This window comes from Candoia aspera, chromosome 4, assembly GCF_035149785.1.
Source record: "Candoia aspera isolate rCanAsp1 chromosome 4, rCanAsp1.hap2, whole genome shotgun sequence".
Classification (NCBI taxonomy): domain Eukaryota; kingdom Metazoa; phylum Chordata; class Lepidosauria; order Squamata; family Boidae; genus Candoia; species Candoia aspera.
This window is the reverse complement of record NC_086156.1, coordinates 69,683,206-69,812,746: the sequence shown is the minus strand read 5'-3', so window position 1 is coordinate 69,812,746 and position 129,541 is coordinate 69,683,206. Positions and strand designations below refer to the sequence as shown.

The 129,541-nt window shown below is 39.9% G+C and overlaps 3 protein-coding genes and 1 pseudogene across 6 annotated transcripts; 1 reads left to right on the top strand and 3 right to left on the bottom strand.

Moving 5' to 3' along the window:
• Nucleotides 1-15,553: 15,553 nt before the first annotated feature.
• Nucleotides 15,554-23,578, bottom strand: LOC134496314 (vimentin-like; annotated as a pseudogene).
• A 5,787-nt stretch (nt 23,579-29,365) lies between these two features.
• On the bottom strand, nt 29,366-63,758 carry LOC134495175 (charged multivesicular body protein 3). Of its 4 annotated transcripts, XM_063300403.1 has the most exons (8): nt 63,153-63,313; nt 62,326-62,596; nt 55,681-55,820; nt 36,656-36,716; nt 35,600-35,779; nt 33,058-33,179; nt 32,622-32,736; nt 29,366-29,851 (listed from the first exon to the last, which is right to left on the bottom strand). In XM_063300403.1, exons 2-8 carry the CDS (start codon nt 62,549-62,551, stop codon nt 29,712-29,714), a joined length of 984 nt encoding a protein of 327 aa, XP_063156473.1. In that variant the 5' UTR covers nt 62,552-62,596; nt 63,153-63,313; the 3' UTR covers nt 29,366-29,711. The 4 variants fall into 4 exon arrangements, with proteins under 4 accessions (XP_063156473.1, XP_063156472.1, XP_063156471.1 ...); XM_063300402.1 differs by lacking the exons at nt 55,681-55,820; nt 62,326-62,596; nt 63,153-63,313 and adding an exon at nt 37,757-37,857; XM_063300401.1 differs by lacking the exons at nt 29,366-29,851; nt 32,622-32,736; nt 33,058-33,179; ... (1 more) ...; nt 36,656-36,716; nt 63,153-63,313 and adding exons at nt 42,509-44,517; nt 46,747-46,862; nt 63,465-63,758.
• A 3,353-nt stretch (nt 63,759-67,111) lies between these two features.
• On the top strand, nt 67,112-91,338 carry RMND5A (required for meiotic nuclear division 5 homolog A). The gene is made up of 9 exons (XM_063300419.1): nt 67,112-67,838; nt 70,357-70,499; nt 78,189-78,323; nt 78,443-78,543; nt 81,357-81,523; nt 82,750-82,915; nt 84,926-85,028; nt 86,253-86,407; nt 88,203-91,338. The coding sequence occupies exons 1-9, from the start codon at nt 67,697-67,699 to the stop codon at nt 88,264-88,266; spliced, it is 1,176 nt and encodes a 391-aa protein (XP_063156489.1). The 5' UTR covers nt 67,112-67,696; the 3' UTR covers nt 88,267-91,338.
• Nucleotides 91,339-110,232: 18,894 nt separating this feature from the next.
• On the bottom strand, nt 110,233-120,462 carry CD8A (CD8 subunit alpha). The gene is made up of 6 exons (XM_063301974.1): nt 120,292-120,462; nt 114,612-114,956; nt 113,137-113,241; nt 111,828-111,944; nt 111,101-111,137; nt 110,233-110,583 (listed from the first exon to the last, which is right to left on the bottom strand). Exons 1-6 carry the CDS (start codon nt 120,335-120,337, stop codon nt 110,529-110,531), a joined length of 705 nt encoding a protein of 234 aa, XP_063158044.1. The 5' UTR covers nt 120,338-120,462; the 3' UTR covers nt 110,233-110,528.
• Between the last annotated feature and the right edge of the window lie 9,079 nt (nt 120,463-129,541).

Sequence of the window (129,541 nt, the reverse complement as noted above, 5' to 3'; positions counted from 1 at the left end):
ACTACAGTCAGCTCCAGGTCTTGTTTTTAGCGACTATATAGATGTCCGCCACCTTTGGCTGCAAAGGATGTAGTCAATCTGGTTTCAGTGTTGTCCATCTGGGGAAGTCCATGTATAAAGCCGTCTCTTAGGTTCTTGGAAGAGAGTGTTTGTTATGCAGAGTGAATTGTCTTGGCAAAATTCTATCAGCCTATGTCCTGCTTCATTTTGTTCTCCCAGGCCATGCTTACCTGTAATTCCAGGTGTCATTTGACTGCCCACCTTAGCATTCCAGTCTCCTGTCATGAAAATAACATCTCTTTTAGGCGTGTTGTCCAGTAGGTGCTGCAGATCCTCATAGAACTGATCTACTTCAGCTTCTTCAGCATCTGTGGTTGGGGCGTATATTTGGATCACTGTGATGTTAGATGGCTTGCCCTGAATTCGAATTGAGATCATTCTATCGTTTTTTGGATTGTATCCGAGCACTGCTTTAGCCACTTTACTATGAATTATGAAGGCTACTCCATTTCTTCTGTGGTCCTCTTGTCCACAGTAGTAGATTTGGTGGTCATTTGATGTGAAGTGGCCCATTCCAGTCCATTTCAGTTCACTGACTCCCAGAATGTCTATCTTTAATCTTGACATCTCACCAATAACCACATCCAATTTGCCCTGGCTCATAGATCTTACGTTCCAGGTTCCAATGGTGTGTTGATCCTTAGAACATTGGATTCGCCGTTCACCACCAGCACCGTCGGCCGCTAGCCGTCCTTTCGGCTTTGAGCTAGCTGCATCATCACGTCTGGGGCTAGTTGAACTCATCCTCTGTTCCTCCCCAGTAGCATTTTGACTATCTTCCGACCTGGGGGTCTCATCTTCCGATGCTATACTGACATATCTCTGGTTGTACTGATCCATTGAGTTTTCACGGCAAGAATACTGGGGTGGGTTGCCATTACCTTCCCCAGGGATCGCATTTAGTCTGACCTCTCTGTCATGACCTTCCCATCTTGGGTGGCCCTTCACGGTTTAGCTCATGGCATCATTGAGGTGCTCAAGCTCCAGCACCACGACAAGGTAACGATCCTTTGCTGAAGAATTTATCCCTTTACTTTTATTAATGTCTTCTTTAGCACTCACACTTTTATTAATGGCGACATCAGTTATGTAATTATAGCATTTTCACATTAGCATTGTTTGTGTTCAGTGATTTAATTAATCGCTTATTAGTTGTCTTTATTCTTTATTTATTTATTCATACTTCAAATTTAGTCACCGCACATCTCACTCAGACAGTGACTCTGGGCAGTCTTTATTCGTTAATAAACCTTTAATAGTCTGGGCAGAGAATGTTTTTTTTCTGGTTTGCAAATTTCATGGGCAGCCTGAAAGGTGGGTTCTCACCTGGCAGTACTGAGTCCCTCCCATCTGCTTGGACCACCCCTCCCAGAATGCACAAACAACGGTGGCCTCCAAATCCAGAACTGCCTCCAGTTATTCTATTTTTGCCAGCCAGCTAAAGCCCTCAAACTGCCAAATCAAGATTTCCTATGCTGACTTGGTGAGGGGTGCATGGAAATAATAATTCCCAAATATTTGTTCTTTGCCCAGCGGCTGTCTCAGTTTACCAGCCAATGGTAGGAAAACCTATTTATTTGGCAATTGCAAATCATAAACATTTAATCAAATGTGGGGTCTCACTAGTAAACAAGTCGAGTGAAGGACCTCTAAATGGAAAGCAACCTAAACTCTTACACCAAAGAATGTGCAAATACAATTGCTCAGGGTTTCCATGGTGAAGTCAGGCTATCAGAAGAAGTAGCAGTTTTCGCTACGACCTTTCGGTTTCAAGGCTCCCCTGTCATGATCTTCCTTCTACATTTTGCAGAATTTGCCCCATGGTATTTAGCAGTTTGAGGCCATTTTGTGTGCTCAGTTCTCATTGGACTGTTTGAGGGACTTCCCTGTGTTTTTTGCCTCCCATTTTGTCCTCTTTTTATTAAACAGACTTTGCCCGAGACATTTGATACCTCTCTTAGGATCTCCTAGTTGTATAACGCAGCTTGTAACCCTTCAGAGTCAAAGGTATAGAATTGCTTGGAGTACATGAGGGTGCACTCCTAGCATCTATCCACAGCTCCTTAAACCACATATACATCCTTTCCCGCAATCGTGCTGTGACACAGAAAGACAGCTGCATGATCTTGGGGAAAGAAGCAGTTGCTTTAAAGAGTTACAGACAGGTGTCACCACATTCCTAAGCAATCTTTTGCCATCATCCCATGCACAGGCCTGCTCCATAGGACCTTTCCCCATTGCTATCCGCCCATTACTGCTGGCAGAAAACTATACCAGCATGAAATGTGCTGCCACTCTTGCTGATGAGTATCCTGCCTCTGTTGTTCCTGGTCTGACTCATAGCTGAATGGTGGTGCTTAGATTTTGCATGATGAACAAAAAGTTCCTCCATCTTTTCTGCCTCCCTCTTATGTATGTAAAAGTTGAAGGGAAGCTCATGCCAGTGCAGAAGGAATAAGGTGGGTCTGGTTCAGAGGCATCCTTGAAGGGCGGAGGGCAGGAGTGTTAAAAAAAGTCAGGGTAACAGTTTTGATTGCACAATTGCAATTACCATATTGTCTTTGTCTTACCCTGCCCCCAATAAACAGCCCTGCTTAGGTTGTGAGACGGTCCCTTCATTTCTAGGGTCCTTTATCTGCATAGCATCTCCCTTACAGCCCACTGTGTTGTACTCTAAGATAAATAAGATTTAAAAAAACACAGATCAGGATCATGAAGGAAGCTGAACATGAAACAGCACTTTCACTAAGAATTTATCTCCCCTTCCTTTCTATAGGCAGCCAATGCCAATTTCCAGATTCTGTTTCAAATTTTATAAAATGTTTTGTGACATAAAATTATCATAAAACAGTTTATGATGTAATACAAAAATGTCATAAAACATTTCCTGTGGTCAGCTCCTGATGTTTGACTGTGCTATGCAGTTTGACACTGGCTACTGTTGAAGCAGATACATCTCTGAGTATCTCCCTGAATTTTTAAGAACTTTTCTAGTGAAGGCAGTAGATTAGAAGCTCTGCCACTGTTGAAGGCATTGAGGAATCTGGTAAGGAAAGGAGAGGAGAGGAGACAGGGAAGGGAAGAGAGAGGGAGGGAAAAAGGAAGGAAGGAAAGGAAGGAAGGAAGGAAGGAAGGAAGGAAGGAAGGAAGGAAGGAAGGAAGGAAGGAAGTTTGGCATCTGGGAATGAAGTGAGAACTTTTCTTTACTTCTGGAAATTGTTTTGAATTGGTTGTGCCTGTTGTGGTACGTCAGAGAAAAAAAATGTTTAGATCTAAAGACTCCTTGGTACTGTTAATACATTATGTAATGCTAAATACTGAAGTAAAAATCATTAACTTGTACTTAAAGAATCAAACTCTTACCGATATAATGATGCTAACCTTAATACTGAAGCAGCCAATCAAATCCCTTAAGAATACAATGGAGCTATAGCTAAAGTCTGGGAAGACTGACCGATTCATCCCGTTTTACTGAGCATCTCTAAAGTGCCCAGTAAAATCATTAATGGATCAGTTCCTGAAATAGAAGGTTCTAGCTCTTGCAATAGAAATGGCAACATGGAATTAATTAAAATGTACGGATGTAGTCTAAGTGACTCTATAGAGTTTAATGTGCTTTGTATTTTGATTGTCATGTAGAACGATCAAAATACAAAGGTATTTTATTTTTTTTTAATTTCAAAAGAGCTTTGATGATTCAAGTAAAAAAACTCCCAAGAGGGCTAATTTCAGCCTGTTCTTCATATTTTACAGAGAGAGGATGGAGAATTCTACCCTATCCTCTGAAACAGAAGGGCTCAAAGGGGCGGAGAAGGCCCTGAGGGAAAGAACTCTCCAGGCAGAAAAAAAGAGTGGGCTATTGAGAGAAGAGCTGAGGAGGTGAGAAGTTTTTAGATAGCAATCCTGACTTTCTCTTTCGGGATTTCACATTAAATCCTCTTCAGCTCCCTGCCCTGGACATGCTGTACATGATACAATGTTCCAGGTTTAATTCCATTGCCTGGAAGAAAGTTGGGGGGAAAATAAAAGAGGACTCCTTTCAACTTGTTCAAAAAATTCTGGCTCTCCAAGGCTCTCTGGCCCCCTTGATCTCCTGGGAACACCTCAGTTAGGCTTTGCTCCTAAAAAGACTCCCTCCCAGAGACACTGTGTGTGACTAAAGCAGCAGCAGAAGAACCGATGTCAGCACTGGGTCCCAGGCAGGGATCAGCCATGACGAATCTCTTCACAGGGAACATTCAAGGCCAAATCATCTCTCATTCAGAGCCCCATGGCTGGAACTCCTACTTAGTGAAGAGATTCAGATACTGTAGGAGTATGCACGGAGAAGCAGCTGTTACCTCTCTTCCTCAGCTCCAGGGCGAATCTCTATGCCCTGCTTGTGGTTGGATCCAGCTGAATTCAGAAGGGGTTAGACATTCATCATCTTAACAACTTTCCACAACAACCAGAACACAAACAGGCCAACCTTAAAAACTTGTAAAATGCAAAACAGCATTAAGTTCCTCCTCCCTATTCCTGAACTATTTGTGAGGGCTCTCACAAGATCTTATAAAAAAAAGAAAATTAGGAGAAAAGGAAAACTTCAGATGGTGATGAAGATCTCTATAACCCCCCTTCTGTTTAAACCTAAATCTACCTCTCCTCTTCTTTCCCCTTCCGTTCTTTTGTTTTGTAAGAGGAGAGCAAAATAGAGATCCAGAGGACCTCTTGCAGCCTTGGACAATCTGGCAGAATGGCCAAACTAGCTAGAGATTCTAGACTAGTCCCCAAACCACTAGAGATCATCAAATGCATTGATTTATCTGTTCAATTTATACAGCTACCATCTCACACACATGACTCTGGGCAGCTCACACAGTTAATGTACTGTAAGCTTTGCAGGCGCTACACCTCCACAAGATCCCCAGGCACAAGGGCAAAGCTGTGTCTCAGGGCCTTCCAAAGGGCCAGGAGGGCTGGAGCCAAACTGAGGAAAGCCACTCAACTGCCTTGGTAGGGACACAATCCAGAGTTCCCACTCTGTTTGGGACTGGCCCTGCCCCTCGAAAGGTCTGCCTTGGGAATGAAAGGGTTCCCCCGCAACACTTTCCTTGGTGCCCAGTTGGTGCTGACTGCCCTTTTGCCAGGCGGTCTGGTTATTGCTTTGGAGCCCACTTCAGTCCTCGTGGCAGCCTGGTGCTTGACTTCCCACCAGGGGGCCTGGAAAGGTACCAGGAATGAGCCCTTCCCCTTTGGCACCCTGTATGATGGGAGGGATTTGGGAGGCCCTGCGTCAGGCTGTGTCTGAGGCCCTCCAGATGGGCTGGGCTGCAGCTCCAAGGATTCCTAATCAACATGGCTTTGTGGAGTATGGATGATGTTGCCCAGACAGCCTTCAGCTGAAAAGGCTGGCCTAATGGAAGTGGCTAGTGGACATTGTGAATGGGCAAACTCTTTCCTAATGAGCTGCTCTCTCTTCTCCTTTTCGGAAAACACCCAGGGCAGTTCCTGAAGCTCCTCCTGGCCATCCTCCTTGCAGCACTAGTTTTGTTTATCTATGCAGGACACTACATAAAGTAATGCGTAGTCAGGTGGTGCCTTAGACTTCACTGACTCTGCAGCACCAAGATAAAAAAGCTCCAGTTGGCACTATCAGTGAAATAAATTATAAATAAATAATGGTTAAAATTATGTGGTCATAGACCAGGAAATAAAACAGAAGATTCACATCTGATTAGAATGAAAGAAAAAAAACACTTAAAATTCTAAAAAATTCTAAGAAAAATTAGAAGAGATATTGCGGCATGCTGTACAAACTATACAGCAATCTTTAGCTGTGGTCAGTGAAGAAAAATCAAAGCCCAACTGAGCTTCTATCACACCAGATAGAAACAGCTTGAGATAAAAAGAATCCGAACGACCTGGATGTTTAGTAAAAAATTGAGATAATTCCTGGCGAGCATCTGCATAGAGAGGACAATATAAAATGACGCGTTCCATGATTTCAATTACTCCTCTGCCACATGGGCACAGTCTTTTATCGAAAGGGATATTTCGATATCTCCCTTCAATAACAGCTGTTGGAAGGGCATTGAATCTAGCCAAAGATAAGGCCCTTCTAAATTTTGGAATCGTTATGCAAAGATATCTGGCTGGTTGGAGAAGATGTGCAGAATGGCCCAAAAAATGTTTTTCAGGAAACCTGATACATCTGATTGTAGCTCTAAACCAATGGCCCCTTGTTTGAGATCAGCTAGTGCATGTTCATAGCCCAACAAGATGATGGCTGCCCCTGAAAAGCCATATAATTGCAGTTTGGCGTATATTGCCTGGCACCAAGAAGATTGGAAGCTATCGGTCATAATCAAAGGGGCCAAGCCAACTGGGAAAAAAGAAAGCTTCAGCCGGTAAGAAAAAGTGTAAATCCAAGCAGAAGTTTCTATTTTTAGTAGGCCAGCTTCACTGCGAAGCGCCACATTGGGGATGCAGCGAGGTAGTTGAAAGATAGATCTTAGAAACTTGGGTTGGACTCTTTCAAGAGACAGGAATGACCTGTAGGGGCCCAACTGAACTCCAAAAAGGAGCTGAGCTTGGATCTTAGCTGAGAAAACTTTAATCGCTGCTGGTATATGTTGAGCTCCTTTGGAGAAATAGAAAGATTGTAGTGCTGATGCTGTTTTTTTGTGCATTCAGGCTGACATAGTCAGTGTGGAATTTGCAGTTACCCGTGGAGTGAAAAACAATCCCCAAATATTTAAAGGTCTTGACTTGCTCTATTAAATGATTCTTTAGCCGCCAGACATGTGCCTTAGGGCACTTGGCCAAAACCCTAACCTTGGTTTTCAAGTAGTTTACTTCCAGCCATTCTTCTTGGCAGTGCTCAGCAAGCATACAGAGTGCCCGCTTCAGGCCAATCTGTGTCCGAGAAAGCAGCATGGCATCAGCTGCATATAAAAGAACAGAGAAGTGTCTATTTCCCAGTTTTGGGGGATGAAGAGATGGGCTATTCAGTTTGTCTACAGAGAGTTAATATATAAATTAAAAGAAGGAGAGCTAAAATACACCTTTGTCTCACTCCTCTCTTGACTGGGATTTCCTTGGTGCAATGTCCATACATAGTACATCGCACCTTCATCAGGGAATTTTCATAAAGCTTATATATAAGAACAAGTAATCTACTATTAATCGAGGAAGAGTTCAATTTCTCCCATAGTTTGGCTCTAGCAATGAAATCAAAAGCACATCTAAGATCAATAAATGCTGCATAGAGTGTTGAGCGAGCTCCGGAGGAATATTTCTTGACTAGAAGTTGAAGAGTTAAAGTTTGGTCAAAGATTGAGCAGCCTTCTCTAAAGCCTGCCTGCTCATCAGCCCAAATATTCTCAGTTATAACCCAATCCAAGAGCTTATTGTATAGGTGTCTAGCATTTAATTTGCTAACCACACTGAGAAGGCTGATGGGCCAATAACTGGCAGGTAAATCTCTGCCTCCTTTTTTATAGATTGGAATCACCAAAGCTAGACCCCAATCATCAGGGACCTTAGCATAGTTGTCAATGTAGGTGAATAGAGAAGCCAAAATGGGTGCACACCAATCTAAATTGCTGCGAATGACCTCCGCTGAAATGAAGTCATATTCTGGAGCTTTGCTCGATTTCAGCTGTTTAATCAGGTTTATAATCTCAGGGCCTGAGAGAGGGGGCCAGGAGGGGAGCAAGTGAGCTTCACAGTCTAATCCCCTCTTTGGGTGAAATGATTCCTCCTGTGTATATAGTGATCTGAAGTGGTCTTCCCAGGCTGAAGCAGGAATAAGAGACAAGATTCATAAATTAGAGGAAGCATATTGGAGAGTTACACATTTCCAGAATAAAGCTGAACTCTTAGAATGAGTAGCAGAAATTAGTTGATTCCAAGACTCTTTCAGAGCCTGCCTCTTCTTTGTCTGTAGCAGCTGTTTATATTTCCTCTTGAGGAGCAACAGATCCTGGGTTGAATAGAGAGGATCATTTTTATATTCCTTAAAGCAGGAAATCAGTTGTTTCTTAGCTGCATGACATTCGCTATCAAACCAGGGTTGGTTGAAAGAGCGCTGATTTTATTCATTTATTTATTTATCAGATTTGTCACTGCCCATCTCCTCCACCACAAGGACTCTGGGTGGTTTACAACAAAGTAATCAATAAAACAATAAACATACAATATAATTACAATATATAAAATATGATATATAAAAATGATTCCTATTTACACCAGCTGGGCAAGTGGAGAGGATTGGTGGAGGAAGCAGAACTAGTTCAGTATAAGATGGCAAAATTTGGTTGGAGGACCTGTCATCTACAATAGCTGTACCAAGTTGGAGTGCCTGTCTGTCCTACATAGTGGCTGTTACAGTCCTTACACTGTATGTGGTAGATGACTCCTGTTTTTCTTCTTGGGCTACTGGGTCTTTTGGTTTACGTAAGATGTTTTGGAGGGCTTGAGTTGGTTTGGGTGCTGTGGTGCTGCCGTGTGGTTGTAGTAGTCTGTGGCTGTTTTTCGAGATGTTTCTGATGTATGTCAGTGTTATCCTTTCCATAGCTTGCCTTGGTTGTGCTGCAGTGGATTAGTGCAGTCAGGCACTTTTTGATAAAATTACATGAGCATCCATTTTGTTGGAGGATGTCGTATAGGCGGACTGTTTCCTTTTCCAGGTGTTCTGGGTTGCTGCAGTGCGTTTCTGCTCATTTGAATAATGTTTATTACACAGCTCCTCTTAAGGGCGGTTGAGTTGCTACTTTGGTAATGGAGACTTGGTTAGTTTTTCGATAGACTTGTGTTTTTAATTTGCCGTGAGGATATCCAGGAAGGGTGGTGTGTTGTTGTTTTCTTCTTCCTGTGTGAATTTTATTCCTTTGAAGCTGTTGTTTCATGTGCCTTCTCTAGTTGCTCCTTTTTTATTATGACGAAGGTGTCGTCCACACACCAGATCCACACTTTTGGTTGTCTGTGTGGAAGTGCTACAGTTTCTAGACGCTGCATTATGGTCTCGGCTATGAGTCCTGAAAGTGATGATCCCTTGGGTCTTCCTCTGATTTGCTGGTATATTTCTCCATCAAACTGAAAGTAGGTAGTGAGGCAGAGGCTGAGGAGGCCCATGATTCTGAGTATTTCAATCCTAGTGTATTTGGCCAGGTCGGGTGTGTGGTGTGGTACTGCTGCCGTGGGTCCTTTCGCTAGTTCCGGATCTATGGACGTAAAGAGTGCTGTGACATCGAAGGAAACCATAATCTCATCTTCTTCTGCTTTTAGGTCTTTGATTTTTCTGGAGGCACTGTAGCGGGGAGTTGATGGAATATTCACTCCCCTCTGCGAGATGTCCAAGCTTCTTTGTCAGTTCCTTCACTATGTTGTATGCTGGGGTATCTGGTAAGGATGCAATTGGACAAAGAGGTATGTCGGGCTTGGGTATTTTTGGGCGTCCAGAGAAGTGTGGGCAGAGGGGTCCACTGCTTTTCATTCGCCTCTGTTGTTCTTTTGTGATTTGACCTTTCTTAGTTAGATCATTGAGGGTTCTCTTGATCAGGCTGTCTAGTTTCTGTATTGGGTTGGTGTTTAGTAGGATGTGGGTTTCTTTGTCCTGCAGCAATTCTTTGGTTTTTTGTATGTATTGTGTTCTCTCCATGAGAATTGTGGTTTGGCCTTTGTCTGATGCCCAGGAGGATGATGATGGTTTGGTCCTTCTTTAGGTTTTTGAGGGCTGCTCTGTCTTCTGCTTTGAGTGGGTTCTGAGTTATGTTCTTCTGGTCTGAGGTATGTGTGGCTGCCTTGTGTTTTCTTGGGTCTCTGTGGCAAGTCTGGTGGTTTTAAATGCTGCTTCTCAGGCTGCAAAGAGTTCTAACTGATTAGGGTCATCCATGTTATAGTGGAGGCCTTTCTGGAGGATCTTGTGGTCTGCAGTGGAGGGTAGATGGCTGGACATGTTGACTACCCATTTGGGTTCAGGTACCTCTTTGCTTCTGGGGTTTAGCATGAGCCTTTTGGTTTTGAGGTTTGTTTTCCTTTTTTCAGCTTGTCTTAGAGATGTGGTCCTGATGGTGTGTGCCAGCATTTTTGTGTGTCCTGGGGTCATGGTTTGTCTATGGTGTACCACACGGCAGCGCTGTAGCGCCCAAACCAACTCAAGCCCTCCAAAATATCTTACGTAAACCAAAAGACCCAGTAGCCCAAGAAGGAAAAACAGGAGTCATCTACCACATACAGTGTAAGGACTGTAGCAGCCACTATCTACAGTAGGACAGACAGGCAGAAGACTAGCAGAGGCATCCACGAACACCAACTGGCAGTCAGAAGACACAATGAAAACTCCTTAATCTCACAACACATGGACAGTTTCAACTGGGAAACTGTTAGAATCTTAGACCAAGCCAAATACAAAAACCCTAGGGAATTCCTGGAAGCTTGGCATTCTGACAAATCAGCCACCAACAGACACATAGAGACAAACCACATTTACACACGATTCAAAAGAGACAATAACAAAGCTAAGAAGGAAACAAAAAGACTAGAACCCATCCTCTCCAGCGGCTAACACCCAGCTAAGCAGGGATTAACACCAGACAAACAAGAAGACAACAATACCCCAACCAAGGAACTACCAAGGAGAAAAACCACACCCCCAACACTGGCAGGGCAAGCTACTGCATATATTCCTAGATCAGGGGCTCTGCTCACTGTCACTCATGCCCTAGTGCCCTCCTTTTTGGAATTCTGTAATGCGCTCCACATGGGGCTGTCCTTCAAGAGTATCTGGAAGCTTCAGGTGGTGCAACATGTAGTGGCACAGGCAGTTTTGTGTGCCCCTAAAGCGGTACACGTTATGTCTCTGCTCCGCAAGCTGCATTGGCTGCTGATTTGCTTTCAGGTCCAGTTCAAGGTGCTGGTTTTGACCTTTACAGCTGCTTCTAGTGTTACTAGCATCAGCTCAGCAAATAAACAATCTGGACACATATCAGCAAGTGTTTTCTGCTGTGGTTTTCCAGAACTTCTTGCACGATTTCAGAATGAGTGAAATACTGCACATCTCTGTTTCTGTGTCTTATCCAGAGGGAACACTTTTTTCATAAAGAATACATACCAGTATGGCACAGTTCAGTGTGAACTTATCCTATACAGGCACAATCAAAATGAGATATAATTCTGTAACTAAGATTGGGCTATGGATCAGAAAATCTATAAATGGTCTCACCATGAACTCAACAGATACTTTCTTAGACATGCCATGATCTCTTAGCTCAGCACATTTACAAAAGGAACAACACAGATTTATTCAACATGGTTATGGTAAGGATTTCGGAATAATGTTTATGAGAAGCACTGTGAATACTGTATAATCTTGGGTGGAGAATCTATAGGCCTCCAATATTGCTGGAGTACAGATTACCAGCTATTTGGCATGCTCTCAGAGGCTGGAATCCAGGAACATCTGCTTGCCTACCCAATAATATTCATATTATTGTTGCAGGAGAAGCCTTGTTCAATATCAGCTAAGTTTGGGCAGGATTGTGCTATAGTATTTTAACCATTTTAAACAGACCTTCACTGCTGATTCTTTTGTTTATTTTGAATAAATTGAATTGCATGTATAACATACATACACACATGCAACTGGCATTGAAAAGCCAAAGTTAAAATCTGGGAGCTTTAAAGGTTAAGGGAAATGAACTAAGTCAACAATGTTGGAATGATCAGGGGTCAACTCAGTGTTGTCTCACAAGCATAAGGGGGTCTTTCTAGTAAACGCATCTTGTGACCTTCCCTGCTGGCTTCTTCATTGACTTCACTTGTGGAAAGCTGGCAGGGAAGGTCATAAATGGTGATCACTCGACTGTGTGACGCTGTGACCATCCTAAGTGTGAGCCAGATGCCAAGTGCCTGGATCATGATCACATGACCATGGGGTTGCTGGGACAGCCAGAACTTCAAGGACTGGTTATAAATACCATTCAGCGCCATCATAACTTTGAATGGTTGCTGAACAAGTGGTCATTAACTGAGGACTACCTGCATTGTTAAGCATAGAAAGCTATTTGTTAAGCATAGAAAGTTATTTGAAGTGATAACTAGATAAGTAGATACAATATTATTAATATGAAAATAGGAGGAAGGAGTAGTAGGTATGTTCACTGCCCTGAGTTATTTATAAAAATAATAAAGGTGGGATAGAAAACAAACAAACAAATAAATAAATAAATTTAAAATATTGATGTTATTTATAAAAATAATATTACCCCGCACCATAGCAATGGATGAGCTCATCCAGCGCCCTCATGCAGATGTTGAATAGGAGTGGAGAGAGCACCGACCCCGGTGGCACAGTAGGGGCTGAGGACGGGATCTCTCCTCCCCAATCACCACCAGCTAGAATTGACCCTGGAGAAAGGAGGTGAACCAGCACAACACCATGCTGCCCACCCCCAATCCTGAGCCAATCCAGATCTCTCCTCCCCAATTATCACTGACTGGAATTGATGCTGGACATTTGCTTCAGATCCTCTCTTTACCTCTCTTTGCTAAAACATTTCCAAGACATCAATAGGAGTGCATAGGGCATTTGCTACAATAGAGTAAGTACAGACAGCAGGATATTAAAAGTAGAGCATGAGCAATGAACATAAAATGACTAAATTAATTAATAAAATACTGTAAAAGATTTAAATTCTACCTATTGAATATTAGACTATTGAATGACTACAAGAGACACAAGTTTGTGTCTAAATGTGTAGTATAAGTAAAATTGTATGTTATAGTAGTCAGTGATGAGTAAGTTACAATAGGAGATAAAAACTAGATGCAATGTAAGAACCTTAGGTAAAGGTAAAGGTTTCCCTCGACGCAAAGTCCAGTCGTGTCCAACTCTAGGGGGCGGTGCTCATCTCCGTTTCTAAGCCTTGGAGCCGGCGTTGTCATAGACACTTCCGGGTCATGTGGCCAGCATGACGACTCGGAACACCGTTACCTTCCCGCCGAAGCGGTACCTATTGATCTACTCACATTTGCATGTTTTCGAACTGCTAGGTGAGCAGGAGCTGGGACGAGCAACGGGAGCTCACCCTGCCGCGCGGTTTCGAACCGCCGACCTTCCGATCGGCAGCTCAGCGGTTTAACCCACAGCACCCACCGCGTCCCTGTAAGAACCTTAGAAGCACAAAATAAAATTGTACATTAATAAAGTAGAAACTGAAGAAAGTACAGTAGTTTCCTGCATTGGGCAACAGCAGCTGGGAGGAATTGAGTAACCCTCCTGGTGGCGCTGGGGTTTTGCTCTGCCGGCAATACTGTAAAATGCAGAACTCATCCAACATCCAGAAAAAATCCAAGCAGTCTTTAAAAGCAAACCCCATCTGTGGGACCGCCCTCTGCGCTAACTCAAGGCCAGGGGTTAGAGCCAGGACTTCAGAACTGTCCAAATGGGACCAGGCAGCAGGCCGCGCGAGTCTCAGGGAGGTGGGCACTCCAGACAGTGGGCCCATGGGAGGAAGCCTCTTCCTATGCCCCCGGATGGCACCCTTTAACATAGCAACTCGGCCAGGCCATGCGTGGTGGGGTGAACAGCAGGGCAGGCAGCCCCATGAAGAACCAGACCCTAGAGATCTAGCTGGTTGCTGTTGCAGTCTGCTGCCCACCAACGGTCCTTGAGAAGCCTTATCAGCAGGATTTAGAAATCGATCGATCAATCGATCAATCCTGCAGGTGGACACGAGCCACACCCAAAGTCTTGGGGGAGGGACAAGGGGTCAGGACACGGCCTCTGTACAGCAGCCACAGAAGGTGGCTTTCACGCGCCTTGCCAGCCCTGACACACAAACAGCCATTTCCGATGGCTGCCCTACCCACCAGCGTGGCTCGTGCACCTCACTTCCTGCCCAGTGACAGAAGGGGCAGGTGGAGCCCACCCAGGATTCCCATGGCTGCTGAAGGAGCCCATGTGCATGGCGACCCAGAGGTGAGGCTGGCCGTCCCCAATGCAGTGCACCTGGGCCGTGCCTCCCCCTGCCTCCTCCCTTGTGAAGGTGTGTCCCACGTGCGGTTTGGGCCCAGCCCTGCGAAAAGCTCCGGCTCGGGCCGTGCCCCGATTGGAGGTGGTGTGGCTCCTTCCCATTGAGCAGCCGCATCCGAAAGGTGCAGCAGGGTGGGCAGGCGGAGGGCTTCGGGAGGCTGCCTGGACCAAGAACGCACGCCGTCCTCTCTCTCCTAGGTTGACTGAATGGCCAATTCCAATACTTACAACAAGTATGGGGCGAGCAGCTACCCGATGCTGAAGATCTTCCAGAACAGGGAGGAGTCTGGAACCTATGATGGCCCCAAAACAGCCAGTGTGCAATCCCAGATCAGGCAGCCATTGCCTTTGTGGTGTTTCTGAGCCGCCAGGCTCCCGGTGGCTGTCATAGTGCGATAGGTAATAGGTAACGTCCGGTTCAGCCTTATGCCAGGTTTAAGGAGCTGGCCTGCAGCTTCCTGTTACTGCTGGACCAGAACCTCAAGAAGTTTCTCCAGCAGAACATGTGGGCACAGTCATTTCTCTCCTGTAGCACATACCTATGTCGGAATGGGACTCACATACTAACGAATGGGAGTTTCTGTGCTGTAGCTTTGGTTTATGCCCACGCATGACTGAAGACAACAAAGAATTGATCCAAGAGAAAGATCTTCTAGTGGCTTATGACGTAGACTATGAGAAGAATCCCAAAGGCTCCAATTATTGGTGCAACAGGTGAGTTTCCATTTCTCTGTTGAGGATTCAGTGGGCAGATGAACCATTTCTCTACTGCAGGTGAAATCTGACCATTGGACAAATTAGTAGAGAAAACAAAAGCCCTGTTGGCATCTGTGCCAATTATGGTTCCTCTGCAGCCAAGCTGCCAAGGCCATTGGGAGAAGTCTTGCGGAAACATGTGTCTTCCAGAATTGAACTTTCTGTTCTTGGGAGCAAAGTAAAGAAGCCAGTAATAGATTAGGAGAGAGCAATTGCTGCTGTTGTAAAAGACCTCTTCAAACTATGAGTGGCTGAAGAAGAGCTGGGCAGTTACCCTTGAAGACACATCACCTGGAGGCAGTTGGTCCCTAGATTTTCTTGCACTAGTAAAAAAAACTACTGCAGCATGAGATAACTATCTCAACTAAACCCTTTTCTGTAGTCCTCCTAATCCATCAAGAATCAATTCTCAAGATCAAAGACCTATTATTTCTATCATAACCACCTTGCCCTCTTGGAAAAAACATGGAAAAAGGGATTTGAAACTGTAAGTGTGCAAACTGTTTCAACTTGAAAAGCCCTGCCTCAAGTTTGAAACATCTGTCTCAACCTCAAAGCAGATCCTTCCAACCTTACCGGAAGTGTCCTGTTGCTGTTTTTTGCACCCTGGAAGTGTCCCCAAATCAAAGTGGTCCTATTCTAAGGGGGCGGGGGGGTGTTTCAAACTTGAACCATTTTGCACACCATTACTTGAAAGCTGTTTTTGTTTAGTGTTGCTGGTAGAGGATCCTTTTGTTTCTGCACCAGATGTGTTACTCTCACTCTTCATTCCAGGTCATTGTGTTGAGAAGTTTCATTGATTACTTGGCCATCTCTAGTTTCAACAGTCTTAACTAGGCGTGTTCTCTTTGAGTGGGTGTCCACCGGGATAGGCTCAAGATTTGTTTCTCTCAGATTCAGGGAAGCAAAAGTTGGAATTGGCACCCTAATTCTGCTCTCCTCTCCCTAAAGCAGTTTCCTTTAAGTGGCAAATTCAATATCAAGAGCCATCTTTACATTTAGTAGATCTTGGTACTCACAGAGATGGCGAGCCATTTCTTTCATGTTCTGAACTACCAAGACAAGCAATGCTGTCTTGGTAGTTGGTAGCTTCAACCCCAAAGTTATCCTTCATCTCACACATCTGGCATTCCAAAGACTCATTAGTTCTTTTAAGGGCATCCACTTCACAGGTGAGAGTCTGAATCTGCGGTACTCACAGGTCTTGTTTAGCCTGGCACAGGGCATCATTGTTCCCTTTGGCTGCTTCAGACAGAACCACAAACTTGGACTTGTACCATTCCTCAGCTTCCTGAAGGTTCTTTCTAGCAACACTTTCTGAGATAAGGGAACAAGTCATTTGAACAGGGAACAAAAGGAGGGATTGTTAAATACCCCCTTTGTGGTATCTGAATTGGAGCAAGCCATAAGGAATATGAAACTAAATAAAGCAGCAGGTATAGATGAAATAAGAACTGATCAGTTAAAACAGTTTGGCCCTCGTACACTGGAGTGGCTTTTACAATTGATGAATAATGGTATTGACGAGTTTAAGATCCCCAGTGGAGGTGGGCTAGAGTTGCCACTTTACTGAAACCTGGTAAAGACCCAGATGACCTGAAAAATTATCGACCATTGTCACTCCTTTGCCATCTCTACAAGGTGTTGGAATGGATGATCCTTAACCGAATTGTGGATATTATTGATAGAAAAATCATGAAGGAGCAAGCAGGTTTCAGACTGGGGAGGTGTCATGCGCTGCCTACCTCTGAATAATGCTCAGACACTGGTTCTGTGGAACAGGCTCTGATTTATTCATGGTGTAGGTACAGTATAGGCAAAAAAGCTGAGAGTGACAGGAGCGCGCCGGTGCGGGGTTTAAATACCCCGCGCCGGTCAGCGCCCCCTCACTCGCGGTTACGTCACCCCCCTTTGTCCAACACGTTGTCCTGCCGGTAGGTGAGGGGTTGCGAGGCCCCGCTGGCGTTCCGGGATCGCCCATCATCGGTTTCTCTATTCCTCCGGTGATTGCTGTCAGCTGGGCGATCTCCGTTGCGTTAGCGCTAACAGCTTGGGTGTGCCTCGCGATCCGTTTAGCCATTGTTTCTTGTCCTTCAGTCTTTGTGAGTTGATGGCTACTTATCTTGAGCCCCTTCCCCTGTTTCCTTGCTATTGTCATGTGTGCCATTGCGCTGATGTCTTCAGCTCAACGGCACTCATGACAGGAGGTCATGCTGTGGCCAAATACTTAATCTTACTCAATATATTGAAGACAGCTATGAACGAAAGACGATTACTGGAGTGGCTTTTATTGACTTAACTGCAGCGTATGATACTGTTAATCAGAGGATATTGCTATGCAAGGTAAATAGTCTCACTGGAGACAGTGGGCTCACTAGGGTTATTGGCAGTCTATTACAGAATTGGAGATTTTATGTGACTTTGAATGGAAAGAACAGTAGATGGAGGTTACAGAAGAATGGACTGCCACAAGTGAGTGTACTGTGCCTGATATTATATAATATATATACAAATGATCAACCAGTTCCCAACAACACACTACTGTTTATCTACGTAGATGATACAGCAGTGGCTACACAAGGATCAAGTTTTGATGAGATAGCTGGAAGACTCACTGTAGCACTTGAAAAATTAGGACAATATTACACTACTAATCATTTGAAGCCTAATCCAAGTAAGACCCAACTGTGCGCTTTCCATCTTCGAAATTGAGATGCCGGGGCTAAACTGAATGTTATATGGCAAGGGAACCATTTACAGCATTTTCCTACATCAAAGTATCTCAGTGTGATACTTGATCGAATGCTTTCCTTTAAACAGCACTGCCTGAATATCAAGGCCAAGGTTAGTGTGAGGAATAACATTATTAGGAAATTGACAAATTATACATGGGGAGCCTGGCCACCCATGTTACGAATATCAGCTTTGGCCTGGAGTGTCGCTGCAGCAGAGTGCGCTGCTCCAGTATGGAGTGTGTCTACACACACAAAACGAGTTGACATCACTGTAAATGAAGCAGTATGAATAGTGACAGGTTGTCTTAAACCTACACCAATTGAGAAAATGTACCCCCTTGTTGGTATTGCACCACCCAAGATCAGGAGAGAAGTAGCAGTAGATGTTGAGAGAACAAAACAAGAGAGTGATCCCCAGCACCCTCTGTATGGGTATGAGCCTCAAACTCGTCAGCTAGAATCTAGGAAGAGTTTCATGGCAAGAACAAACACTCTTGAGGGCATGCAAGAGCAAAACCGAATTGGAAGATGGAGGAGAGAAATCACTGACTAAGAAATAGTCCCAGAGGAGAATATGACTGAGGAATTTGACCCCCCTTATGTTATTTGGAGGACTCTGAATAGGTTGAAGGTTGGAGTGCCTAAGTGTAAGACTAATATGCTCAAGAGGGGATTGCTGACTGATAATAACACGCTGTGTGAATGTGGAGAGATACAAAATTCAGCCCACTTGCTGACCTGCTGATTATTACCAATAGTGTGCACTGAAAATGACTTGTTTTTGGCCAATGACAAAGCCAAGAAGGTGGCGTCATATTGGCAGCTTAAGGTTTGATCTGGATGCAAAAGAAGAAGAAGCAACCGTTTTGTACTGTTGGTGTACATCATGCAGGGCAGTGGTGAGATCAAGCTTGGCAACATCCATGTCAATCTGGATATGCTGATCCTGGATCTGGGCTTGCAGGTCACGGATTTCCTCATCGTGAAGTCAGGATTCAACTTTGTGTTCCAGATCCATCCGGGCTAAGGAGGCATTGTCAACATCCTGCCTGAAAGACTGTAGGGCATTCTCAGCTTCTTCTGTCTGAAGTATCTCATCCTGAAGTTTGTTTATTTATCACATTTCTTCACCACCCATCTCGTATAGCGATGACTCTGGGCGGTTTACAAATAATAAATGAATAAAAAAATTGTTACAAAATACACTGTAAATATACATAAATATAAAATAAAATCCAAGACTGTCTTAGTAAAATTTCTGGGGTCACCTCAAGGTACGAACCACCTCCATGATTGACTATCCCCCCCTCTCCCCAAGTGAAGTGGCTTAGCCAGGTCTTAACCCCTTTTCTGAAGGCTGGGAGAGTGGGGGCCTGCCTCACCTCTGGGGGTAAATTATTGCAAAGGACAGGGGCCATGTGTTGGCACCTGATCATTCGAGCATTCACACAATCACAATCAGGAGGCTGGGATTCCTTTAACTGTTTTAATGAAGCATAATGAACGGTACAGAAGGCAAGCTGCAAATAAAGATTTCCTGCTCAAACCTAACTTAAAACTACATTCCCTTAGTTAGTCCCCTTTCCCATGAAACCATGTCACCCCCCCCCTCCCATCCAGATGGTATTCCTGGCATATCTCAACCCCGTGTCCTTGATGTGCTCCATAGCCATAATAAACCACTTCACACTCCAACTTCACACCCCCTCCCATCTGGCAACATGGGAGAAGGAAATCATGGGAGATGCTCTGATAAGGGTTTCTGTGAAACCTTTGATTGGGAGGATCTGACATACCGCCCCCCTAAGAAAGACTAAAAAAATAATCAGAGATCAAATAAATGAAGCAATGAGCCTAGGAAGGAGAAGGCTTAGAAGGATACTTAGCATGAAATATTTTGGTTAAAAGAGGAGCATTAACATGACATGCATTAACCCACTCAGGATCTGGAAAACGCTTCTATTGAATTAAGTACTGTAAAGATGTGCGAAAAAAATGAGAGTCCAGAATGTCTTTAACTTCAAAATGCTGATGGCCATCAACCATGATGTGTGGAGGGGTTGCTGCAGGCTGGTGCCACTTGGAATGGTCTGGTGCAGGTTTAAGCAAGCTGCAATGAAAAACAGGGTGAAGCCTTTTTAGGGTGGGGGGGGGGGGTAATTGCAATTGAACAGTCATGGGATTAATAACTTTTGTGATGGGGAAAGGTCCAACAAACTTGGGGGCAAGTTTCTTTGAGGGTTGTTGGGAGTGTAAAAATTTGGTAGAGAGATAAACAAGATCCCCCACTTTAAATTTCCACTCTGGCTGCCTGTGACAGTCAGCAATTTTTTTTTGAGTTTCATGGGTGTGATCTAACACCTGGCGGATGACCAGCCAAATAGTGGCAATCTGTGCAGCCCAGTCAGCCACAGAGGACTCAGGCAGGGTTTGCAATTGAAGTTCAGGTATCAGAATGAAGTCTTGGCCATAAACAATATGAAAAGGGGGAAACCCAGTGCTTTGGTGAACTGCATTATTATAAGCAACCTCAGCAAAAGGCAGGAGGTCCATCCAGTTGTCCTGTTGGAAGCTAATATAGCAGCATAAGAATTGCTCTAGAGTAGACTGAGCTCGTTCAGTTGCTCCGTCCGTTGCCGGATGGCTCAACAAGCTGAGGGATTGCTGGACACCAATTAATATCAAAAATGGGCGCCAAAATTTGGAAGTAAATTGGATGCCTCTATCAGAAATTACACATGTGGGACACCCGTGAATTTTATAGATATGCATGAGAAACAGCTTGGCTAATTGCTGAGCAGTTGGGATTTTAGCACAAGGTATAAAATGAGCCTGCTTGGAAAACAAATCAATGACAGTCCAAATCACAGTCTTGTTTTTACTCTCAGCTAAATCCACAATGAAATCTATGGCTATTTCCTTCCATGGAGCCTTGGGGGAGGCTACAGATTGTAAAAGTCTTTGCGGTTTCCCCCACCTTTCTCTTTGCTTGCGCACAGACGTGGCATGACGTGATGTAGGACTGTACATCAGCATGAAGGGAGGGCCACCAAAATTGGCGCCTCACCAAGTGGAGAGTTTTTGTGAAGGCAAAATGACCTGCAGATTTAATATCATGGGAACTGTGCAAAATTGTCTGGCGAAGATACTCAGGCATATAGATTTTGCCATTACAATACCAGACGTTGTCAATTTCAGTAAATTGGGCTTTGTTACATTGTAGCCAGGGATCGTTAGGGAGCACCTGAAGCAGTTCCTCTTTTAGATCAGCCTGCACTTTCACTTTCCCGGCTACTGCTTGTTTGCGTGTTATGCAAGCCATTCCAAGCTCCTTCTGAGAGAAAACTGTGTCTACAACTTGAGTTTGGGCAGTGTGATACTGCAGGAGGCAAGAAAGTGCATCAGCAAGAAAGTTCCTCTTTTCCAGAAGGAAATTGAGGGTAAAATTAAAATGGCTAAAAAATTGAGCCCAACAAATTTGTCTGTCATTCAATTTCCTGGGGGTTTGTAAAGCTTGGAGGTTTTTGTGATCAGTCCAAACCTCAAAGGGATAAAGAGCACCCTCTAGCAAATGCCTCTGGTGTGTGAGAGCAGTCTTTACAGCAAAAGCTTCTTTTTCCCAAATGGGCCAGTTGCGCTCAAGAGTCAGAAAATTTGTGTGAGAGGTAAGCACAAGAGCAGGGGAAACCTGTATCATCGTTTTGAACCAAAACTACCCCAATAGCTGAGTCAGAAGCATCTCCTTGCACAATAAAGGGGCGAGTTGGGTCTGGGTGGGCTAGAATGGGTTCCTTAGTAAAAAGAAGTTTTAAATGGTCAAAAGCTGCTTGACATTCAGAAGTCCAGGCAAGTCTAGCCACTGGGGAGGTAACTTTCTGGGTTTCCCCCCTCCCTCTAGTTTTCAACAAGTCAGTTAGAGGCAAAGCAATTTGAGCAAATGGGGGTATAAAATTTCTGTAAAAATTCACGAAGCTGAGAAAACTTTGAAGTTGGCACCTGGTGTGAGGGGGTTCCCACCCCAGGATGTCTTGCACTTTGGCAGGATCCATTTCGACCCCCTTAGAAGAAATATGATAGCCTAAATAGTCCAGATGAGACTTGTGGAATTCCCATTTAGAGAGCTTGGCATACAGCTTAGCATCTCTCAGTTTGCGCAAGACTTTCTTGACAAGCTGAATGTGGTGTTTGAAGTTGTCAGAATAAATTAAAATGTCATCTAAGTAAACCAGGATCCCTTTGTACAAATGCTCATGGAGGACCTCATTGATATATTGCATAAACACTCCAGGGCCCCCCGGTAACCCAAATGGGAGGACTTTGTACTGATAGGAACCAAGAGGGCAGTTAAATGCTGTTTTCCATTCATCCCCCTCCCGAATTCGAATTCTAAAGTAGGCTTCTCTGAGGTCAAGTTTGGTAAATACTTTTCCCTTTGATAGGTGTGATAGCATGTCTTTCATTAAGGGGAGAGGGTACTGATTGTTTATTGAGATGGCATTTAATCCGTGCAGAGTCTCAGAGAGCCATCTATCTTTGCCCGGAAGAGCACCAGGGCTGCCAAAAGTGAATTGGCAGGCTCAATGACCCCCTCTCTAAGTTGTTGTCAATAAATTCCCTGAGAACTTGTTTCTCAGTTTCTGACATAGCATACATTTTCAACTTAGGTAGTTTAGCCTTTGGGTCAATTTCAATGGCACAGTCAGTTTTTCTGTGAGGAGGCAATTGGTCACACTCCTTCTCATCGAACACATCAAGAAAGTCTGTATACTCGGGTGGAATGTCGGGCTGTGCCACAGGTCCTGCCACAGGGTTGTGGTTGAGGAGGGTGCTGGCTACATTCCACCCCAGTTGTGGTACAGTAAAGAGGCTGTCAGCCCCATTTTTAAACAATAAAGCACCTGAGTCCCAGTCGATTTGTGGCTTTCTACTCTTTAGCCATGGGAGTCCCAGGATAATAGAACAGTTGGCAATAGGGGCTACAATAAATTGCAAGGTTTCTTTATGCCCCACCAACCTCATGGCCAAAGTCTCAGTCCAGAATTCCACAGGACCCCCATGGGCAACTGAACCGTCCGAGTGAAAATAATGGGATTTTTAAGTCTCTTGGTTTTAAGGCTCAGTGTATCAGTTAGGGCGGGGTGTATCAAGCATTTTGTGTACCCCGAGTCTAACATAGCTGTCAAATTGGCTTTGTGCTGGGTTCTTAAGTTTTTTAGTTCTACTTTCACCAGCAAGGTGGGGCAATCATCATTCACCAGAGGGTCTTCTTTGTCGTCTATCTCTGAACTAGGCACGTTGCACCCTGGAATTTCCACCTGCTTGTGGGTGTGATTTAGAATAGGTGAAATTCGTTTCCCGCCAGCTCCAGTTCCTCTTGTTCAGAGTCTTTGCCTGAATCAATCAGAGACTTCAAGTCTGGATCCTTTCAGGCCAGCGCCAATGTAGCTGCTGCCTTGCATCAGGTCGGTGGGGTTTTAGTTGATTTGGTTGCTCCTTTCGGTACATCTGGGCATTCTGCTGCTCTGTAGGTGTCCTTCCTGCATTTAAAACAGCTACCTCTCTTCCCTGGCCATTCTTTCCAATCATCCTTGTCATGGAAGAGTTTTTGCTGGGTGAAGGGAAATTGACCTGGGGCAACAGTATTTCTTCCCATCATTCATGCTTGGAGTTGCTGACGGAATTGGTATTGGGTATTCTCTACCTCTCCTGCTAGGCAAATCCAGTCCTTCAAAGTGTGTGTGTGTGGGGGGGGGGGGTCTCCGCAGCAGAGCTCCCATCTCAGGATTTCTGGCTGCAAGCCCCCTTTGAAGTAATCAATCTTAGTGATTTCTGACCAGTCCATAACTTTTCCGGCAAGAGCCTTGAACTCCATGGCATACTCCGCCATGGTTCTTCCCCCTTGCCTAAGTTGCTGGATACCTGTCTTCACTCTCATCTTGTCAAGTGAGTCCTCGAACTGGTCTCTCAGTGCCCTCATGAATTCACCCAGGCTGCTCAGCTCCAGGGCCATGGCATCGTGCAACTGCACAAACCACTCAGCCACAAGTCCCTGGAGTCTGGCACTCACCTGGCTCACTTTCTTGTAAGTGGGAAAGCAAGATCCATATTCCTTCATGTATATGGACACGTTTGTCAAGAAGAACGCCAACTGTCGTGGGTCTCCATCGAACTTAACTTGTATGTCCTTTGGGGTTGCAACCTGTGTTGCCCCACTGGGCAGAGCTTTCCCCCAGTCGCCTTGGCTCTCTGGGTGGCCTCCACTCCGCCGGCACCTCACTGGGGATTTGAAATCCTGGGTTGGGGTTAGGGTACGCCGTCTTCCTCATGAGTCTGGCGACGCCACTCTGGATAGCTGAATTGAGATCTCTGCCAAGGGGTACGCCATGGTCTCCAGGGTTCTTGATACCTGCTTCAACACCACTTCCATGGCAGACATCCTCGCCTCCAAATTCCGCATTTCTTGTGGAATTCCATTGGGGTCTGGAATGGTCCTATGTGACCCCGGACTCTGCACACTTACTTGTGCCTCCATGGGTGGAGGGGCCCTTCCCTCTTCTTCTCTGGCACCAATCTGGGAAGGACCCATCTGTGGTTCTTCGATAATAACACTCAGCATCTGAGGCTCTCTTACAAAATTGAGGGAGTGGAGGGCACTTTCCAACTCCATACTGTTGAGCCGGGGTTCCATCTCTCACTCGCTGTCTCCACTCCCCGAGCTCTCCTCCATCTCAATTTTTTCTTCTTCCACTTTGGCATACAGCTTGGTCCTCTCTGATGATGGTAGAGGCAATGGCTGCTTAGCCCAGGATTTTCTGTGTTTAGGCATGGTTCGTCAACTCTCAGCTGATTACTTGTTCAGGAAGAGTTTTCGAAAATATGGATTCGCAGCTTAATGTCAGCACCTGATCATTCGAGCATTCACACAATCACAGTCAGGAGGCTGGGATTCCTTTAACTGTTTTAATGAAGCGTAATGAACGGTACAGAAGGCAAGCTGCAAATAAAGATTTCCTGCTCAAACCTAACTTAAAAACTACATTCCCTTAGTTAGTCCCCTTTCCCATGAAACCATGTCACTCCCCCCTCCACCCAGATGGTATTCTGGGCATATCTCAACCCCGTGTCCTTGATGTGCTCCATAGCCATAATAAACCACTTCACACTCCAACTTCACACCCCCTCCCATCTGGCAACAAGGGAGAAGGAAATCATGGGAGATGCTCCGATAAGGGTTTCTGTGAAACCTTTGATTGGGAGGATCTGACACCATGGCAGAGAAGGCCTTCTTCCTGGACCCTGCCAATCGACAATCTTAGGGACAAGGTCTGTAACGTGCCCTCTCTGCCTGACCGGGTGGGGTGGGTCAACGTAAAGGGGTGAGGTGGTCCCACAGGTAACCTGGTCCCATGCCATGTAGGGCTTTAAAGGTGATAACCAACACCTTGAATTGGACCTGGAAGCAGACTGACACCCAATGCAGCTCACTCAGCAAAGGTGTTATATGAGCCCTCTTTGGGGCTCCTAAAACTGCTTGCGCGGCTGCATTCTGAACCAACTGTAGCTTCCAGATACTCTTCAAGGGTAGCCCCATGTAGAGGGTGTTACAGTAGTCTATGTGGGAAATGACTAGGGCATGAATGACTGCTTGAAGGGTCTCCTGATCCAGGAAGGGGCGTAGGAGGTGCACAACACGAAGTTGTGCAAAGGCTCCTCTGGCCAAGGCTGTCACCTGATCTTTGAGCAGGAGTCATGAGTCCAGGAGAACCCCCAGGTTCTACACCGGATCTGTCTGGGACAGTGCAACCCCATCCAGAACCAAAGATGGTAAATTCCTGGATGCTAAGGAGTCCCCCACCCACAGCAACTCCCTCTTACCAGGGTTCCTGTCCTAACAAGCAGGAACCACGCCGAGACGAGGAATAGGTCTCTAGTGTTTTATTACTGCTACGTTAGACAGAAAATCCTAACAAACTGCAGAAGCATGAGAAAACCCATACAGATAAACCCCAAAAGTCAAGGCAGGTCTGTTCTGTGTCTCTTTGAATGACAGCTCAAATTCTTGCTACTACGCATGTGTTTTCCCCCCTGGATAGGGCCCTCCTCCTGCTCACCATCAGTGCTCATGACAGTTCCGCTGAAGCCTGTTGTTCCCCATCCAGGCCCCCACAGCCTCCAGGCACCTGGAAGGGGTGGTCATGGCATCACTTACTTCACCCAGGATGGAGATGTATAATTGAGTATCACCAGCATATTGATACCTCATCCCATGGCGACGGATGATCTCACCCAGCGGTTTCATGTAGATGTTAAAAATGAGTGGAAAGAGTACTGAGCCCTGCGTCACCCCACAGAGGGGCCATGGGCCGGATCTCTCACTCCCTATCAGCACCAATTGGGACTGGCCCTGAAGGAGGTAAACCAGCGCAAAACTGTGCCACCCACCCCCAACTCCCTGAGCCAACCCAAAAAGATGCCGTGGTCGATGGTATTGAAAGACACCGAGAGGTCAAGTAGGGCAAGGATGGATGCACAACCGCCATCCCACCCATGCCAGAGATCATCCAAAAGCACAACCAGTGCTGTTTCTGTTCCATACTCTGATCTGAATCCTGACTGAAAAGGATCCAGATAATCCGCTTCATCCAAAGTCCTCTGAAGCTGCTGTGCAACAACTTTCTCAATCATCTTCCCCGAAAAGGGGAGGTTAGCTACTGGATGAAAATTGTCCAGTTTAGTGGGGTCCAGCAATGGCTTCTTAAGGAGGAGGCAAACCATATTCCTAAAAATATTTCTAAATATTTCTAATTTATTTTTTTATTTTATTAAATAAATAAAGCTTCAGGGACAATGTTGCCTTAGATAATAATATATTAGATACATCAAAATCTCATTAAGTTGGTGGGGTAAAATTAATGTTATTAAAATGAACATCACACCAAGATTCTATGTATTCAGAGTTAGTCCAGTGTTAATCCAAAATAAGTATTTTCTTCAGATAAATGAGTTATTGAGGAAATTTATATGGGAAAACAGGCCACCTAGGATTTCATTAGCTAAATTGAGATCATCAATGGAGGATGGTGGTTTTAACTTACCAGATTTTCAAAAATATCATTGGGCTTACATTTTATCAATTACTGTACATCTGTGTGGAATGAGCATTTACCATCCAACCTTTGTGGGCTCTGTTTGAAAGTTTTAGGTATTTCCATTAACATCCTGGCAGTTGCTAGGGTCAATATAGTAGGTGGTAGAAAGGGTATTTCATTCCCAGGTTAATGGACAGCCAGACATGTTTGGGCCTTGTTGAGTCACAGACTGGATTTTGATGTTGAGGTTCATGAATATTTAACTATGGAAAAATTCTACCCTAAAAATAGGGGGTAAAATGTTCTGTTGGAAGCTGTAGGTGGAATCTGGAATACATAAATCAATTACTTACAATTAAAGATTTTTTTGAGACTTCAAGTGGAATTTTGTCTTCCTAGTTCACAACCGTGGCAATATACTCAAGTATGTTTTAACTCTCAATACAGACCAGATGCTTCGGTTGCATCTGGGAAACCCAAGGTGTTAATATACTTGATGGACTTGATGCTTGAAATTAAACCCACATCCTTTTTGCATTAAAAACTGAAGAATAATTTTAAAGCCAACATTTAGGAAATTTGTTTCTAATGGATTGAAGAATTGGAACACCCAATAACATCAATGATTGCAATTGTTAAAAATGGGCAAAATGATGAAGTTAGTTATTTTTGTGACTTTTGGAATAACAAGCTGAATGTCACACTGTGGTAAATCAATGCATGACGACATTAAACAACTGAAATTGGATTTCTGTGATATTAAAATGAAGTTAATAACATGAAAAACTTATTTTGTATACTGGCTCTCAGAGAATATTTCACAGGGGTTGGCTACCCTGCTGTTGAGAAGTAGAAACATTCAATCAGTTGAACACCCCTTGGTTCTATTGTTGTTTCACTTGGGCTGTTATCAACAGGATTGTTAACAGGACTGTCTGGATCAGTTGTGCCTATGTTCTTCTTGGCTATATCCCCAGCATTGGGAATCTATCCAAAGATCAAGAGTTGTGGATCTTTTTGAACATTGCTGTTGGCTAAAATAATTATTATTTTTCCTCTGGAAGGAAAAACCTATACCTGATTTGTCACACTGGAGTGTTGTGTTTTGTGTCACCATTTGAATCAGTCTTCTTTCTGACAAAGGGTAGAGGAAGATTTTTGAGCAATATGTCAACATATTTTAAAGCTGTTCTGTTTAAGTTAAAGCCGCCCCTTGTTTTTTACAACTGCTATACCTATTAATTTTGTGGCTGTGTAGACTCTTCAATGCTGTTGCATGCATTTGTATTTTTTTTACTAGCTTGCAAAGTAAAATTATTTTAAAAGTTAAAAGGAAGTTTGAATAAGGAGGACCTCTGAATTCCTTCAGCATATCACTTTTGGATGTTATGTATATGGAAAATCCACCACTCTTTTCTGTCAGAGAGCTGCAGCCTGGACCTTATGGGTGTGCTTTTCACACTCCTGTATTTCCCAGTGTAGCTCCTTCAGCCCTGGTACACCTGTGGACTGCAATCTGAGACAGACTGGATTCATACAACACAATACTTGTTTAACCATGGTTTATTATAGCCCATTTTTGCAGCCTCTGAAGCTAAGATCACATTACCACCTTTTTGAAAATACAATTTTTGCTTTTTGTGGGAATAAAACTAAGTGTGCTTAATCCATGTTATGCTTAATACACTTATTTTCCACTGCACACCCTTCCTGGAACCACTCATTATTATAGGGCCAAAAATGTTGCCCCTGCCCACTAATAATATCACTACCCCATTGACTACCCCCCTGTATCTCAGAACCATTTTAAAAACTGAACTGCAGCTTCTGGCTACAAAATAAGTCCTTCCCTACTGACTAAATTCATATAATATGCACAATTAAACCTAAACAAATACCACATGGCATAAGGCAATGTGTTAATCCAGACAACAAAGTCCTTCCCAGTGACCAGGTCCAAGTTTTCACTACTGGTGGGAACTGAGAACATGGGGTTGCCACTCTTGCAAAATGGCTGTCTTGGAGTGCACAACCAGTTACCTGCATCTGTTAGTTCTTCTAGACCAGGGTTCTCCAAGTGGTCAATATTGACCTCCAAGGGTTGATGGGACTATCCAAGGGGTTGATGCTGTTGTTGTTATTATTCATAATACTATTAGTTAAAGTAGTATTTATTAAATTATTTTCATATAATAAATGTTTGGGAGCCAATGAATAATCTGAAACTTTATGAAGGGGCAAATGAACTGAAGAGTTTGGGGACCCCTGTTCTAGACCCTCCTCATGCAAGACACTCCTGAAAGCCACCCATTTTTGTTTAGTAGTAAATATGGTCAATGACCAGCAAGGGCAGCCACACATCATTTTTACTTCTAAGAAAGCTTATGGATCCACAGATATGCTTAGAAATACAGATAATGCTTAGTTTGGAGTGTGCCAGACTACATTTTAAAATAAAAACATTAAATGATTCCATTCTAATAGCTTGATATAAACATGTAAAATGTTAATTGGGCCAAGAACTCTGGCAGGTGCAAAGAAAAGTATCTGTGGGCACACTGGTGTTCCTGGGTACCATGTTGGGTCCTGCAAGCCTAGGCAGTTCGTTCTTTTTAGAAAAGGAACTTTTTCCTAGAAATGCAACCTTTGTATTGTTTGTTTGTAATGAACTATCACTATACTTTTATTACTCTCACCAGAGACCACAGTAAAGCGTTAAAAGCTGTTTATTAAAATCCAGTTAGTGTTTCAAAAATCTATATAATGCTACTGTGGTATATGCAGCCCAGAAAAATGCTTTTGAGGAAACCATATGTAAATCATACATGTTTTATTTTGTTTGACAATATACTATGTCCTCTCTATTGTGCCAGAGATGTTTTGACCTGATGCACATTGATATGGCAAAAAAGGGTTAAAAATATTTCTGAAGGCAAGCCCACAAAAAAATATAAGAATATATACAGGAAAGACCTCTGTATGAAGATTTACATTATAAAGGCATGGCTGAAGTGCCTATGGAGAAATGAACCCAGCTGTGCAGCTGCTCCCCTTTTAGCTACGAAGGGTAGCTAACCTTGACTGCATGGCTTCAATGTCTTCCTCTTCATCATCTACAACAGCTGCTGTGGCCCCTTCAGGCTCCTGCTCTGGAAGGGCATCTGTAACTTTACTAGGTGCTTTGCCCAAGGCTCCTGCAGAGGTAAATCAAAGCAAGCAGCTGAGCAACAAAAAGAAACACTGAAATATTCAAGAGTCAACTTACAACCCTTCCAGTGTAGTGCAGGTTTTCAATCTAGTATTGTATACTACCAATATTCTTCACGGGGCAGGATCTGCCCCATCCTGTTAATGGGCCAGTTTCAATGAAAGCATTGTTCTCCACTGCAGGAAGTACATTTGGGGAGGTACCAGCAGCCCAAGGAAAGTCGGGCCCTCATATGTTCAGGCAAAACAACCTAGGGAACTTTAGGGGCCTCAATAGCTAAAATCATGCAGGCAGGCAGGCAGGCAAAAATCTGCCTGAACCTAATGCAAACCTCACAACCAACAGACTGTTAGAACTATCTGTTTTACTGAAAGTGGCCATTTCCCCCTTATTATATGAATACAATTTGTTGCTGGGTACAACTCAATTCTCCAGTTTTCATCTTTTGAACACAGTCTGCCATTAAGCAGCAACTCTTTCCACATGATATAGTCTTGGGAGTTGAGAATGATACTGGCACTTGAGAGGCATGTTTTCAAATTAATCAATTAATCCTAAAAACACTGCCTATGACTCTCCAAAATTAAATTTTAAAGGTATCTTGGGATGGGCCCAGCTGTCCAAATAACCAAATGGTGCAAAGATGGCAGGAGCATTTGAGCAAAGAAGCCCAGAAAAATTAAATAGTAGGGGGAAAAATGGCCACTGGCTCCCTAAAGAGGCACCTCATACCCCAACAAACAGTAGTAAAGACTGATCATGTGAGAACCAACCATTATTAAGACAAAATTATAACGGCAGAAAAGAAGAACATCTGAAAACCATGACAGAGCTAGACTGAGACTGTAAGCAAGTAGGAAACAAAGAAGTTTCACAAGGAAAATGCTTCATTGCCAAGAAAATCTAGAAAAATAACTTTGCTTGCTTAAAAATACTTAGCAACATTAAAAACCGTATGATTCATGCAGCTCAGGCTATCAAGATGAAATGAGAGTTATTTTCTATGTATCTTGCTTGTATAGGACATTGTATATAACCTCCATGTTTCAAATTGTAAAATACTTCTTTCCAGAACACCTAGTTTAGAGAAGCCTCTAGATCAGTGTTTCTCAACCGTGGCAACTTTAAGACGTGTAGACTTCAACTCCCAGAATAGGAGTTGAAGTCCACAAATCTTAAAAGTTGCCACAGTTGAGAAACACTGATCTAGGTCAGTGAGGGTGAACTTGTGACACCTGTGTCAAAGGTGACATGCCATGACGTTTTGGGTGACCCACCAGAGTTCACCAACACCCAACAACTGCCCGCCCCAGGAAGCCACAGCCGCCCCAGCCCAGTCCCAGCCACCCTAGCTAACCTTGCCATCTTCTTGCTCCCTCTTGCACAAAGCTGGTTCCTGCAGAAGCTGCTTGCAATTTGGAACAGGCTTTGTGCAAAGGGTCAATAATAATAATAATAATAATAATAATAATAATAGGTGAGCAGGGGCAGTGGAGGCAGGGCATCAGGATTCTCGGAGGTTGCAAGGGCGACTGTGGCTGGGACTGGGCTGCGGTGACTTCCTGGAGAAACCAGCTTTGTGTGAAGGGACAATAATCGTGCAAAGCCGGCTTCTCCAGGAAGCTGCCCCAGCCCAGTCCCAGCCGCAGTTGCCCTCACCACCTCCAAGACCCCTGCTGTCCTCCTCCACTGCCCCAGCTCACCAATCATCATCATCATCATCCCCTTCATGCAAAGCCAGTTCCTTGAGAAGCCGCCTGCAATTCGCATGAAGGGGCAAGCCTTGGTGCAAAGCGGTGTGAAGGAACACCTTTGAGTGAAGGTGTGTGCTTTTGCTGGCTTTGCACAAAGCTTTTCGTTATTGTTGTTCAGGGCAGTGATACGCCAGCAGTCAAGGTAGGCATTTTCTGAATTTTTGACATGCCAAGTCCAAAAAGTTCACCATCACTGATCTAGATAATGTATGATTCCCATTGTAATGGCTCAGTTCATTTAAGCTGTTGTTTTTCCTGCTGTTTTTATTTGTTGTACTGTTTTAATAAAAACGTGTTGTTTGGAATATATTTTCCTGCTTATTTTTTATTACTGAATTTACTACAGCCTATCAATAAAGTGTGAAATTTCTGCAGGGGATAAATTTATGCTAGAACATAATCTTAGGCCAAAATGAAGTTCGAGCTGGATATTTACTTTTCTAATCTAGATCTGTTTCTAATTTTAAAAAGCTAAAATCTCAGTGTTATGTAATTTTGGCAATCTCACCATCAGATTGCCAAATTTCATGAGAATTTTCACAACATTTTGGTTTTCCCACACGAGATTAGAGAAAACTCAGCATGAGAGCAAAGAAGCCTGGTGAGATTTCAGAGGAGGGGTACCCAGGCACCTCTGGCCTGAAAAGATTACTACCGCCACTACACATAATTGGCAGTCAGTGAACAGTGATGCCAGCCCCTTCCCTCACAAAACAGTTTCTGGCATCCACACAATCACCATGTATGTGAGAAATAGAATAAATTAGTGCAAATAAAAAATGACTGTAGAACAAAAATGCTAAGAGAATGATTCAAATCAACACAAGCAGAGGACATTTTAAATCATACAGGCACTAGTATTTATTTAGTTCAGCTAACAAGACCAAAAATGAGTTTTTAAATTAATCAAAGAATAGGCACAGCAAAGAAAAAAGATCTATATAGCCATTAATAAAATGTGATTCATAGTAATGCTATATGGACATATACACCCCCACTTACCAGCTGTAATTTCAAACAAAATTTTGTCAATCTCCATCTCTGCTTCCTCTTCCATTTCTTCTTGGTCTTCCATACTTTCAAAAGTGTCCTCTAGCATGTCTTCTATGATACCTGCCTAAAGAATGTGCAGAAATTAGATTATAACATTATATATGCAGTAATATAATTAGAAACTAATCCTCCCAATTAGAGCTTAAAAAGATCTAACAAATTACACCAAGCTAACTTCACCAAATCATTGGACTGGAATGTATGGCAAGGATTGCTCTGAGCTGATCTTAAATGTACAAAGGAAAGGGGCAGGTGAGACCAGGAAATCAGGAGACACACAGAAACAGAGGCCATAATCTAAATCCATTTGCATCTCTCACAGTTGGTTACATTTTAAATATCTAAATGATATATCAATTATACCTTAATGAACTTTTAATCTTACCTTCATCATTTCTTTGGACAGCTCTCTCATTGTAGCCTGAATTTCAGGGATTTTTACTAAGTTTTGCATGGCTTTCATGACTTCTGAGCTCTTTTGCAGGGAGCCAGCTACTCTCAGGACAGCTGCCAAGAGAAGGCATGGAAGGCTTTTAAATCAAGCTGAGATCAGTGGAAGACCATCTTTGGCACTGAGGTCGTTCCCGGCCACCAGTTAAAGCTTCCTATTTAATTCAGAGGGAAGTGAGGATATTCAAGATTACAAGATGCTCATCTTTTTCCTCACAGCTTAACTTTATAAAAGCCCACAAGACTTAATATAAACATTATATCTCTAGAGTTCCAGCCTTTTTCCAATTGTTCTGTCACATTTTAAATTATAAAATCAAGGTAAAATAATTACATCCCATAAAGACAATAATACACAACTGTAAAGTGCTAAACTTGGTTTATTATTTTGCCCTTTCAGTAATGTTCAAACCAACGTCATTCACAACTAATATAGTCAACCATCAATAAATGAGCAATGTTAACATTATTTACCATATCAGCAGATGACTTTTTAAGCAAGAAGTAGAATTTATAATTTCCAGAAACACTAAATGCTATTTTGCAATCTAGAATGACCACTTTTGCCAGAAAATAGTACTTTTCTTCATAAACATCAAACTTTTCAAACCCAAATTGACTCTATTTTTTGAGACTCGACTGCTTGAGGACGTTAATTAGGCTGTTCCTGAACCTCCTCTCCCACATGCCGAGTGCACTCAGGTCTCTGGTACATACCTCAGCTGAGGGCTATGAAGCACGTTGGGGGACAACAAGAATGCAGGTGGAGGAAAATCATCTCACATTTGATCAAATACTAGTAAAAGCTCATTACCGAGCCTACTTTGTGGTAGCAATGGAGATGGGAAAACATTTTGCTTTTCTTCCACCACTCATCTTCTCAGTGTCACCCAGAGGAGTTTCTCCAAGTGATTTGGGGTCTTTTGAGATCTGGCCCAGCTAGAAATGATACAGAACCCTTGGTAGCTCACATGATTGACCAAATTCATTATTACTAAGACTTCCTTAGTTTCTTGAACAACAATAGCCTAACTACAGTAATCTATACCCTGGTAACTTATCCATTAGATTACTGGAATGTGTTCTATGTTTGGCACCCTTTGAAGATGGTTTGGGAAATTCTAGTTAGCACAAAATGGATAAGAGTACTGCCTCAACAGGGCAATATAAATTCATCATACCAGATCTTTATAATCTTTACTGGCTTCCAGTACATTTCCAGGCCCAATTCAAGGTGCTGCACTTAATGCCCTTCGTGGCTTGGGGCTACAGTATTTGAAAGAATACCTCTTCCCATTATGTTCCTATGAGCAGCCTAAACTTAACTTCATGGGTCCGCTCCAAATGCTCACCCATGCTGAGGTGCAGCAAGTGGTTACCTGGGAGTGGGCCTTTTCAGTGAAACCCCCAACATTAGAATGCTCTCGCTAATGATATGCTTGGCACCATCCTTCCTGTCTTTTCAGCGATAAAGACATTTTTATCCACCCATGCATTTCAATAATGTGTTAACCTTGTTGTGACTTTTAACTTAATTGCTGTTTTTACGTTTTGTTATGTTATTGACTTTTATCTTGTAATTTTATTTTGCATTTTCTGACTATTGTATAAAATGTGTTTAATTGTTTTAACCTATTGTTTTGAATTATAAAGGTGATTTTTAATTGTAAACTGCTTCAATTTTTTTTTATGGGAAGTGATATAGAAATTTATTAAATAAATATATGCCACATTATGGACTAGAAGTCCTGTCTTTCTGATTGCTCCTCAGTCTAATTTCCCCAACTTTCCAATTTGTATAATTCCATGAGGACAAAATGCACATCCCAAATTAGCAGAAAACAAACCCCTTCTGAATTTCAGTATGACAAACCAACATTAAAACACTTTTGGAAAAATATCTTTTTAAAAGGAGAACATGGATAACTTGCAAATGGAGAAATTCTTCACTCTATAATTTTTTATTTAAAAAAATACTATTCAATTTCCTTCCTGCCCAACAGAAAGAAAGATCAGTGCTCTGAATTTATTAGTCCTTACATTGTATCAAATTATTTTCATTCTTTTCATATGGTAATCCATGATCTTTATTCTTTGTTCCTTAAATGAAGTCAAAGGCTTCTTCCAGAAGCATTATTTTATTTGATCATATTAGACAGGAGAGAGATAATACTGCAGCATCACACCACTGTATTTCAGATAGATAACTTGAGACTGAATAGTACACTTTAAGTGTGTCTGTCCCCTTTCAGAAATCCAGTTAATAACATAGAAGCAGTAAAGTGAGATCTTAAGATGCAGGACAGTACATGTGTACACAGATTAGTTGAAAGATTTCTCATTCAAAACACTGTATTATTGGGTTTTGTGAGTGCGTGCATTAAGCTGCCTATTACATTTTAATTAATGTATTTTACTAATAATTCTGTTAATGTCTATTAAGAGAGGGCCTGGTTATTGGCCAACAATAACCTTACCTAGCTGGTTCTTCATCCCCATCAAGACTGAATTCATGTGGGCTTTGGAAGCGTACAGTTTACTCACAGCCTTCCGTGAACGGATCATTTCCTTGGCCAGGACAACACAAACATCTTTTTGCCCCTTTTTTGCAGCATCTTTAACTGATCTTTTTACCTTTTCCTCTTCTCTCTGAATATCTGAATTTGAGGGAAAAAATATAAGCAGGATTTAAAAGCAATGGTTTTATTTCAGAATTTTTAAGAGGAATATTTCCTGACATCACATAAGCCTGGGAAAAACAAGTGAGATTTTTTGTCAGCAAGATCTACCATTAAGTTGAGCATCCTTTCCTCCATGTGTTCTTCCCCCTCCCCAATCGTCCTCTTCAATCTTCTAAGTATATGAAGTGGAATTTTAGTAGCAATGCTTGTTAGCATAGCTAGCAATGTAGAGATATATTCCCTCTTTTCTCCAAGAGCTCAAGATAGCTTACATGGGAATTTCTCTTTATTTTATCCTCATAATAATAAACCTGTGAAGTACTTGGGCTGAAATAGAATGACTTTATATAGCTAAAGGTAGGCTTGAAACTGGGTCTCCCAAGTCCTAGTCCAATCTTAACCACCATCCCTCACTGACTCTTAGATCTTACTGTCCAGCTGTAAAGTCTAATCCTGAATTTTTCCAGAAATATTTTCCAAGAATATGTTGACACATATTTCAACTTATTTTGGAAGAATTTATTGGCCACCAATATCTAATATACTGTATGTTTTGAAGAATCTAATAAGGGGTACAGTCAGGGCTACTTAGGAATTTACCTGAATCACTTGAGTGCAGGTTGGGTTCCAGGCTGCACTGGAATCAGGGAAGAATATGAAAAAATGCAGCTGTGAAAAATAATTTAACTGCTCTAGGACCCAAACATGTGGAAGCTGAACTCACAACAAACAACCTAAAGTTAGCTACTTATGGCAGAACTGTGAGCAAAAATTTTATAACACTAATCAAATTAGAAATAGTTTATTAACTCAATTTTCATTCTTTCAGAGAAAAAGTGTGGGAATACAGACCTCTAATTTGCCTGTCGATCACCCTCATTTCTTTCCGTATTTTCAGTGACCACTCATTGACCTGAAGAAGATATAAATATCAGAAATAAATTTAAGAGATTGAGCTCAAAATTAATGAAACTTGACATGTCGTTTAGGGGACCTTTTCCAGTCAAGCAACCATCACCAACCTTGGCCTTTCCCAATGTTTTATTTCAATCATTCCAGGGATGATGGGAATTACAGGGCAAAAGTCTGGAGGGAGATGACTTTAGAGAAGGCCACAATAAAGCTTTTTCTCCCCAGACAAGACTACTGTGATGATATCCAGCAACAGTCTCTGTGGGATCTAATTTTGGCTCTGAGGTCACAAATACTGAAAGGTTGTTGTCTGAGATATCTACATCCTGTTTTGATATTGCAAGTACTTTCAAACAGAGTAAGAAAGGGATGCATATTCGCATAAATAACCATACAATTTTGAAATGGAGCTCTCTGTGTGTGTAGCTTAGTCATTTGCATCTGCTTATCAGATTAGAAGGATTATGCTTTACACATCTATTCCAAGAATATATGAGGCAGAATAATAATTTGGGGCATCACACTAAGTCAAAATTTGCTGGATTCCATAAACCACAATAAACCAAAATCAGCCATATTACAGCATAGAGTGTTGTATGGGCCTAGCTCTGCACATAATCACTAGTCTGAACCACCTTACCAAACAGGGGATACGAGTCATATCTTACGCTCCCGACCTGCAGAAGCATACGGAAGTGAGAAGTTTATTTTCAGTAAATTATGTGAACAATCCCGCTTCCAAGTTGTTCTTTAATAAGCACACAAGAGCTACGCCGTGGGAGGGTGTACACCGACAGTCGCCCCTTCCTGTCCAACTTCACTAAGGCTCACGCGGGGAAATGACTTGACTGCCCTTATTCAGAAGGGCGCCGCTCTCTGCTTCGCACAACTGAAACAGGCGACGCGTCGGTCTTGAATCGCCCGGCAGCGGCAATCACAACCAGACAGATCCCCTCGCCTGGTCTGGTTGCCCACCCTCCAGATTCTGGCCCATCCACTCCCGCCCTTGGTCCCCTGAGCCTCTCTCCCAACGACCATTACCAGTTCTTTGGGCGGCTTTTCTGGGGTCTTCCCAAACAAGCCCATCTCCCTCCAACAGTCCTAACTCGACTCTTCCTGCTTCCGGTCCCGGCAGCTCTTTCTCCCGGGGAACCAGGAAGTCGAGTAAACCATAGAGAGAGGAAAGTGTAGACCGATGGTCCCCGATAGCGATGCTTCGGTCCTCAAATACAGATAGAAAACTAGGAGAAAGACGGGTTTTAATTTTAGCAATAACAGGATAGCCCCCTTCTGGAAAAAAAGCGGGAGTAAGACAAATGTTTTGCTCAGAGAAAACCCTTGTTAGTCTTCCAAACTGCAAAAATTGCCGTGAATATTGAAATTTATACTGTATCCACATTGCTGTATGGGGTAAACGTGTGAAAATGTATCAAGCTCATTTTGGATAGCTTTTCAGCGGCATTGTGCTCATGTTCCACTTACCTGCAATAAGCATGACTACTCAATTCAGTTAACTCAGTTTTTGAGTACACGTGGCACACTGAACCATAAACTACACGGACGTGCTAAGTTATATTGGTTGGCCAGGCGGTGGTTCAGAGTGTGGTACGAACATAGCCAATGAGATGAGATAATGCTGCAGTTTAAGGGGAAGGATTTAGGCTGGCTGGGGTTTCAGTTCTTAAGAAATCCTAACAACGACCGGTAGACGGCAGCAAAAAAGTTCTTCCGTAGCTCGTTGTTGCTATCTGTTGATCATTTGGAGCTTTGCAAGCCAGGTCTGATAACACTGATTTTTTGTTTTGTTGTTTATTCGTTTAGTCGCTTCCGACTCTTCGTGACTTCATGGACCAGCCCACGCCAGAGCTTCCTGTCAGTCGTCAACACCCCCAGCTCCCCCAGGGACGAGTCCGTCACCTCTAGAATATCATCCATCCACCTTGCCCTTGGTCGGCCCCTCTTCCTTGGTACCTCAGAGTGCAGATAATCGTGATTGGGTTCACTAAACATAGTGAGGCATAATGGGCTCTGGGCTGTTCCTCATGGCTCTCTTACATGCAAATCCTTGAGCTTGCAGAAAACTAAAATTGGGTAAAATTGGTTGCCACACAATGGTGCCAAATGGTGGTGTCATGTATGCACATATAAAACTTTTCTTTGATAAATGCACCCCCTCCCCAATCAAATAAGTCAGTGGCCAAAATCCATGGCCAAAAATGTGTCAGGATAAGAAAAAACATTCAACATAAGTGTATTTCAGTTTGGTGTAGTGGTTAAGGCATCAGGCTAGAAACCGGGAGGCCATGAGTTCCAGTGAGTCCTTGGGCCAGTCACTCTCTCTCAGCCCTAGGAAGGAGGCAATGGCAAACCATTTCTGAAAAAGCTTACCAAGAAAACTGTAGGGACTTGTCCAGGCAGTCTCCAAGAATCTGACAGGATTGAACCGATTAAAAAAAAAAACTCAGGTATGGGCTGGGGACTAGATGAAGGCAGCGCTATGGCTTAGCATCTTATGTGAGCCGGTGAATTATGTTTTTTTTCCAGTAAACCATGACGAAGTATGTTATGAGAACATTAGCTATATATAATGGTATCCAAGCTCACTCAGGACAAATCCAGCATTCAGTTTTGTAGCCTCATGCTCCCTCAACCTGTATGGTAACTTAAAAAAAAATAAATTAACCCAAATATATTTACAAGAAATAAGGTCTGAATGGGCAATGTAAAAACAATCATTTTAAAATAAAATTGATACCAAAAACAATAGGAAGTGTTAGAGATATACTACAGCAATAATGAAGAATTGTATTTTTATTAATTTTTTCAAGTAATTTTATTAAAGATTATAATTACAATAGTAAAAACTAATACAAACTAAAAAAGAAAAATAGAAGTAGTAAAAGGTGCAAAGGGAAAAGAAAAACAATAGAAAAGACCTAAAGAATAGAAAGAAAAAAAGAAAAGAAAGAAAAATAAGAATATAGTACAGAAAAGGAAAATAAATATATAAAGAAGTGATACCCAACCTTCATCACAACAAGTATAAACAATTTTAGTAACTTTTCACCTTCTCTTAAATTACAACAAATGATCTCTTCTTCATATCCCATCTTTTATCTATAAACAATTCCATAAAGCCTCATCATTTTAGTCCTGGTGTCAGCAAAAGTCCATTAAGGGTTACCAAAAATACCAACGTATCTATTTTAACCTTGATCAAATAAACCAACTTTACATTCCTTCTTTTACATTTAGAAGTCTTGATCTTTAGTCCATTCAAATAATGTCACAGAACTTGATTTCATTTCTTCTTTGTCCCTTCTCATGAGATTCTTCAAAGCTTTAACAAGTCTCTTTTGTAATATAAAAATTATCCAGGTCACTCTCTTGGTTTATTCTTTGTATGCCCCTTTTAATTATTAAAACTTCAGGCAGTTTATTTTGTATGTCCAGTGTAACATCTTTTTCCACGTCGTTCTTGTAGCCTGTCATTTGTTAATTCACTTTCAACTCAGTCTCTGTCTTGTCAGGTAAAACTTGTTCCTCTTCCATAACATCTTTTAGACACAGTCTATCCATAGAAGCAGATGTCACTGTTGATATTAATATCAACTTCTGACTCCATTTTTTCAAAGGTATCCTTCAGTATTTCGTGTTAGAATATTTTGTGCCATTCTGTAACTATTAGTCAAGTTTATGTGTTCTTCTCCTTTAATTGTAATCTTTAGTTCCCTCTAGTGTCCAATTCTTTAAGTCTTAAGTTTTTAAAAAAAAATAAAAACAAAAGCATTTTCCCATGGGAAGGATTCTTTATAACTAATTCTAAAATCTTATTTCAAATTTATCTGGACCCTTAGTCTATTTGTAGCTTTCTAAAATCAAAGTGTTGATCAACCTTTTGCTGTTTATTTTAAAAAAATTAAATTCTTAAGCTTATAGTTAAAATTTTCTTTCATTAAGGATTGAAGGCAGACTCACCAGTGTTTTTCAGACTTGTCATTCCAATGGTTTCTAATAGCTGAAAAGTAGTTAACAAGGAATTTCCAAAAGTGATTTAAAAAGGAAGTATGTGAACTTAGTGTCCTTTTAAAGGTGCTGACTGTGGTTTGAGCAAGGCGGCTATTCCCTTGTCTCCTAGTGCTCAAAACCCTCCAGAGACCTCTGTCGTATGGTCTCCTCATGAGAAGCAACTGTCTGGAGTACTTGTCAGCAATCTCTGGTCCTCTCCTTTACCTGGAGAGGTTCAGAGAGCCAGTCTACTTGTCAGCTCTTCATTCTTCGCTGTGGTTGTTGGCTTGCTTTTTGCAGAGCCATCTTCAGTCCACCATTTCTCCCTCTTGACGTCTGTATTTTTATTCTTTACCACCCAGATGCCATATGGAACAGGGCAGAGCTGTCTGGACCACCAGATTCCCATCCAATCAAATTGACCACACTCAACTGTGAAGTACTAGAGGGCATTGATCCAGCATAAACCAAAATTTCTGGTAGAACAAGTTATATATGGTGGTGATTTTGTCTTCAGATGGCACAGTAAACCACACAAATCTTGGTTAAAATGCATAAGGCAATGAAAACACAGCTTTTCAGCTTAGTATGTTTTGCATCTGCAGCCAGTAACTCAGTTTTCATTGATTTCCAACATGTTATATTCAAAATGACCTCCAAAAGGTCAGACACGACTTGGTGCTTGCACAGGGGACCTTTCACCTTTTTTCAATATTCAAAATGAGCTATACTACAGTGATGTCACAAAACACTTTCTTCTAGCCATTGCACCTTGCAACCTGAATCTGTACTGTAGTTTGCACTAATTGGAACATTTTGAAAGAGTTCAGAAACACCTCAGTTTTAAACCTTTGCAATCCCACAATAGTAACAATATTAGAAGATGAGTAATTTTTTCCCCACTTCTCCCTTATTTATTTTGCAGTGTTGCACCTCTGCATAACTTAAGGGCAGTTAATTTTTCCACTGGAAGGTGGTCTTGTCTTACTCTGCCTCCTTGTTCCTCTGCTTTCCTATTATTTCACAAGTCTTTCAAAAGGAAACGTGGCTTGTTAGCATTAGCTATGTTGGGCGCCTTGAGTTATTTATAAAAATAATAAAGACGGGATAGAAAATAAGTAAATGAATTTATTCATTCAATAATCCACGCTTAAGCAAACTATGGCCTCAGTCTGTGAACCCAGTATTTCTTTCCATGATAAAAAATCTCTTGTGATCAGTCTCTTTGCTTTAAATTTAAACTAACTTTAAAGTCTTGTTTTGTTGATTTTCAACTATAAGAATAAAACCAGCCAGGTATGAACAATAAAACACAAACATAAAATACAAATGTCAGCACAGGGATAAAGCTTTCATCTGGCAGGCAATATGTGTCAAGTCTGATGCCAGGTGATCCTGCTGGGGAAGAAAATGCCAGAAATGAGACATATAGGTGAATTCTGAACAACCACTTAATTTCTATCAATTATGGCAAGAGATTTGCTTATCTGACTCTCCATTTTTCAGGAGTTAACTTACGGTAAAAGATTAAATAAAAATGGTTGAACAAGCTTTATTTGATATACATAAAGTACCATGAGATGAACATGACACTTTAAAGAATAATATAAGGAAGAGAGACAGATTTGGAAATGGCTAGTAGACTGAAGGTTTTGTCTGAGAAGTGGAGTTCCATTTTTTATTTTTATTTTGCAGAAAGGATAGTATATAAACAGCAATTTTTCAAATGGAGAGAGAAAAAATACAGGCACAAAAATGTTAAAAATGATTAATATTACAACTTACTACTTTTTTAAAATAATTTATTTTCATGAATTTGTTTTTAAAGGTATACTCACAAACAATACATTATTCAACAGAGGTGTGCTGAACAAACTCTAAAAGAAACATTAAAACAATTATTTTTGTTAAAATTTCCATGTTCACCCAAATCCTATTATGTTAAACATTTGCAGAAGTATACTTTTGTTGACAAACATCTGATTTTTTTGTGCTTGCAGAGAATGCAAACAAAAAAACAAATATTAATTTAAATTTCCAAATGTGGTAAAGGAAAGCTGTAATTGTACAAAGACATATTCATTATTTCAACATACAAGGCAACCAAATGATTCTGTCATCAACATTAGCATCATGTTTATTTTACTTCACTGCACTAACGTTTAAACTAAAACTTCAAACCACACGGTCTGTTTGTGACTAACATTTAAATGGCAAGCAGTAAATATGTAAGAAGATTACAAAGGACATTATTAATATACAGTTAAGACAGGCTGTGATTTGATAAAAGCTGATGGTGTACATATGGCTTCTTTTTCTTGTAAGATGCCCATCTACAGACAGGGCAGCAATGTCGCCCCCCTACTAGCCACATCACAATGCAATTCTGGTGAAAGACATGGCCACACGGTAAGCCCATTAACAGACACCCATTTATGAAATTCTCTAGACATACAACACATTCGGTACAGTGCAACATGCTAGCAGGCCAAGCTGACCAATCAGGCTCCAAGTCTTCTCCAGTGCTGTTTGATCCATATGACTTGGCTTTGGCACATGAACAGGTCTCAGCACTGCAGCAAACTTCTCCTTCACAAGGATTTAGAAGGGTTCTTCGCTCATCCTCAAATAACTCTTTATTTGGAACATCTTTGCATTCACTATCTGAGTCATTTTCACTTTGGGAGAGTTCCATCATTTCCTCTTCTGAATGTCCATCAAAACTTTTAAATCGCCACATAGGTAAGTTTTTGATATAATCAGTTGGTATCAGAGGGTGAAGCCACAAATCAGGGAAAGCTAAGCGATCAAGAAAGAGATCTGGGTCTTCATCCCAATCAGATTCAAAGGGGAAATGCTGAAAGGATGTGATTGGATGGAATAGATAACTAGTATACCAGTCCCAAAGGCTTGACAGCCACTCTAAGTTATTGGCATTTACTTCATCACTGTTATTATGTCGTCTTTTTTTCTCAAAATAATCAATCAATAAACCATGTCCCAGATAAGTGCTGAGAAACAAGGCAGGGTGTGATGAGTAGAACATCCAGTCAGCTCTTACCCATGAAGCGAGGGTCGTTGTATTAGAATAACGGAACAGTTTTAAACTATATTCGTAGAAACTATCTAAATAAGGTAATTGCAAAAACCCCAGAACTGGGAGCCAAGAAATGATTAAGAGAGAATTATATGTCCCTAAAGTGCTTATAAGAACAACGAAGCGCTTTATAGTAGCACCTTGGGTGATAAATAAGTCCATCCAAGCCATCAAATTAACTAAGACTAAACTTAAGACAAATAAATCATTAACTTCAGGTTGTAAGGAGCGCAAGAAGGAGTCCATAGCGTGAAGGGATATAAATTCACCAGTATTATTCCCATATCTGTAAATACCTTCAGGAGTTCTAAGGATGTAAGATGGGGTCTTATGAATGCCCATTTCTGTGATGTGACTCTTGTTGTCCCAGTTTTCTACATTCACAAAAATAAACTCAACTCTGCCAGTAAATTTTACACTTAGCGCAGAGAAGAAAGCTGGAGGCTGGTCTAATGTAGCAAACAAGTATATTTTCACCCTGTACTGGTAACTTTTATTCCATTCTTCTTTCAAGTGCTCTGATTTGAAGATTGTTTTGATTCGAGAAGCAGCATGGGCTGTGATCCATTTGAAAATATGCTCCGTTTCAATTTTACGTCCACTATATTCTTTAAGCATCACTTTCCCTTTGGATGTACTTGTTTGTGGAACTGACATAATTAACGTAGACCTTACCCAACCTCTTCTTCTGCAGTATCTACAAAGAAAACATTCAGTTAAACTAAACAGTACTTTAAAAAATGCTGCCGCACTCCTTATAGACTAATGGTAGTGAATAATCTAGATCAGTGTTTCTCAACCTTGGCAACTTTAAGATGTGTGGACTTCAACTTCCAGAATTCCCCAGCCAACATGGGATTCCGGGAGTTGAAGTCCACACATTTATTTTTATTTTTAAATTTTTATTTATTTTCTATCCTGCCTTTATTATTTTTATAAATAACTCAATGTGGCGAACATTTTTTTTTAAATTCAATTTGTCCCTGCCCATCTCCTCCCATCAGGGGAACATACCTAATACTCCTTCCTCCTCCTATTTTCCCCACAACAACCCTGTGAGGTGGGTTGGGCCGAGAGAGAGTGATTGGCCCAAGGTCACCCAGCTGGCTTACGTGCCTAAGGCGGGACTAGAACTCCCGGTCTCCCAGTTTCTAGCCTGTTGCCTTAACCACTAGACCAAACTGGCACTCATCTTAAAGTTGCCAAGGTTGAGAAACACTGATCTAGATTAATCTGTAGATTTAACATGTCTAATACTGTATAAGCAGCCCCCCATTAGTAGTCATTTCAACAAAACTAGAGAAAACCGCACAAAAGTTCTGATCTCAGAATTCCTGAATTCACTTGATTTGAGTAGTGAGTCGTTCTGCTATGAAATGGGAAGGAGTAGAACTGTCGTCCATGGCAGCTTGGCAAATGCCTATTTTCAAAAACAAAGTTATTTTATTAGAGGTGCTTTAAAAATGAAATATATCACAAGTTCAGAAACCAAGTTCTGGTTCTGAAAACAGGTTCTTGCCAGCTTTCTATTTCATATTAGTTTTTAAGGCATGAAAGGACAACCTGGGCTGCACTTTGGGGCATGACCTGTGGCACAGTGATGGAGCTGCAGCAAAGTCGAGGTAGCTTTGGAGGATGGCATTGAAAGAAACGATTACTAGGAAAGGTGGATTGGTTAAACTGTGGTTCAAAATATTATTGGGAATAGCGTGGTTGAATACAGTAAAGCAGATCTGAAAATGGCTTGGAGATAAAAAAAAAAGAGATGGCAAGAGAAGTAACAGTAGAAGAGATGGCAACAAGGATTTAGAAGAGGATAACATTAAGACAATATTGCAGGGAGCTGACAAAGACAACAGGAGTGGAAGAGAAGAGGAAAGGAAAGGTGCACAGTGAGAGAGAGGGACACTGGAAGATATGGTTTCAGTGAAGTGTAGTGCCATTTAAGGATGCAGCAAAGTAACTAATGGAGGAAGGGAAGGAAGCAGAAGGCATCAAAGCCAAGAGACAGATTTTTGAATGAAGAAAGGATACTTTGGTAAACAGACTCCTGAAAAGAAACTGAAGGTGAATATAATCAATCAGCTCCTGAGCTACTCAGTTGTAGAAGAGTATGAATAGAGACACTGAAGGAATGGTATGAGCCATGACTGGGATGAGAGCAGCTTTTTGGAAGAGCACAGAAAATATGTTATGCATTGGAAGAAGCATGAATTGCAGGTGAAATTGTACCCTCAAAGCTTTTCAGGGGAGAATGCATTAAAGAGAGTGGATCGGCTGAACAAAGAAGGCTGAGTGTGGGAATGATGGTCTATGAGCAGTGATGAAGTAGTGTTTATTTTTTTATAAGAGTTGATTAAAGCTGAACTGAATTAGCGGCATGCTGATAGATGATCTGCTTTTTGCAATTCAGAATTGGCATTGATAATATAAACTATTTTTCCTCCAACTGAAAAATAACTCTTCCCCTCTCTGAGACCATTCCAAAATCTAGAAACTCTGCATATTTCCACCAATAGCATAAAGAGATAACAAGGATCCCTGTCATCCCTTCCTGCTATTTTGGATTTCTTCCACAATCTCTTGGAAGCTCATGCCTTTAATCCTGGCACCTCTTCATGATGTCTGGAATCCACAGATGATTATGCCAGGAACAATCCTTACTAAGGATTTTGCTGTGGAAAAATTCAGAATCCTTGTTGAGAGCCAAGTTGCTCAGTCAATATTTTGAACCACAGAATAGTTTCAAAGATAAATGGTACGTTGCTTGATTCATATGCAAATGAATATTGCAACCTGGAGAAATTTATTTTCCAAAATCTTACAATTGTAAATGTAAAGTGTGGATGTCTATTACTTATCACCAAACAGTCTTTCCCCCACTAATTTTTCTTCTAGCTGGGCTACAGCATTTCAGAGAACATACCTGGGGTCACTGGAGCAATTAAAAGTGCCTGTACGTATACCAAACCTTGAAACTTTCTTCACCATTTTCTCCCAATGGACTTTTCCCATTAAAGGGCTCCTATCATTTGCTATGACCTATTTAAAAAAAAGAAAAGAACATTTAAATATACAGGTAGTTCTCACTTAATGACCATTTGTTTAACGACAGTTTGGACTTACGATGGCACTGAAAAACCAACTTACAACCAGTCCTCACACTTACAACCATCACAGTGTCCCCACTGTCATGTGATCGCAATTCAGGTGCTTGGCAACTGTTCATGTTTACCACCATTACAGCATCCCACAGTCATGTGATCATCATTTTCGACCTTCCCAGCCAGCTTCCAGCAAGCAAAATCAATGGGAAACCATGTGATTTGCTTAACAACCACGTGGTTTGCTTAACGACGATGTGATTCACTTAACAGCCACAGTGATTTGTTTAACAACTGCCACAAAAAGTTTGTAAAATTGGGTCGGATCTGCTTAACAATCGCATCGCTTAGCGACCGAAATTCCAGTCCCAATTGTAGTTGTTAAAAGCAAGGACTACCTGTACAGTATAACAGGTCAAAGATTCTGCATATCTTGCAATACTCTGGCTTAAATAAGATTTTTGTTATGCATTTTTGATCAATTCAGTTCCACTCTTCAACTAAACTGTTTACCAAAATTAAGTTCATATTGGTAAGAAACCTGAATTTCATCAGTTCTGTTCCTCATATACACCTATATAGTTAATATATATGACTGAATTTTGGGGGTGAATGGAAGGTTTTTTTAAATTATAAATTAAATTATAAAATAGTGAAATACAAAAAAGTCTACATCACTAAAAAAGGATGAAGAATTATACTCTGAAGAAAAAAACCTAAGTATATTATAGTGATTAAGATAAACCAAACATAATAACCCCCCCAATGAACAGCAGAAAAGATCCAAATAACTATAAATACTGTAGCTATATAAAATAACTTCAATTATCATGTTTGTCATTAAATCTAGACCACATAACAACATACTGTGTCATCCTCTCATTTTTAGAACACAAGAGACTTTTAAAAAACTGATGACAAACTCATATTCTGGATCCATTCCTAAAAATTGAGAGAGTACCTTTCCTTTTTTAAAAAAAAAAACTTTATTAAATTTTCAACATAAAGATAAAACACAATCAGATAGGAAAAAATTAAAGAGAGACTAAAGAAAAAAGAGACAAGCTAAAAAGGAGAATTTAAGTTAAAAACAAGAGAAGAATTAGAAATGGAGGGTTATACTTGTCATTGGTTTACTTACGCACAATTGACAGAACGATTTAATTTGGATAAGATTTATAATTTTGTGAATGAAAAAACCAGTTTGAAGTGGATTATGTACTACCGATGAGCATGTTATTGCTATGATGTATAAACTGTTATTGCAAATGAACTTGGAGGACGAATATGTTAAAGATTCTATGATTAAATGGCCAAAGAATTTTGGATATAATATCATGCTTGATCAATGGGAGAATTTTCAAAGGTTTGAAATTTACACTGAATTACAATTTGAAAGAGAATTTTTATAAGATGATGTATCGTTGGTATTTAAGCCTTGATAAATTGTTGAAGATGTATAAAGGAGTATCAAATGTATGTTGGAAATGTTCCCAAGGAGAAGGCACTTTTTATCATTTATGGTGGACTTGTAAGAAAGCTAAGAAATATTGGGAACAAATATGTATTACAATTCAAAAGGTTCTTAAGATAAATGTACAAGTGAAACCAGAAGTTCTTCTTTTAGGTTTGATGGACAAACAGCTTGAAACAAAATTTGGGACCTCTTGAGAAGACAGCATAAGCTGAGAAGATAACATAAGCTTTGGAAGACAGCGTTCAGAAGGGAGCCACATGGAGAGGAAACGTTTGCCAGAGAAGCTGGGGCTGGCAGCGAGGCGCTTCCGCTTTTCCCGTGGCGGCTGAGTGAAAAAGTCCAAAGGTCAGTGCGGGAAACTGGGAGAGGAGGCAGCTGGATGAACGAATGCAGGCTGGGGAGGGTGGAGCTTGCTCTGGTAGGTGGGATTGGCTGGATCTTTGCGCAGGTGGGCTAATAAGCCCTGAATTTTCCTGCAATTAGCTTCAGTGGATAACCTTGAGTTCCAACACTGTGTGAGAGAGAAAAACTCTTATGCCCTTGTCTAACTCTATCTTGCTCTCAATACATGGGACCTTTATAACAGTATATCCAGAGTGTAGCCCTTGAGCAGTCCTTTTACAATACCAAAAATGCCTCAAGATTATACCCCTGAAACCTGGCAGCCAGATCGTCAAATTTCAGTTATACCACTTTTTATTTCTTTAAAAACATACATGTGGCAAGACTGCAAAATCATTCACCCCTTAAAACTGCCAAAGTCCATTTATTTTGGCAGATACTCAAAAACTCAGAATTAGCAATAACATCATTGTAAAGAATACCAAAAAGCTATACTACTGTCATGAGTAAGGATGGCAAGCAGGGGGCTCCCATCCAGACTGTTAAGCGCATGCGTAGCACTGAGGAATTGGTCAGCCATTCAAAGAGAGACAGATCGGGACCGCCTTAACCCTTGGGGGTTATATGTCTGGGTTTTTCCCACGCTTCTTCAGTTTGTTAGGATTCCTGTTAAGTACTAGCAATAAATATTAGAGACCAGTTCCTTGTCTCAGTGTGTTTCCTGGTTGTTAGGACAACTACTGTATATATTGCAGCCTTGGGCTCAGCTTATCCAGATATCCAGTATGAGATATAAGCGAGAACAACAAACCCCATAAACAATAAACTCACGTCAGCAACAGCGGCATACAGTGGAATACAAAGAGGCAGTTCAAATGTAACATTGGCACAAGCCACATCCTAGGCTTCCATGTTTTTCCCTTCCCTTTCCAATCTGCATACAAAAGGAAGAGACTGAAAGCTCCCACTGAAGCTGAAGGTATACTCAGAGGAAATATACATAGAACATCAAATGGTATCTTATAATCTGATTTGTTTGTTAATTAGAATTCAAATAATCATAGCCTCCAAGCTTTAGATGTTTAAAATGGGGAGAAACTGCCAGCCTATGGCTGGCTCCTCACCAGCCACCATCTCTCTCCCCCTGGCGCTTCTATTCCCCAGGCATCCTGGGGAGAATAGAACCTGCCCAGCACAAAACCAAGAGAGCTGCTGCTAGTGGAGGACCAAATCTTCGGGTGAAGTTGTACGTGTCTGAGAGAGAGTGCTGTGTGTGGGTTAGCAAAGAGGGGGGAGGGAGGGGGGAAGAATGGCATGCACGTGAGAGAAGGAAAACCATGTGGTGAACATGCAAACACGAACAGATGAAAGCATGAGGGAGAAGTCTGCCAAACGAAAATGAAGAATATATATCACAATAGGACACAACCAAACAGATGGTCAAAAACTGCAACATTCATGGGTTATAAAAGAAACATGTCTTTGGAAGAGAAAGATGCATAGCTTCTAGGAGACTACTACACAATTTATTTTATAAAAAGAAATATTAAATATTATTTGTCTTTTTCTGCCCCGCTTCTAAGGGATACCTAGGGTGCCAATTGACAGTATAGCTGTCCTAACAGCCAGGAACCACGCTGAGACAAGGAATAGGTCTCTAGTGTTTTATTACTGCTACATTAGACAGAAAATCCTAACAAACGGAAGAAGCGTGAGAAAAACCCATACAGATAAACCCCAAAGCCAAGGCGGGTCTGATCTGTGTCTCTTTGAATGGCTGCTTAACTCCTCAGTACTACGCATGCGTTTTCCCCCCTGGATAGGGGCCCCCTCCTGCTCGCCATCAGTGCTCATGACAATAGCTGACTGTCATTATCTGAATGAAGCACAGCATTTTACTTTGACCATTTGCACTGAGTGAAGTTTTCCAAAAGAAACCCATTATTTGTAAGTGGCAACCCCCCTTTGCCATAAGCTATTTGTATACAATTGGTGTGTGTGTGTGTTGCTATAAATGACTACATCGTTCTTGTTGCACAATGTTAAATAGTGAAGCTTTTTTGGGTTTTCACCCAAATTACTTGAAGCTTTAAACTTAAAAAAAGATTATTGCCTTTATGATGTTGATAATGTGGATGTCAGTAATAGCTTAACTTCTAAATTATTCTGATGGCAAGGAATTACATACTGAAAGATCTTACACAAATTATAATCAGTTAGGCATCTGAGCAGACCAATTTCCTTTTTTTTTTTGGTAGGGGAAGTTGCCATCATTTCAAAACTACTCCCAGCTAAATCCTCTTCCATCCTCTCTAAGCTCAACTGACATCAACACTTAATAAGTCTTGTGATTTTCCCTTTTAATTACTGATTTACCACCAGCTATATTTTATATGCTCTTAAACTGATCTGATCACTTTTTAAAGCTAATTGGTGCCCACAACTGTACAGACTAACTATATGCCATATCAAATACTTCCTTTTGTCTGTGGTGAATCTTCTACAACTTTTCTTCATTGGATGACTCAGGTTCTGGCCTTATGAAATAGGCTACACATTTTTCTACTATGTTTCTATAAAGCTCGATGTTCCCTCTTATTCATTATTTTCCACAATTAAAACACCTCTGATGTTTTAACCTTTTCCATAGGAGGATTAATCAGCCTCAAATTCTAGTCATTCTTCTCTGCACTTTTTTAAGCAATTAATTTTTTAAGATATAGTTACTGGAACTGCACACAGTATTTCAGTTGTGACTGATGTTTTTCTTGAGCCATCTATCCAACCCCAAGATCCTCTTTTCTTGGTCAAGACATTTTTATCCTACACAAAACATTCTATGAACTTGCTTTTTTATTCTATTTGTTATGAAATATTAAATTACCTTTAATGTCAATACTATTATTTTAAAATTTAACTATCCATAAATATCACTATGGTATAGTTTGTAGAAAAACTGGATTATATAAATGACCAGACAAGACTAGTTATATGTGTGCATTCACACACATGAGGACAGCTAGGATCTGCTTTTGAAGCAGTTACATAAATCTTGCAAAGGATGATCAGCTTTAATACTTTGAAGAGAGGTGTTAATTCATCTTATTAAGTCCGTTTTTCAAATGCTTTGTACAGTCTTAATACATATAACTTAGAGGATGAACATTTATGGTATTTTCAAGTTAAAAGCAAAACACGCCTTCTTCTATACGGAAATTGACTGACAATCATGAAGAATTGCCATTGTCATTAATATTATCAGCACATGTAATATATTTTGGGGTTTGGATGGGGAACAACAGGCTTCAGCTCAACCCTGGCAAAACTGAGTGGCTTTGGGGCCACCTGGATCTGGGAATTTGCTGTCTTCAGTTCTGGATAGTGTGGCACTGCCTCAGACAGACCCAGTGCGCAATCTGGGAATCCTTCTGGACTCACAACTCCTGCTCGATGAGTTGTGGCTAGGACGGCCTTTGTGCAACTTCAGATTGTGTGCCAGTTGAGCCCATTCCTGGACCAGGAGGCCCTACACTCAGTCACTCACACCCTGGTCACCTCCTGCATGGATTACTGTAACACGTTCTACATGGGGCTGTCCTTGAAGAGCATCCAGAAGCTTCAGTTGGTACAAAATGTGGCACAGTGCACAGTTATGTGCGCACCTAGATCAGCAGACTCTGATCTTACACCAGCTGCACTGGTTACCAGTTTGCTTCCGCATTCAATTCAAGATGCTAGTAATGACCTATAAAGCCCTACATGGAATGGGGCCGGGTTATTTGAGGGACTGCCTCTTCCCAATCACATCTACCCATCCCATCAGGTCTGGCAGGAAGAGCATGTTGCGGGTTCCGTCTATGAAGAGATGTCATCTGACAGGACCCAGGAGGAGAGCCTTTTCTGTCACGGCACCCACCCTTTGGAACATCATTCTCCCTGAGGTCAGATGGTCTTGTCCTTGCTGGCCTTCCAGAAGAGCCTGAAAACACGGCTTTGCCATCTGGTCTGGGGATCTGGTAGTGGTGATGTGGAGCCTGCGAAATGGCCGTACTGTTAGTGAGATTGATTGCACTCTCACGCAGATTATTTTTTATTGTCTTAATTTTTTAAATGATTCTTGTGGTTATTTTTTGGTTATTTTGTTGTATTGTCTTATTTTTTAATTTTGTACGCCACTCAGAATCACGTATGTGAGGTGGGCAGCTGTATAAATTTACCAAATAAATTAAATGAATTGTCTATGTATATAGTTTTATGCACTAAAAGAACTGTATTGCCATATTGTAAAGAGTAAGGACGAAGCTTTGAGAAATGTATGAAGGTGAGGAGGTTTATTGTACATTTCTTAATTTAGAGAAAGTATTTGATAAATTGAATAGGCCTGAATAATAGAATGTTCTGCAGGTATATGGAATTGAAGATGGGTTGCTGAATGAAATAAAAATAGTGCATGATGGAAGTGAAGCATATATGGGAATAAATGAAATGTTTAGCTAATTCAACACTGTGTAGGGAATAAGACAATGTGTGATGTCCTCTGGGTTATGTAATGTCCTCTGGGTTATGTAATGTATCAATGAATAAATGTATAAAGAATGCTTGTGGTGACACTAGGCATGTTAACTAAGAACATGAATGTATGTGTGCTTTTGTATGCAAATACAGTATGCTGCATTGTTGGCTGAGAATGAAATCATCTGTAGCAAATGTTAGATAGATTATATTAAGCAACAGAAGTATAGATCTGGAAATTAATATACTGAAGGTCAAGCTACTTATGTTCGACAGGGAAAATGAAATGAAATATGCAAACTATACATGGATGATGAAACACTAGAGCAAGGAATTTTAATTTATGTACCTTATTTAACATGAGAAAATGGCTGGACAAATTTTTAGAGGGGCAAATGCTGTTAGAAAGGTAGTAGATATTACCTGATTTCTTGCAATGAATGAATATGTATCAAAAGAAGTTAAAACAGCCACGTACTGTATAAGACCATGCTTCTGCACCCTTTGTAATATGGATGTGAGAACCAAGTATTTCAGAGTTAAGTTTAACGCAATGGGAATTTGGCACTTAAAAAGTGTGTGAGATAAAATGAGAAGCAATTGGAACAAAAATGAAAGAATGCCAAAGTAATATAGATTGAATACAAAAGTAAGTGCCCAGTATGAAAAAATATGTAGTGGTGATTTAGTTATATAGAGAGAATGAATGAGGATTGAATTGCAAAACAAACATATGAAGGAAGAGTGAAGAAGTTGAGAGGAAAAGTAAGAACAAAGATGTCGTGGTTGGCTGAAGTTGAGGTGACCTCAAAATGGAAGAAGTGTAAAGGATAATAGGTAATTTATAAAGCCTGTTCCCTTTATCTTTTATTATCTCACGACTTTAATTTCTCTGGTTCATTATTTCTTACTTCTTTTCTGAATTCTGCTTACTGTTGCTTACTCCAAAAAAATAATAAATATATATATATATATATATATATATATAAATAATGGGATCTATGTCAAGCCTATCCTTTTTTAGAATGCCACACATTCAGCTAACATTTACATTGGATATATATATATATAGTAAAGGTAAAGGTTTCCCTTGACGTAAAGTCCAGTCGAGTCCGACTCTAGGGGGCGGTGCTCATCTCTGTTTCTAAGCCTTGGAGCCAGCGTTGTCCATAGGACACTTCCGGGTCATGTGGCCAGCATGACTCACGGAACGCCGTTACCTTCCCGCCGAAGCGGTACCAATTGATCTACTCACATTTGCATGTTTTCGAACTGCTTGGTGTGCAGGAGCTGGGATTAACAACGGGAGCTCACCCCGCTGCGCGGTTTCGAACCGCCGACCTTCCGATCGACAGCTCAGCGGTTTAACCCGCAGCGCCACCGCGTTCCTAGAATATATATATATATATATATATATATAATGGGATCTATGTCAAGCCTATCCTTTTTTAGAATGCCACACATTCAGCTAACATTTACATTGGATTATGTATCATTACCCCAAGATCCCCTTTCTTGTCAGTGACACTTAATATTATTTAAATACCCTGTTGCTCAAATTAATAAGTTAAAAAGTATAGATTCCAATTCATATATTTTGGGAAAGCTCTTGTTTATTTAAGAATAATCCAGGTGCCAGCATAGGGAAAGATGAATGGAAGAGAAGAGAAAAAAAACTGTTAATTTTCACTGGAATCTAAGGAAAGTGAACTTTTTATGAACACCACCCTTTGTTTCCTCTTCACTGCTTAAAGGTGGAGTATGTTCTTTTCTAAGGATGTTTAACATCAGTTTATGACCGTTAGCACTCTTAAAACCAGATTTCAAGGCCAGCAATTTTTCTGAACAGAACCTGGGCTGTTGCAACACTATTACATTCCTCCATAATTATAATTTTCCATTAGTCCCTACTTTGCTTTAAAATCAAGCTTAACTCCTGGTGACTAAATGAACATGTCAATGTTGCTTCCTTGGCAACAATTTAGAACTGATTTCCCATTGTCTTCTTCTAGGATTTCTTTTTTTCAACTCCCTAGTCTAGCCTACAGGACTAGGCTTTTCTGGTTTGCCACAGCTTTGTTTCTTTCCAACATCAGCCAAAATCAGTTAGGCGCTGCCTGATTCTGTTTTTAGCCAATTATAAATCTGTAAGAATTATTGTTCAGTACCACCATGGAGTCTTCAGTTGTGTTCATTTTTCATGCCTCGAATGTTTTTAAAACTTTCAATGTTTGTGTAAACACATATTTTCACAAAAATGACTGAGTTAAATATGCACCTCACAAAAAGGGAATAATGGGAAACAGCATCTAAACACGTTAGGTCAATACCAATTTACAAAACACTGAGACATAATCCACCACTTTCAGAGCACTATGACCTTACTCAGAGGCTGATTTATTTTCAAAGTGAACACATGTAATACCTGTACTAGCCAGATACCATCTTTTGTGTCTTCTACCAACTCATAAAAGTGCATTTCACCACTGAAGTTTGTACTGGAAACAGATTCAGAGGCTTCCTCTTCCTTGAGAGCAGAATAAAGTTCACCCTCCATAAGGTCTCCTGAGAAATGAGACAAAAAGAAACACCAGTACCATAAAACTCTAAAGGTCACATTAGCCAAAGGGACATTGACTCAAAAGTAAACCAAGACTATCAATTATATTTTAAAAGAGCTGAGGAAAAGCAAAACACATATATTTGTACATATCTTATTTGTAAGCACAGTGGATCTGGGGACTTACAGATAGCTGGTGACTCTTAATTATTTTATCACTCTATAAAGCTAATGTCTTCTTCTAACAAGAGGCAGGGCAGTGAGACTGAGGTTGGGAGAGGGACTTAATACATTTCTTTTCCCCCAATCTGGGTAGGTTGCATTTATTTATTTAGCAAATTTATATAGCTGTCCCTATGGATTTGGACTAGCACACTGCACACCAAAACCATTTTGGCTAGTCAATCTGGTGAAGATGTGAAATTGGAGCCACTTTATTTAAAATTTCATCCTGGGGAAAGGGATTTTTCTGTTTTGCTCATTCAGACTGCAGAAGAAGGGAGCATACCCCCATTCAAGAACAGGTGGTGTCAACTTAACTGTCTGTTCCAGGTAGAACCTTTTCACCTGGAAGCAGTTACACCTAGGCACCCTGGAACTCAGGTGGAAAGGATGGACATTCCAGGAAGGGATCTGGCAGGCTATGGGTTTGTGAGAATCACCTGAAGGAGAAAATAACTAATGAAACAGCTTGGCCTAAAAAAAATGGCTTCAAAGATGCTTCAATGCTTAGCCAAATGCTTGAAAATATAAAAATACAAATAGCTTACTAAGGGGCTGAAACTGCAAACTCAGAGGCTAGTTACTGGTAAAGAGGGAGTTGACCCCTGGCTATGCCTCAAGGCTTGCTGACTAAACAAACCAAAGGCTAAAAATACAAGTTTACTATGAATGGGCTTTGTTGCCAAGGGGTGCTACTGTCCTTTTCCTGTAAACAAGATCACTATATAAGCTTTTCCCTCACCCTTCTCTCAGTGGGCAGAACTTTGTATTCTGTCCCCTGTGCAGCTCAAAAAACTTGGCTCAAGCAGATTGTGTGCTCTCCACTGGTCAATTGGGTTGGGGGATTTTCCCCTTCACACCCTGCTACAATAAGGAAATTCTAGTGAATGAGATTAGTATTTTTTCCTTATGCTATCTCTTTTTATAGTAGAAATAAAAGTCACCCAGAAGTTACTTACTTCAAACAGTCAGTATAATTTATATTATTTTGTAAGTTAGAATTTTAGTAAAATAATCCAAAAATTTGTGGGCAGTATGGCTAAAACTAGTATTCTAGAAAATATTAATCAATATTTAGCCCTTCACAGAGTAAGAGGTCCATTCTTAGGAATCCCACCTTCCACAATACATGGTTTAGCTCTTACTTCAGGTAGAACCATCCTATCCTGTGCATTTGTCCTTGCTGGGGGATACTTTAGGTTCCCCACATACTGGAGATGAAATGGGTCATGGCCTGGAGGAAGAGATTTCTGTGGTGAACCCCACTGGTAAAATAGCCTTCTCCCAAAGGTCTGACTTTACCCACTTGTGCATCATTCCATATGGCTGCTGCCGATGTTTTTATAGTATTACATTTTTAAAAAATTTACTGTATTATGATTATTTGGTTTTATAAACTACTCCAGTGTAAACTGTGCCAAGTTGTTTAGATCTGGTAGTATGCAAGCTAAATAAATACATAAATAAATAAAACATTGTTTTGTTTTCCATGAAATAATCCTAAATCTTGTGAGGTAGCATGGCATAGTAGCAAAATACGTGAGTTTCACATTCAGATACCAATCTAAATATGAACTTAGTGGGTGGCTTTAAGCCACCTTCTCTTGGCCCCACTCCCATCCTTCTCTAATTCAGTATAAAGATAAAATTAACTTAAATGACAGAGAATATTTTATTGTTATCTATTAATCTGATTTCAACTCAAGGTGGCTTACAAAAATTTAAAACATACAGTACTTATAACTGAAATGCTTAAACAACTGTGTCAGTGAAAGACGAAACTTAAAACATAAACACTCCAGTGGGTTTTTAGAGCCTTCCTAAAAGGGCAGCACAAATGACATAGTGCATAAAATATAATATTAAGTTTCAGGTAAGAAAAAGCCTCACAGCAGCTCCTGGCCCATTAAGAAGATTGTCATGCCTTGTTATCCCACTATTTGTTAACTGAACAAATATACAGCAAACATGTGAGTTATATGATCATCTGAGCCTATGGGTGTTTCCAGATAGAGGACTTCTAATTTCATCTATCATAAAGCCTTATGCAGCTATTCCATCTTTCTCTGGACAAGAAGTTTATAAATAGAGGACAGCATCTGGAGAAATAGTTCCCAGTTTGTGGTCTATGGACTACTGGTGATCCATGAGAATTACTGCAGATGGTCAACACAAGTAATGTGATAACATTATCATCTCTACTGGGAGGCCTACAACAGATAAATGTATTGTGATGAGTATAATGCATCTATGAGTGAGATTAAAAATGCAGCAATTCAAACAAACTTTAAATACAGATTAAATTCCTATCAGACAGACTATATTAAAGATTTTTGCTTATTTGATGGCCTGCAAAAGTTTTAGATGGTGATACAGTGGTGATGATGGGAATGGGTTGTGAATTACACATCTTGACCCTTTTTAATTACTCAGAGAAATTTAAAATTAAATAAGGTATGGTAATTTTATAGTAAAGCTCTCATCTGGAAGCAGTCTCTATCCTTTCAGTGTGTGTGAAGTAATAAAACTTAAATAAACCTAAGAAGTTTAATATTCTGCATCATTCAACTTTCTCCAGAAAATCTGCCTACAGCATTCCTGTTACACCATGTGAAAATCCTGTATTAGCTTGAAAGATACTGTAAATTGATGGGAGAAAATAAAACAGTTTGCATGCAATGTCATGTGAGTAGTGCAATTTCTATAGAGCATGTAAATAGTAAACTGAGCTTAATTTGAACTTGTTTCTTTGAATACTGTTATCCTAGAAAGGAGTCAGTATCTGTGCCAAATTGGTTTTCTGTTTTCTATATCTGGGCTCTGGAATTTTCCTGCTTAAGGATCCCATTTAGCATCTTTGCTTTTTGTCTTCCTTCCACTGTCAAAGATATTTTTGTTCCAGAAGGTTGGGATGGTGGTAGACAAACTGAGTAGATGTTACCATTTATTTTCTCTATGGTGGATTCACTTCAATTTTTTCTTTGCTTTATTACAATTTTTAGTACTGGATTCCCCCATGGAAATTTGCTTACTAGGACATGAACATGAAAACCGCTTAGGCTATCTTAAAAACCAACAATTGTATTATGACTTAACATTTTGTGGGCTGTAGTCCACAATATTTTTTCTTTCAGGAAATTCAGGTCATTGTCTCCAAAAATTAACACTTTGGTAATTGCCCTGAGCATTTGTAAAATAGAACAGTGGTATATTACCTCACATTTTCAAATGTACCTCTTTAGAATTACACTATACCATCCATGTACCATTACTTAACATGTCCTTTTATCTGTGTGGTTTTGCCACTGTTTTAGCCCACAAAATCATAGCCATGTAAGATACATTTCCAGAATAAGTAGGCTGATTATAACGCTTTTCCTTCTTTAATTATATGTATTTAAACTGAACAATAATAGCTTTAAAGCAGGGTATAAATATAATAAATGAAAATATTCCATGTATAGAATCACATAATCATATTTTATCACTAAGCCAAATAGAGCACTATAAGATATCTGAATAGATAAAGGACTGGTTGTTAATGTGTAGTCTTGACCATATTTGTGAATATGGACTATTCAGAAGTAAGGGATATGATAGGTGTACTCAGAATTAAAATATAAAATGTGGATTGAAAACTTAGCTCAATAAAGTGATAGAATACATGCAACAAGAGCTCCAAAGTTCAACCATGCATATTTTCAAGTAAGAATCTGAAAGATTGCCTTAAGAAATCAGACAGCCATTGCCAGTTAGCATACTGTACACTACGGGCCGGGAAACAGCAGCCCAAGGGTAGCATATGGCCTATAAACCCCTTCTTTGCCAAGGCTCTCTCTGACCATGCTGCCAAATTCCAAGAGCACAACTGTCAAACTCAGATGGTATAGTTTCCTACCATTTTGAGAGGAGAAATATATGAAAACTGTAGAACAAGCTCCAAAACATCCTCTGTAAACAAACAACCCTCACCAAAAAATCCAGCTGACCCCCACTAATTTTACATCAGGGCCCCATCCACTCTGGGTTTTGCCTCCTACAAGACATTAAGGGCAGACCTGGCATCAAATGTCCATCTCTGCTAGAGGTAATAAATAAAATAAATCAGAGTTGGATAACTAGATCACCAACCTCTTTTTCTGAAATCCATACAGCACTTTTAAAATAACATCATTTGAATTTGGTGGCAAACCAAGAAAGAAATAGAAGTGTAATTTTCTGCTTATTTTAGGCATAAAATCAAGCAACGAAATTGTATGTGTTGTGTGTTTAATGTACTAAAAAGAGGGGAAAAAACTGGTGTGGTATTATTTAATCCCTATCTACGCACTGTGGCTCTTGGTTTCATCCCCAAATGTAATTATTCCCCAGATATGAATAGTTGCTCAACTCTGAGCTAGATGGGCCCAGTGGCTGTTCCTCATAATTGTGTTGCTGTAACGTATTTTCTTCTAGTCCTTGAGGCAGCGAATCCTAATCCTATTCTGCCACAGTAATAAAGCTAGGGAGTAGTGCTATCCTTACAGTTTTAATGTGGACAAGTTAAAGAAAGCAACTGAAGGATTCCCCTGACTTCATGTGCCCTCCCATCAAACATCAGGAGCCCACAAGAAAAGTATTCACCAATCATGCTTCTTAAGAAGGAGTAAGACTGGGGAGGAGATGGTGGTAGATGGCTAAGTGGCCATCTGTCAAACCTTAGTTTGCTTTTGTAGAAACACTTGGCACATGTGCATTCACAGGGAACTTTGACTTTTTGTGTGACTGTCTGTGTGGCAAGTAAAGAGTTGGCTCCCTCCTCTTTTTCCAGATTCTTCACTAAGGGCTAACATCCAAATAAGTGCTTGCTCAGGAGTAAACTCCTTTGAAATCTATGGAAGGCAAGGTTCAGCAATGAGAACACATCCCAAGCTGCAAAATTGCAATATGGGCAAGAGACATATGTAAGCACACACATTCTTCTCCCCCTCCTCTCTTTTTGAAGACCTGTCTATCACTCTTTCAAAAGAACGGTAAACATGTATTTACAAGGAGCCCAAATAATGTATTTTCAGAATGCATCAATTAGTACAAGAACAAATGCTACCACAGAAGCCAGTTGTGCAGTCTCTCCAGCAGCTCGAGTCAAAATGGCCATGAAGGACAGTGCTCAGTGAACAGAGGGAGAGGATGTTCCTCCTGCAGCCTTAATGGCCAGTGTGAGCCCCAACCATGTCATCTCCATCAACATGAATAAAGTCTTGTAGACTATTTGTACAGCAAGATTTGTGTGGAGAAGAGGAAAAACACTGCTTTAGAACAGCTAAAGATGCATGTGGCTGCCTCCACAGCAGACTGGGTATAAAACCAAAGCAATTTCATGAGGAAGTATCTTTAACAACAGTTAGTAACACAACGTTGTGCTGCTGTTGGTGGGACATGAAGAGCCCTTATATGCAGCATGCTTCCAATATTGTTGAATGAAGGATTAAATACCAGACAGCCAAAACTGTAAGATGCAACTCAAGTTGGGGCAGAAAGAGAGATGTATGTAACTTTTGTGGAAACATCTCATAGGCTTTCCTGCTCTACTAAAATGGTGCACAAGGGCTATATTACGTACAAAGCATTAATTAATTAATGCTATTATATCTACAGCTGCATGACAAATCTGAAGCATGAATGAAGGTATGCTTAGGAGAAAATAGTTTAAAAGGTATTTACTTCGAAGCAACTACATCTTCAACACATTTCTCACTGCTCAAAAATATTCAAGCGAACTAGTGTATGGATTTTTGAAGATTTGTATGTCAGTAATTATATGAGAATACTTTGGGTGTTTTGACAAAAGCTTTATAATTTAATAGCAGAACTTAGTTTTTTTTAAACACATTTTCTAAGGAGTATCACTGAACTTAATGGACTTAAATTTGAACAAATGGCTTGTACTGAGATCTTGAGGATTTATTTCCAAGTAATCATGGATAATAGCAGTGTTTCTTGACCATTTTTACCTACATTCGGACAGCATTTCTCTGTCCTCTATGCTGCTGTGCAGTATGTGCGCTTTCCCATCCTGCTGCTGCCTTGCGCTCCAGAAATAGTCACACTTCAACAATTCTCGTAGAGTGCCAATACATTTCAAGCTTGAGGTCACTCCTAATTTTATTGAATGTCTTTTGTTCTCTTAAGGCACTCGTCACATCATAAAGTGACTGCAAATATATTTAATAAAAGAAAAATTATTTGGGAGGGGGAGGAGAAAGAGCAATATTGAAAGATAAGCCTTTATGAAGATACTGTTCTTACCTGATTTCTCAACCAGCTCCCTGACATCTTTCTTTTCCAGAAGCCCTGAGTACCCAAGTCCTCTGCACTCCAAAATGGTCTTCAGCTTTTTAAAACTCAGTGCCACTGGGTCCACCAACTGGGTGGCAAAGAAGCCAGTTTCATACCACACAATGGCCTCAAAAAACCTGGCCAGGATAAACAAGACCAAAAAATAAAGAAGCAAGAAAAACAGTTTCAGCCACATCTTTTCTTTGTGGATTTTCGACTCTCAGAAGAGAGTCCCTCAGTCCTACGAGAGAGAGAGAAAGAGAGGAATGTCCCACTGGAGGAGGCAAAGGGAGCCAGGCATTCTGAACACTGGGGGTCTTGTCCCTAATGTCAGGGCTCTCCTTTTTTTCTCTGGGACAGAATCCGACCTGGTTGGATGGATAGAGAATAGACGACCTTGTCTGGAGGCACTGGGAGGAAACACTGGCACTAGCTTGAGGCAGCCAGAGAGACACCTCTCTTTTCAGACCAGCTGATGATGAGGCAGAAATACAAGGGGGAGGGGGGAAGGCGGTAGCAGTAGGACTTCACCGTGGAAAGGTGCTTGACGAGCAGCACCCGAAAGAGGGGCTGGAGCTTTTCAGGGGTGAACCCTAAGGGGGAGAATTCTGGTCCAGCGGCGGCGAGGGGGTTGTTCTGTATTAGAGATGCCAAACTGGCTATTGGTGGGCGCGCTCAAAAGGAAAGGTGAGGGAGGACCCGTAAGTGGGATAAGAGGCGCTCCTCGATGGGGGTGGGGAGCGGCGCCGAGAAAAAGGGCGGCCGGACTGGGCAGGGCAAGGCGCCACGCTTGTTACCCCTTCTCGGGCAGGCGGCGGCCCTACTTCTGCGGGGACCGCTGACGGTGATGCGGCTGGGCTTCCGCTAGCCCCGTCGTCGCCGCCTCCCCGCGGCGGAGCAGAACCCGAGCCGGAGGAGACATAACAAGTGACGTCTACAGCCGCGGACGGCCGCAAAGGGAGGGGGAAGGGGAGGATGTGGATCCAGAGAGCCGGAAAGGCTGAAGAGACCGTGGCCAGCCCAGCGGTTCTTCCTCCCCGGGCGACCCAAGTACGGCTTCCCCCCTCGTGACCAACCTGGGCGTTGCTTCCCGCAAGGGGTTTGTTTACCTAGAAAGCCTGCCGGTCGGTCGGGTTGGAAGGATTCATCTTCGTGCGTTTAGCGCAGGCCCCAAAGCTGGCCGCTTGCCTTTTAATCTGCCCGCGGCGATTGCGAGAGAGAAATAGCCGTCTCCTTTCCGTCCACGTTTTCTACTGGCTGAGAAAGCGGCGGGAGCAAAAAGGGGCGACGGGGCCGCCTGCCGTACGCGTCGCACTTGCTTAGGTTCTGCAGTCTTGACTCGAAACTCGGTTTAGTCGGCAATTGTTCCCTACTAAATGCGTTTAGGTTTGGCGCTCTAATTCATCCTCAAACGAAAATCTACAAGGATATCTCGGGGCTAATGTTAATTAACATTAAAATCATGTTTTCCAAGAAGAAACAATACGAGTGTGTATATACCGATCTCTTCCTTTCTTCCCTTGGAAATCTAAAGGGATACTCTTGTAAGTCGATCATGCTATATAACACAAGATGATAGTGTGATACAATGTCTAAAAACAGAACTGAGCAAGGTATCCAGAATTCAAGTTTTCTTATAAAAAGCTGATTGAACTGGTTCAAACATAGCACTAACCAATGATTTATTAAATAAACCACAATTGAGTTCACACCTTTCTAAGCCATCAACCAGGATGAACACACTGCAGTGGCTGAGTTTGTAGTAAGTCAATCAATAAAGCCACATATTTTAGCAGTGGTTGACATAACCATACCGTTTTTCCACCATGTCTCAATGACCACAAATAAGGAAAAACGTTATTTAACACAAATTAAGGACAATGTATGTGTTTCTTGCTCTGAAGTGGAGACAAGATGAAGGCAACATTAAAGAAACAGCAGAAAACAGATATTGCCACAGCATGGTTATGCTCTGACCAGCTGCAAATAGGGAAAGGCCTTAATGTCTTACTGGGACATTGCCCCAGAGCAGCCTCAAGATATATAAAATCTGAACAAAGCCAACTGCATTAATTTAGAAACCTAAGTTCAGTTAACCATGGCCATCTAATACAAACATAGCTATTACAGTAGTGATTCACAACATGCATACGTATCTTGCAAATAAGGGGGGAACAGGAAGTTAACATAATTCTCACTGCCATTACTTTGGCCACCACTGCAACTGGGGAAAAAAAACTACAATTAGCCAATTGCTCAAAGAGAATCTTCAAACAACTGGTGTTTCTTGGCCCTGATTTTGAAGCAGACTCACTTTAAAAGTGAATGACAATTCTCCCTGTGACTACTGCAAATCCAAGAAGAGCAGATGGAGCAATGTCATGCAAGGCAGGAATCAGCGGCTTTTTTGAGCAGTGGTCATTGTCATGCAATTTTCCACAATATCATAGGCACTCAATCATAAAAATGCAAAATAAACTTGCAAGTCAGAATGTTAAAACTGATGTTTTATGCAAGGACACAAAAAACTTGTGAGATTTCATTATTTTAATTTTTTTAAATAGTATTTTGTTCAGTCATCACTTTACGAAATACTCCAAGTTTATTCTCTATTAATTTTCTTTCATTATGACCTGGCCCACATAACATACAGTGTCATCACTTGGTTTAATTTAACATGTTGTATGAACTCTGTTACTATTGTATATTAGGAAACCAGTTAATTATTGTATAAACCATGATTAAACCATGGCAATTACAGGCGGTCCTCAGTTAACAACCACTCATTCAGCAACTGAACTTGCAATGGCACTGAATGAGTGGTACTTACGACTGGTCCTTGGAGTTCTGGCTTTGCAGCACCCCCACAGTCACGCGATCACAATCTGGGTGCTCAGCAATGGCCCGGATTTCTGACTGTTGTGGCGTCCTGCAGTGATTTGCAACCTTCCTGGCTTCTCACAAGCAAAGTCAATAGGGAAGTTGGAACTCACAGTCATGTGAGGTCCTTGCTTAACAATGGTAACTGGGATCTGCTGGAACTGCCGTTGCTAAGCAGCAGTCATGTGATATCATGCTTTACGACTGCATCACTTAGCGACAGAAATTCCAGTTCCAGTTAACACCATTAAGTGAAGACTCCCTGTACATATTTTCATTCATTATTCTGGGAACTTAAACTACAAACTTCAATCCAAATTAATAGAATTCTAATAAAAAAGCCTGGCTTTTTCATAGCAAAATCAAATTCTGTATAGATAGACTGTATGTTTATGTGAATGTAGATACAATAATACCTCATTTACCAGTATAAGTATTTGGCTATCCTTCACCCTATTTCTGGTAAGTAAATTCTTAGGAATTCAGTGGAATTTACAACTGAGTAGATTTTGGATAAGATTGTACTATAAAGTTGCAATTCTATGGACTACTTTATGCTGATGTAAATAAGATCTTAGAAAAACAGATTTAGAATTGTAATCCTAAGCTAGTAGCAACCTAGTAAGTCGCCCATAGTATCTGCCTGATCACTTTGACCATGGGGCATTCCAGGTTCCTTTGATTAAACAATGTAATCTTTCGGGACCCCAGGAGCCCCTTTTCTGTAGCAACACCTGCCCTCTGGAATGAGGTTCCCCCAAGATCTGGATGGGTCCCACTCTGCTATTGTTCAGAAGAGCAGTGAAGACCTGGCTCTTCACCTAGGCATTTCATGAGGAAGTGTGAGCCCCCTTGCCTCATCTGGTCTGTCCCACTTGCCATCTTTTATAGATTTTATAGTAATTTCTTTGATTATTGAGAGCCGCCCAGAGTTGTTGAGAGTTGGGCAACATACAAGTTTAATAAATTATATAGCTTAGGATCACATATTGCAGTAAGGTACACTGCAATTTGGCTTAGGAGTATGTGTGAAGTCAGCCATTATGGTTTGTAAACTATGGTTTACAAGTCAGCATGTGAACCTGGCCAGCTGGGTGGTCATTTAAAGACATGGTTAAAAACAAAGTTTATCTCAATGCGCACTCATCTGGTTTGTGGGTCCCTAAGATGGACTCTTATCTTTTGCTCATTTTGTAAAACACAATACTGTAACATATGGCCTGCACTGAAGGAGGGGCAAGGAAAAATATAATTTGACAAAAGGAAATTAACAGCCGTTATAAGCACCATTTCTTGGCGGAAAAGCAAAGGTAACATAACTAAATACAGTTAAGAAAAATGTGACAACGAGGATGAGAAGAACATTACTTCGTGAATTTATGCTATAGATCGATAAAGGAAAAAAAAAGACTCCCAACAATAGCGAAGTAGGAAGTTAGCTGCAAAAACAAAGTTCGACGAATCCACTATCGAAGACTCCAACTCAGGAGGAAGGAAAGCAAACACAATCCCACCGTGTGGCCTGGACGTAATCAACTCACGACGGAAGTTCAAACTATGAGAGAAAGACCTCAAAAAGTCGCTTCCGTTTTCGCCGCGGCTTGTTAGTGGCATCTCGTAAACAGACCCACCTGCCGTTAAAGTAAGATCCTACAAAGGAAACCTCTCTTCTTAGAGAAACTCCCCACAAGCAGCTCGTCAAAGCTGCGTTCCTGTAAAAGCAGCTGCTTCAAGAGTCTCGGAGCCCTTCAGACGCTCTCAATTCCTGCTTGAGCTAGATCGGTCTGAGGTGTCTAAACTGTTGCCTGGCTTGAATGCGGACCGGCTGCATGAGAGATTCACCATCGATACTCACACACCGTCACTACGTTGGGGCTCGTTGTCGTGTCCCAGGGGTGAAACGTTGTCTATAAAAAAAGCGGAGAAAACGCTTTTTTAATATTTAAAACTTCATTCCAAACATCAGGCTTTCAGTGAAAAAAAGCCCAACTTGGAAAACCCCCGTCATTTTACTGCCAGCGTGGGACTGGTTTGTCTATACTGGTAGCTGATGTTTACGCAGCAGCATTTCTGTAAGATATTCCGATCACGTCATGAGCAGATGTCAGTTTGAGAGGGGTGAGCGGGAGACAATGAGCAACTAAGGACCCGAAACGGTCATCTTCAGCCTTTTGCAAGGGTGTGAGTTGTTCAGATCATTTTCTATTTTTAGTCATAAGCTCCCAGGTTCCCCTTGAGGACCTCCAGGCTGTTTACAGCACTGCCTGTGACGCATCTCCAGTACTGCGCCGAAGGACCCCAGTTGTCCGCCGCGCTGCCTGCAAAAACAACAACTCGCCAACCAGCCTCGCTTGGCTCCTTCGTTCTTTTTCGCGGAGGTCCTCCGTTGGGTGTCCTCTGGCCGAGCCGTACGGTCTTGCTTGGTCGGCGGGCAGACAGGCGGGCGCCGGAGGGAAAGACAATGGACCAGTGCGTGACGGTGGAGCGCGAGCTGGAGAAGGTGCTTCAGAAGTTCTCGGGCTACGGGCAGCTGTGCGAGCGGAGTCTAGAGGAGCTGATCCAGTACGTGGCGGGGCTGCGCCGCGAGATCCTCCAGAGCGAGAGTATGTGCCCCCTTCCTCCTCATAACAAGCGTTCCGAGCTGCTCTTCCTCCTGGGAGTCCCTCCCTGTGCGGGTAGAAATTCAGCAGGTGAAGCTTGCCTCAAAGGGTCGGCTGTTTCACAAACCGCACACCAGCGTATCCAGAATTGCCACTGAGTCTGTGCTCAGCAGGGAGCTGCAACTAATTCCAGCCCAGCTTTTTTTACGAATGTGCCTGTACCATATATAAGGTTTTGGGTGGTGGTGGTGGTGGGGAGGTTGTTGGCTACACTTTGTTAGAGGTACTCTTAGAAAAAGCTTGAGGGGAAAAAAAAACATTATCACCATGCCAGCCAAGGTTTGATTTCTTATTGTTTCTTTATGTCAGACTGCTGTTAAAGAAATAAGATCAGGGCCAGTTAGGCAAGACGGTAAAACCCTATACAGAACCTATTCCGTGGATGTTTTAATTGCCTTGTCCCAGTCGTCTTGTATGTATTGTTGTACTTCCTCATCTTCCCAAGCTTTGTGAATGTGTCATCTCTTCCTTTAAATTTGTTTTTAGTCATGTGACCTGTTGTGCACTCAGTGTAACAATTATGTTCATTTTTTTTCTCATTTGGTTTGATCAGGTTCATTCCCAGAAAATTCTGTATACACCTTATTTTGCTTTTGTTAGACTTCTATGTAGTTCACTTGGCTTTAATTTTCTGTAGGATCCCTCCTTCAAGTCCACTGCAGACGATAGTCTGGCCTTCCCAACATTTGTCCTTTACTTTTCCATTGGTGTTACGGAACTGACTGAAGTATATTGTTTGAAACATTTAGTAGTAAAATAATAAGTTATTTATTTTCATTTATTTATTTCTCAAATTTGTGCTGCCCCCCATTTTCCCCCAAAGAGGGACTCAGTGGTTAAAGAATAAGGTGGTATGTTCTTTCTCTGTTTCACCCTTCCTACCCCCAAGAAGTAGAAAGAAAGAAAAACCTCAAAAATGCATATGCCAGATGATGTAAAATTAAATTGGGCAGGATATGATTCATGTATCTTCTGACAAATTTTACATCCCTGGACAAATTTTCCTGAAAGGCCACTTTGAGAGTGAGTAAGGTGGTGGTAGAGTAGCATTTCTACATTCCTAAAATTGCTGGTTAATAGATAGTAGACTTTGTTATTATGCATTCCTTTAAGTGTGTGTGTGTGTTGCCTTTAGACTATCTGCTGAAGGGGGTCAACTGTTACTTCTCAGTGGCAGAATTTGGCTCAGGAGCACCTAATTATCAGGCCTACTCCATAAATCTATTGATTAGGATAAATTTGAAACAGACTATGAGAAGGCTTCTTTCCTTAGGCTACTATTGGTCCCATTTAAAGAGAGGATATGGAGAAAACAAAACCCTATCATAATAAAACAATTGATAGTATAGTTTCTTGTTTTATGTGAAAGATATCTCAGCCCTCTATATATGAAATGACTTTATTGACTAAATATACCAATTTGCATTTTAAACTAATTTTTCACCATGGACATTATTTTGGAATGGAAGATAAAGGTGGGTTCTTAATTTTGAAATGAAATTTTAAGATTAAGAAAAGGACATTATTTTGGCATCTGAGCTGGGACAATAACAAAGGCAACTATCCTTGACCTGTTTTAATCATGTTCATGCCAGGTTGCGAAAAATCATGCTAGTTGTAAAAACCAAATACAATTATTTGATGACAAATTCCCATTTTTATGGGACTTCTTACCAAATATGTTAAGTATACTTAAAATATCAGTTTAGGATATGGAGCATTGGGGTACACTGTTGAATAGTTTCTGGCAAAAACAAACAAATGCCTTACTTTGTATTTGAGCTTAGTGACTTGAAGTAACTGACAAGCTAGACCAAAACTGCAGGTGGTCAACTCTTAGAAAAAAATCTCTGCATTGATTCTAAGAATATGTAGAGAAAACTAATACAACATGCTTTTTTCTACATGTAACTGCTGTTCTGTTAGAACAAAGATGAATAGCTGTTTGCAGGATTGATCCAAAGCATCCCATTCTAGTTGCTAACTCTCCTATTCTTAAGTGATTTGAAATGAATTTAGGAAAAGTAAGTGAGATCTGCTTCAACAGGCCTGTTGTTTCTTAAGAGTCAGATGCTGGATAGAATTTTAACATAGTTGTCTTTTTGCATTAAAAGCTGGTTATATACATGTGACATGGCTATTTTCAAAGAACTGCATTTTCAGGTAAGTAATTTGTAGTATTAACAGCTAATGTACTCAGTATATATTTGGTGCAGTACATTTAATCTCAGATTATAGGTTTGACCTGATTTCTTACCTGTAATATGTAATTTTATCTGTATCTTTCAAAAGCTAGCTACTCCTACAGCAATAAAGTTTCTGTGATTTGTATTCTGTAATTCATTCTTCTATTGCACAGCTCCTTGAAACTGAAACTCAAGTATGAAGCCTGGGGTTTTGATTTTAGAAGCTTAAGATTGTGTTCATAATGCAATTTTTAATTTTCCTCTCTTCTGTTTAGATCCAGATGAAGATCTATCAGGTACAATATCACTTGTTATGACCCAATGTTGTAAACGAATAAAGGACACAGTTCAGAAATTGGCTTCGGATCATAAGGACATCCACAGTAGTGTTTCTCGTGTTGGGAAAGCAATTGACAAGGTAATAATATTCATTTTTATGCATCAGATTTTGGGTTTTTTCAGTCTATGGGTTGGGACTAAATTGGGTCATGCATACTTGATAGGCATAAGTTAGACTTCAGATCACCATGACTAGCTCATTTCCATTGAATTAAAAAAAATTGTTCTGAATATGACACAGTCTGCATGAAGGGATGAGGCTGAAATTTTATGGCCAATTTTTTATGGGGTAGGGAAGGAGTTTATGTAAGAAAATGAACGTAATTATCCTCCTAGAGGTCTTGTGTTCTCATTCCTTTTCTTATTTGCAAATGTTTGAGCCTAAAACTATGCTGTTAAAATTCAGCCTTTTTTTTTTTCCAAATTTCAGCATGTAGACAATTTTCTGGGGTTTGTAGGAGGGTGTTAAACAGTGGGAGTGGGAGTGGTTTATCTCCCAGAAGCCTTGAGTTCCCATTCTTAACCTTATTTTTACAGCAATCTCACACTGCTGAAATTTGCCATTTTGCCACTGGGTTCTGGCATTAAGATCTTGCGGTCCTTTAGGAATCCCAAATAGGTTATGGAAGGTTCTTGTGTGAACCATTACCAGCCATCTCTGCTGTAGATTATACTTGAAGCTTAAGCTTTTCAAGCTATGTATTATGATGGTGTAGAGTTTACCCATGTGCATATTACTTTATTGGCGATATAATGATATCAGCATCATTAACTACCTTCTCTTAGTGACAAGTTTGTCTAATACCTTACTTTAGGATTACTGATTTTCAGAGCTTCATTGCTAGTTTTTTATAATTATTTTGTGACATCAATTTGATTTATATGCAGCATTTTAACCTTGCTCATTGAAATGTTTAACACTTCCAAATGTTACTCAATAAGCTGAAGTTTAATAGCATAGAAATAAATATTTCATGAAGTTAAATAATTTATTTATTATCATGCCTAAACCATGAATGAGAATGTGTTTTGTGAAAAATGTACTGATTCACCCCTTTGTGGTCTATCAGGCCAAATAAAGCATTAGTAAGTAGGAATCAGTGTTTAGGTTTCTCCAGTATAAAAATAATTAAAATAAATATATAGCCAATTGAAGCAAGTGTAGGGGAAGATGATAATTTAATCATGGTTAAGAGAAAAAAAAATAAGGCATGGGTAAGTACTTGTATTTCTTTCTTCTTTCTGGAATTGAAGAATTTGTGCCAGAGAGGAGTGGATGAAAGAATGGAAAATGCAGTCCTGTGTACTCCACATTTCTTATCTACACTAAAGGCAGGTTTGGCAACAGAACATTCATGATCTCTCTTTAATTTTGAAGAGTTATTTTAGTTTCAGCATAAAAACAGCTGACATTTTGCAGAATTAAGAGGAGAAGCCAATAAGCTCAGGAAAAATAGGTAATAATGATTTTATGCATTACAGGATTTGGGTAAGTAAGATAACTTAATACTTTTTAAGAGGTTCTAAAACTCTTTTATTTTCAGTGTGTACAGAAGTAGCTTGAGGACTATTTTGGTGAACACTCCTTCCCACTCAGCTTTTCATCTTCATTAAAGTAATGAAAGTGTCTACCTAAGATGGCATGGAAGATGGCATGCTGTTTGGAATGTATGCAAGCTTTCCTGACCTGGTTCACCCACACGTATTGAGATTACATGTGAAATTCTCAACCAGCATTGCCATTTAGAGGGTTGCTATCCTCTCAAGTGTCTTTCTTTCCTGTGTGTGTGTGTGTGTGTGTGTGTGTGGAGAGTTGTGCTCCTATGTAGAATGCCATGGAAATGGCCGTGAAGCAACTATTGAGAAACTGTTACATAAACAATAAGGCGGAAACATTCCTTAAACCCTTGGAAGGAAAATATTATTAAGAAGAGACTCAGGCTGGCTCCTCCCTGACTCACTGGGGTATAAGAGGGAGGAGAGGAAAAGCACAATCAGGCTTACACGATTCTATTGCTACAGCCTGTGTCAGTGAAGTATGGATCTAGTCTTCCTGTGGAGTCCTGATCTGGTCAATCCCATAGGGCTGATATCCTAAGACTTCTGCAGGGTGCCAAGTTGAGGAAGGCTGTTCTTAAAGACACAAGATTTTTTTTTTAATAGAGAAGGCTTTGATAACCTTTCTTTGGCCTTTTGTTATCAAATTTTAAATCAGATGACATGACTGCTGTATTTTGGTCCATAGGAGAGCTGTTAAAATGTGCAGCTAAGGTCAGAGGATAACTGCCAATAAATACTAAACTGTAGTATTTGAGCCAGTATGGTATAACGGTCAAGGTGTTTCTCTAGTTGTGGGGAGATCTGCATATTATTTATTTTATTTATTTATGAATAAGTGAATAAGTGAATACAATTAAAAATCAATATAATAATACAACATAAAGTGGCAGCCAAGAACAACCATGAGCAATAACAGTATCTCACAGGTTCACTTAACCTCCTGACCCCCACACATGGGAGAATAACTCCGTCTTAAGAGCCTTTTAGAAGGCAAGCAGGGCCAGGGCCAATCTAAGGGGAGATGGTGGTCCAGACGGCAGGCAAAGTGACAGAAAAGTCATGTTTCCTGGGTCCCAGTCAATGACATTCTTTAATAGATAGGACCTGGAGCACGCACCACTCACCAAATCTGATGATGGCAGTAGAGACAATCAGAAAAGGTCGTAGTGGTTAAGGTGCTGGCCTAGAAACCAGAGACCGTTGAGTTCTAGGCCTCCCTTATGCGTGAAAGCTGGCTGGGTGACTCCAGGCCAGTCACACACACACTCAGCCCAACCCACCTCAGAGTGTTGTTGTGGGGGAAATAGGAGGCGGGACTATTAGGTATGTTCACCGCCTTGCGTTGAGCAAAATATATATTTAAAAAGGTCAGATAGAAATATAATAATCCTGGCCCCATGTCATGTAGGGCTTTTATAGATGACAACCAGCACCTTGAATTGTACCCAGAAGTCTACTGGGAACTAGTGTAGTTCACAAAGCAAAGATATAACATGGGCATAATGACTTGCCCTGTTGCCTTCTGGACTAGTTGCAGTGTCCAGATGCTCTTCAAGGGCAGCGCCCTGTAGAGCATATTGCAGTAATCCAGATGGAAGGTGACCAAAGTATGAGGGATTGTGCTCAGTGCTTCATGATTCAGGAAGGGGCCCAACTGTAGCACAACCCTAAATTGTGCAGAAGTCGTCTTGGCCATGGCTACTACCTGCTCCTTGAGCAGGAGCTATGAGTGCAGAAGGCCTCTAGAGTTGTGCACTAGATCTGTCTGGGGAAATGCAAACCCATCCAGGTATTTTCATTTCACTCATGCCCCTATTGAAAACTGACAGAATAAAACAACAGTTTTACTGTACATTTCATAATATATTTGATAGAGGGATCTGAAGCTGATGTTTAAGCATCTTTATTTGCTATTCTGAGTTTTATATTGTGTAGGTTTATATTTTTATTACATGAGTTGGTTTGAGCATGTCTATAGGAAGTTGAAGTTGAAAAAGGTTTAAAATATTTTGTATTCATTGTGCAGAGAAGAGTTGGGGGGAGAAGAGACAAAGGTTCTGTTTTTAATTAAATAGAGCCAGTTTGGTGTAATGGTTAAGGTGTTTCTCTAGTTGTGGGGAGATCTGCATATTATTTATTTTCTAGGCCTCCCTTAGGCATGAAAGCTGACTAGGTGACTTTGGTCCAGTCACTCTCTCAGCCCAACCCACCTTACAGGGTTGTTGTTGTAGGGAAAAGAGTATTCCGTATGTTTACCACCTTGATTATTAGGCTTTTATCCTGTCTGTCTGTCTATCTCACAACAATAATAATAATTAATGGAGCAAATGGTTAAGAATTTCTCCTGGGTCCAAAAGGATCTACCTCAGGGAGCAATTGTCACATAAATGTGATAAAGCAAGCAATATATGTAGAACACATCACTGCTAACTTATGTTTAGCTAATACTAGACAGGGTGATTGACAGATCCATACTGCAACATTTGGGATGGGAGAGAAAAAAGCATAAGGATATTTTGTATGCTTTAGAAGAGAAATTGATCCCTGTTACACAGGATAGTTTTCCTGGAGCTTTAGCTTTAGCAAAGCTTATGTGAGATCTGACTATGCTTACAATATTTATTTGTTAAAAATACGTTCAATCATGTCTGATTCTTGGAGACTGCCTGGACAAGGCCCTGCAGTTTTCTTGGGAAGGTTTTTTGGAAGTGGTTTGCCATTGCCTCCTTCCTAGGGCTATGAGAGTGACTGGCACAAGGTCACCCAGCTGGCTTTGTGCCCAAGGCAGGACTAGAACTCACGGTCTCCCAGTTTCTAGCCCAGCGCCTTAACCACTATGCTAAACTGGCTCTCATGATATTTATAAAAGCAGTTTAATAATAAAGTCCCAAAGAGTAAATACTTTGTTTTAAAGAGGATTATTATTTTTTCTAAAAATGATTTCTTTATGAAAAGCACATTAGCACATTTTTGGAGATAACTGACCTTTCCAATAACTATTACCAACGCTTCCTGCACTCATATTATCAATGACACACAGACATATATACAGGCAGTCCTCGGTTAACGATAGCAATTGGGAACGGAATTTCCGTCGCTAAGTGACAGTCATAAAGCATGATATCACATGACCACGTCACTTAATGACTGCAGTTCTGCACTTCCCGGTTGCCATTGTTAAGCGAATCACTGCGGGTCATTAAGTGAGGACGTCACATGGTTCACATTTGCAATCTCCTGCCGGCTTCCCTATTGACTCTGCTTGTAGGAAGGGCACAAATGGCAACCATGTGGCCGCAGGACACTGAAACAGCTGGAACTCCAAGGACCAATCATTAAGTCCCACTTGTTCAGTGCTGTTGCAAGTTTGAACAGTCGCTGAGCAAATGGTCATTATGCGGGGACCACCTGTATATACCTAGATGCAATTATTTTGTTTTAAATGTGTGTTAAAAGTCTTGTAACATAAAAAACTATTGCTTTGTATAATTTAAAAGAGTAAAGTTATTAAATGCTTTAAACAATTTTAGTACAGTATAGCCTCTGAGGTTATTTAAAACATTGTTCCATTTGAAATCAACATGTCATGGTTATTAACGTACAATTAACATGAACACTTACAAGGTAATACAAGTATAGGTTTTAACAGTATTTGAACTTGGCTACTTTTGGTGATTTAAATAATTATTAACAAAAACATCTTTTTTTACACCTTGTTATTTAATTGATTCCTTTCATAAGAATTCCAATTTTAATAAATTTTCCACTTACGACTCCGGAGTGATATCATTCCAGTTTTGCATGCATTTATTATATGTGTTTGTCTTGTGACATCAATTCTGAACCAGCAACAGAGAGCATTTGGAAATGTGCTTATGAAAGTTGTTAAGCAATCTGGGAACTTTTAGGCTTGTAAGATACTCCCAAAGCACCTCTGGTTCAAAAATAGAGAAACAAGTATATACAGGTAGTCCTCGCTTAACGACCACAATTGGAACCGGAATTTCAGTTGCTGAGCGATGCTAAGCGAATCTGACCCAATTTTACAACATTTTTTGCAGTGGTTAAGTGAATCACCACAGGTGTTAAGTGAACCACGTGGTTGTTAAGCGAATCACGTGGTTCCCCATTGATTTTGCTTGCCAGAAGCTGGCTGGGAAGGTTGAAAATGATGATCACAGGATGCTGAGATGGTCATAAATGCAAACCGGTAGCCAAGTGCCCAAATTGTGATCACATGACTATAGGGGAATGCTGCGATGGTCATGACTGTGAGAACCGGCCGTAAGTCAATTTTTTCCAGCACCGCCATAAGTTTGAACTATCACTAAACGAATGGTTGTTAAGCGAGGACTACATGTACACATGCATGTTTATGGGTCGATAGAATTAAAAAAAGGTTTAAAATATTTTGAGATTTGTATTCATTGCATAGAGAAGGAAATCAAATGTCTTTAGTGTGTCTTCAGACCAAAGGCCTTCAATTATATCATAACCTGGTTGAAACCAATCCTATTAGTCTAGTAAGATAACCTAAAACATATAATGTAAATGCTGCTGATTATTACAAGACTGGGACTGCGGTGGCTTAGTGGTTAAGATGCTGAGTCAGAGGACTATTAAGGTCGGCAGTTTGAGACCCGAGAGCACGAGCCACGTGACAGCGAGCTCCCGTCAGTTTGTCCCAGCTCCTGCTAACCTAGCAGTTGGAAAGCATGTGAATGCAAGTAGATGAATAGGTACTACTTCGGTGGGAAAATAACAGGGACATGAAAGGAGCCCCCATGGGCATCGCCTGGGCAACGGTGATGTCACTGGCAAATCCTCTCAATACAGAAGCGCCTTGGTAGGTGCTTCTGAAAAAAAAAATCACAAGGCTTATAAATCAATCCTTTTTGCATAATGTGATCTGCTTACCTCAGAAGATATGTGGTTGAAAGCCATAACATATGAAAATTGTCTGGATTCATAAGTACTTTCTGAAATTACTTGTCTTGGAACTTTCCCTTCCCATAATTTGATTTTTTTATTTTAGGGTTTGTTTAAAACTAATAATATTAAAAATAACATGCTAGCCACAGCTCTCATACCCTCCCCCCATTCCAAATGTTCAAATAATAGTTTAGTTTGTTTTATTTAATATTGTCAGAATGTAACAAATTTTAACTAATTTCAACCACAAAACTGGGGAGGAGGGGAGATTATGCACAGATCTACTATGATTCACTTTCATCGTAGTGAATGGTTATTTGGTTTAGCATGATATTTGAATATGGTCACAGTGGCTGGGCTGGAGCTCTTCATATTGGCTCCCCCTCAAAACGGAATTAGCAACCCTAAACAAGGCTACTGTACAACCCCCTCGCTAATACGTAAGGGAGAAGTAAAGGCCTTTTGCCTCTCTTATTGCCACTGCTGGTCTGGGTATTACTTCTGCTATTTAATCTCATAGATTTCCTGAGTAAATCAAGGAGTCAATTGGGACTGGTCAACAGGGCTGTTAGGGAGTGATTTCATCAAGAGCCCAGCTTGCCTTGCATATCCTGTGGCCAACAAGGATTTTGACAGATTTCCCTACCAAACTTTTGGGAAACTACTCAAGACATTTCAGAAACACTTCGGTCCATAAGATGCTGGGGCAGACCAGTTGAATAGGTTGTGCCTTGCACAGGTTGTGGGTGGCTCATCTAATCTCATTTGGGCCAGGAAGTGATCTGACCAAGTCAAAGGGGGGGGGGGAGAAATTCCCTTTACAACCAGATCACAAGACAGATGCTGTGAGGTAAATAGCCCTGATTTATATTTTCTTACAAGATTAAGTAAAAAAAGAAACAACTGTAGTCAAGGATCCAAAAGGCATTTTTATATAGGAGAGGAAACGGAAGATATTTGGAAATCGTAACAAGTGAGTCCAGTCATATCCCTTGATGAAAACTAGAATCCTCTGCCTGCAGTGTTCATCCTCTTCCACAGTGCCTTACATAAATTAAATGTGAATATGTGAATTTCTTCATAATTTTATTTATGGGCATAGTGGAAATGAGTTTGGAGCCTCTTCTATCTTCAGTTTTAAAATATGGTTGGATGTAGGAGATAATTTAGTAATGGAGGAAAGGTTTGAAAGTGCAGATATTGACATTTATCTAAATAAAATAAAATTGGAAGAATTTGTTTCTTCTGGACTTAATTATCCTTTTTCACTTCACAGAATTTTGACTCTGACATTAGCAGCGTCGGAATAGATGGATGTTGGCAGACTGATAGCCAGCGGATTCTGAATGAAGTTATGGTTGAACACTTTTTCCGGCAAGGAATGTTAGATGTAGCTGAGGAGCTTTGTCAGGTAATTACAGCTAGAATGTGGAGGCAAAATATATATTTTATCTAATAATTGTGGAGGGATACTAATGTGAAAAATACTCTGTTAACTAATAGATATGGGCTGTGACTTTTTTTTTTCAGGAGTCTGGACTTTCTATAGACCAAAGTCAAAAGCAACCATTTGTGGAGCTAAACCGAATATTGGAAGCACTTAAAGTTAGAGTTTTGAGACCTGCATTAGAGTGAGTTATTCAGCTGTTTGGGGTATCTTTAGATAAAAATCTAAAAAATACTGAAAGCGTCTCCTTTAATAAATTTGTGAATGCTTGTGTTTAGATGTAAAGAAATGTATACTAAATCTCACCTATTCTGCCTGAAGTGAAATCCAGGGCTCAGGTAGCTGTAATATGTAGCAGGAGCTGTCATCCTTCCATAGGAAACGGCCCCTTCTGAGTAAGTAGTCAGTACCAGCCAAATTAGTAAAGTACACTCATAAAGTGTTAAGCTGAGGCCTGCAACTGAGAACTAACCCAAAGGTAAAGTGACAGAGTGCTCTTCAAACTTGCATTCATTTAGTATTCCAAGTGCCACATACAGTTTTTGTATTTCCTGGGGCTCTGAACTTCTAAGAAAATGATATGCAGAATGTGGAATTAGTTTCTTTCTTTGAAGAGCCTGAGCTCCTGACCTCTCATTCATGGGTGTCAAATCTTCTGTTTCCACTGAGTCATGGACTACTTACTCTCTATAGTAATGTCAGCATCTGTATCGGCTGAGGTTTTTCCTAATTTGTCTAATTCAATTTACATATTGCCTGATTCTAACTGGCTTTGGGCAGTTTAAAAACAATAGAAAAACCAATACAAATGGGTTTAAACAATCAGTTTCCTCCAGGGTTCCCTGTAACTGTAGACTGACCACCTTTTCAAAAACCTTCTCCCAGAAGAGAAGATGGGAGACAGGGTGGTACTTGTCTAAAATCACTGGGTCCAAAGCTGGCCTGTGGGTGGGGCACATCACTGCTTCCTTCAGGACTGGAGGCACTGGCCCCTCTCTCAACAAGGGCCAACATACAGCCTGGCTCAAACTACAGATCACCTCCCTGGCCACTTTAACAACCAGGAGAGACCGTGGTCCAATAAACAGGTGGCCAAACAGAGCAGATAACCCTATTGACCTTCCCTGCCGGCTTCCCACAAGCAAAGTCAATGGGGAAGCCGGCAGGGAAGGTTGCAAGTTGCTCTGGTAAGTCACTCCCATTCCTGCCACTTTTTCTCCCAAGGAGCCTGGCTATAATGAGATGTGACAGCCACCTGTGCACCCTCCCCCACCAGCAGCAACCACCCACAGCCCAGCTGTGCTTGTGCCCCCACTCACCTTCCAGAGCACCTACCCCATGCCTGGCTGAACTCGCACTTCAGCAGCCACTTGCCTGCCTGTTGGCCTGCTTGTGAGCTGCCTGGGACTCACAACTTCCTGCCGGCTTCCCCATTGACTTTGCTTGTTGGAAGCCGGCAGGAAGTTGCAAGGAGGTCCTCACTTAGTGACCCACAATCCATGATCCTTGCTTAACAACGGCAATGGCACTGCCAGGAGTGCCGTCACTAAGCGATGCTTTTTCCAATATTGCTTAACAAGAAGGACCCTTTCTAACTTGGATTCCAATGATTTCTCAAGTTCAAGTGCAGTACGTTGATTCTCCTGCTCTGGGATGGCAGGAATCTTGCAACAGTTGCTTTGAAATAGAGCTGGCGTGGGCAGAGAAACTCATGTTCCTCTCAGCCTTGGAGGAAGAGTTGTACTGGCTATTCTCCTCCTGAATAGCCAGTGCAATTCTTCCACAGGGACAAGGTGAAACAATTCCCTGCTCTCCGAACCTGTTTTTAATACATTCTCTAGACCAGGGCTTTCCAAATGTTTCAAGTTGGCGACACACTAACACACTGCAGGTGCCGCTGTGTCACCGGAAGTCACGCAGAATCAGCTGTTTCAATGCGATTGCGCATACTGTGCATGCACAGTACCTGTATGATCCCTCGACCGTGCGAGACACAGTTTGGAAAGCTCTGCTCTAGACTTTCCCTGCAAGAGGGTTTGGATGTGACTGTGTGGGAAAAGGATCTTCAAGTTTTGGAATCTTCAGGACTCTTTCTTGGAAGATAGCCAGCGGAACTTCCGCAATCTCCATTCACACCTCCGGTTGAGGTGCATAAGACCACAACCCAGCCTTGTTTTAATTACAGTTTTGGAACTGATGAGTAATGTAGTGAGATTAGGACAACAGAGATTAATAGACATTAGGGTCACTGAAATTGATAATGATTTCCATTCCAATTCTGCATTGGAACCAGTCCTGCAGCACTCTTGCATTTAAGCATTGCTCCAAATATCAGGGTGTTTCTTGGAAATGTGCTGAACAAGTTTACTTATCATACGTTATTATCTGAGCCAAGTTACTAATAGTTGGTTATTGGGTAGTAATGTGAAAAAAAGTTTTTAACAGCCCTGCAAATAGAATAGCTATTTGTTCAGAAAATGTTTTATCAGCTGCTTTGCTCACATGGAGATCATCTTAGCACATTAAGACCCAGTGGGGAAAATGTCAACTTCTTGCTCTTAATAAAAATATCTCTGTCTGGTTCCCTAGAGACCATTCTTATTTGGCACAGGACTGTGAGTGAGTAGTTACTTACAAACCAAAGGCATTTCTCTGAAACTCTGACCTGGCTCTAACCGGTGGCAGCTACCAGGAACTGTTACTCCACAGTTTCTATGAAGTGACTTTTAAATAGCAAGCTGCATGGCAAAATAATGGACATTAATTTCAAAATTTCACTTTACAGGCTAAATCTAAGATGCCTGTATTTGGAGAAAGTAGTGTTATTCTACCTCCAGGGTAGCTTGCTGGTGCTATATTAGTTATATAAGAAATATAGCAAATAACATTATTTTAATGAAAATAACCTTAGACAAAGGTCTAATAGGTAAATCATTATCCTAATTAAGCTAAACCTGTTTTTCTTTTCTTAAAAATAATTATCCCATTATTTCTTAGGTGGGCTGTTTCGAACAGAGAAATGCTTATGACACAGAATAGTTCCTTAGAGTTTAAGCTGCATAGATTATATTTTATTAGTTTATTAATGGGTGGAACTGCAAACCAGAGAGAAGCATTGCAGTATGCAAAAAACTTCCAGCCATTTGCTCTCAATCATCAGAAAGGTAAGCAACATCAAATACTATATGCTAGACAACAAACTATTTTAGGTTAAAGGCTATATGGATTGAAAACTCTACAGATACTTTATTGCCCCAAATAGTTTTGTTGCTCTGTTCAGAGTTTTATTTCATTCATTAAAATTTATTTACAAATGTTGGTGCTTTTGTATAGTCTTGTAAAAAGAAACATTAGAGACAGAACATATTAAATTGTGAAGCCTTAGAATGCTTTTCCCCAAGGATATATTTTTGGGGTCTTTGAGTCTAAGAGCTACTTTAACCCAACCAGGGCTCAATCAATGGAGGTTTTACTTCCCTATTCATTTTCTTTTTAGAGAAAACCTTTTCCCACTGCCAAATTATAAATCTATTTCTGGATTCCTGTCCATCCTTAGAAGTATTGTTTTCCAGCAAAACAGAGGGCTGCTCTTCAGAAAACAAATGCAAACAAAAAAAAACCACTTGTTCTTCACTTAGTTCCATTTAAGAATTAAACATCTGTTCGTATATCTCACTAAATACAACTGCCTGTTCTTGAAGTGACTATTTACTTTTTATGTAACTCCATAAGCCTCTTTGGCCAGCCAGTATCCAGATCCTGTCTTTGAGGAATTTTATCACAGTTCTGATGCATTTGCTCACTTGAAGATTGTGAATCAGAACATCAGACTGAAAAATAAAAGTGCTAAAGAAAATAATAGGGCTTCTTCTTGAAATTTTCTTATTGCCTGCATGGATACCTGGTATAGGTATAAAAGAAAACAGTCAAATAAAAATTTATTTGGGCTACCTAGAGAGTTCTAAAGGTACAAATCTTAACTGTAATTATAACCATAATTAACTACATAGAAGAATACTTTTACTTCTGAAGCACTATGTGGAGGAGATAAAAAACTTTAACTTTTAAGAACTGAGTGCAAAAAGAAAGAAAAGGGAAACATCTCCAGCTATCTTTGAACTTTTAGGTGGTCTTAGGCCACAAGTTGAACAGTTTCTAAAATGTCATATATATTAATTGTGATTGATAATGAATTGAATAATTTCATTATCAATAATTGAATGAATTGAATAATGAGATAATTCCTAATGAATTATCAATTTTTATCTGTTCCCTCTATATTTTAATTTTAAATTATGCTTGGTTTTAGAATAAAGACTCACATTTTAATACAATTTGTGTGTGTGTGTGTTATAAAATAATTAAATTACAAATTTGTTATCTTTTACAGATATTCAAATTTTGATGGGAAGCCTGGTATACCTGAGGCAAGGAATTGAAAATTCTCCATATGTCCATTTACTGGATGCAAATCAGTGGGCAGACATCTGTGATATCTTTACGAGAGATGCTTGTGCATTATTGGGACTCTCAGTTGAATCACCTCTTAGTGTTAGGTATGGCTTGTTACATGCCTTTCCAGGTTGGAATATCTACTGAGTTCTTTTTTAAACAAAATTCTATGACACCCAATTCCAAATTTATTAACAGAAAAAAAATCCAACCCTCCAGTTAAAACCATGAATCAGCATAAATAACATAAAAGTCTTAAAGGCCTAGCTAAAAAATATCTGTTTTGAACCCCTTTCTAAACTGAACAAGATGAGATTAGCCTCATCTTCAAGTGCAGGTGTTTCCATTATATACTGTATATACACACACACACACAGTATGTGTGTGTGTGTTGGTGTGTGTGTATATCAGAATTAAAGGTTGAAAGCAATTGTATCCATAACAGAACATAAAAAAATATTACATACTATATGGATGCTATGGCAGTCCTGCAAGTGGTATTTGGTTCTAATTAACCCCATGATTTCAAACGATACTGAATATGTGGCTCCCTAAGAGTTAATTGTTGGATTAATCAAAAACAAGTTGTGAAAGAAGTTGCTGTATTTACTTTTTGATTGATCCTAATCAGGTGGTTGCATTTCTGCCTGAGATGCTTCAGAGACCTGTTTATGGTTTGAGATGGTTGCGAGCTGTTTATTGAACTGCCTGGAAAAGGCTCCCTTTTACCTGGGTTTGTGAGGTTTCATAAACAGGCTGCGTTTTGTGAAGCTGAAAGAGTTGAAGAGTTGAGTAGTGTTGCCATCAAGTATGCTTTTGGCAACCTTTTGTCCCATCCTAGAGAAGTGTGGTATGGTGTGCTTTATGCAAGTTTATTAATGTGAAGAGATTGTTGTGACTATATATTAAGCTGCTGCAAGATGAATTCATGTATTGTATTATTTTAAATTATAGCTTGCTATTTTATTTTTAGTTTTGTCTTAATTTTGGCCAGTGATGAAAATGAAGTTGTACAGTATTTAGGCCAGCTATGTGTGTATTTTTCAAAGCTATTTCCACAAGATGCATTTTGCTTTAAAAGTAAATTTGATTTTGCACTACATTTAAGTATTGTTATTCTACAATGAGAACTTTATATACAAAAGATAGCATGGTGAATGCATGATGTTATTTTGGTTCTATTTTAAATGAGTATCTGAAGAGTAGCCATTGTTCTAGTAAGTTTCATACATTATTTGGCAACACTGATAGCATTCTTAGTATAATTCAGAATATATTATCATACTTACTCAAAAAGAAGATTACTGTGAATGTAAGACAACCACCCTCCCCACTGGAAAAGGAAAAAAAAATACAACTGTGCAATACCAAAATTTTCCATGTTATCAACTCAGGGTTGCCAACTCCATGTGAAAGTAATCCTGGAGATTTCTCTTCCCCCAAGCAATAAATATGCACATATCATACATTTGTTTTAATTGTTGTCTGTAGTTACACTCCTAAAACAGGGAAGGCCAGATAGCGAAACGACAAAAACAACAATAATAGAATTAAAATTATTTGCCTATAGAGTAAGATACCCCATTTATAAAATGCATTGAACCCCACCTTGTACCAACAATCCTCTCTCTCACACAGGCCACACACTGTACTCACAAGTACATTAGGCACACATTCCCTTCCCTCCTTTTATAGAAATAGAAAATAAAAGTTTGGAGAAGAGATAAGAGGAAGGAGTAGCTGCCTCAATAAGAGAGGAAGGAAAATGAGGGGAGCAAACTGAATGGAACTGAGGTAAGGGGAAGAGGTAGCTGAACAGAGAAGAAAATACATGTTACAAAATAATTACATTCATCATGCAAACAGTCCCTCTCAAAACTGCTGATCCTCAGCTTATCCTCAGACACATTCACACTCTTCAACACTAATGTATGCATAATTAATTCTTCCATCAACATCTTCTATTCGCAGCAAATGTAAGATAATCCTCTCCCACCCCATACCGAATTTTTGGCTAATTGTTGGGGAGGGGGGAATACAATACTTACTAAACTTACTACTATAAGAGAAGTTTCACAATATTAAACTTTAAGGTGATATTTTGCTTTCTTCAGCTTTTCAGCAGGTTGTGTAGCATTGCCAGCTCTAATTAATATAAAAGCTGTGATAGAACAAAGACAGTGCACAGGTGTTTGGAATCAGAAAGATGAATTACCAGTGAGTAATTTTTTCTATCCCAATAGACAATGATTGTGATAATTTCTTGTCTGGAATAGGAATTATTTGCATAATGTAAATATTTGAATTATAGCCTTGCACAAATCACATTGTAACTGGAATTTTATTTTTCTTATACTTTAGAATAATAAATGTTTTATTTTTTATTATGTAGTGTGATTAGTTTAATTTTCAGGTTAGCAATATCTGAAGTTCTTTGTTGATAGTAATGCTGTAACACCTTGTTCAAAAGCCATTTTAATTATTATAAGATTTATTTGCAAATTACTTAAAAAAATTCTGTGGTTAAAAATTAAATATGTTTTATAGCCCACAAAATAAACTATGTTGGATGTTTGTTTTATGGGTATTAAAATAAACTAGAGTTTAGTGCTTTGTCTAGATTTTGTTTTATTATTTAGCACCATTAGTATGTCTTGTGAAAGCCAGTTTGGTGTAGTGGTTAAAGGCACCAGGCTAGAACAAGGAGACCATGAGTTCTAGTCCTGCATTAGGCATGAAGCCAGTTGGGTGACTTTGGACCAGTCACTTTCAGCCGTAGGAAGAAGGCAAGGGCAAACCACCGTTGCCTGAAAATGTTGCCAAGAAAAGTGCACGCACTTATCCATGTAGTCACCAGGAGTTAAGACTGACTCAAAAGTGCACACGTACACACAAAAGTACATCTGGCACCTTGCAGAATATTGGTTCCATCCTAAATTTTAAGCAGTAGTTTAATTTTTTTATGATTTTAAATATTAGAGGAAGGAAGGGAAGAGGAATCCAGGTAAACAGAGTAAGCATGTGCAGTTGTTTCAGCTGCTGAGATTAGTGCAGCATGGTAATCCCTGTTTATAGCCATTGCCATCTGTTGAGGTGTTGGGCTATAGAAATGAAGTGATGGAACGTGGAAGAGTCTTTCCTTATATTAATCTCTGGAAGAGACAACCATTACAGTCATTGCCTCTTTCAAGCATTCATCCATGTATCCTTGCTCTACATTCCTTGGAAAATGGTATTACCAGTAGCAAGGAGAGAACCAGCGATGCTACCCATGTCCATCACCATGAGGTCTTTTAACTTTCCTATGAATTGCCTGCAAAAGCCTGTGGAAAGCAGTTGAGGCAATGAGAGATATGATCCTTTCCAATCAATATGCCTGGAGAGAAGTGATATAAATCATTGATCTAAAATGGTTAGTGACTGCATCTTTGTTTTGTTCAGATTGAAGTGGACCTTGGCAAAAAATGCTGGTATCATTCAATATTTGCTTGCCCCATCCTTCGTCAACAAACAACTGATAATAACCCACCTATGAAGCTGGTTTGTGGTCATATTATATCAAGAGATGCTCTAAATAAAATGTTTAATGGCAGCAAGTAAGTCAAAATTCAATTCACAGAGAAAATTGAATTTTTAATTTAAAATATATTTGGAAATTGGGTGTGAATTTTAACAAATATTGGCAAGAAGACAAAAAATACGATAAATGTCTGGAAACAATCTATTATAGTAGCATGTCAGAAGATTGAGTTGCTACCTGATTTTATAGAAACTTACATAGTGCTCTGTAAACATCTGATATTTTAAACCAATCTTCCCCAACCTAGTATCCTCCTTTGCACTGATTACAGCTCCTATCATTTCCACATCTGAAAGATTCCTAGTGACATGAAATAAAATGCAAAATATCCAAGTGAATGATGCGTGATTTCCATCCTTAGATGTAGGGAGGGTTGTTGACACAGGACAAGCCTCAGCTCCCAATCAAAAGTGGAATTGCTTGCAGCAGATTCTCAGAGTGCAAAGAAGCAGTAAATTAAACCATTCTTCTTTTACTTCTTGGAGGGATTTACTCATCTAGATACTCTTTATTAAATAGTTGGTTTGGCAGTAGAGATGACAAGGACAGAATAGGAACAATGGTAAGCAGAGAGAAGTGGAGGCTCTTCTCCCTTGGATTCCTGTTTCTCTTTTAGCCCATCTTTCCTGTTCATGTTGCAGATGCATAAAAGGTAGCTGAAATGTTCACTTTTTTAAAGTTCAGATTTTTTAAAATGTCTATCTCCTTTAAGGAGTCAGACCATTTGTCCCTTGAGCCCAGCACTGTCTATATTGACTGACAACAAGTCTGGAGTGGTTTAGGACAGACTTAAATGTAACAGTGAATGTGATGTGTTAAGCTCTTCAGGCAACCCAGTATAAAAATCCCACCTCCACCCCCTTCTTCCACATAATGGGTTACACAGGTTTCCCATCACTGCAGCAGGAAGTGAGAGCAAAATCTATTTTTTAAAAATTTACTTTGATTATTTCCAGGGCATCACTGTTTTCTCAGAAGACTTGAGGGTGACTTAGTCTTTCATCATTTACAAAAACAGTAGAGGCCAGTAGTATCATGAAGCTGATTTAAAGGGAGAACAGGTATAAAACAAATCAGGAGCCCCAAAGTTTAAAGGTCTGCTAGAATAAATAAATCTTCATGTGGTGGCAAAAAAGTCCTAACCCTAACCATAGTGAGAAGATTCTCCCAGCCATATGTTTCTGTTGTCACAGTACATAGCATAGCTTTTCCTACAGATCTTAATGCACAGGGCCTGCTCATATGCGAGGAGCTGGCCTTTCATGTACTAAGTTGTTCAGGGCTTTAGAGGTGATAACCAGCATTTGAAATGGTTCAGGAAATGCATTTGAAGACAGTGAAGCTGTTGCACCAATGAGGCTCACATGATTCTGACAGTCGATTCAAATCAAGATTTTAGGGCTGCTTTTGGACCAGCAGATGTTTCTTCACATTCCCTAAAGGACTTGTATCTTAAGTCTCACTTTGTCATTTTTACAGCAATCCTAAATTCATCTTCCTACCTAATTATTGGTTTGGGTGCAAGGTTTTCTATCCTTTGGGAGGGATCTACTTAAAATCTCTTAGAGAGATGTGGTAGGGACTGTATTTGATGCCTGTATTTGATGTTTCTCAGTTTTAACCTTGATTTTGTACTGTAAATCTTGGTCTCTAGCTGTTCTTTGCCCTTTTGTTACAATATTGTTAATCACAAACTAAATATTGAAATGAGATGGAAAATGCCAAGTGTCAGCTATTTAAATATGTTATCTTCAAATGTGGCTGTTTAAATGCCATTTTGCAGCTAACTTTAATATTTTCTTTATTTTTAGATTAAAATGTCCTTATTGTCCTATGGAGCAGAGTCCTGGAGATGCCAAACAGATATTCTTCTGAGGACACAAATTATTATATATGTGTGTGGTCTGGAACACTAAAGCAGGCAAATGTTCCATTTTATGCTGTACATATGAAGGAGAACTCCTGTGTTTTGTATAAGTCTGATGGTCCAGAAATTTTTGCCAACATTTATCGCAGACATACAGTTGGAAAAGCTCCAGAAGTAATATCTGTTATAGGGCTTTTACTCTAATCTTGGTCACCATATCTGATCGAGATACTACACCAGCAGTTGTCAGTCAATGCAGATTTTTTGTACTTAATTATATGGTGACCTTGCTTTATAAAGTAGACACGAATCACCATATAACTCTAATATTTGTCCTGCTTTTATCATTCTGATTATTGTCACCATAAAGAATGTGAAGGAAATTTTTTTATTTCCTTAGCATGTAAATAATTAAGAGAGAACTTCAGGAAAAAAAAAAGTTTAAAAATTGAATAGTGGATACACTTGTATTTCTGTTATTATTTTCCCAACTCAGAACTCTGACATTTTTAGAGGGTTTTTTTCCCCCCTGTTGGAACATTTTTTCCAGCTTTTAAATTCCATCTGAGTTCCACCTTAATGTGCTTATACATAAAATTTACATAACCATATAACAGATTTCCAATTATTTCTGATTTACAAAAGTAGCAATTGAATAAGGTTTCTTACACTTATGAATTCATTTCAGCTGATTTCATGGCCGAGAGCTCCTTGGGTGGCTGAGAGTATTCAATACAGTGGAGCTCTAGGGTGGAAAGATTTTGCCAGTGAATGCTTGTTCTTCAGGTTTTTTAGTTATAATTTAAGGTTTGTTTTCAAGATCAGTGTCATGTTGCTGTACAGTTTACTAGACATGATAGTTACATTATTTATAAAGTTATCAGAACCAAATACACTGTTGCTAATGTTCATTGTTAAGACGGGGAATAGAATATGTTTCACTAGTCTTTTCATCCCAGGATTGGACCTCCATCTTAATCGAAACAAATACGTCATCTGCTGTCACAATTGTTGTGCCAGTGACCATGTCCCCATTAATATCATGACAATATCAGTTTGTTCTTAAATTTATTCTGGTGACAAAGCAAATATCTAGATTAGAGACTTAAAACTGGATTTGACTACCATTCTTCCTTCCTGGAGAATCTTGAGTATCGTAGTCAGGAAGAAGAAACATTAGCGGACTCCAATATCCAAAGTCTTGCCAATTTGCAGTGGCCTGGATTCTCTGGGAAAAGCTAGGATAGTTGAAAGATTATGCATTTGTACTATAAATAATATCCAAAGTGAATATATACTTATAAATTTGATGCGCGTCATAGCAAATGTCGTGTGTGCGTTCATTGCACTGTCCTACAATAAAGCAGAATAGCTACTCGGTATTGATATTTATTGCTACCAAGACTCCATCTTTGTATGGCTGGATACTGAAATATTTAATACACTGGCCTAGCACATTACACAGAAAAATGTTCATAAAGGTTTTATATGATCTGATAATTGGTCAGTTTCCCTAAGAATACACCAATGCAATCTGATACTACTGTTCAGATAGGAAAAAAAGAGGTAAAGCAGTACATCTGCATTCTCTACTCACACAATGAATTACTTCCATACCGTGCTTCTAAAGGAATTTAATAAAGGTAATGAGAAGCAAGTAAAAACGTTCTCTGTGCAGGTTCAAATCTCAGTGAAGTTGCTTTTATCATAATAAGGAAACTGCACACATGTGAGTCAAATATGTCCTTGTACTCAGAGTGATGTAAGAAAATGTTGAAAATGTAGCAATGTAATACACAGCTGTATCCAAGAGGAGCATTTATAATGTAAGAATATTTGCAGACATAAATAATTGCATGTATATGGGCCATCAGTCTCAATGGGAATTGGGTTGTGTGTAAATGCTTGGACTCACAAGCAGACAATTCTGTTTTCTTTTTTAATCCAAGAGACTGTGCTAGTTTGCCTATCTTATACCTAAGGATTAACATCTTCATACCAAAATATAAGGACTGATGTCATTTTAGTGGACTTCCAAGTGAAAGTGGGGTTTATTCTTCCTCAGATCACTGGGGAATATATTACTTCCTAGCCATTTCATTCTGGGAGGGGAGTTCATAGATGGCTGCACTGTTTTTCAGTCCAGAGATTGGAGTGGTACGCCATCAGTTGTATGATGGAGTGGCATGGTAAATATGAGCTATGATATTCTACCCTTGTTTAGAATTCATGGATATGTATGAATTATTTTTGAGTCTTTTCATTGTTCTTATGGTTTGGAAATGCTTTGCTTTTGTTTTTCTTGAAAATGGTTCAGTATAAGATCTAGTAATGGTGAAAAAAACAGAATTTATGTGCACAACAAAAAGCCCAACTGGTTTTGAGAGAGAGAATTTGTTTAAATTATGTTTAATTGATTTTAAATCTTGTAAGGCACTTTGTCCAAATTTAAAATTGTCCTACTTCCAGGTGTACATTTATTTGTTGGTAACTTTTTTCTATAGTCTCAAGAATAAGAGCCATGACCCATAGTTCATTTTAGCAAACATTTCCCCATTACTTTGATCCAGAGCAAAGCCCATCTTGCCCTTGAGACCCTCATTGTAGCTGACTGATATATGAGGAAACCAGTGTAGAGATAGGCTCTCTTGGGAGTGACAATGAAAATAATGCATATGAACATGTTTGGTGTTTATAACATGTTCAAGTGAGTTGTGTGCTAGATCAATGTTGCTCAGCTTCAGCAACTTTAAGGTCTGTAGACTTCAACTTCCAGGATTCTCCAGCCAAGAGGCTGGTTGGGGAATTCTGGGAGTTGAAGTCCATGCATCTTAAAAGTTGTTGAGGTTGAGAAACACTGTGCTAGATTATCATATTGCAAATACAGTTACTTTCTTTGTAGTACACAGAGCTGAGGCTCAGTTTTGGTAGCTCCCTGCTTATATGAAAAAGATACGACACACAATTGAATCCATGCATGGGGATGGTCGATAGGTAGAGCTTTATTAGGCTTATTATACTCACAAATGATGTATTATGTTACACTGTTACTGTAATGAGTAAAATGTTTGCTAAATCTATTTTGCTTGATTTTATTGCCTCAACATAATTTCTATGAAGACAACAGCAGATGTTGGGAACTGACAGCATCTGATTTGAAAGTCATTAACAGTCCTTATATTTTAGGTATCAAACAATTCCATGTGAATTGCTGTAGTTGATTAGCAAAAAGAACCTCCTACATGAAAATTGTCCTGATGCCTTGCTTCTGTATGTGTCTGCTTTTCAATGCTGGCTATTTTTTTCAGGTAATTGCTTATACAAATACCAGATTCTTTTGTTTTTTACTCTACATGTACCTATTTTCATAGGTTCCTTCCACACTATTTAGTCTGGAACTTCCTTGCTTTTTTCACATTTTAGAGGGTGTCGATTAAAATAGTGTTTCTCAACCTTGGCAACTTTAAGGTGTGTGGACTTCAACTCCCAGAATTCTTTACGCTGGCTGGGGAATTCTGGGAGTTGAAGTCCACACACCTTAAAGTTGCCAAGGTTGAGAAATACTGATCTCAACTATATTCTCATCCAATACAGGTAGTCCTCAACTTACAACCACAATTGGGACTGGAACTTCTGTTGCTAAGCAAGGTAGTTGTTAAGTGAGTCACACCTGATTTGACAACCTTTTTTGCCATGGTCATTAAGTGAATCTGGCTTCCCCCATTGACTTCGCTTGTCGGAAGCCAGTTGGGAAGGTTGCAAATGGTGATTATGTGACCCTGGAATGCTGCAGCCACTGTAAGTGCAAGCCGTTTGCCAAGTGCCTGAATTTTGATCATGTGACTGCAGGGCCCCTACGACGGTCGTAAGTGTGAGGACCGGTCATAAGTCACTTCCCCCAGCACCGTTATAACTTCGAACGGTCGCTAAGCAAATGGTGGTAAGTCGAGGACTACCTGTAATTTATATCCTTTATTTTCCCAGGGTTTTTTTTTGTTTGTTTGTTTAGGGTTTTTTTTTGGGGGGTAGATTACAGAAAATTTATATGTTGGCATAATCGGGGTGGTGGTGGTGGCATGAGCTTGTCAATCAGGCAAGTAAATCTGTAAGAGCTCAGTGCACATTTGGTAAATCCTTGCAGGATTTTTTTTATCCCATTCATTGTTTTTTTTAATACCACTGTTACTTTTTGACTCTATTGTTTATGGAATGGCATAGTGTTATAATATCTTAAGATTATTAAAATATACTTTTATAACACCACAATTTCATAATGTTAACTAAAAAATTAGCAACATGTTTTAAAAACTTCACTGATAACAGGTTCTTCTGTTGGTTTCCAAAGTAATTTTCCATATGATATATAGGAATTAAAATTCAAAGGTTTTAAAACCTCCTTTTATACATGGAGCTGTTCGCACAAATAGCAGGAATGTTATGTTTCTCCTCCAGTTACATTTGCATATAAGAAAATAATGTTCTGTGGTGCTGTGGAGGAGAATGGAGGCCATTCCAAAAGATGGAACAGACAATAATTTGTGGTGGGGACTACAAACTGCAGCAATCTTCCCCTCTATGATTTGGAAATATGTGTTATGCTAAAGAAATGGTAGCTTCAAAGCCTGCCTATAACAAAATTTCTCATCTTACTGTTGCTATTGCCAGGGTTGGCAACAACAACCATAACAACAAAAGAGAGCAAACAGAGGTAAAAAGATGAGTAGCATCTCTGATTGTTGCCATTTCTAAGAAATGTTCCCCTCACACATATTTATCACTTTGTGACAAATGGGATCATTGATCTGGGGTCTATATTGATTTATTGGATTTATAAAGAACCACATAATTACTGTCAAACTAGTTAGAATGTGTTTTTTACCTCTATAAGATGGCTATGAATCTTTCCAGATGACTTTTTAAAAAAAGGGGGGGGGGTGCCATTATAATTTACTAGCTTGATGTGGAAGGGCTTCAGTGACCCTGAGGGTGATTTTTGTGGGAATAGGAGCTCCTGGTAGGGTCACCTTTTCCTGTAAGGATGAAAGGGCTTTTTTAAATATTGGAAAGTAAATATTTTAATAATTGTATTGCATTCATTATAGTAATGACTGTGGTCCTACTAAGTACCATCTCTTCCAAGCATTACTTATGGCTGACCTGTTTATTTAGTTGCATCTTTATTTATTCAGGAAACAATAGGTACTATTAAATCAATGAAAACAGGAACAGCTCCCAATCTTGATGACTATCCTACTGAGTGGCATAAATATGTACTTTTTTTAAAAAACCTCTTTATGTTTGGAGGTTTCTAGGGATGCTTTTTTGGAATTTTTTTCCAGCATCCTATAATGACCATGATATAACTCTGAGTTTGAACCCTGGTAAAAGTTCAGCTGATTGTGCAAGCTTTTATCTGATTTCCTTGTTAACTGTTGATGCTAACATTTTGACAAAGTCCCTGACTCATGCATTGCAGATGATACTACCTTTGGTTGTCCATCCCATGCCACTTGCTTTTATAACACAGAACAAAGCCACCCATAATATTATATTACCAATTGATACTGTAGTTATCCATTCAGAAAACTGAAATTGATGGTGGCAGTTTTGTTGGATGTGGAAAAGGCTGGTAGTTGGTGCAGTTCAAATTTTAGAGCACGTTTTCACCAGATACAAACTTCTTTTTTCCCCCTATTACTTGGATTACAATGTGTTATATATTGATTATTGTAAATGGAATTACTTCACCAGTCAAGATGTTTTGTGGAACATCAAGCATGCCTTTTATCTCTTATATTTCATACAACAGGCAATCAAGCATTCTGGCCATAAAAGTGGCTAGTATTAAACTGAATTTTTTATATCCTGATGATACATATTTTATTGATAATTATGAATGTTCTCTACCAAAATGTATTGATACAGTACAGTAGTGCTGAATTAATTGGAATAAGTCTGATATACAGTACTTCTTGTAGTCTTTAATGTATCTAGGGAAATCTGTAATAACTGGGTCTTTAGTTGGTGTTTGAGGAGGAAAGACGAGGAACCACCTCCTATAAGGAGCTCTCCCAGGGAGGCTGTTTCTGTTGTGTTTTATCCCCCTATACCTTATCTGTTCTGTCATACTTTTATACTCTGCTCCTATATACATTTTTTTTAAATCTTAAAAACCACCTATCCGAACCTTCTGATTCATGGAGCAATCAGATCTGAAGAGAGGAATGCTGTCAACCTGGGGAGGAGGAAGAAAAGGCAACGCTCACATTCTGCAACACAGGCTTCATCCAAATTCCTGAAACAGATATATTTCAGCCAAGCAAGTTTGGTCTGTAGGTAATGCAAGCCCTCTCCTTGATACTTTAAAATGGGATCTCCAGCAACAGATTGAAAGCCAACGTCTTATAGATCTGTCCCCATCTCTACAAGAGGACATCCCCTCCCCACAGACTGCTGCCTTACTTCAAGGCAGCCTGAGAATCTTGTTTGTTGTTTATTCGTTTAGTCGCTTCCGACTCTTCGTGACTTCATGGACCAGCCCACGCCAGAGCTTCCTGTCGGTCAACACCCCCAGCTCCCTCAGGGACGATTCCGTCACCTCTAGAATATCCTGAGAATCTAGATCTAAAATATTTAAAATATGGCAATATAGCTGACTTCATAGGCAGACATAGCCTGTTAACTGCTCAAACAGTTCTCTCAATTTTCGATCTGCTGACCACAGTTAAAAATGGCCTCTTTAAAAGACTTGGAGAGAACTTCACAGAGAACCTCCCAAACAAGACCTGGGAGATTCTCAAATCCCAAGCTCCCTGCTTTAATAGCTTGTTACAACCACCCTGCAGAGAAGACAGAATAATATGCACTCCTAACCATAACAAGGGAAAGAGAGACGAGAGGAGTCAACAAAACAAAAAGAACTGAAAGCCTATACAGAGAAGGGTATTCATCCACTGACAAACAATTAAGGATGAGAGGCAAACCAATCACAAACTGTTTACAAAAAAAAATCTATCTTATTTGTATATCAAATACATTCCCCGCCCATCTCACTCAGAGAGCAACTCTGGGCAGTTCCCATACCTTACACATTTTAAATAATAACATAGTGGGGATCAAATAAAATGTGTATTCTGTCCTTGAGTCAGCCACTGTGTTGGGAAGGCCGACTGATAGATTTGCGGAATGTGGATCCCTCCCCAGGGTGGCATTCACTGTGTACTACTGACTTTGAGTGCCTTACAATCCCCTTCATGCTGTTCAAAATGAAGCTGTTCCTGAGCACCTTTCTGATCTTTCCATTCTGTGTTTTCTGCTCAGAGGAAGCTAGCCCACTTTTGAATGTAAAGCAATCTGGACAAGAGAATGTTGTCATTTTAATACACACTTGCAGCAGCAGCTCTTCCAGACAAACAGAAGGACACCTCATCAAACTCCTAGGGAGAGAAAAGCCCAAGCAAGCAAACTCTTCACCCCCCCACCCCACCCCACCGATCCCTTGGAAGAACCCTTTATTAACTCCTGTCATACTTTGCCAGACCAGGAACAGGCTCACATTATTAACAGATTGGAAGACCTGAAAGAGAGTGACAGCACATAAAACAGCCAAACCACTGATCGATTTGGCTTTGCTAATTGCCCAAGACAATTATGCCTACCTAGAGAAACAACGTGCCACCAAAGCCTGTGCCACTCCTCAGTGGAATTTAATTACACAAAATCCCAATGATGATGCCCAAAGAGAAAATTCACCTCCCTTAAATCTCCCTTCCAATAAGCAACATTTAGAAATCTTAACATAAACACCAAAGCTGCTACTCTCCAAGAGGATGTATTTGACACCCTAAGATCACGGGAGTTTCACTTGTTGCCAGCCTGTGGGTTATACCCGAACTTTACAGTGGACGCATGTAACCCTACATTTCCACTAGTCGACCTGAGCCCTTGCTCTTCAGCTAAGTCCACTTTTTAAGAAACTGAAGATCCCATGTTAACGCCAGAGATGAGACAGCATTCTTTGCCAATAGCCATGGCAGCCTCTTGGGCAACTAGCAACGTCCCAGATCAACAACTTGGCAATGTTTCTGTCAACAAACCTCACAAAAGCATTAGCCTGCCAGAAAAGCTCCTGCAGGCTAGCCACCAACTAGGGTCTGACAAAGATTGAGTAATTTCTAATCACTGTTTATACCTAGGCACTAAGGGGATCCTTGATCACATCACATCTGCAGACTGAATGAGACCTGGCCCTCAAGACTTCTGTACCCCTTCAGTAATCACCATGGACAATAACCGGTGACCTATATACACCTCTTGATATAGAACATAGCTAGTGGGAAGAATAGGACAACTGACAGGAACCTGATCGAATTTCTCTCTCAGTTCGATGTTATAGCTTTACAGGAGACCTGGCTGACTGTTGATGATACGCAGGCCTACCTTCCAGACTTTAAGAGGAGTTAGGCTGACAGGGCGAGGAATTGACTCATGGGATTGATCCTTCCCGTTTTCTACTTCAAATTCAAACATAAAACAACAGAACTCCTGATGCTAAATGTATATGTTCCCCTGTACTCTTCACCAAGCTTCACTCCAGACATATGGGCACATCTAGAAAGACAATCCTAGAGACAAACTTAAAACACCCTAAAGCTGTCATAACTGCCCTGGGCGATATCAGCACCAGAGTGGGGCCTTCACTGTATGAATATATTCGCCTAGGTCTTATTCCAGAAGGCTACCTTACATCTACTGGCACTCTCTGGCACTCCAGAGACACTAACGGGGATGCTGCAGGCCTCCAACTGCTCTTCCTAATATTAACTGCAATCTCCATATTTTGGGAGGCAAACAAGCTCACTACATCTACCCTCTACACCTTTCACTCTGGGAAATCCAGTAGTGCCCTGGATTACATATGTGTCTCAAACAACAAAGCTGAGCTCTTCTCCAATGTCCAGGTCTATGTGAGGGAAAATAGTGACCACCAACCAATTATGGTTAACTTTTTCAGCAGTTCCAACTTATGTTTAGGCACATCCCATGACAAAAAGCTGTTAACTAACTAAGTGAGGCAAGATAGGCACCTCAAATGGGCTAAGGTGAACCCCAGTGCATTCCTGAATTCAGAGCATGCTTAGACTTGGGCAAAGATAATTTCCTCACATACTGAAGGCGCCTGCTCTCTCATATAAATAACACTGGTTACAGGATTGTCTATTGTAGTTCCTATATACAAAAAAGGAGACAAAGAAGATCTCAGAAATTATAGACCTATAAGCCTAACTGATATAGTAGCTAAGATGTATGCCAGATATCTCTTAAGTAGAATAGAAGACGGTGTATGAGAAGAAACTTCTGGTAGAAGAACAGGCAGGGTTCAGGCCTGAGTGCTCTACTATAGACAACTGCTTTACTTTATACCATCTTATAACAAAGTACATAGCAGGAGGAAAACAGCTATGTACCACCTTTGTTGATCTTGCTGCAGCATTTGATTCTATTCTGTGGAAGAAACTGGCTGCTCTAGACATGGAGCCCATGCTCCTATGCCTGATTAAGACTCTCTACAGAAACACTTGTGTGGAAGTCCATACAGGAGTAAACGGCATCCTGACATGCAACATACCTACTACCAATGGTGTTAGACAAGGATGCCTCCTGGCCCCAATGCTGTTTAACCTTTATGTCAATGACATCCCAGGATTCCTCTGCTCTCAGGATGTCCATTTGCCAAATATATTTAATAAATCTATCAACATTCTTCTGTATGCAGATGATATGGTCCTTATGGCACAATCTCAGGTTGGTCTAAGGAGACTACTAAGTAGCCAACTGTGCCATTAATTCTTTAAAAATCAATAAGGACAAGACCAAAGTTACAGTATTTGTAAAGAGGCGTACTAAATACAGCTGGTACTTGGACAGGGAACCTTTTAGAGCAAGTCAACTCTTTCTCATATCTAGGGGTAGTTTTCACCATTATAGGGTAATGGATAAGCCATCTTAAAAGAAGTGCGACAAAGCCTCAGCCAGCTCTAAAACACTTCTGAAATTACTTAATTATAACTACCCAGGTATCCTAGTCTCTATATTAAAAGTCTATAAAGATAAGTAATACCTATAATGACCTATGGTGCAGAACGGTGGGGACTGTCGCAGTCACCATTACTCAAACAAACCCAGGCCTACTTCCTAAGGTCCATTCTGGGAACAGACAAAAACATTCCAGCCTCTGCAGTTAGAGCTGAAACAGGCATCCATTCTGCCCATAGTTCTACAACAATTTGAGCTTTTAACTATTGGTGGAAGATACTTTCAATGGACCATGATGGGGTACCCAAAAAGTGTCTTGTTGAACAGTCTGGCATGTCCCACCCTATCATATGGCTAAATCAGTTTATCATCTCACTCCATGGATTTTCACTTCCATATTTAATCTCAGTTGGCAACCAAGCTAAGGACTTGTTCAAACAGATGATTCTGGATAGTAGCGTTCAGGTTAACACAGAAACACTTGCTAACATCAAATCCTTAAAATGGCTGGCCCAGAACAAAAAGACCTTTCAACTAGAAAACTGTCTAACTATGGGCCTGAACAGGGCCAAAAAACCCAGCCCTAATCAGAGCAAAATTTGAGTTCCTGGGCTGTCTTATTTCCTCCAAGTTATAAACACATGGACAGTAAGAAAAACTGCCAAGTTTATAGCTAAAGCCATTCAGTTGAGAGCTTCCTATCTAGATCAGATTGGGGTCAACTGCCAAGAGGACGATCTTACCTGATTATTTCACTGAATATTTTTATATCCCAATATGCTGTATTATTTTATCATTTTTTTTGATATGATCAATCAATAATAAACTAAACTAAAAACTAATTAGTGTTTGAATTCTTTTAAATACCTTGGAAAAATTATTCCAAGGAAAAAAATACTTCATTTGTAGATGTAAATGTTTTATTTTTAAAAATGTCATATTAATGATTTACTGTAATAGTTAAAAATCATAGGAAGTTTATGGGCAAAGACAGATGATGTAAATATTCCTTCAATACTGATATAGTAGAGGAATTCTCTTGCTAATACCGCTAAGATTGATAAGTTATTTTTTCATAGAAAGGATAAACTTCTAGATTTTTCTTAATCTAAATGATGGTTATCATCTAATGATGGGGTTTTGAACATATATTTTGACTAATGTTTCACTAAAAATTCCAAGTGATCAAGTAAAAAACCATTATAAGCCCAATTTAAAAAATTATGTGACTTTTTCTGAAATATTGGCATGGTTTAGTCCCTTTTTTGTCATAACTCTATACCATTTCTGTCATTAAAGGCTACAAAGCATATTTGAAAAATGTTGAAAAGGAAGTTCAATTTTGATCCTTCATGTTTGTTTCTTCTCTTATTTGTATGGCGTATAGATCACACCAGTCAGAACCAGCTCTGAATGCCATGCAGTTTCCCCTTTGTAAGTTGGGATAAAAACAAATCAAGACAATATACACCCATTCAGCATAATCAATAATACCCCTGTATAGAACCTGGGAATGACATACAAGTAGCAAAACACAATTAAGAACTTCCAATTGCTTGAGGGAAAGATAAGATAGCCAGATCTTAATAAACATCTTAAATGCCAAAAGGGAAAGGTCATGTCAGCCCTACAAGGCCGAGTAGACTACGAAACCAATGCCGTGTAGATCAGGACTATTTTTACTGTAACAGTGATAGTAACAGAATCTTGCAGGTCTAAACATGCTTCCCCCCTCCCTCACTTTATCTTTGGGTGAATTAGGGAGGGGCTTGTCTGAGGCTTTTTCTCAAATTAGTTCTTGGAATGGGCTTAAGCCCCGCTTGTGTGATTGTTGCCTTGGTAATGGCTCTTCCTCCTGTCCTTAAGGCCATTCCCTATGCCCTCTGCAGGTCATTTGAATACTTGGGAGAATGCTGTTCTATAGAGGGGGCGATGATAGAGAAGGCATGCTTCCACAGCCCCTGCAGATGACCCTCCTTGAGGGAGGGGATGTGGACAGACCCCTACCCCATTTATTTATTTATTTACTGTATTTTGCCACTCCAGTCAGCTGTGACTCGGTGGAGAATAACACAACTGGTATACACAAAACCATAATATAAGGTCCAAATGATTAAAAAAATGTACATGAGGTACTGGGATAAAATAGGGGAAGAATGTTTGCTGGAATAATGCAGTGTCAACTTGGCTCTTAAATATAAGAAAGGAGGGGGCCATTCTCACTTCTGGAGGTAAGGAGTTGCAAAGGTCCTCACAGAGTGGATGGACCCTCAGCAGGCTCCTTCTAGGTGTTTGCACTTGGGCAGAGACTATTTGGCAAGGCATTCCCTGATATACTGTAACCTAGTATAGCACCATGAAGTGCTTTAAAAGTTATGACTGGCATTTTGAGTTGGGCCTGGAAGCCAGCTGGCAGCCAAGGCAGCGACTTCAGGATAGGTATCCTTCTATTCTGACAGAGTTGTCCCAACGAGAGCCATGCTGCTGTATTTTGAACCAGCAGCTCAGTCTCAGCAGACCAAACTCTACTGAGTTTGATTAAGTTTGATTTGTCCCATCCAATTCTAAATCTCCACCAGTCACCAGTGCGGGACTTCCATGACATCTGCATCTAGACCTGGGGGAGTGATGTATAATTGGGTATCATTGGCCTATTGGTGGCGCCTCACCCCAAACCAGTGGATGACTTCTCCTGGCAGCTGCATGTAGATACCAAACATAGGGGAGAGGAAGCTCAGGGAACCCTATAGTGGAGCTCCCTAGGGCTCAATTGCTGCTTCCCTGGCATCACCAACTGGAAATGCCCACTGAGGTAGCAGCAGAATCACCAAAGAGCAATGCCTCCAGTCTACAACTGCTGTGGGCAGTGCAAAAAGATACTATGTTTGATGGAATCAGATGTTTCTGAGAGGTCTAAGAGGACCAAGTTGGATATGCTCCATCCAGGTTCCAACATAGGTCATCTAACAGAGTGACCAATACTGTTTCTGTCCCATGACTGGACCTAAAACCTGATTGGAAAGGATCCAGATCATCTATTTTCTCCAGGATCCCCTGAACTTAAACTGCCACCACTTTCTCCAAATCCATCCCCAAAAAGAGGATGTTGGCAACTGGGTGAAAGTTGTCAAGAAAGGCTGGGTCTAGGGAAGATTCTTCAAAAGAGGACATACTACTTCCTCTTTCCCATCACACTTTTCCTCAAAGAAATGTTAACAGTCTCCCTCATCCAGCTGCAGACACTCTTCCTGTCCACCCAAAGGAGCCAGAAAGGGCATGGGGTCAAGCCTATAGGTGTTGCATTCAAACCACAAAGGACACTGTCCACTTCTTTAGACTCTGGAAGTTCAAAAGAGTCCTTGACATTTCCATAAGACAGTGCCCCGGTCACCACTGTAGACAGGTTGGTTGGAATCCAAACCAGAGCGGATACGAGTGACTTTATCCACTAAGAAACCTACAACTTCATCGGCATGTTTTTGGATCCTTCCTCAAAGAAATATAGGATAGATGATGCCAGCTGGGAGTCAATGGACTCAATAATTGTGTAGAAGAATTGATGCTACTCTCTCTTGCTGGGATTAAGCCTCAGTCTGCAACCTGTTCCTTCCCTTCCTGAACACCTTCAGGCAACTGGATAGGACTTCGACAGCTTAATTTGTTCAGCCCTGGGTTGAGATGTAAAGTTTATCATGAACATATTGATGATATCAAACCACAGATTGGTGAATGACCTCACTGAACAGCTTCATGTATATATTAAATAGGAATGGGGAGAGTGTGGAGCCCTCTGGCACCCCACAAGTGAAGAGCCTAGAACTCAATTTCTCTCTCCCATCACCACTGATTGGAACTGCCCCTAAATGCCTCTTACTCCCAACCTTCAGAGGGAGGCCAGAAAATACTGTGATAGGTATCAAAGGCTGCTAAGATATAAAGCAGGAGCAAAAGGGTCATACTCCCCTTATCCTGGCTTTCAGGACAAAAGGGGTTGTCCATAGGTGCTATCAGTGTCATCTCTGACCTATGTCCTGGCCTAAAATCTGACTGAAATGGGTCCAGATAATTTGCTTCCTCAGGGCCATCTAGAGTTGCAGCCCCTTCAAGCAAATTAACCTAATCTCTACTTGAAAATAAGTAGATTTTTTAAAATGGGCTGATGCAGCTATTAATACTTTAGAACAACACTGCCAATCAACTTTTTAAACAATTTGAGTTTTTGCAAGATTGTCTAAAACTGCAGTTTGGCAGTATATAGAGAGCCAGTTTGGTGTACTGGTTAAGGGTCTGGCCTAGAAACAAGAATACTGTGAGTTCAAGGCCTCCCTTAGGCATGAAAGCTGGTTGGGTGACTCCAGGCCAGTAGTCCTATCTTAGCCCAGCCCACCTCACAGGGTTGCTGTTGTGGGGAAAATAGGAGGAGGAAGGGGTATTAGGTATGTTCACCACCTTGAGTTATATATAAAAATGCAGGATAAAATAAATAATAAAAATATACAATTAAAACCTCTAGTGATGTTGAGGTGTATTAGTAGAATCTAAAACTCCTGAATTACTTCCAGGATTGAAATACAGTATTTTGATAGAAAATTAAAAAGTACTGTAAGGTGAATATCATATGTTTGCAAGAATGTTGGAACTGAGAGTTAGACTATCCCATATTAACAAATAAAAACATTAGCTATGCTTCTTCAGATCTTAAGATAAGACTAATTCAACATTTTTTACATGTTTATTCAACACCACAGGGAATGTTTGAAAAGGACTCCCAGCAACTAATGTGCTGGAAGAATAGAATTATTGAGGGCATATTTACACATACGATATTGACTTGCTCCACTATTTTATTTTAGTTTAATAACCATAAACTTGTTTTATTTATTCAATTTTTAAGGCTGCCCACTCATAAATGACTCTTGGCAGCTTTCAGGGGACTTAAAACATTAAAACAGAAAAACGACAGCAACAACAACGAAAACCCTTCCGGTAAAACAACTGCCCCAGGGAAAGACAGATTCAAAGCGTGCAACAATTTAGCAGTTTCACACATTGTCCTGGCCTGGTCCCTGTGGGAACAGCCAGGTTTTTTTATGGCCTTCTTAAAGGACAGCTGGTCCTGTTTGGACCTTGGGAAGAGGATATGATAGAAAAAGGGGATGTTGGGGATATTCCTGGTCTGGTTAAAATTGGAAAAGGCCCTACATCCTCTGTCCCATCCCTGTCTAATTAAGGCCTGTTACTTCTTGTATGCTTTCTGTTGAATTTTCCAAAGGATGAATGGGGCCTCAAATATTTGGAATGAAACTGCAAATGAGAGTGATAAATATTTTAAATTTATTGAATGCCATCCGGGATTATGAAATTCATTTTAGAATAGCCTTTCACCTAACACTGGGCTTGCACTGATACTAAGAATTTATTTGATCATGTTTCTTAAAGATATGAGCTCAGCTTTATCATACAGGATGTTGTACTTTTAAGAAAACATCCCTTAAGATTGTTGCTTCCATAAGCTTTGCTTAAAAGGTAAAGGTAAAGGTTTCCATTTAAAGGTATCAAGAGAGGCTAGATATGCCAGTTGGACAGTAGATGGAGCCTGAGGTTAACACTACAACTCTCATCTTTCCTCAGCTTGTACCTCCAGATGTATTGGGCCATAACTGCTAGTATTCTTAACACTGGTTGTACTACTTGGGAATTCTGAAAACAGTGATCCTGATACATCTTAAGGATACTGTAATGAGGAAGGCCTGCTTGACTAAATATTTATTATTCAAAGGAGTTTGATAGAGAATGAAGTTCTCTCCCTGAGAAATGAGCCTGAGAAAGTAGTATTTTGTGGCTGCTTCTGTCCAAATCATTGGTGTTTGTCCAGGATAAGATTTTATTCCTCAAGAAAGATCAGGGTCACTGTCTGGGAAGGAAATTTCTTGGCTGAGTGCACATCTAGAGATCCAGTTCAGTACTGACCTCCAATATATCAACATATATTTGCTCTCTAGTCAATCTCAACTCTGCCTTGTGAACAAGACTAGTGAATGGTGCTGCCCTAACAGTTTACTGTGGTGCAAATTAAGGTGCAAGAATTGATGGATTTCCTTGACAAATGGGAAAAACACATATCAATTGCTGGGATGGAGAGGGGAGGGGAGTTCTGATAAATGACTGGAGTGGTGGGTGTGTCAGAACCTGATCTGGAGGAGATTCACAATATAGCAAGAGAGTTCTCCCCTACTGCTTTACCAGTGTGAGAGGTGAAAGCGGAACAACACCAGGCAGGTGGAAGAGAACCTAGGAAAAGAAAGCCCTCGGGAGGGTGTACGTGTCTCAAACTCATAGGAATAGGGAAGTGGTAGAAGCTAGCAGAAACTGCCTGTAACTGGTTTCCATCTGCTGATGCTAAAATGCTTATGTGTCAAATAATAAGAGGAAGATTGTGAGCCAAGCCCTTGGAGGAGGGGGAGGACAGTTAGGGTATAAAAGAAAGTAGCCAAGTATTATTCGGGGTTCCTTCTTGTATGGGGGAACCCGCCTTTGCAGACGTGTACAAATAAATTCTTTTCCTTGAACCATCGAACCTTGAGGTGTGGTTTTTGCACCATATACCCGCTGACACCAGCTCCTACCCATCCCCTGGATCACCTGCAAGGCCAGGTCCAGAGGTGTGAGTTGACAGCGTCTGGGATCAGACCCGGGGGTATTCCCAGTAAAGCAGGAAAGGCGTATCCCTCTTGCTTTATGAGGAACCCCCTAAACCATGTGACCTACTGACATGCTGTATCACCTCCCAGATCATCCGGTGCCCTGCTGACATATCACCAAGGCCTCCCTTAGGCACAAAAGCTGGCTGGGTGACTTTGGGCCAGTCATTCTCTCAGCCCAACCCACCTCACAGGGCTATTGTTGTTCTGGGTCAAAATAGGAGGCAGGAGCATTAGGTTTGTTTGCCATCTTGAGTTATATATATACAAAGGCATGATAAAAATATAATAACAATAAAGTGATATTTTCTTCATGTCATTTTCTAGTTAGGGCTCATGATACACTGATGTTAAGTACATGATGGAAGATGTTGTACTCCTTGGGAATTAGAACAGTTGAGAAATAAGGCACTGAACCTTATTTTATTTGAACCTTTTGCTGAACCAGCATGAACCTTCTATTTCTATGAAAAATGAAATATACTATATTTTCCCATTTGTCCTGGAGAAACATTTTTTTTCCCTTCCACAACTCTTCTTTTTAATACCAAAACCAATGAAACTGCTGATGTCTTCAAATATTGTGCCAACAATGATAAGGTATTATTGATCCATTACATAACCATGAATTGCCTGAATGGGCTTTAACAATTATTTCATAAATTCTTGTGATATACAGTATATCAGAAAGAATAATACATAGAATTGTACAACCATACTCTTTATGTTGGTATCATTTTTCAGTGCGATTGCTGACTTAATAAGTATTGTTCACAGCTGCGTAACATAACTTATAGGTCACACACAACTATGGCTGCAAGTTTGAGCACCTGCTCTAAATCAACGAATGTGTAACTTTCTTGCTCTGTATTTCTCAGTGACCTACTGAGGATCAAAAATATCCTTTGCTGGGCAAAAAACCACACTGCAGTTCCCTAATTATTTTCAGTCTCATACACTTTCAGGGCTTATCTGCACTGCCCAGTTGACCCATTACTAAGACAGGCAGGCAATCATTTTTGGAGGGCAGAAGTGGATGATATCACTCTCTGTTAATCTTTCCGAACAACCTCAGAGCCTGTGTTTCTGCTCCATTTCCAAGGTACTCTTTCTCCTGATTTATTGGCTTGAGTGCTCCAATCCATTTGAGGCAGTGCTTCAAACTGTTGCAGGCTAACCTTAGCAGTGCATTGGCTACTTTGGAGAGGAAGAACCACTCCTTCAATTGAGCCAAGGCTTACTATGCATCCTCAGTGTTTCTATGCCTTCCTTTACTGGCGTTGCTGAAATAGCATATTGATTAATATCTTCACCTGGTATATAGTAGGATGCTATTTTTTAAAAAAATTACTGTACATTTTTTATTTTCCTTGCCAGCTAGTTTTCCCCCTGGAGTTTCCTTTTTTTTTCTTTTTTCTTTTTATGTTCAAAGATGTGTTTAAACTGGCATGAGCATGGGAAAGGAGCAGCTTAAATGGTAAATGTGGTTATGTCCTCAGTCAGAATTATGCCAAACATCTTTCCCAGCCAGCGCAGCACAGTCTCTCCTGCATTCCCACTTGTTACCTTTTTGCTTGCAGAACAGAACAATAAGGGCATTCTTCCAATCATCAAGGCACAAATGCAGTCATCTCGCACACATTAAACAAGTTACACAACTGCTTCATTAAGAAATCCCATCCATATTTTAACATTTCTCCACATAGACAATAGACAAGAGTTCTTCAGAGCAGTACAGTATGTGGCAAGTGCCTGTAAAGCTCTCCTCATTCTGATCTGAGTTTTGGTGATCTGTCTGCTAATTTAGGGGATGCAAGTCCATACAGCTTAGGCTTTTAACTGTAGAGTAAATATACAAGTTAATCAGAATTGAATTGCAAAATCAGTATATAAAGGAAGAGTAAGTGGGTCAAGAAGGGAAGACCAAGAAAATTATGATTGGATGGAGTTGTTAAGATCTTCAAAAGAGAGAGATGAGAACTTTAAAGAACAAAATGTGTGAATTGGTGTATGATGTTATAGAAGGAAGGATAGAAAGGTGTGGATGGGACATAGTGAGTAATATTCATGTAAAGTTGATTAGATTTCCTTTCCTTTTATCTCTTCTCACATGAAAGAGAATCATGTGATGAGTGTGTTTGTATGTCTAAAAAAGCCCTTTCAGTGTATTCTTGGTATTCTTCACTAACCTCAACTCATTCCAAGTCTTTGCTTTCCTGACATAAGCTCTATAGTTCCAGGCTACCTCTCTGTGTTGTTCTTTTTAGTAGATATGATGTGCTTGTGTATATGTACTTCCTTGGTAATGTACTTCTGAGGATCATTGCCATTCCCTTGTTTTGAATGGTCTCATAATCGGATTCGTGTAATCATCTGATTTTCATCCTGTCTACCTAAGTTCACTAAAACATATAACAGAATGTTTCATTTCTGCTTTAACAATTTCAGATTTCTCTTTTTCTTACATTCCATGTTCCCATTGTATATGTCCTTGTAAAATGAATAAGTCCTCTTTGAATATTGGAATAATCGGTGACCAGATTTTCATGTGGCTTTGGTCTGGCTTTTATCTTCTCCATATCTTCTTGTGAAACCTTAGTGCTCTTCCCCAGTAACTAGAAGAGGGCCTTATGGTCTCAACATATAGCACTGAAGTTTGTCTAAATGTTACAGCCATATCATTATGGTTTTCTTGGTGTTAGATTGCTATTTCCTTTTCTAGATTCAATTCTGGAGTTCTTTTTTTCTAGCTGGGTCAACTTCTCTCATGACTGTTGAACTCTACCTGCCCTCATCCCTGTTGTGAATTACCCTTAGTTTTAACCCATTCCCTATCAACTTTAGAGGTCAGGATGATAATAATAGGAGCTCCTGTTCTGGACAGTACCACATTCTGGGTCACTGACACTATAGCAAGTCAATAATCCCCAAGAACTGCTTTTTAAAAAAAAAAATAGAACATACTAATATATTTTAAAAGTAAAAGTAATTAAATGTGCACCAGGCTGGCTATCCTCTAAAAACATAAAATAAAAATAAGAAAGCAAGGATGCTGAGATGAGCAGCATCAGATGTGGTGGACTGCAGCCTCTTATGCCAGCCTAGGTGGCCATATTTTCTACTTTCCCCCATCCCTTGGGGGTTTCCTAAACAACCTCAGTGGTCTAGTCTACTCTTCATGACACCATTGAAGAAAGCAAGATAATTCTAGAAAACACAGTGCTAAAAAGCATGCCAAAGTAAATACTTTTCTTTAAAAAATATCAAACAATATTTCAACATTCCCACATCACATATAAAATTACTGTTTGCACAACGGAGAAGCTCTGACAAGGCTAATACTATTTCTCTTTTTATTGCCCTTATGATTAACTTTTATAATGTAAAAATATCCAAAAAGACACCATAGGTTAGTATCTTTATTAGGACAGTTTAAGTTGTTACAGTGTTCAAGGTCAGGTTCTGGAGATCTTGGTAAAAGCACCTATGAGCAGAGAGAAGGAACATGCCAAGCCTAAATATAAATATAATGCACATTCATTTAGTCTGTTACATATGAGAAGTTAATAATAGATTTTTTTCCATTACCAGCTGTGATATATCTGTGAAGTGAAATATAAGTAAGCTTTCATTTTTAGCAAGCAAACCATCATGTTGGTAACATGATCAAATACTTTGCTAGCATTATGGTAAGTCACTTCATAAGGAAGCAGGCAACTGAGATACTTTTTATGTTCTTTCTCTTTCTTTCTGTGAACTCTACCATATACTAATTTTAACTGACCTGCATCCCTGTTAAACACTTGATGCTGTCTTTGAACAAAGAGATACATTTCCAAAAGTTCTGTTTCCTTGCTATTCTCAGAAAATTCATTTGTATTAACTTGGCCTCTCTTCAGAAATGGAAGAAACTGGTAACCTCATGAGTTTACTCCTTGCTTGCAGAAATCTGTTTTCCCATTGAAGGTACTGCTTGCTGTTAATATGTTTTCTACTACAGATTAAGGTTACTATGGTAACTAATCATTTTGGCCGGGTGAAGAGGTTGAATTTAATTGTCCTCTTTTCGGATGTTAATTTTTGCACCTGGGGGGAAGAACTTGCCTGGACTTGTTTTAGTTTCAGTTTCCCTTCTGTGTAGGCATGTAGAGAGTTAAGCAGCTCTCACTGAGAGCCTGTAAATATGTTTGTTTTCTGTAAATAAAATTATTTTTATAGAAATGCCTGGTGTGTGACGTTTCTGATCTCTCCTGGGCCAAAGGCTTTCCTGGCAATCTGCTAACACTTGCTATGTCCTAGAACCTAGATGGATCTCATTTAGTTTAGTAACATCTGCTTCAATCTTTGCTGTTGGGCATGGAAGATGAAGAGGTCTGTATTCATAGAGCATTGGAAGCTCTGGAGATAGTACACTCAAGTAATTGGCCAGTTTGAAACAGGAAGAGGAAGCACTGAGTGACTAGCGTTATCTCTGCTTAGCTTATTGGATACCTTGGATTGACAAAAGGCAAGCAATGGTTAACTGAAGGTATGCTCTACAGCATATAGACAACGTCAACCTGAAAGTATTAGAGGTCGGTGGGCAGAAGGGACATTGTGGAAAAATGGTTGGTTGGTTTTCAAGTGCAGGCAAGGCAAATAGAAAGACTGATGGTGTAGAAGATGCCTGTTTCTCTTCCCTCCTACTCTAAATCGAATGACTGTGATTTTTTCAATAGTAGATTCAAAAAAGGCAACTGTATACTGGGTCAAATCACTATTCTATCTGGTTTTGAAGTTTCAGACAAGGTCTTCCCCAGTCCTACCCTGAGATGCTATGAACTAAATTTAGAGAAAGGCGTCAGTATACTCTAATCCTTCTTAAGCTAGGATCAATTATTTTCTGACACTGACTAGCGGTAAAACTTCTCTCTTCAGTCCTTCTCCAGGCTATTTCAGAGATTTTGGATGTAACTTTTTCCTGGTATATACATGCTTGCATCCCTTCACCCATCCACCCAGGTTACTAAACATTAAATTTGCTAGGGTGGAAGGAGAGGAGAGAACTGCAGCAACACCGATATGCGTATGTACCTTGGTGTATATGGGAAGACAAGAAGCCGGTGTAGCCCTTCCCTTCCCTTCTGCCTGGCTACCCAGAGAACAAATGCCATTGAATGTTCCTTGAATTTGTAGTTTTTCTATCATAATTGTAACCACAAACACTGTAAGATTAATATGTATTACAGATTTTGAAAGTGTTGTTTTAAAACTAAATTATTAACTTTATTTTCATAATGCATCAGTGTGGTCAGCTGCAGGAGCAAATTCATCTCATGATAATTTACAGAGAAACTGTTTGCTGAGTAAATGAATACAACTTACAGCAACTGGGGAATAAATTTCTACAGCATATAATTTCAAAGATCTGATCTAAGACATTCGTCCTTGATATATGAACAGAGAACTATTACAAGCATATTGGAATCTCTCTGTTGATGATGCTGGATTTATACAACACAGCAAGAGTGCATGGAGAAATCCAGTTGCAAGTCCTACTTATTGCCCTGGAGTGGTTTAGTGTGTGTTCCATTGGTTCCATTGGTTGGCCTAAAAAGAAGAGACAGAGCTTGAAAGACATGCTATACCAAAGTGGCCAATCCTTTTGGAACAATGGGCACATTTTAATTTTGAAAATCCTCACAAAAGGGATACTGCTTGGTGGACTGCTGGTTCACTGTGGGTATGGTCAATCACAAAACATGTATTTAATAGGGATACTACATCTAGGCTACAAAAATCTGAAGAGACACTAGATAGCAGCAAATGGAATACAGAAAATTGTAACTCTTTGCAATCACCTGGATATTTGCAGCCCAGACCTGGTGAACGTATCTATGCCAGAAAGCCAACTATCCAGTTTGCATCCTGCCAAACTCATTACTTTTTTCATATATGGGTTCAATCTCTGGGCTGCTCCTGTCTGTCAAATGTTAACCTAATTCTGCAATTAAATATTGAGCTTTAAAAAACAACATGGAGAATGATAGCATGTTTCTATTCCATTCTAGCAAGTGGAACTTAAGCATATAGAATGGGGCACAGGGCAGCATAATGAAAAACTCACCGTATACATTTGCATGTTCTTCTGCTTCTCCTTTGACCTTTTGTAGGAAGAAAAATATACATTTTAATAAACAAGGTATTGCATTGTTTTGCTATTCTTTCATCCTTCATATATTACCCAACTTCATAATGGATATATTTAGGACCTATTTCAGGAACAACATGCACACACATGCATCAGTGCCATTAGGAAGTAGGCCTCTCTCTCTCTCTCTCTCTCTCTCTCCCTCCCTCCTTAGCTAGCTAGCTATCATTTTCTTCTTGCATATGGACACATGAACTGCAGAGTGGTTTCAAATTTCCACCAGAAATGTTTCCCAGTTCTGGAATGGCTATATGCATCAAGTGAACCAGTTCATTATGTGAATGAATATTCATAATCACTCCAGAAATGTGAAGTGAGATGCTATAATGGGCATCATCTTTGCATGAGTAGATATGGTAAAGGTAAAGGTTTCCCTTGACGTAAAGTCCAGTCGAATCCGACTCTAGGGGGCGGTGCTTATCTCCGTTTCTAAGCCTTGGAGCCGGCGTTGTCCATAGGACACTTCCGGGTCTTGTGGCCAGCATGATGACACGGAACGCTGTTACCTTCCCGCCGAAGCGGTACTTATTGATCTACTCACATTTGCATGTTTTCGAACTGCTATACATCTAATTTTAAGCTAATCTCTTAGTAACCATCAACAGTTGTACCATCAAACGAAGTTTAAAGGAAATTTTCTTACCACAGCACACTGATATGACAATTACCAAGGATATCAGCAGAAGGAGAGAAACACCAGCTAAGGGAACCCAGATATAAAGCTCACAGGAGAACATTATACTTTCTGGATTTGTCTTTGCTGAAATATAAAAAAAAGGAAGAGCAACACTTTCACAAATGTTATCCCTCTAGTTTTCTCATTATTTAAAGAAGTTTATTTGTTCTGCTACAATGTGTTTCATATTTGTGTGGCATAACTTGCATCAGAAGAGCAACATTGTTGACTGCCAGCCTAGAAACATAGTGGAAAAATATGGCACTTTTTGTAATTTTCAGTATTGCTTTTGTTTGTTTAGGGGGAAATGCTCCTCTTTCCTCCTCAGGTTGATGATCACCAACTGTTCTGTGGGGAGGATCTCTGAAGGAGAGAGAGGAAGATGGGGTGCAACCATTGCAGAGCCCTGCTCCATTGGACTTCCCCTTCCACACTCACAAGGGCATCATTAATATGGCACAGATCCTTGAATTCCACCGTTTCCCCACTATATTTCATCGCCTTTAGTTATAACAGTTCATATACTTAAAAAGGGAAGTTAATAATCTGGCCCTGTTGTGAAGTTATACGTTCTACTCCTGTTCTGTTGAAATGGTATTATGAGTTCTGTAGTGCTTTAGCTGAACAGCAATAGTGGCTGGGATCTTCAAGTAGCCACAGTGCCCATGATTACTGGGAGCTTTGGAGAAGCAATTTATTAATACTTTATTTTTTTTCTCCAGGTTAAAACCTCCACACCCACCTGATGAGCACTGCCTCATCCTCCTGGCTTTCGTTTGCACGGTTTGTTGCAACTGACTTGCCTTATTCCACTCCGGCTCAAAGAGCCCTTCCCCTGTCATTGTCCACTCCATCGGAGAAGAGATTCACAGGAGGGAGAAAGGCAGAGTAGCAGCATTGGGATGCTCAGGGGATGTTCAGTCATAACCAGAGATGGTTCTCACAATACCTTGGAATGAGTGTGGAACTTCCATTTGGATGGATGTGTGAAATGCTCATGTGAAAAAACATTGCCTCTGGTGTGGAATGATAGGAGGATGCCTTGAAGCACCACAGCAAAATTCCTCTGTAATTTGTTGCAGGGGTATATTAAATAAGCACGTCTTGACTTGTTGAACTGATTTCTCATGTTTTCTCCTTATGGAAATCAAAGGTTTGGGTTGTTTGCAGCATGACACACTTTTATGTTATACTCAGGGTTTAAAGTGACATGGCAATATTTTTGTATATCTTTCAGTTTTGTCCTCTAATTTGTAAGTAGGTTGAAGAAACATACCTAAGATTGTAGAATTCGGAGATTTCATAGCTTCTTCTTTTACCAGCCCTTTGGTGCTGAATAAATTTTTCTGTGCGATGGTAGGAAGCGGGGTGGTAGTTTTCACTGTAAACAAGATAGATATGAAATTGTTTTTCTTCTGTTTTCTTGGCTAATGGCTAATGGCTAGAGGGCTGGAGGGCTTATAGCAAGGTTCCCCCTCCATAGTCCTCAGTGACTCCATAATCATAATCAGGTATGAGAAAGGAAAATAATGCACATAAGCTGAGCAATTCTCTCCTGGTTAATGTCATGTTCACTGTTTCACTGTACAGTATACATTGTAACGTTTCACATGCCATGGAGCTGACACGTGTTTCTGTATGGGAGGGAGCTGCTGTGAAACCTTGTGCCAAGCTCTGTATCTATGCTCATTACAATGGAATGTGTTTGGGTTATGTTCTCTGTTCAAGGACTTTTCCCGCAGACCATCAGAAGCCGTTAGGAGCACCTGGGATTGTGAGCCTGGGAAGATTCTATGGGGGGAGGGATCTCGTTTGTACCGAGGGTTTTTAGTTTGCATTTGGTGCACTTTTATCATTCTCAGCTTTCTCTGTGATCCTGCATACTATTCTTTAAGGTAAAGGTAAAGGTTTCCCTTGACGTAAAGTCCAGTCGTGTCCGACTCTAGGGGGCGGTGCTCATCTCCGTTTCAAAGCCTTGGAGCCGGCGTTGTCATAGACACTTCCGGGTCATGTGGCCAGCATGACTCACGGAATGCCGTTACCTTCCTGCCGAAGCGGTACCAATTAATCTACTCACATTTGCATGTTTTCGAACTGCTTGGTGTGCAGGAGCTGGGACGAGCAATGGGAGCTCACCCCGCCGCGCGGTTTCGAACCGCCGACCTTCCGATCGACAGCTCAGCGGTTTAACCCGCAGCGCCACCACGTCCCTCATACTATTCTTTAATAAATCAGATATCTTTGAATTCCTGCTCATGAGTCTGAGAGTGTTTTAGAATAGGCAACCATTACAGTTAATACCTGAGATGAGAAAGGTAACAGTCCAGCTTGGACCTTCTCCCACCCCAGCCCCAAACTTAATCTTCAGAAGTTTCTAGAGTGCAGAAAATCAATTATACTGGCTTCACATTTCAATTTCGCTCCGCAGAGAAAGTATTACTGCTTGAACATTGATGAATGAAATAAACGAATGCATGAAAAAAGTGAGACTTGTACTGGCTCCCTCTTTAACTAAGCCTATCTTTTATTGGTAATAGAAGTAGTTCCTGAAATAGGTCCTAAAATAGATTTAATACAGTTAAAAGGAAAAAAATACTTCCAAAACTCCCCCCCTTCCCCAATCCTGAGAAAAATAGAAAATCCTACCTTCTCCATATGTGTGACAAAACCACAAGAAAGAAGAGAAGAGCAGAAACTGATCTGGCAGGGAACATATTCATGGGGGATTTAAAAGCTTATGATGAAACTTACCCGGCAGATGGACTGTGATGCCCAAGCTAAAAATCAGTTTCTGATTGCGATGGCGCACACAGTAATAGGTAGCCTCATGATTTTCCTCAAAGCTGGCAATAGTTAGCTGGTAAAAGCTGCCAGTTTTTGAAGCCTTGTAGCCTGTGAGGGTACCTGCTATCTCTTTAGATCTTGATGTAACATGTGAGATGAAGTGGTGTATACCATCCGATTTCTGAAGAACCCAGAACACTCCGACATCCATGTGGTTAGTCTCACACTTGAATTCCACTTTGGCTCCAAAAGCTTTAGGAAGATTGCTGATCATCTTGATTTCTATTCTTTCTGTCTGGGACCTGCAGCAGCCTAGAGAGAGGAGAAAAGTTCAGCTGCTCACTGACTGATTGCAGCCCAAGAATTAGAATCATATTCTGATCAGCTGGATTGGGCTGAACTGTTTTTGGCTATGAACTTAAGAAAAAGGTACTAATTAGGTCTGAGATGAGTGTGGATCTAAGAATGGAGAAACCCAGGTTCCAGACCATCCTCAGCCATGGGTACTGAGTGGGTGGTTTCGGTCAGTCACGGAATAACATACTCTGCCCCGCCTAGCCTACAGCAACCTGGTGGTGGGAAAAATAGAAGGAAGGAATGCAGTGTGCTACCTTTCGCTTTTGGAGGAAAGGCAGGATATAAATCTAATTTTTAAAAAAGAAATAAATAGCATGGGCTAAAAGCAACAAGATGCAGAGGCAATAAAACACATTGGGAAGCTTTTAGATTTTGTCTTAGAATTGTTAGCAATACAAATTAGATTTTGATATAAGGGATAAAGGTTGATTCTTTTGAATACAAATTTTCCTTATGTTGGTTATCCTTAGTAATTATACTTTTTTGTTACCAGCCCTAATGAGTAAAAATCAGTCACATGGCTTATATTCTGGATGTAAGATCAATTGGGGTAAATCTAATTAGGGTTGGATTTCTCACTAGAATGGTGGACACAGATGGGATTTGTGGTCTCTACCAATTTTATTAAATATTTAGGGCTTTACATTCCTAAATAAATTTCAAAATTTGTCCAAGTTAATATGTCTACTGTGCTGGAACAAATTACATTAGATTTTGACAGATGATATAAGATACCTTTGACTTGGTGGGGTAAAATAAATGAATTAAAATGAATATAACTCGCAAACTTGTATATGTTTTAAGAGTGATACCTATGCTTATTCTAAAAAATATTTTGATCAAATTGATAGGTTTGAGAAAATTCAATTGGGAATGTAAAACACCTAGAATCTCTCTTTCTAAATTATGTTTGTCTATGACAGACGGCAGTTTTAATCTTCCAGATTTTCGGAAATGTCACTGGCCTTACATTTTAGTATCATTATTTTATAGGAATGAAAAGGTTTTTTTTTTTTTTACAAAATGCCACTATGGGCTAAATTGGAACGTTATTGTACTTGACCATTTAAATCTTGGCAGTTGTTAGGTACAAAGTTTATTAGGACTAATTTAGTGTTTCCAGCTTTGTTAGAGGTACGATGTATTTGCGCCATTAGGTGATAAGCTTAGTTTTGATATGGAATCACATGAACGTTTAACTCTCTGGCATAACTCTACTCTTAAAATCAATAGTAAAACATTTTGCTGGAAAGAATGGGCACAAAAGGGCATCATTACACTAGATCAATTACTGTTTAATGATTACTTTAAATCTTTTCAGCAATTGCAGACAGAATTTTCTTTCCATCAACTCAAAAGTGGAGGTAAATCCAGTTAAAGCATGTCTTGAGAGCTCAGTATGGATCTGATGCTTTAGCAGCTTACAAAATACCTGATATGTTATTAATGTTGAAGAATTCAGTGTCAGAATCCAAACTTACTTTTTTTCCTGTTAAAAGCTAAAGAAACTATTTAAAATATCTATAACAAATATACAAGAAGCTTGGAATCAAGAATGGGAAACTCCAGTTTTTTTCAACCAACGGACTCAAGTTCTGAAGAATACTAAGTTTATGTTCTGTGACTTAAAGTTGAAATTAATCCATCAAAAGATAGTTTTTTTGTATCTGTTGGACACCATCTAGAATGTTTTGTAAAGGATAGACTAATGATTATTTCTGTTGGTGCTGCAAGAAATTTGAGGCACTAATTCATATGTTATGGCCATATTCCTCCTTACACCCCCTTTGGAGTAATGTTATTGACAGAATTATTGAGAAAACTCTGGTTCTTAAAGACATGTATATTGTACTGAATTATATACTGATTACTTGGAATTTAACACATTCAGAACAAAGATGGGTTTTTTGTGCTCTAATAATAGCAAAAAAAGAAAAGAAAAGAATAAGCTTTAGAAGATGGAAAAATAGTATAATTCCAGATATAAAGGACTGGATTTCAGAGATGTGTGACTTAGCAATTTTTGAGAAAATTATATATTTGGTTAATCAGAAAATGTTACATTATCTTTCCCTTTGGGCGGGACTAGAACTCACGGTCTCCTGGTTTCTAGCCCGGTGCCTTAACCGTTACAGCAAACTGGTTCTATATACCAACAAATATGCCTCCCAAAATCTTAGCCTCAACAAAACAGAGCTTGTGAGTTCCTTATGGGGCTATGGTTTACCCTCTCTCTGTAAGGTTGATGTACACCCTTATGAAGGAGGGCTGTGGGAAACAGCTGCAGCAGCAGCTGCACTGCAGGTGGCCATCCGTTACCACACCATTCCACTGAAGGATGAGGGCAGGAGCTGGGCTGTTGCTGTTTTTCACCAGGCAGAGGAGTATGTGAGAGTTTAGGAGATCATGGTCACTAGAGATGGGGAGAAATTGATTTAGTTCACATCTGAATGGACATGCAGGAACTGAGGCCAAGCTCCTTTGATAGTAGTATTTCTCTGAAATGTTCAGTGTACTTTGTGTGTTTGTGTGGAGAATGGGAGACAGTGTGTGTGAGAGAGCCCACCCATACTAATATACAGTTCTTGGAAACAATTCCCTCACGTTGAAATGAATAAAGTATATATTCAGGAAAAATAAGAGAACATGTACTCATTAAGTAAAATTGCAAACAAAAATGCATATGGGTGGGAAAATGTGCAGCAAAATACATGTAGATTTTAATGCAATTTTTTAAAAAAACATCTCAAGCTAGTACAGGAATGGAGTGAACTGAACTTACAAATGAAAAAAATGAGAAACCCTGAGAAAGTGACAGGTTCAGTGCTCTTTACAAGTCATGCTGGACTTCCTAGAAGCATCAATCAAGCAGTCAGGCAATCAGCGTTCATTTGTTACAACAAGGAAAGATTGCTCTGCTGGATGAGATCAAAGGCCTCTTAGTTCAGCGATCTTATTTCCAGAGGAGCTAAGCAGATGATTCTGGGAAGTTTGCAAGTGGGGCATGATGAGAACTCTCCCCCTCATTTTGCTGAGAAACAGACATTTGAAAGCATGTCATCTCTGGTTTGGAGATGTATGTTGCCATCCGCAATAGTAGCCATTGGTTGTGACTAATTAACTCCCTGAATTTGTCTTATTCCATCTTAAAGCTATCTGATTTTTGTGGCCAACACCATGTCTTACAGTGGGAAATACCATAGTTTAATGATGGGTGGAAAATCTTTCTTTTGTCTATTCTCATTCGTACCGCTTAGCTTCAATTCAGTCAATTTTCTTTTACACCCTTTAAATGATTCAACTAAATATTGTAGTACTTCAGCACCTAAAATATTTTGAATATCCTAATACTTTCCCCCCCTTTCTATTAAAGTAAATAGACATACCATTTTTGGAAGAATTACATTGAATTCACTGATCATAATTGTGCACAGAGCTCAGTGTGCTGAAACACTCCAATTTTCTTACACTGAACTCTACGCTTGATTGATTATGTGCCATTGTTTTTGACTCCTAGTGACCACATAGGTAGATTTTCTCTGTGAGAATGCTGTGTTACAGTGTCAATTTTGTTTTAAGGTTTCTTTTAAAATAAAATTATGCCAGAACCAGGACTGAATATTTTTTTATCCAGAGAGATGAATCCCTTTAAGCAAAACTCCAGCTTTCCATATATTTGTGCTGAAACTTCTTGTGTTGACCGTATACTTCCAAGACAATTAATACCAGTGTTATAATAGATACATTTTCAACAATTCCTTAAAAACTACTGTCTGTTTCCTTAATAAACTGTTCATATGGCAAAGATGCAGATAATTGATATCAGATTTTGAATTTTCAGAGTAAGACCCTGAACATGTGGGAAAAATGCTAGGAAGAAAGAAAAAAGCTATATTTATGGTTGGAAAAACAGAAACCAATTCTTTTGGTAGTTTAATGTATTTATGGAAAAATGTGATGACATTAGAGGTATGTTGATTGGAGATGTGAAAGTATATGTACTTTCGTATGCAGAGGATCGTAGTAAAAGTTAGCTTGTATGATGCAAGGAGGTATATGGATCAGAAAATTACTGTATCAAAGATCAAAGTAGGTGTATTTGATCATGGGTTTTATATATGTAAATGGAAAAAATAAGCAAGTAGATTAATTTGTTGATCTTAATTGTAATTAATTTATAGAATGTTTGCAGCCATGCAAATGTTGGTAGAAAAGTAATGGGTATTATATGGTCTGTTGGAAGGAACGAATATGTTCAAGTAAGTGAAAGAATGAACGAGGACTGAATTGCAAAGCAAATATTTGAAGGAAGGAAGGAAGGAAGGAAGGAAGGAAGGAAGGAACAATGAGTGAATGTGTTAGAAGAAGGGGAAGACCAAGAAATTTGTGGTTGGATGGAACTCATGAACTCCTGGAAAAGAAAGAGATGAGAACTTTAAAGAACAAGAGGCAGTGTATGAAGCAGTGCGTGGACATCGTAAAAGCAAAGATGGTCTTCCAGGAACAGATAGGTATGGAGAGGAATAGTAAGTAGTTTTGTGCAAACTTTATTTAGCTGTTTCGTTTCCTTTTTGTTATCTCATGCATTTAATTTTTTTAACATATTATTTCTATCTATCAATATTTCTTATCCTGAAAAGGAATAGTGTGATAAGTATGTAGGTATGCATGTATGTAAACTAATGATTTATTTTTCTCAGATACTAAATCTGTTTTCTACTTCTATTATCTATCCATCTTTTTTTCTCAGTAGTAGCCTCCTCACCTTTATTCAAGCATCCCACATGGTAATTATTGTAAAAATATCAGACTTGTAGAGATAACAACAACATAACAGTAATAACAAGTTAGATTAGATATCCCACCTTTGATATTTTTATCAAGTTATACAATTCCTCAAAACCTCTAATTAGACATATTGTTTCACTGTTTCACTGTTCTATTGTTTTTCTTTTCCCTGACAATGAATTGTTAGATTAAACTATGTTCTTTTATTGTAGAGGCTGGTCAAAGACTGTAATAAAGATATTCATTCATTCATTCATCCCACCTTTGGCTTATCTATGGATTCCCCTTCATTTTTTCCTCACAACTACAACAGTAGGAGTTGGGCTGGACTTATTTTTGTTATAAGCCTTGGATTCTGACTTTCAAAGAAAATAAATTTACATGTCTTTAGAGATCCACTGGAGCCTTGTATCATATCCAAAATATTTTTTAAAGTTTTTCAATTACTGCTTATTTAAGGATTCCACCCACCATCCACCCCAAGTAGTAGCATTATACTCACCTAAAATCAGACCAAGGAGCCATAGGAGAGAGAAAATTCTGGCCATTTTCTCTTTTCGCAATCTCTCTTTAGGAAAGGCACAGGAGAATTGTATCTAGTTTGATGGATGAAATAGGTCCCTGCTAGTGGAAGAGGATATGATGTCAGCTACTTTCCCTCCCTCTCAGAAGAGCTTTGAGCTTTTCAATGAGCAGAATTTAACATGAATAACCTGAAGGGGCATCTGGTGGATTTTTATGTAAAATTGAAGGCAGCCAGCTAGTCTGCTTATTCAGGCCATAAACAAAACAGAAAACAGTTAAAAAGGAGGAGGTATGCAAAATTAATGGTCCATAAATTTAGCTTAGCCTCCTGCAACTGTCCCAGAAACTCCCATATACTTTTTGATAGCAGCTCTGCATGACTTATATACACATTCAGCTGTAATAATGAGGTTAAACCAACATTAGAATCATCATAGAACAACCCTACTCTGACAGCTCCAAAGATGTCCAACTTTGATCTCGATTATCTAACAAAAATACTCCTCAAAATGCACAGGGTCTCCAAATGGTATGTTGTTTGGATATCTGAACAAATGTCAATTGCTGGAAATGGGAGGCATTACAATCTAATCCTAACCTAATCTAATCTAACCTAATCTAACCTAATCTAATCTAACCTAACCTAATCTAATCTAATCTAATCTAATCTAATCTAATCTAATCTAATCTAATCTTCCAGTATTATTTTTATTTATTTTCTGCATATGATGTTATTTTGAAGGAGTCCAGGTAGGCTTATTTCTTTCTATAATTAAAATTCCAGTTGAAATTAAGTTGGGATAACTGGGATGATGATGATGATGATGAATCATTCTTTAGCTTTTCAGTGAGCAAACTTTTCATTGTAATAGAGCATTAAATTTCATACTGCTTAAGCTTCATTGATCCTAGAAGACTGCTTAGGATATGATGGAAGAATTGGGAAATACTTTTATTTGGCACTGAAAGGAACAAGAAAAGTAGCAGAAGAGGGGCTCCTACAGTCTTGGACAGAGAGAACCATTGCTGATAGAACAAAGAGCTTAAGTGTAATTAGAAAGAATATTTGCTCCCCGGGACAAATAAACTCCTAAAAATGAGGGGACAGTGGTGGATCCAAAGAAAATAGTTATGAGTACAGGGTATTAAATGAATCATTTTCTATGCTAAAGAAGTGATATAAATATAGTAGTTAGGGAAATGTTACTGTTTTGAGACTGATAATTTCCTAGAAAATAGTACAGAACTGCACATTTGGTCACTAAAATCACTGTTAGTTCTCTTTGCAAAGCTTTGTGACAATATGGTTTCCCATCCAGGCACTACCCTCAGCTTCAGTTTGAGATGGTTTCCCATCCAGGCACTACCCTCAGCTTCAGCTTCAGACGTTTTCAGACATTTCTCTTCATGATTCCACTGCCACCCAAAATAGTCTGCCAGGGAATAGTCAGCCACTTCAGCAATGCCAGTTTGGCATCAACTCTAGCAGAGGCTGTTTTATATAGGCATACTTTATTATCTTGGTACTTGGTAAGGTACTGGGGGAAAAGCTCTCCTGGACTATATTGAGCTTGCTGTATCCAGGCCAGCAGAAAAGCATTCCAGTATGTAGTATGTGTAGTATGTAGTACACATAGGAAACCCCATGCTGCATACTTCACCAAAGATATGTCTCACAATCTCAGTTTTAGTTCTTGGCATTTTCTACATCTCTCTTCAAGCCTTGGTGAAGAAGTTGTGCTTCTAGTCACAAGAAAGATACTTTGCCATAACTTTACTATTATTAAATTTAGCAAGTGGCTTCATAATAACTGAAATTGGTTTTTTCCATTTTGTTTGTGATGTAGTTCTCCAATCAGAGAGCACGCACAAAAATAATACATTAGGTGTAAGCAGATTGAAAGGCATGCACGTAACTGAAAATAATGTAATATTAGAGAAAACATTTGTGAAAATCACTTGGGGAGCATGGATGCAAAGATGTTTACATAAGGAAAACTCTAGCTGTTTTAATAACTCTAGGTGTTTTAAAAATTGCAAACTGATGCAGAAATGGGATGAAATAAACACTTTTGGAAAAAGGAGAAACCAGGTGTCTCTAAAATTTCTCCTCTATATCTGTACTAATATGATGCCTAACTCCAAATCCGTGGAAGCTCCTTCATCAGCACAACTTCCATTGTATCCGGATGATGTTTCAGTTTGCTCTCTTGAGTTACTGACCTTGAACACCCGTTTGGAACTTCCACGCTACCTCCTAAAGTGAAGGTGGAGGGTCAGAGATGGAGCAAAGGCTGAGATGACTAAAATTTCATTCTAAACTTTTAGACCACCTCAGGTTTAATATCACAAGATATATTGCTTGAGAGAAGAATCTTAATATTTAATCAGGTTAACAGTTGTTTTGGTTTGAAATTGACATGTGAAGGCTGAAGAACATATTTCCTCTGTAGTTTACTTTGGAAGGGGAAGGGTTGTCTTTTATTTTCTCAGGTTTTGCTATTAAGTTTACTTGTGGACATTTCTTTACCTCTGGCTCTTAATTACACATTTGCTTTTTATATCTGTATGTTCTTGGCTACTGGGAATAGTTACAAATTTTAGTTTGTTTTACAGCTGGCTCTGTCCTCCTTTTTTTCTTCTCTTCCCCCCTTTCTACGTCTTAGCCTTGGCTTTTCCTTTTTGGACTCCCTATAAATTTGCTTTCACTTAAGTTTGATATATTTTAATAGATTAACCTGAAGAACTTTCTCCCTTTTCCCTCCCATTGGTTCAGGCAGCCTTTCTCAACCTTTTGACCCTGGAGGAACCCTTGAAATATTTTTCAGGCCTTGGGGAACCCCTGCACATTCAGGCTCAAATATAGGCAAGAAGTTAGAAAATTAATATATTTGTTTCATGTGTAGGCCTGTATGTATGCACTAACAGTGTTCTTAAACTAAAAATAAAGAATGAAACTTACCTCTTTAATGTGAAGTTGCCCAAATTTGAAACAATTTTTTAAATAAATTGTGTTCTCCCAGGGAACCCTTAGTGACCTCTCGCAGAACCCTAGGGTTCCGTGGAACCCTGGTTGAGAAACCATGGGTTCAGGTAATATAAACAAAAAATTGATTAATTTGTGCAAGGAAGTGTTGTATAATGTCTGACTAGTGCCAATCTGGGTTTATACTTTTTAAAAAAATCACTATTCTTTTTAAAAATCATTTTATTTTTTTTCTCAGATAAAGCATGGATGAGTCTGGCATATACCATTTTTTCTTGTCACTTTTTAAAAATACCTAATAGCAATTTCCCTTTTATCATGGCATGTTAAAAGAGTTCAGGTCTCCAGACAAAGGTAGCTGAGTTAAAAATCTGGGAACTGAAAATTGATTTTTTGCAGGAGACTCCTATGGTGCATAAACAGCTTTTACAGGATAATGTAAGGTGGTAATTCAAAAAATGCTAGATTTGATAAACTGCTGAAGAAGAAATATCAGATGGAGAAGGTCACTTTTTAATACTGTCACAGTCATTGCTAGCATTTAGTACTCCTGAATTTGTGAATCAAACTACAGATTCTCCAGCCAAAACACAATTGTTTTCAACACCTGTATACTACATTGGTGTGCCATAGTATAGGGAAATGATCTGAATCAACTCTTGATCCTTTTTAGATTCCATCACTCAAATTACATTCTTGGATTTGTAATATTTTATAAGATTACATATCCAAATTTAATTTAGAAGATTTTTGGTATTTCTTAACCCTTCTCAATTGGAATTATATTTTCTTTCTTCCATAGACAGGAACAGCTTTTGGCTAGAATATTTACCAATATCTCAATCTTTGATCTCTAAATTAAAACATGTCAAGAGATACTACAATTTCATATCATGTTCCTGTGACATGTCTTGCTTTTTTCAATAATATTTTATCAAAAATTTAAATAAGTTTTTAAATGGTTCTTCAGTGCATATCTGCTAAAAGATAAAGATTTTATTAAGCAGATGAAACAGGAGATGGCAGATTTTTTCCAATTAACAGGGACTTGCACAGGATAATATAAAGCATTAATTATCACATACATTTCTCATAAAAAGAACAAATATTGACTGAAGTTAATTTTTAGAGGAGAAAGTTAAAGAATTATTAACTATGCATTCCATTAATTTCTTGATAAAGATGTTAGTTTCTGCTAAATATGAACTTAATAGGCTTTTACTTCCAATACAGAGTATTTATTGCATTGCATCAGGCTGGGATATTGGGAAAAGGCAGAAAAAAATAGTAACTTATTGTCTGTTAGCGTCAACCAAATTAAGCATACAATTGCTGCACTATCTAGTTGGGATACAGATACAGATTCAAGATCTTTTAATCAATTGTTTTGGTATTATTTTAGATTGTATACAGGTGGCCCACAGTCTTGTTATTTGTGGTTTCAAATAACTGCAGTTAGAATATACATACCAGACCTTGGTATCTATGGTAAATGGATCTAGGTAACTGGTTTTGATGATGCATTTCTGTGTAGTTTAAATGTGCACAAAATAAGGGGTGGCCTTTTGCCCATGCATAACATATGCATTTTCATTGTTTCACTTTTCTGACCTGCATATACGTTTTTCTTGTGGTCAATGAGAACTTCTGGGATTCCCATTTGTTGTAATATATGTCAGTTGCAATAAACACTTCAACATTTAAAAAAATGTAATATCATCATGAAAATAGCTGTGTGTGAATAGACACACACACAGAGTCATTAACACACACATACTTTGGATGCTGCTGTTGTATTAGGAAATAAAGGGCCCAGGTATTAAAAAAAAATAATTGAAAACATGTATTTTTCTTGATGTTTATGTCCAGTGGATAAACAGTAGAACATCTGCTTTGTATGTGCAGTCAAATGTCTGAAGATCTTAGCAATACGATATGACTCAGCTGTGGTTATATTGTGGTTACTTTGTGCTTCTGGGAAAAGCGAAGTGGAAGATCTGAGAGAATCTTCAGAACTGAACCAACTAACATACACTGGATTTGACAACTAAGTCAGCCTCTGCTGTTGGTCTATAACCACCATAGCTTCCAGACAGTAGAACAGCTGGTGGGAATATGGGCATCAAAATCCAACATAGTTGGAGGGCTTCATCTTGAGGAAGTCTGCTGTAGGTCCATAAGCAGTCTTTGGGGGAAAATGCATTGAAAGGCAGAGTCCTAAAGCATTCATCGATGAATCATTCCAGTATGAATCATCCTGAAAGCTTGAAGAATACCTAGGAATGCTATTCATAGGAATACAGCATGGAAGAATTATCAAATAACTCAGATAAGAAAGTATCCAGTTCAACATTCTGTTGTCCACTAAGATCAACCAGAACCTTGGAACTGTTGGCTTCCAGCACTAGAAATATAGATACTACTTTCACATGATTCCATTTAGTTACTCATCAATCACATTGATAGGCATAAATTAGAATTATTTGGTCTGACCTGGGAATGGGCTACTGTGGGCGTCTCAGTAAAAATTACAACACAGCAGGATATCATCCTATAATTCACTGCTTCCATCTTTGCAGGGACAGAATCTTTCAGCATAGAGGATTTTGTGATATCTACCCTCCAACACTGCTGATGGTAAGATATCAAACTGCAATAGTGTAAAGGCCCCTCCAAAGTTTGTTATTTGTAAACTGGGCCAGATGCAATGCTGGTTTAAAATGAAATTCACTGTGCCCCAGATGAGCTCCATGTGACATCTTGGTATATTCGGTGTAATTCTATGTCAATAAATCTTTGTTCAAGAGCTACCATTGCCTGATCTTGTTCCAGGTGCATCTGTTTCTCACTGGAGAACTCCAATTTATATAATTTGTTATTTATTTGGAATTTCCAAAAAGAATAATTATCTGACAGGAGAAGGTATACCAGACCTTGGAACAGCAATATGACAATCATAAACAATGAAATGTTCAAACATCTTTGATATTGGCCTGTTTATGTATCCCTTTTGAAAACGTTATTAAAATGATAATTCTGGGGTTTAAAATTATTATAGGTGTCTAAAGCATACTATCTAACAGCCCATGAATGTTTAATCATTTCTATGTTCAGCTCTGAATTCATAACGGGGTATGTATACACATGTAAGACTTCATAACAAGGCTTTTGTTCCTACTGATGGAACAGTCTTTGATGGGGAAGAATACATGTACAAGCATGAACACAGACAGAATCTGGCAATCTTGTTTGGCAAATCTTGCCTGGAAAATCTTCAGCCCACAATCCTTGTAAAGAGACAAAGTTCTGACATCTCAATAAGTCTGTTTGCTTATAGTTTTGGCAAAATAGATGACAGATCTGCTCTGCATGTGTTGGAATCCAAGGGTCAATGAAACTACTCAGGAATTTTTTTATACAAAACGTGTAAGCTTTTGAGTTTGAAAATTCAAAAGCATTTCATTTTTGTTTTGAGGTGACATACTATGGTACTAACATGATAAAGATCCTGAAACCTGAAACTGAAGAACTCTGGCCCATAAAAATGTGCTATATAATTCTTGGATCTGGTATTACATTTTGGTCCACAATCTTTTAGCATCTAAATCAGTAGGTTTATCAAAAGACTCTATTTAAGTTTGCTTTGGAATACCTGTACTTATGATTCTATTTTTCTGAATAAATGGAACCAATACAGAGTCTGAAGAATATGGCCGGTCAAGGATGCCTTTCAGAATTACCTTCACGTAGAATGGCCTGCATAGATTTTAATTAGCAACTGTTGTTACTGTTACTGTTAGTATTATTATTACTATTACATTTTTTTTATCCGTTCTATCTTGTTTGATTCTCAGAGATTGCCTGGACAAGTCCCTGCAGTTTTCTTGGCAAGATTTTTCAGAAAGTGGCTTGCCATCACCTCCTTCCTAGGGCTGAGAGAAAGTGACTGGCCCAAGGTCACCCAGGTGGGTGTTATTATTATTATTAGTATTATCAAACCCTCCCCAAAGCTATTATGCTTAGAATTCTTTTTCAATGTCCCCAAGGCGTTCTTTATAATGTAGATGAGAAGAGGCTGTAAAAGAAAGGCAGGAAGTTTGCAGAATAACAGGAAACCTCAAGCTTGGTTAGTGGGACTGTGAAACCCCACCAAGGCTGAGAAAGGCAGCAAAGTCCCACCTAACAATACCCAGGTGCTGCTATGCTGGATTTCATGCCTCACCACCACAAACTTTGTAAACTGTCAGTGGAAAAAGTCAGCTCTTGTTCTTTGTTCTTGAATAAGAGGGTCTACCCTCCTATTTATCAAGTTTGTAAATTAAGAAATATTATGGTCACTATCTTCAAATCCAGGCATGAAGCAGTACGCTAACTGGCCAGTCATCTACTGTCACTGGGGACTTTCCACTACACTGGGAGACAGTAGCAGCAGGAGGAGGAATCACATTTGCTTTGCCTGTTTTCTGTTCTAATACTGTGTCTCAGTGGAGCATTTGCAGTCTCCACTGGCTGTTGGCTTATGGCATGTCTGGTCATTACTGCTTCTAATCTCTCAGTCCTCCTGGTGCAGATGATTCTCTTGCTCACAGTACAGAAGTGGGAGGTGCATGTTCGTTTAGCAAAACCATTTTATTATGGGACAGAGTACATCCTTGGAAATCCTTAGGTAAGGTAAAGGTTTCCCTTGACATTAAGTCCAGTTGTGTCCGACTCTAGGGGGCGGCGCTCATCTCCGTTTCAAAGCCGAAGAGCTGGCGATTGTCTGTAGACACTTCCGTGGTCATGTGGCCAGCATGACTAAGCGGAACGCCGTTACCTGCCCGCCGAAGCGGTACCTATTAATCTACTCACATTTGCATGTTTTCGAACTGCTAGGTTGGCAGGAGCTGGGACTAGCAACGGGAGCTCACCCCGTCACGCGGATTCGAACCGCCAACCTTCTGATCGGCAAGCTCAGCAGCTCAGCGGTTTAACCCGCAGCGTCACCGCATCCCTTTGGAAACCCTTGGGATCATCAAAACAAAAATCTTATAGAAAATGATTCTGCCATCCTTCTCTTCATTTTATAGATGGAATGATTTTATTTGTGGCAATATTTAATTCACATAATCTACAAATGACAGTTACCTCTGCCGAAACCAGGTTTCTGGTTTCTCCTGCAGCCCAAACTGGCCACAGAAGGTAGTACCTAGTGACCTGGTAGGGGGAGTGCATTCCTGCAGCAGCCCGTCAGCCAGTAGGAGTTCAGCAGATATGAGTCCCTGGCCACATTATCACCGTGTATGATGGGTAATTTGTATGCTAAGACAAGTTGAGAGAACACAGAAAATGTATTTTAAAACTGGAATAAATAATGACTGGTGTAGGCTACCTCCATGGTGGGCTGGGAGGTAACAAAGACATGTCCTCTAAATCTGGTTCGTGGAATTTATCTAAGCTGTATTGGCAATCAGTGCAGATTTTTTGTACATGCATCATAGAACCCACATACTTTGCACTGGATAATAGTCTAGCAGTCCCATTTACATCAACTGTGTCTTCTGCACATTTTCCGAGTGTTCCTGACAGAGAGTGCATTGCAATAGTCAAAACAAGATGTAGCCAAGATGTGTATCATCCTCACCAAATCTGACCATCTTGGGTTAATTTTCTTCTCCAAAATCACTATAACTTCTGCTGAATGCATGATCAGGATGTTTTCCCCCTGGCTGCTTTAAAACTGTTTCCCCCAATTTTACAGATGTGTTTAGACTACAACTCCCAGAATTATACAGCTGTTAATGTTGAATCAATTTGGGAAAGGTGTCATTCTTAGATACTTCATTTTCTTTTTCCTTTTTAGAATCACCAGTTTATCTTCCATCTGACCTGAAGTCCCACTGAAGTTAGCAACTTAATTCTAAATAAAGTAATGCACAGATTAGTAGTAACAAATTAGCTTGCTGTTGATAAGAGGCAGTGGGGCCCACCTGAATTTATTCCTAGACCAAATATCTGAGGTGAGGGAGCCATTTCCTAACAATCCAATAACTCATGTTGAGCCCCTCTTAATTATTTAAAGCCCTCCAAATGACTCACAAAATTAATAAATTGTGACAAATACATTGAAGCCATCTCCTTAAAATTAAGCAAAATCCAAACAATTCCACCTGGACCTAAATTTGGTGCTCTCTTCACCACCTCCCCGCTTCTGTGACATCTTATGGAGTCAAGGGCAGAGCCTTTTAAAGTTGTTTTTTTC

What these genes read in the sequence shown, in the direction of transcription:
- LOC134495175 (XM_063300401.1), bottom strand. Translation starts at nt 62,551, where the DNA reads ATGTGGCTGAAACTGTTTTTCTTGCTTCTTTATTTTTTGGTCTTGTTT. An exon ending in GGAGCTGGTTGAGAAATCAG is followed by an intron (nt 55,821 to 62,325) that starts GTAAGAACAGTA and finishes CTCATTTCTCAG; the next exon opens with GAGACCTTATGGAGGGTGAA. An exon ending in ATGGTATCTGGCTAGTACAG is followed by an intron (nt 46,863 to 55,680) that starts GTATTACATGTG and finishes TTTTTTAAATAG; the next exon opens with GTCATAGCAAATGATAGGAG.
- RMND5A (XM_063300419.1), top strand. Translation starts at nt 67,697, where the DNA reads ATGGACCAGTGCGTGACGGTGGAGCGCGAGCTGGAGAAGGTGCTTCAG. An exon ending in TTGGGAAAGCAATTGACAAG is followed by an intron (nt 70,500 to 78,188) that starts GTAATAATATTC and finishes TTCACTTCACAG; the next exon opens with AATTTTGACTCTGACATTAG. An exon ending in GTTTTGAGACCTGCATTAGA is followed by an intron (nt 78,544 to 81,356) that starts GTGAGTTATTCA and finishes ATTATTTCTTAG; the next exon opens with GTGGGCTGTTTCGAACAGAG.
- CD8A (XM_063301974.1), bottom strand. Translation starts at nt 120,337, where the DNA reads ATGGCCAGAATTTTCTCTCTCCTATGGCTCCTTGGTCTGATTTTAG. An exon ending in GCTCCTTGGTCTGATTTTAG is followed by an intron (nt 114,957 to 120,291) that starts GTGAGTATAATG and finishes TCCTCTCTCTAG; the next exon opens with GCTGCTGCAGGTCCCAGACA. An exon ending in TCCGAATTCTACAATCTTAG is followed by an intron (nt 111,945 to 113,136) that starts GTATGTTTCTTC and finishes TTTATATTTCAG; the next exon opens with CAAAGACAAATCCAGAAAGT.